At 34.2% G+C, this 144,179-nt stretch overlaps 3 protein-coding genes and 1 non-coding gene across 11 annotated transcripts; 3 read left to right on the plus strand and 1 right to left on the minus strand.

Annotated features, from left to right (window-relative positions):
- Positions 1–36,621: 36,621 nt before the first annotated feature.
- On the plus strand, positions 36,622–43,843 carry LOC128203789 (uncharacterized). Its single transcript, XM_052905333.1, has 10 exons — positions 36,622–36,674; positions 37,118–37,148; positions 38,269–38,343; positions 39,001–40,699; positions 40,952–41,269; positions 41,436–41,575; positions 41,881–41,929; positions 42,240–42,365; positions 42,574–42,801; positions 43,097–43,843. Exons 4-10 carry the CDS (start codon positions 39,004–39,006, stop codon positions 43,312–43,314), a joined length of 2,775 nt encoding a protein of 924 aa, XP_052761293.1. The 5' UTR covers positions 36,622–36,674; positions 37,118–37,148; positions 38,269–38,343; positions 39,001–39,003; the 3' UTR covers positions 43,315–43,843.
- A 305-nt stretch (positions 43,844–44,148) lies between these two features.
- Positions 44,149–44,225, minus strand: Trnah-gug (transfer RNA histidin (anticodon GUG)). The gene has a single exon. It is a non-coding gene; the product is annotated as a tRNA-His (tRNA).
- Positions 44,226–49,430: 5,205 nt separating this feature from the next.
- On the plus strand, positions 49,431–69,260 carry LOC128203637 (baculoviral IAP repeat-containing protein 3-like). 5 transcript variants are annotated; one of them, XM_052905137.1, is made up of 11 exons: positions 49,431–49,492; positions 58,606–58,800; positions 59,731–60,021; positions 60,209–60,348; positions 60,659–60,707; positions 60,974–61,099; positions 61,280–61,477; positions 61,821–66,392; positions 67,039–67,100; positions 67,994–68,100; positions 68,381–69,260. In XM_052905137.1, exons 2-8 carry the CDS (start codon positions 58,620–58,622, stop codon positions 61,976–61,978), a joined length of 1,143 nt encoding a protein of 380 aa, XP_052761097.1. In that variant the 5' UTR covers positions 49,431–49,492; positions 58,606–58,619; the 3' UTR covers positions 61,979–66,392; positions 67,039–67,100; positions 67,994–68,100; positions 68,381–69,260. The 5 variants fall into 5 exon arrangements, with proteins under 5 accessions (XP_052761097.1, XP_052761096.1, XP_052761099.1 ...); XM_052905136.1 differs by lacking the exon at positions 49,431–49,492 and adding an exon at positions 54,306–54,356; XM_052905140.1 differs by lacking the exon at positions 49,431–49,492 and adding an exon at positions 59,320–59,347 and having other exon boundaries at positions 58,681–58,800.
- Positions 69,261–77,111: 7,851 nt separating this feature from the next.
- Positions 77,112–89,657, plus strand: LOC128203663 (baculoviral IAP repeat-containing protein 3-like). Of its 4 annotated transcripts, XM_052905177.1 has the most exons (11): positions 77,112–77,257; positions 81,643–81,838; positions 83,469–83,753; positions 84,167–84,206; positions 85,344–86,262; positions 86,478–86,798; positions 87,032–87,171; positions 87,495–87,543; positions 87,782–87,907; positions 88,204–88,449; positions 88,782–89,657. In XM_052905177.1, the coding sequence occupies exons 3-11, from the start codon at positions 83,680–83,682 to the stop codon at positions 88,997–88,999; spliced, it is 2,133 nt and encodes a 710-aa protein (XP_052761137.1). In that variant the 5' UTR covers positions 77,112–77,257; positions 81,643–81,838; positions 83,469–83,679; the 3' UTR covers positions 89,000–89,657. The 4 variants fall into 4 exon arrangements, with proteins under 4 accessions (XP_052761137.1, XP_052761135.1, XP_052761139.1 ...); XM_052905175.1 differs by lacking the exons at positions 77,112–77,257; positions 81,643–81,838 and adding an exon at positions 82,298–82,346; XM_052905179.1 differs by lacking the exons at positions 77,112–77,257; positions 81,643–81,838 and adding an exon at positions 82,325–82,346 and having other exon boundaries at positions 83,666–83,753.
- The last annotated feature ends 54,522 nt before the right edge of the window (positions 89,658–144,179 follow it).

The following is a 144,179-nucleotide window of genomic DNA, read 5'->3' on the forward strand; positions in this document are numbered from 1 at the left end:
TGCCAGAACCTCCAATTGGATTAAGCCCATTGCCAATGTTACCAATTGGAAGATTCCAATGGGACAATGTTCCAATTGGAGTTTTCCAATTTCCTGACTTTTCCCATATTGAATTGTGGGAAATATCCAATTGGAAAAAATGGTCGACGGGATTTTTTTTTTACAAAAAATGATAAAAAGTACTATAAACGCACTTTTTCTAGATAACATTATAACCATTAATGATAATGATTGTTATTAATCACTAATTCCTTTTTTGAAAATGTGGGAGAATTTTCCAACAAAAAATGTTGGGCTGATTTTCCAATTGGAAAAACCATTTTTCCAATGGGAAGGCCATTTTCCAATGGGACTCCCATTGGAAAAGTTGACTTTAAATGCCAAAAAAACATATTTCTAAATTAAATTTCAGGAAACAAAAAATATCTCTTATTAGTATTACCTAACACATTTTAAAAATACAAAAATAAAAAACATTGGGTGAAAAATAAAAAAAATAAGTTTGCAAAAATTCCGGATTTGCAAACTTAATCCGGATGCTGTTTTGTTAGGATTTAAGGAAAACAAAACGTGACTTTTTGGCACATTAACGAAAATGCGAAATCAATCTTGTTTGTTGCTGAAAGATTGGCAGCTGTCGTTTTGTAAATATTTCAAGTATTTGTCTGTGCGCAAAAATGAATGAGAGTCAATAATCATTCTTCAACATATTGTTGTTTTACCAGCCTCTGCGTAATGCACGTTAGACCAATTAACATTTCGTTTATCTCTCAGATCTGTGATTTTAGCAATGAAATCTACAGGATAAGCCAAGTAGCCGGATAAAAGGCCCTACAGACAAAAGACACACGGCGTAACAAATGCCAAAAAAGACTATTCACGTAAACATTAAAATATATTCAGTAATGACGACAGGGATATCGGTAAGCATTGGAACTGTCAGCGAAAAAGGATTTCATTTTGGGTTGAGCTATCAGTAGTTAGCCACACACCTGTCCAAATACAAAAAACAGTGTTTGGAAATCGGACTATGTTCGTATCAAAAAATTGAGTCGGACCAAGCAATAACTAACGGACAATAATCAAAAGTTTATAATATCATTTTAGAAATCTTGCCGTATACATGTTATCATCACAATCACTTAAATAGTTTAACCTGGAATCAGTAGGTTTGAAACAATAGTCATGTTTTTCAGAACATTTTAATAACTGAATTTCAAAGAAAAGGTTTCACTCAGGACCTACTGTTGAAACCGGACCCACTACACCATGAAAAAAGCTGGAATGGAACATAATACAAATTAAATAATCACCAGACGCCGACATAATGTAGGAGACCGCCTTTGTAAAATGTATCCGCAATGTTGATTAACTGGAAATAAAAATATAGCATGTAAAATAGATACAATGGCAAATCCGTCACCAAATCACAAATGTGATGTTGATATTACATCAATGCAAACCATTAATTAATTTCAACGTATTTTATTCAACTGTAACCAGGGCTTTTGCGGTTCGGACACTAAGACGTGTGTGTGTTTCCTTCTTAAGAGGGAAAGGATAAGAAAGATAAACAACGCCTTTACTGTTCGTTAATCGCTACTACCCCCACCCACCCCCACCCCTTATTAATACCTTTAGTCAAAGAAACTACAATGAGATAATAAACGTCTGTGGTTGAGAGAGACCCTTCACTAGCTCTACTTACGGATATGAAATTACTAAGGTATGTATTATAAAGTAATCATTGTTGAAATGATACAGATGAGATACACATGGATATTATGTAATATACTAGTAGTTAATTTAGTCTTAATTTATAAATTTTAACAATTCGGTCACCCGGAAATCTTGCTTATTATTGAAAAATCGTATTGCTAGACAAATAATATGTCGTATTGTCTTTTATTCGTCGTAAATGATATGAATTATAGAACACATTACTAATGATGGAGTTTTCATTTTCAACAGTTTGATTTTAAAAAGGTGAACTGATAAAAGAGTGTCATTATATATCCGGTAAATGAAGGTTGGCACTTTTGAAGTCAACAAAGCACTGCAAACCAAGAGAAGTACAAGTACAGAGCTTTGAAACTGACTGACAGTTTTAACGATATTTTAAATGTTATAATGCCAACCCAATACCAATTCCGGGACAAATCGCGGTTGAATTTTAAATTGTTTGCACACGTCTGGGTCCCTGTTTTAGACCAAGTACCTTTTGACCTAAACATAACTCTTCCAGAAACAGTGACATGCTGAAGGTACCAAGGGAAAATACAATAACAAATGGTAAGAACAGTTTTAGGTTTGAAGCCGTCGACGTATGGAAACCGAGTCCGATAATCATTGATATCCAAGATTTTTGACATACTTACCCATTACATGCATGGTACTGCTACAAGTAATGATATTTCATTTGTGTATAGTTTCAATCGATCGTTGAGATGCCCCATGTGTATGTCCTGGCCTTGTTCATAGTTCCCATCATTTTCTTATATTTCGGGAATGTGTATTTGTTATGTAAAACGTATATTTAACATTGATTTGCATGCTGAGTCTATTGTTTAAAATGTATATTTCGTTGTGTCTGTGTCTTGTTTATCATTACAAGCTTTAAAAACTAGTGTACGCTCTGTATACCTTATCTTTCCTAATTTAATCCATGTGTATATTTCATAACATTGATAGAAACATTTACTTTCTTTTAACTTGTCTTTTATAAACTTATGTATCTTTTTTAGGTCATTTTTACTGGATAATATATATGTCTGAAAATAGCTCATGTTATTATGTTTACCATAATCTGTTGGATTTTTTTATCATAGCTGATCTTATGTTATCTTTTTATCTTATCTTATAGATATCAACTAGGGTATGCTGGTTTTTTTCGCAATGATAATACTTGCTGTTATAGTTAAAATTTGAATAGATAAGCCAAACCTTTCTTAATCTATAAACATTTTGAACATCGCATAATGGCGATTTTAAATGATATGTGATAAATATTACCTATTGTTCGTCACAGAAAAATATCAATAATTGAAAATTTGATTATGGTGGATATTTGTCATCTTGAACTGGCTGTTCAAAGTCGACCAATGAGAAAGAGTTGTCATATGTCAGGTAAATAAATGGCGGCCAAAGTATTTGAATTTGAATTTATGCCGCACGCGAAATGTCTGAACAATAATTTCATCATACCGTGAACACCATGATTTTCCTCGCTAAAACAACTCTATAACAGACCAGAAACGGAATTTTATATTAATTACCAGACAATTAAGGTACTTTGACATTTGTGTATGTATTAATTGCACCACCACGTAATTTAGAATTAAATATCCTACATGAATAATGCTTTACATATTATTTTAAATTCCTGATATCTAAGAAACTTTTACATTTCTGTCTGTATTTATTGCACCACCGAGTAAATAGAGGGTTTGTGTTCGAACGGTAAATTTAACTTGTAATGTGATAATGGTAAGAATATATTCCTGTCTTGCTGTAGATGTCCCCTGTCGCTCTGTTTATTTATAATACAGTCTCAATGGTTTTGTTCACGCAAACCACTTAACCAGCAGTGGTACGAATCAGTCGCTATTTCTATTGTACATAGCCCGCTCGCTTTTTTGCTCAACTGATACAATATTCGTGCAAAATTCTGTATATAATGGCGTCGCATATTAAAAGTTATATTTGTAAGGGGTGTTGTATAAAAGATTTTTTTTTTATTTAGATGGGAAAATAATGTGCCTTCCTCCTGGTAATTAAATAATATTGAATTCAAACACTTTCTCTCGATTCCATCAGAGCATAATAAAAGAGGAAAATATTACAGCGTATGGAGAAAGTATATGTGTCTTTTATGACCTTAGTCCCGATGAAGTTACTTGAGGATTTAATGTATTTAAGCCTGCTGTTCTACCATGAATCTTCCGATATCAGGAAACCGGAATGTGACTTTGTCACATTAGTTACACAGGACGTAGAGTTACGATGAAAAACAAGGCTGTTTAAGCGAAAGAAACACAGCTGCGTATACATAACGCCCCTTTTTATGTAACGAGAAATATCTCTATCTTTAAGTGACTTAAATAAAAGACTGGATTCGTTAAAACCTTGTTTTACGTCTTTTTCACTTACGTTTGAAACGTTATCAAATCCTTCAGGACCTATCTTATGACCAAGTGTAACACACAACTTACTCAAAAGGAAAATACCAATTTTATGCGGTAGTCAAGTCGTTTATTATTGGATTGTTGCATTTACGGTATATAGCTTGAACAGCGTTTACTTAATCATTAAATGACGCAATCGAAGCTACATGACTAAAATTGATCATATTCATCCGAATCGCAGACTACAAGAAGAGTGAAGAACCTCTTGCGTTCGACCATTTACTAACAGGAAAGCTAGCATATAATTGGTAGTTAATAAACAGCCATTCTACAGTTCTTATGTTTGTCATATACACGTATACATCGTAATGTTTAGTTGTATGAACAATTCGGAAGTAATGCGTTGTTGTCGGTGTCAATAATTTTTTTTCGAAAAGTTCACGTTTGTCTTTGCCTTTACCTTAATATACAGGGATAATAACGTTGACGTTCCATTACATTGGTATTTTCTCGTGAACCAGGACTATATTAAATAGTAGTGTAAGCGCTTTTATAACAGAAAGTCCACCAAATATCAAATGCTCATTCATAATTCAAACATGACCATGGCTTTTTATCTTCGCGAGAGATATGATTACTTTGTTCACTTCATCTAAGTTTATTCGGTTGACGGTATTGTTAGTGGTTTTATATGTAAGATGACACTTAAGTTGGGACAAATCATCTTCTGATGATGCTCGTTTGGGTGACTAAAATCTTTTGAATAGTGGTTTTTAAATCCGTCAGTAACTTCATCGTCATCTTGATAACTTATGGCGCCTATTTTCAACTGTATGCAAATTTCAAAGAGTCGTTTACTATTTCGTTTTAACAACTTCTCAAACATTCAATAGTTTACTTCTGCTGTTCGATTAAGTTCATCATATAATCGATTTTCATGGGACTCGCGACAATTCCGCTTGTTTTTCCTGAAAGTACGTTGGCGTGTTTATAGTTTGTGAATGAGTCTGACATTGTACTGGGGGAAGTATGCCTTGAACTTACCATATGTGCCGAGTGAGCTGGAGCTACGCTTGCGCCGCTTTGACTTATTCCGTCTAATACGGTTCGGCTTTTCTGTTAAACTTACTTATATGGAGTTGTAAGGCGGCCTGTTTCAAAGCATTGCAAAGCAATGAATTGATAAAATCAGAGGAGCATCCATCGGTATTTTCATTCGTGATGCTATTTAATTCACTTCAAAGTTCGATAGGTGCCCCAATGTGCATTTATTCAATGCTATGCATGTTCTATGAACTGTAGGTTGTGAGTTTTTCCGTATGTCGAGGTTTATAGAAAATAATATTGGCGCATGATCTGAGGTGATAATATCTCTTTCAGGTATAACCGAGAATGAGTGAAACATGTATAATGATAAATTATGAAATAAGACATGATCAATTGTCGACTTGTCAAGTGGTAAGTATATTCGTTGGTATTTCCTTAAAGCTCTTTCAGCGACGTAAGTTGGATTGTCAACTATAATCTCTGTAAAAATACGGGATTTTGGGGTCGATGGCTTTGTGCCCACTTGAGAGTTTATTTGCGCATTAAAATCTCCGGCCAATATATCATTTCCGATCCGGGGGTGGAAGTTAGCACAGAAGAGAGCACAGACGTCTTTAATGGTATCTTTAAATTGTTCGATGACGCTACAAGACGGCATGTATATGCAGAAAAGATACGTCCGCACCTTTTTGTGAGAAATAATCTCGACCGCTAATGTTATATCATTATCGATGGTTGTGATTTAACTTATTTTTCAACCAATATTGTTTCTAATCAGAATTGCTGTAGCCAGAACATCTAGATGTGTGACGTAACTATGATAGGGGAAATTTTGTGTCTTGCAATGAAAAATATGTATGCACTGTGTATAAACATAAAGGAACCCCATATAGTTACTATGTCTTTGACTACATTGACTGTTTCCTAGAAGCTAAATTGTGAATGTAATATTGTGTGTGTTGAATCGTTTGTATTGTTTTGTATTGTGTGTTCTGAACCGTAAGAGATGTATTTTGTGTGTTGTTTTATTAACGTTGTATGACGTGTATTTTAATGTGTGTTTTGTATTGTGCTTGTATCGTGTGTGTTGACGTGGTTGTTTTGTTTTTTGTTTGCGTTGTTGTTTCGGTTTTATTTTGTGTGTTTGTTTCGTATTGTGTGTGTTGTGAGTGTTTTTTATCGTGCATCTGTTGTCGGATTGTTTTTGGCTTTCGATCCTTGTGCCAACAAGTCTCAATAAAGATTTTTGCCTTGGCTTTGTGATTGCAATGCAATGACACACCATATGATATGACTCCGATGTCCCCGGTTTATTTTCATAAACAAAAATAAGTCATTCATCGATTCCATACTTATTGAGTAATTTGTTCGACGAGGTGGGATTTGGTTGTCAGTGACAAGATATATTATGTTAAACAGAATTAATTACCATTCTTTTTGAAACCAAGACCACAATGTTAGAAATCTCATTTGAACCCATCCTTCGGACTTCACACACTTTGACCAGCCCAATTGCGTTCATACCCCGATAATGACATCGACCCTGCAATTCATTCCTTAAATAACAATACACTTTATTATTATAAAAACAATTTATTTCTAAACGAGTAAAACATTAAAAGGATGTGTCTGTTGATGAATATTCTAGATTACAAAATGGAACGATCGGCTTAGCCACTTTGAGTGTCAAATCACGATAATCTCCAAACCTTTGTTTACTAGATAAAAATGAAGCAGAAGCTGTAAACAATATGGATTATACCTAAGTGGCTGCTCAAGAGTTTCGAAAACATGATATGCTCGACTTGTCACAAGAAAAAATATGTCGCTAAAATATTTCTTTCTCCAATTTAGATTATGTTTTGATAAAAACTTTTCAACGGAAAATCAGCAGACCGTAAACATCAATTGAGAAGATACACATAAAAATGTTTTAATATACAATATGTCAAATTGTAATGAATGCATGACTTCTTGTTATAAAAAGTGTCCATGTGAGCGATTAAGGAAGAAAATGGATACAGTTTTCTGACTCAATAGACTGATGACTTGTATAAACATTGTTTGATGATGATCTTAAGACTCAATTGAGCAATATATCGCAAGCCTTTCCTTCTCGTTAAGATATTAATATATAGCAAATAATGAACACACGCCAAGGATCAATATAAAATAGCCCACACTATGATTTTTTTCCGGAACCATTTGTAAAGTAAAAAAAAGAACAAGTAACATACATTAACAGTACAAAAACCGTGACGGATACAAAACCTTAAGCTCTGCTTCTGCGCATAGGAAATCATGTATCACGGTTTATATAAAGGGAACGGATGCAGGGTAAAACCATTGAATGTCAGACAGCAGACTTGTTTGCAATAAACAGAACAAGAAGATATTTCAACGTTCATTATGACAGTCACTTAATATCCAAAGTTTAAAATATATTCCAATCTATTGTAATTAGTAAATATCAGACTTTCACCTTATTACATGAGGAAATGTTAAACTCTAAAGTAATTAGACGATAAAATGTTGAATCAATAAGTTATTACACGAGGAATGACATACAGTTTATCGACAGAGCAAATGGTTATCAACGTTATATATATTGCACTGCGCTTTGACCTATTTAACCCGCGTTCATGTATGACATAACAAATGAATTTTATTTATCGTGTTTTAACTTTTGTTTCCATAAAATACAATTATAAAACATTTTTATTCATATCTTTATAAAACACTTTATTCTTATAGGAAACCAAAATACCTCAACCGTTGGACAATAAATAAGCTTAAAGGAATGCCAGTTCTTTTGTCTACACAATCAATTCAGTTTCGTATGCTGTCTTATAATTCTAGTGTTTCGAGATGATTTTATTTAAAGAATGATTGGACGTTTACAATGAATATATTTAAAAAATCGTTTTAGTTATTAGATGTTGATATATGCTAGTGTTATAAAGAGGATGTTGGGTTTTGTTTAAAGATACCACACAAAACGTAATACTGTAAATAGTCCGAAACAGACTGCTTTGGATAGCGCTTTGCAAAGCTCTTTATCAAACCAATTATCCGGGTCCAAGTTTTCAAGGTCAAATAAAATGCTCAAGTAAACAAAGGTTTCCATGATGTATATAATTCTTCTTTTTTAGGCCGCTAGTTTACATACGCGGTCTAGAAGTACCAGTATAAGTTTCTAACGACTTTTCATTGACGGCACTGGCGGATGCCTTGATAAATTCCCGACTTAAGCTTATTAGTTTTTTAAGAATCACAACCTATCTTAAAATCCGCTACATCCACCCATCACACAAATTAAATCGAATGATAAAGCAATGATTTTCACAGTTAATTAATTTATAAATACCGTCCCTTCGATCGGATCGTTCGTAAAACATGCGTGACCAAAGTGAAAACATTTTTTTTTCTAAACATTAATGAAGATCTGCACGTGCCATTGACTGCATATTTGCTCCGCGTTTTGCTATCACTGCTTATATGTATGTAAATGTCATAACTGATACGGGTTTAAAATGGCGGCCAGTTTCTGTCATATCTCACAGAGTTAAAACATAGCGTTATACAAAGAGATCCTTGGGATGTAACTTTCCTGGGATGTAACAAGTACATGGTACGGAGAATTTTTCCAGTGCAACCGCCCTATACCCAGTGCCAGCTAACAGAGATACAGGTAGCATCTTATAACCATTTCTGCTGTATGACGCGGTCGGGGATCGCACCCGGGATTATCGAAACTCGAAGCAGAAGCTCAACACCTAAGCTAACGAGACGGTTATAGACATCCCACGTATTTTTTGAAAATATACATATTAGTGGTATATTTGCCTTCGGCACTTCCCCAAATCATATTCATATTGAACAACATGATTATTCAGTAAGTTCTATTTTATACGTGCATATGCTTTTTTCCCTTATTCATTATTTGCAATTAATTTTGCTTATAATCAAACGAAAAAGGTTTGTATTGTGTGTTGTCAAAAGTCGTAGTCATAGAAAATCGTGAATTTTGTTTTGAAATTGCCTACACATCAAGCGAAATAATCCAGTTGTGCTTTATTAACATTACTCATACCAGTTATTTCGTCCGCATAAAAAACTTACAACTCACGATGTAACGGGCCTTTAACTATCCTATATGGAGAAATTCGTAAATTAACCATTACATGTTTAAAAGAAAGTTGCCAAATTTGTTTCATTATCTACAGGAATAAGTTCTATTCAAGGTTTTATGATACAAGTAACTTGGAGATGACATTAGAATACCTAGCAAAATACATATGACAGTAACAGAATCTTAAGAGCATGCCCGAAAACATTGGTGATATCACACATATCGCTGACAATATAAAACAAAAACAAAAAACAGAGTTAATGCATTCCTTTCAGCATTTTCGATGTGAACAAAGCTCCACACAATAAACAGAAAGTTGACGACTACGTATTTACATGCAACTCAACATGAAATGCATGGTAAAGCCCTTTGAATTGTTACATACGCATTAACTGCATACTAGAAAGAATGTTGTCCGGGTAAATGTTCTTCACCAAATCACATGTGCACACAAAAAAGTAATGAAAAATGTATGTTCACATAATAAACAGCTACTGAATAAATGTCAATTTTGGCGTCGTCAATGACATACATAATGACTTTGTCTGTAGTTTCAAATATTACGTTTTGTCTGAGGTAGTGATTTTTACAGGGACCATATTTAGAAAATTATTTCAATAGATGTGTACATATATTTAATTCTGTTCTGCTCGTCCATACACGTTTCGCCGGTATTTACCATATATGGTTATTGTCAATGAGTATAACTCATAAATAAGCTGCTAGTATAAAAGCCACATGTTAACGTGTGTTGTCATGGTGGTGGATCCATGGTCTAGTGCTAACACCACAACAACACTAATTGTCTTTCGGGAAAAAACAGTAAATGGAAGTCCCATGTGACAGCAAAGAACCAGGGTATCTCTAACCAGGGTAACAGTCTTTCTGTGCCCTAAAAACAAAATGACAATCAATCTTATCGGAGCACTCGATCATTTGTCGTTGCCCGAGTGCGAGTATAAATTAATTCAAAACCACCCGTACACAAGCCCACTCAACCGCTCTTAATGTAAATGTATCAGTATGATATTTCTAATGCTAATTTCAATGAATATATGAATGACTGAGTATAAATATGAATGTTGATTGGTGAATATGTTTATAAAGCATTTTTTTTAGCAAAAAGACTTTTCAGAGTTCTGAATGTTCGAAGACGATGCAGGTGCCTGTTCAATAATATTATAGTATACATTTTATAATATGTAATTGCACTTTTCCACATCTGTTATATTTTTCATAATATATTTTTCAATGTCTAATATACTTGACTGGTAATGATCAAGCATATACTGTTATTGTACTTATAATTATGTATTTTAGTTTTAATTCAGGTTTAACATTACATATTTATGTTAAGCTGAATGTACTGAAAAAAGATTTTCAAAAAAGAACGCCATATGTCATGAGTTTCTATGTACTTTCATAAAAAGAGTTTTCAGCTTAATGTGTTATTAAAACGTTTTGGCCCATCCGATTTTATGTAGAACATTTTGCCTCAAATACAAAATTATAACTAAGTGTGTTGTCAAACTTATAATGCACCCACACGTTTGGTTGTTCATAGTTTATCAAGTCTGCAACTGCACACCACTTTGATTGCACGAAATAACCGACATTTGAGTACTATGCATTTATGACATTTGATCTCGATTTTGTACACTTATTCTAACGGTACTCCACTCATTTGAGTCAGTAAACAATTCATGGTAATTTTAGAGACTTACCCAATATACGCCAGCGATCCTATGTTTGCCATATACATCTTTATCACTTGCCAATTGTTCTTTATAACATTTTTCTCACGTGTTGGTAAGACTGGACACAATGTTTTCTTTGAAGTTCCTCGCGAACTACTAAAAACCGAGAGTTTCCGGTTTTTGGGTTGTTTTCTTGAACATCCACAACCCATTCTATAATAAACCAAGCTAGCACTTATTGTACTCCTAATAAGCCTGTAGCACATCAGATGAATACTTCGATTGGCATTTTTTAAACGTTTACAAGGTATCAGATAAACGCTGATTGCGTTCCCTTCACATCTGAGACACTAAGAGATAAAATAATTCCAATTAAGAACCACGATGTTGGCGGCTTACTCATAAAATGACAATGGTGGAGTATTCTTCAAGCACTATGTACAATTTCTATACGGTTAAATGGCTTAACCTTTCTGTGTTAAGTGGCTTTACATCAGTTCACACGCGAACATGATATACTTTGAAAAGCAACACAAACGAAGGTATATTAAAATTATCTCAAATTAATTAGTTGCAGAATGTCTCTAAGCTGATTAGAAGTAATAAAATTCTTATCGAACTTCGCTGCTGATCAAAAAATGAATGGAAACGTACACGCTTCTTAAGTCGACCATTGTTACTGAATTAAAGATCACCATTCATTTCTATTTTACAAAGGAGAAGAAATTATGCTGCACTTATCATGAGAAAAAGTAGACCTGTCAAAAAAGACTATTACATTGAACCAAAGATTAAACTGTTCTAAAAAATGACCGATCAGTAAACATGGCTGTTATTAAAATTGTTGATTGGAATTCATTTCGTACTGTTAATTACAGATTTAAATGCGTTTTACACATATTTGATAACACTTTAATATACTTAAAAATACTCTTACACTGGTCAAATACATATTATTATATGCACTTGGCTACTGAACTGGAAAACTAGACATCCCTTAAATGTACAACGTCTTTGGTGCCATTCAATCTCAAAACACACGCATGGAGCCTTGTCACTAGATCGTGATGCTGTGATGCCTAGGCAGATACCTTATATTGTTTTGTTTTATTATCTTGCTGGAGGCTCTGTTTACAGAACTCGTAATGTTCTATGTTATTGATTACATGTAGATGTGCACTATAAAACCATATGGTATCAAATATTTGGTGCTTTCCTACCCCACACATCGCATTGCTTTATTGAACTATTGGTACCTGAAAATCAGTCAAATTATTTAAGCCTTTTAAGATTATTCAAGCTGCGACTAAGAAGCTATAATGAAACGATACAATGGGTAATTCATTTTCCAAATAGGCTTGCCCAAACAGTTTCGTTCAGTCAAATTAAATGTCAATTGTCTTTAAATGGTTGTAACTGTTACATTTGGTAATCGGATTAATGTGAATTTACAAACCTTTCATTCTCTTCAGTCACAGTTTATATATGCCAATGTGTTTCAAAAATGCTAATATATTACTGCATAGTACCACAACATCAATATCTGTGACGCAACTATGATAGGAGAATTTGTTTTTGTATCTAACTATGGAAACTATGTATGCACTGTGCATGTACATAAAGGAACCCTATATATGAACCATGTCTTTAACTACATTGACCGTTTCCTAGAAGCTAAATTGTAAACGTAATAATGTGTGTGTTGAATGGTTTGTATTGTATTGTACTGTGTGTTCTGAACCGGATGAGATGTATTGTGTGTGTTGTTTTATGTACGCTGTATGACGTGTACTTTAATGTGTGTTTTGTATTGTGCTTGTTTCGTGTGTGTTTAATTGTTTGTTTTGTTTTGTTTGTGTTGTTGTCTCGGTTGTATTGTGTTTGTTTTGTATAACAATGTAAGCAAAAATACGTCATACATCGATTCAATACTGATTGAGTAATCTGTTCGACGAGGTGGGATTTATTTGTCAGTGACAAAATATATTATGGAAAACTGAGTTGATTACCATTCTTTTTGAAACAAGACCACAATGTAGGAAATATCATTTGAACCCATTTTTCTAAAATGATATAAGTATGAAATCTCGTCTGACTCTATTGTTTTAGAAATGATTAAGCAATATATAAAACAAATCTGATTCTGAATCTGAATCTTATTCCGCAATGATTAATCATGTTCCGATATCAATTAAGGAATGAATTGCGGGGTTGATGTCATTATCGGGGTAAGGACGCAATTGGGCTGGTCAAAGTTTGTGGATAAATATTTGTTACAAAATAACGTCATTTGACGTATGCGTTTTATTACACTTTATCGGTTCAACCAGTTCTACAGATACAATTAATTTCCAAACGGGTAAAACGTTAAAAAGGATGTGTCTGTTATCCTAGATTACAAAAAGGAACGATCGGCGTTGCCACATTGAACGTCAAATCACAAGGCCACGACGCCACAATAATCTCCAATTCTAGATAAAAATGAAGCAGAACTTGTAAACACTATGGATTATTACCAAGGTGACTGCCCAAGCGTTTCGAAAGCATGGTATGCTTGACTTGTCACAAGAAGGTTGCTAAAGATGTAACATTTCTTTCTCCTATTTAGATATTTTTTTGATAAAAAAATCTCCAACGGAAAATCGACAGAACGTAAACATCAATTGAGAAGAAAAAAGATAAATATTTTAATAAACAATCCGTCAAATTCCAATAAATGCACGAATTCTTATTACAAAAAGTGTCCATTTGAGCAGTATAGGTTGAATATGGATACACTTTTCTGGCTCAATAGACTGATGTTTTGGATATACATTGCTTGATGATGTTCTGAAGAATCAATTATCAACATATTGCTACATTTCCTTCTCGTATAAATATTAGTATATAGCAGATGATGAACACATGCCAAGGATCAATATAAAATAGCTGACACTATGATGTTTCGGAATAATTTTTAAAATAAAAAAATGACAAGTAACATGCATTAACTCTTCATGAAATCGTGACGGATACAAAACCTTAAGCTGTGCTATTGCGCATAGGACATTAGTTATATAAAAGGAACAGATGCAGGGTAAAACCATTGAATGCCAGACAGAAGCCATGTTTGCAATGAACAGAACAAGAAGACATTTCAACGTCGATTTTGACAGTAACTTATCCACATTTTCAAAATATTCCAATCTATTGTAATTACACAGCAATTATCAAAGTTGAACTTTGATCTCATTACACGATGAAATGTTAAACTCAGAAGTAATTAGACGATAACATGTTGAATCAATTCGTTTTTACACGAGGAACGTCATAAAGCTTATCGACAGAGCAGCTATCACCGAAATATTTCGTTCACTGCGATGTGACCTATTTAACCCGCGTTCATGTATGACATAACACATGAATTCAATTCATCGTGTATTGACTTTTATTTCCATTAAGATATTAGTATACAGCCGTGTTTGTTTCATATCTTTATGTAACATTTAATTTATATAGGAAACCAAAATACCTCAACCGTTGGACAATAAATAAGCTAAAAGGAATGCCAGTTATTTTGCCTGCACTATCAATCCAGTTTCGTATGTTGTCTATAATATCTTGTGTTTCGGGATGGTTTTTCTTCAAGAATGATTGGACGTTAACAATAATTACATTTAGAAATCGTTTTAGTTATTATATGTTCTTATATGTTAGTGTGCATGCTATCGTACTCTAATAAAGAGAATATTCGGTTTCGTTTAAAGATATCACGCAAAACGTAATACTTTAAATAGTCCGAAACAGACTGCTTTGGATTGCGCTTTGCAAAGCCCTGTATTAAACCTGTTACCTTGTCCAAGTTTGCAAGGTCAAATAAAATGCACAAGTAAACAAAGGTTTCCATGATGTATATAATTCGTTTTTATACCGCTAGTTTAATAGACGCGGTCTAGAAGCAGCAGTCTAGAAGTTTCATTACGACTTTACATTGACGGCACTGGCGGGTGCCTTGATAAATTCCCGACTTAAGCTTATTAGTTTTCAAGAATCACTTACTATCTTAAAACCCGCTACATCCACCCATAACATAGATAAAACAAATGATAAGCAATGATTTCCACAGTTTATTAAATTATAAATACAGTCACTACGCTCGTATCATTCGTAAAGCATGCGTGACCCAAGTGAAAACACAAGTTATTGAAGATCTGCACGTGGAATTTACTACATATTTGCTCCGCGTTTTGCTATCACTGCTTATATGTATTTATATGTCATAAACGATACGGGTTAAACACAGCGGCCAGTTTCTGTCACATCTCGCAGGGTTGAAACATAGCGTTATACAAGCAGAGCCTTGGGATGAACATTTCCTTGGATGTAGCAAGTACATATCACGGAGGATTTCCCAGTGCAATCGCCCTATACCCAGTGCCAGCTAACAGAGCAACAGGTAGCATCTTATAACCATTCCTGCTGTATGACGCGGTCGGGGATCGGACCCAGGATTATCGAAACTCGAAGCAGAAATTTAACACGTAAGCTAACGAGACGGTTATAGACATCCCATGTTTATTGTTGCAAATATACATATTATTGGTGTATTTGCTTTAGGCACTTCCCCGACAACTGGTGAATAGTGTTCATGTTGAACGACATGATATGCAGTAAACTCTATTTTGTACGTGCATATGTTTATCCTTTCCTTCCATTTTTTATTATTTTGCAATTCATTTCGCGAATAATCAAACAAAAAAGTATTTGTATTGTGTGTTGTTTAAAGTCGTAGTTATAAAAATAGAAAGTCGTGGATTTTGTTTAGAAAATGCCTTAACATCAAGCGAAATAATCCAGTTGTGCTTTATTAACATTACTCACACCAGTTATTTCCTCCACGTGAAAAAATCAGACAACTCACGCACTCTTGTAACTGGCCTGTATATGGAGTCATTCGTACATTAACCGTTATATGTTTAAATGAAGGTTGTCAAATTTGAGTCATCATCTACAAGGATAAGTTATATTTAAGGTTTTATGGCACACGTAGCTTTGAGGTGGAAATAGAATAAGAAACACATACGAAAAAAAACAACAACACAAGAGCATGCCCGAAGACATTGGTGATATCACACATATCGCTGACAATATAAAAACAACATTGTTCATGGATTCTTTTCAGCATTTTATATGTGAACATAGCTCTAAACAGAAAGTTGACGTCTACACAACTACATGCAACTCAACATAAATGCTTTGTTCTTTCAATAAGTTACATACACATAAACTGCATACTTGAAAGAATGTTGTCCGGGTAAATGTGTTCCACCAAATCACACGACCACACACAAAAAGTAATGAAACATGTATGTTTACATAATCAGCAGCTACAAAACAATAACTATTTTAGCGTCGTCTTGAACATTCATTATTATTTTGTCTGTAGTTTCAAGTATTGCATTATGTCTGAGGTAGAGGATTTCCTGAGACCATTTTTAGTAAATGCTTTCAATAGATCTTTACATTTATTTTGTACATACATTATTTCTTGTCTGTAGTTTCAAGTATTGCGTTATGTTTATGGTATAGGATTTCCTGAGACCATTTTTAGTAAATGCAATAGATGTTAACATCTATTTAGTTCTGTTCTGTTCGAAAATTCACGTTTCGCAGATGTTAACCATATATGGTTATTGTCATTGAACATAAATAGATAAGCTTCTAGTATAAAAGCCGCTTGTTGACGTGCGTTGTCATGGTGGCGGATCCGTGGTTAAGTGATAACACTACAACCACACTAATCGTCTTTCGGAAGGAAACATTAAATGGAGGTCCCATGTGACATTAAAGAACCAGGGTATCTCAAACCAAGGTAACTTTTTGTGTCCAGAAACAAATATGACAATCAATCTATTCGGTGCACTCGTCGATTTGGCGTTGCCCGAGTGCGAGTTTAAATTATTTCAAAACCACCCGTACTCAAGCCGTCCCAACCAATATTAATGTAATTGTATCAGCATGATATTTATAATGCTAATTTCAATGAATATATGAATAACTGAGCATAGGTATGATTAATTCGTGAATATGTTCATAAAGTAGAATTTTCCGCGTTCTGAATGTTGGAAGACGATGTAAATGTCGTCTATAGGCTGATTAAAACGTTTCTTATGAACATAAATCGCAGGTGCCTGTTCAATATTAATATATTATGTAATTGCACTATTCCACATCTAAAAGTCATTTTTTCATATTATATTTTTGAATGTCTAATATACTTGACTGGTAATGACCACGCATGTACTGTTATTGTATTTATATGTATTTTAGTTTTATTTCAGGTTTAACACTACATATATATGTTAAGCTGAAAGTATTGAAAACGGATTTTCAAAAAAGAACGCTTTATGTCATGAGTTCGAATGTACTTTCAAAAAAAGAGTTATCAGCTTAATATGCTATTTAAACGTTTTGGGCCATCCGATTTTTATGAAAAACATAAATTAATACAAAATTATAATTATGGGTGTTGTCTGACTTATAATTCATCCGCAAGTTTGGTTTTTCATAGTTTGTCAAATCTGCAACAGCACACCACTTTGATACACGAAAGAACCGACATTTGAGTACTATGCATATATGACATTTTATCTTGATTTTTTCCATTATTTTAACGGTACTCCAGTCATTTAAGTCAGTAAACAATTCATGGTAATTTTAGAGACTTACCCAATATACGCCAGCGATCCTATGCTTGCCATATACATTTTTATCACTTGCCAATTATTCTTTATAACATTTTTCTCACGTGTTGGTAAGACTGGACACAATGTTTTCTTTGAAGTTCCTCGCGATATACTAAAAACCGAGAGTTTCCGAATTTTGGGTTGTTTTCTTGAGCATCCACAACCCATTCTGCAGTAAACCAAGCTAGCACTTATTGTACTCCTAATAAGCCTGTAGCCCATACGATTAATACTTCGATTGGCATTTTTTAAACGTTTACAAGGTATCAGATAAACGTTGATTGCGTTTCCTTCACACCTGAGACACTAAGAGATAAAATATTTCCAATTAAGAAAACGATGTTAGCGGCTCATTCGTAAAATGACAATGGCAAAGTATTTAAGCATTATGTAAAAACAGTTAAATAGCTTAATATTAGAAAACCCGACTCCGGATAGTAACCTTTCTGTGTTAAGTGGCTTTACATCAGTTCACACGCGAACATGATATACTTTGAATAGCAACACAAACGAAGGTATATTAAATCTGTAACTAATTAGTTGCAGAAAGTCTCTAAGCTGATTAAAAGTAATGAGATTCTTATCGAACTTCCCTTATGATTAAGACATGAATGGATACGTACACGCTTCGTAAGTCGACCATTGTTACCAAATTAAAGAGTACCATTCATTTTCATTTTACAAAAGAGATGAAACCTTGTTGCACTTATCATAAGAAAAGGTAGACCTGTCAGAAAGACTACAACTTTGAATAAAAGATTAAACAACCCTGAATAAAGACCGATCAGTATACATGGTTGTTATTAAAATTGTTGATTTTAATTCATTTCGTACTGTTAGTTATATATTTAAATGCGTTTTACACATATTTGATAACACTTTAATTCACTTAAAAATACTTTTGCGGTGGACAAATACTACACTCCTTTTTTAAGACTACCAACCAGATCCGTGCGCGTAATCACTCATCTAAAAGTGGGTATTCTATACATTTACATTATGTATCTATTTTGTTTGTAACAGAGTTGTTATACTTACTCATATATCAAAATATATCAAATGTAAGCCTACCAATTAATTCGCATGCCTTAATTTATTAAATATGTGTTAGAACTAGCTGTAACACATTAAATCATGACTTACAAGGACTATAAATCAGAATTTATAATTAAGTGACTTAGGAGTAGAGAAGATCTCTAACCCATAATGAACAGAAAGGAGGTAGACAAGATAGCGGTGTCAGCAATCGCTGACCAGCGGGTCATTTAGGAGAATTGGGTGCACACATTGACATATGAGTATCGTATATGTCAGTAGACAGCATGACCGCGGGTCATTTAAAAGGATGAGCTGCATAGGCTGGCAAATTGGCATTGTAAGCGTATGTAGACAGCATGACTGCTGGTCATTCAGGAGGATAGGGTGCACACGCTAACATACGAGCATTGTAAGCGTCTGTACACAGCATGACTGCGGGTCATTCAGGAGTATGGGAGTGCACACGCTAACATACGACCATTGTAAGCGTCTGTAGACAGCATAACTACGGGTCATTCAGATGGATGGGGCGCACACGCTGGCATATGGACATTGGAAGTGTCTAGACAGCATAACTGCGGGTCATTCAGGAAGATGGGGTGCACACGCTAGAAAATGAGCACTGTAAGCGTCTGTAGACAGCATGACTGCGGGTCATTCGAGGAGGACGGGGCGCAAACGTTAGCAAATGTTTGGTGTATGTGTCTGTTGGACAGCATGACTGCGGGTCATTCAGGAGTATGGGATGCACACGATAGAAAATGAACACTTAAAAGTGTCTGTAGACAGAATAACAGGGTGTCATTCATAGGGATGGGATGCTCACGCTGTCATTTGAGCTCTGTTTGTGTCTGTAAACGGCATGTCCGCGGGTCATGCAGGGGGATGTTGTGCACACGCTGGCTTATTGGCATTGTAAGCGTGTGTAGACATTGAAAACGTCTGAAAAAAGCATGACTACGGGTCATATAGGAAGATGGGGTTCACGCGCTGGCATATGAACATTGTAAGCGTCTATAGACAGCATGACTGCGGGTCTTCAGAAGGTTGAGGTGCACAAGCAAGCATATGAGCATTGTATGTGTCTGTAGACAACATAAATGTGGGTCTTACGGATGGAATGGGCGCATAGGCTGGCATATGAACATTGTAAGTGTCTATAAACAGCATGAATGCGGGTCTTCAGGAGGTTGAGGTGCACATGCAAGCATATTAGCATTGTTTGTGTATGTAGACAGCATGACTACGGGTTAAAACGTTTATTTGGAGGGTGTCGTACTGTCAGTTTCAATCATTTTATGATTCAAAAATCTATACCTGTCCCAGCAAATATTGAAAACCGAGAAACGAAAGATGGTACAAATTTGAAAATATTTTACAAACAGCAATTCACTTATACTAACAGGTTGTGTTTTTTTTGGTTATTTTTTACCGGAAAATGCTTGCGATGATAATGATCTAACACCAAATGTTTATCGATTAATGCATCAATATTAGGGGTGCAAACGAATATTCGAAAAAAAAGTCAATAAAAAGAATAAAAAACCTTTTCCCTACAACACTGTTGTTGTTTATAAAGTGTTTCTTGTTTTTACAACGATTGGGCCCTAATGCCAGAGGAGTGAATGTAATGACAATACACTAAACTTGCGTCATATGTTATTTAGGGACTAATCGTCGGGTAGTATAAAAGGTCCCCTACGTTAACACTATCTGGCTAGGAATCGGCTTTAATACCAATGTGTTGTCTTGGCTTCAAATTAAGCGGTGCAACATATCTCAAACCGCCGTGATGATATGAATGTCATGTGCTACAATAATGTTGTTTTATATATGTGCTTTAAACTGTTTTCTTTGTGTCGATACAATGTTCGTGCTTTGAATTGTCAATGCATAATATAGTGTTTAAGGATACATCTTCCTCTATTGTTGTACAATACATGAGTCAAATCCACATATATTTTCGTTTTATCATTTTACTATTTCCCGAGTTGGTTTGGGTTTTCCAAAATCATATTTAGTCAATTTAGCGGTAAATCTTGGAACGAGGCTGCACGTCCGTCGGAAAGGCCCTCCATTGGCGCAAAACTCTATTTAACAACGAATCCATCTTATTCCACATTGTTAACAAATATAAAGGCATCGGAATTGAAATTATTCGATATTGTTGTCTGTTTGTTTATAATGTTTTGCTTATTTCTTCCTTAAAACAGATAATTTCAAAAACTCATTTGGGGACATTCGGGGTCCGCCGCGCGTACTGGCTACAACAAATTCCGGGATAAAAAATAACCCGGCTATTACTTTAGCGAATAATAATAGTAGTTTACTACATCATCTAAAATATCTATTTCGGTAACCGAATATTCGATCGAAATAATTACCAAATATTCGAATATCAAGTTTGCCAGTCGTTTGCATCCCTAATCAATATTGTTTTTTCTAGTGGGCAAGAAATAATTTTAAGTTCTGTTTTTAGTTAAGTCAGAGCATAAAACATTATCCAAAATAGCCCCTTCAAATTTAGATTAAGATAAAAGACAGAAACGTCTAGCTATCAAGTTCAACAAACTATATAGCAATACTATATGTACTTGGCTGCTGAATTGGAAAACTAGACATCCCTTAAATGTTTAACCTTTATGGTGCCATTCAATCCCACAACGCACGCATGGGGCCTTGTCACTAGATCGAGATGTTCTGAGGCCTAGGCAGATACCATATATTGAGGGTTTAAGAGTATGACGGCTGTGTTTACGGCACTTGATCGCAATGTTCTATATTATGGGCTACATGTAGCTGTCCACTAGAAAACCACATGATATCAAATGTTTGGTGCTCTCCTATCCCACATATCCCACCTATCCTTTGCTTTGTTCAATTGTTGGTACCAGAAGATCCGTCAAATTATTTAAACCTTTTAAGATAATTCAAACTACTTCTAAGAAGCTATAATGAAACGATACAATGGGAAATTCGTTTTCTAAATGGGCTTGCCCAAACAGTTTCATTCAGTAAAAATAAATGGCAAATGTCTATAACTGTTACATTTGGTAATCGGATTAATGTGAATTCACAAACCTTTCATTGTAGAGGTAAATACTTAGCCAGCTGTTTGGTAAGTCCCTTGATCATTTCATTTTGAAATAAATATAGTTAACAATCATGCATGTTGGTTTGCGTTTGATATGGCAGTTTTCTCGTAACATATACTTGTGAATATCGTGATAAGGGGCTTATTATATTGCCACCTTATTTATCTTGCGTCTGACTGTGAACACAGATAAAACGCTACGCAAGATGTTGAGACCACTAGAGGTATCGTCAAACTCGATCGATTTACTTGAATTACATTGAGAAACATGTAAAAACCTGTTGCGTTCCAAATTAGAAGCGTTTTTATTGACTTAATTATGTGCTTTTGGACCTCCACAAAATAAAAGATGCATTGATTGAAATAAAATGCGATAGCTTATCAACGTAAGCGTATGAAATAGATGCAGTGGTATATTTGAACGGTTAACAAAATGTTTTAAGATACTAGAGTACCTGAACTTAAATGGTATATCTGATAGCATATATTAATGTATTTGTAGAGGATTACCACCTGTTAACATTCAAATATAACCTATATGAGAAACGAAAAATAAAGTTCCTTGATAAGTCTGAATGTTAAGGTATTTTCTCGTAAACATTGTATTCGTCTTATTTTTTCTTTTAAACACATCTAGCATTACATAATACTAAATCTCATTTAAGAAAACCTTACAGTATTTATTTACAGTACCAATCTTGTTAATAGAACAACGCAACCGTAACCGGAAACATTTTTTCATTATGTCACAATAACGCTGGAAAACTTTTATCACTACCAAACACTTATATTGAAACGCTTATGACAACAGTACATTCAGAACACCACAAGTTAATACCTTTCAACATGATGACTACAGGTTCTCGCGGCATGCCGACACAAACAATAACAAGAAGAAACTATATTCATTTTATTTTAAAACGCGTTGATTCGCGATTAGAGGATGTGGCTTTTATCGAAAAGTATTCACAATTGCCGAAATTTTAATTTATTTCAGAAATTGCAGTTTAGGTGTAGATAAACAATATCTAAATTCAGCGACTCTAGTATTGGAAAACAAAATGTCAACCGTTACAATATGCCACTTTCTCTACTATATACAATTACAATGAATAGGGATCATATTTTGTTGCAAATGATGCCTTTGTTGATTTTTGGACATATCCTTACATACATAAGTGTCGATAAAAAACGGTTCTTAAATAGAGCGGAACATAATTATAATGACAATAAACGTGAATAGAGTGAGTTCGATTCTGACGTTACACCTAGTGGTCAAATGGTTTTGACTGTCCGATACAACAAACACAATACAATTTAAATGCCTTGTCATTATATTTCGAAAGCACTATGTAACGATAAAATAATATTACCAAAAACGATTGCATGCTTATGACATGTATTAATATATTTGCTGTTGTAAACTATTCACAATAATTTGATCGGAGGACTTCTAAGAAAGCCTTAATTGGAACACCGTTTGCAAAAAAAGTCTTGAAGACTCAACTTCACTAAATAAAATTGTTTTCAAAAATCCTGTACCAAACCAATTACCCAGGTGCAAGTTTGTAAAAAAAACTCATAAGTGGCCAAGGTTTACTTGTTTTTATTTCATGATGTGTTTTATTTTAATTTTAAAGTTACGAAATAACTAACATAATAAGATTGCTTCCAGTAATGACTTTAATTTTGTCGAAACCAGCCCATGATCGATCTTTTCCGAGATTAAATGAAATGCAATTTTTTTTTTCTAGAAGTCGGGAGCAAAAAAAACATACGTGGACTTAAAGCTGCACTCTCACAGATTTACCATTTTTACAACTTTTTTATTTTTTGTCTTGTAAAGAGCAAATTTTTGCGTTAATATCTGCAAACCAATGATATAAGATTACTGACAAATGATCAGATTGCAGATTTTCATATTGCCGATTGCCCCTTATCACGATGTTCACAAGTATATGTTATTTTTAAGGCTTAAACCGTTAATAACGGTTTAAGAAATATGCATAAAACATCATTTTTGAACTTAATTATAAAACCTTCAATTTTATTTTTGTCAGCAGTCTTATATAACTGGTTTCCATGGATTTTCGCAAAAATTGGCTAGTTTCAAGACAAAAAAAAAATAAAAAAAATGTTGTCAAAACGTTCAATTTTATGAGAGTGCAGCTTTAAGGTAAAACCTCAGTAAGACAATTTTTTGACAACAATAATGAATGTAGCGGTCAGTTCAAAGAGCACCACAGACTATCACGTTACTATAACACTTACAAAATAATCGCTTAATTCTCAAACACCGAATTTCCCACCAAACCCGAGAAACAAACCAACATAATAAAGCAAAGATTTTTATAAATAATTAATTAATAATTAAAGGCATTATAATCGTGAGTTAATCATGTGAAATTTAAGAGATAACTCAACCGATTTGTGTTGGTTTTTTATGTTCATAAATATCTGCCAGTTCCTATCGGCTGCATTATGTCATTACCCATAATGACTTAGAGTTTATTTAAAAGAGACGTGATCTAGAAATGACAGTAATCTAGTCACATCTAGATATCTGCAGAGGTTAAGAAACATATGCCAGTTGTAGTTAAATACATTTCCTTGGCTGAAGCCAGGACTAAACTTTCTTAAGGAAAATAAAGAGTCGTGCTAAATAATATTTTTAAAGAACATTTAATCAATCACTGGTGTACACACACATTGATATAACATACTTTTATTTATCATGTATGTAGAGTGTGTAGCCTAAGCGCTCCTTCGAATGATTTAAAACAAGATTATGGTTTAAAACTACTTGTTTCTGAAGTTTTTCATATAGATATTGAAGATTAAAGAGGTTAATATTGTCATTAAATCTTTGGTTTATAAAATATCTTGTTGACACCTTAGACCAAATATTTGCATTGGTCCCAGAGTATTGCGATCTGCGTTCCGACAAGGGTCCGGACGCGTGCTTGCAAACAAACGCACCAAAAACGTGATACATTAAAAGGATTTCTAGTGTCCCAGTTAAAGCAGCCAAATACCAACAGGGCTGGAAACTCCAGTAAGCCTGCTTAGTACTCAGAATATTGCAATCTAAGCACTAATAAAGGTCCGGATTTTGGCATCGCCATTTAAGGCATCACAACTCCAACAGGAGAATGTCATTCGTATCGAAGGTATTGAGTTTTCAAACTTATGAGGCAAATTCAGTGAATATTTGGATGATTGTTTTGGAAAAAAAGAAAATTCTCAAGTTTACACATGACAGTTTATGTTTAGTTATCTGCATAAATAAGGTATATTAATGCACTGTTCTGCAAGTAAACTATATACGTACATGCATACAAAAAAGGTCCAGTCATTCAACACTAGTCCCTTAATGTATGTTCATGTTCATTTAAAGGACCTACCTAACAAACGTGCAAGATCCTATGTTTGCCATACACATCTTTAGAACTTGCCAGTTATTCTTTATAACGTTTCTCTCACTTGTTGATATGAAAGGACACAACATATCCTTCGGAGTTACTCGTGCACCAGTGATAACCGAGGGTTTCCGTGCTGTGAGTGGTTTTGTTGAGCATACACAACCCATATTGCACAACACTGAGCTGACACTAAATGTACTCTATACCAAACTGTATCACAGTCACACTTCCCAAATGAGCATATAATTTGATCACGATTTCTTCGAACGTTTATAAAGCATCAATTTAACTTGTTTTCCTTTACACCTGATATGCTTAAATCGCAAAAAGACGAAATATTTCCAATTGAGAACCACGACGTTGGTGACTTTGATGTAAAATGACAATAGCAATGTCTTTAAGCATTGTAGACGGCTATATAGAGGACACCCTGTTCCTGAATTATAATGTTTTTGTGTTAAGTGGCTCTACGTGAGTTCACATGCGAATATTATCACCTTAGAAAAGCAATATAATCAACGTAACATAAAATGAGCTCAACTCATTAGATGCAGAATGACTGTAAGCTGATAAGGAGTAATGAAATTCTTATCTAAGTACTTGGGTTCTGATTAAAACAGTATTTAGTAGTTCAGGCTAAACGAAAAAAGGCATTTGTAGCAACTTGTAATTGGTAAAAGATATGCGAATGCTTAAATATAACTCCAAATTGGCGACATGGGTCTCATTGTTTTAGCTATATGAGTTTTAATGCATTTTTTTATTACAAGGAAGTACTGAAAATAATTTCATGAAGAAAACAATTGGCAAGATACCTTCGGCAAAAATACACCGATAAGTGTACTACAACCTTCATGGAACTCGAGTTGGCACATTAAGACACAAATAATAAAAAATATTTTTAATGGGGGAAATGGTATCTTATGCTTATATATTGAACTGTTGAATGGTTACACTGATCCACAAATAAACTAGTTATCTGATAGTTCTATTTACAACAATGTTACACTTTGATCTCCAGTGGCCGCGAGTAATTTTGGTTCCATTTGAAAACGCGTATTTCTTGCTTATAACTAATGTATGAAGTAATTACCGACAACTTCATTTTACATTTGTGATCTTTCATGACTCGGCATCCAATGAACAATTTTATTGAGAGTTCAGAAAATTTGTTAGTTACTAACATATATCCTGGATGAGTTGAAAGTGTGTATTTTATGATGACGAGTGTCAGACTATTTTTGTCAAATACATTTTGTGCCCATTTTATAATATATAGCTATAAAGACATACCGGTTTCACCTGCGCTGACTATATAATATATTTAACTATGCGATGATATTCAGAAAGAATTACCACATAAACACTATACTTTTAAAGAAATCAGTTTATGTCACATCAAGTTATATGATGTCATCAATTGGTAATATTTTCAAGACGTCATATTCTGGTTGAATAGGATTTAAAGTGACGAATATTTTTTTTTAAATGTTTATCATGGAATCAAGAGAAATATCATGTCTTCCTCAAAAAAGTTAAAAAAATATTTCTTGATTCAATTAGATCTTTATCCCAAAACAAAATTAGAATGAACGTATGTCTTGCTTGATACTACAAATTAAGCGAATTTATTTGTTTCCAATTAAATTGCTTACAAACATCCGGAGTGATTCTGTTACATTACACATGTGTAATGCAAAAGACGCGTGATGGTCGTTTTAAACCGAATATATTATATGTTCTGTTTCCGCTACTTGTATACACTTCCAAATACACTTCACAATTGTTCAGGTAAAAAATGGGTCAACAATTGCATCAAAACCTTATCTATTTGTGAATTCAATACCTTAAATGATGCAAATCATTAGACGAGTGTTTAATTATTGAATCAAAAATCATAACTAGTATTAAAACTCCATACTACACATTTCCAACATTTTTTTTTACCGCATGTAGGTGTTCCCTCCGATGTTTGCTATATTCAAGCGAACCAGCTGCCATATGTTCTTTACCACCGCAATTTGTTGAACTGTAGGGAAAGGTGGATTATCGTCCTTCGATTTAACTTTGTTTAATTTAAAACATTTTAATTTCACACAGACGCATCCCATATTTATGTCATCACAAGACACTATTAAGTCAATCAACGAAATATGGTTAATATATATATATATATATATATATATATATATATATATATATATATGTATTGGTGTCTTCACATTTTAAATGCTATTGTATAAGCATCTTGACTTTAATCAGAATGCTTTTCAGGTGTTGAAAATTAATCACGAAACCAATCACTGAAACCTTCATCAAATCCACAAACAATACAGCTGCTGCCTTGGTCGTACATAATCAAAACAACGGTATGATACATGTACTATAGTCAGGAATTTAAATGATTCCCTGTATATGACTTCCACAAGTGTTAATCAAGAAAACATAAAAAGGTAAATCCTCCGCGAATAAGTTCAACACAAAGAGTACCTATCTTTATAACAATGTCGGCTTACATTCAAGCTATTGTATATTCTTAATATGGTATTGTGTCTTCTTTTTCGTACATGACAGTCAACTGTATACAGGAAGAAGTGAAGGACCAGATAATAAAGGATAATATCAGTTAATTGTATTAGACCTCGCGTAATGATCGCGTGTGATCACAGATAAGTCTTTGATGACAAAGTAGTATTGTTTTTTTACCATCGCTAAAACATTTCTTGATACATGTACGCCGTTTTTTTATATTGATTGGAGTTTTTCTGTGACAAGATCATTCTTCATCGGTTGTGGAAATTCATCGAATAGCACTCCAGGCTTGCACGGCACCTTTTAAAAGGACACTCTTACTCAAAATCAATACATACACATGTATATCAAAAATGAGCTTTGTTTGATCAACCTTTAACTACTAACTAAATAATGCATTTATGGAAAAAATATTACTGTAAACAATATTGTAATCGTGTATTCATTAGCTGAAAACGCCAAAACAAAAAAAATTGATGATTGCTAAAAGACTTACTGTGATCTACCATCGAGTTATAAGGTAGAAATACCGTGTTTTCTGCACCTTTCTTTCGAATTAAACTCGGTATCCTTCATATGAACCATTCTTCTCCACATTTATTTCATCGTTTTGGGTATATTAAAACAGTTGTAATAATTGTGTTTAATCTTATTTAGGAGTAAGAGTGCTTCTTTAAATCAATTTTATTATCGAAGTCGGTACAGTTACCTTTGGAATCATTCATGTTGATAACATTCTAGTCTGATTTAATTCTGATCTATCATTCTTATGTATACGGAATTATCACTTGTTATTGCATGTACTGTATTCTAGAATAACCCTTCTAAATGCATTTTAAACCACAATTGAAAATGCCAGATATGTAGCAATCACAATCATTAAACACATGTTTATATATTTCAATTTTATTTATACAATAAGAAATCCAAAACTAATTCTGACAATAGGTTTTTGTAATTATGTGACGTTTATGAATGGGCGTCACTTAGGAAACCAACTTGCTCGGCTGGTACGTCTTCTAAATGTGGTCGATACACTCCTGCTCTTTTCTATCATTTGGGAAAGTTAGGTACTGATAAGGTCATGATGAGTATTTATGTTAATAACTTAGTGCAATCAACATTTTGAACCCACATGCAAAAAAATAATTAATTAATTAATCTTTTCCTTTACCACTATATAGTCCGTGAGTTTCTAATACAGGCGTCATGCTATTTCCCGTCTTTTCCAGTAAAATGTGTTCCAATAATCTTGGTGCAACTTAAAGTATGTGCAGATATTTAGTATAGCCTTTTGCAATTGTATTACGCTGTCATTATGTTGTTATAAATCGTAAATAAAACGTAACAACAAACTTAATTTAAAATTACCAGTTTATTGATCATACTAGAAGTGTATTTGTGTCATCATCGAAGTGTTTCTTTTTCAAATGGGAACTGCTGAAGCAATGCTCAGGAATAAATACAAAGTATGACAATATAATGACCATTGCTCCAAAATTAATAATGCGATCTGGATGATATCAAATCTCAGTTGATAAAAGAATATCCAAACAATGTCAGAGTTTTGATGAAAACTGGTCATATTTTGACAGTTCTATGACCATATCTCCGGAATGACGAACTTACTTGTGGTCACCCGCGATCAATATAGTACTTTCATAAACATTGTAAGTATCTGGATACTGACTGGTTCCTGTGGTTCAAATATGCTCATAGTCAAAAGATTGATGTTGAATCAGGTTTAAAAGGAAAAGTACACGATATAAATATTGCATCATGTATTGTCATTAATGCTGATGGGGTTTTTTGTCGACATATTTTACCATAATGGATTAAATATTTAAAGTTAAATTCAAGGGAGCGAGCCGCATCCCTGTAGCATTTCAACTACCACACGTTTGCAGTTAATTTACTTCAGAAAACAATCGTGACGGTTATTCTCAATATTAGCAAATACGTGATTATATCAGGTATGCAGATATCAGGTATGCAGATATTGGAATCCTTATATCAAGTGAGAACAACGATCTGATTACTGTCTGGCTGATTAATTGGTATCAAAAGACAGTACTTTGATCGAAATCGTATGAGGAAATATCGGTCAGGATTGTTAAATAATTATGTACAGGAATTTAGCGCTTTAAATATGTCACACTCTGTTCATTGTTGTCAATCCCAAAGTGTCACAATCAGATTGATAAATTGATTTATTTATATGTTTATGATTGATATTTCGGATATGTTAAGCAAAGTTCTGACCAGGGAAATGATAAATTGAGTAAACATAAATGATGCATTCAGCAATCAGCAATAATTGTTAATGGTTTATATTGTTTCTAGCACAAATGTATACATTAAACGGATTAAAACGGTGAAGAGACTAGACGATACGTATACTTGTCTTTTTTTCGCCATGTTGAAGAAAGCACTAATGGTAAAGTTAGAAAGGGTTGCTACTTCGTTACGTCAATCAATTCGTCTTTGGAGTAAATAACTTTAGCACATGCTCATCGTAATGTTCTTAATCATTTAATGTATTTTGAATAGTTCTGTTTTAATTGATTTGCATGAAGACCAGAAACAAAAGGTTGTATATATCTTGCCTTAATAATGATTCGGACTACTGACAGTTACCGCTTTACAGTGAAAGGACGGACCATAACACTGTTTAAATGATATGAACCGGTTATGAATTTTGATTGAAATACCTGATTACATGTCGCTAGTTGAAAGCAAGTCTAATGAAGTTATCAAATTCAAATTCCATCAAATATGAGTTATTGATTTCCATCAAATATGACAAAATGGGACCCAATGTTTACACCCAGTTGAGAGAAATTTCAATATAAACCATTGGTAAAAGAACAAGATCAGAGCCAAAGACATGCCGAGAGACACAAAATGTACGTGCATCGGATTTGCTTTATCAATATATAAAGGGACTACCGCATTGGCAATTATATATGGATCAACTGATCGTAGATAACCGCATCACTTTCAAACAAAAGGTGCTCAGTCAGGGAACGTCAACATATAACATTTTATAGCAAATTATAGTTTTTCCGATATCAAGAATTTAAATCCTTGGAACAGAGGCTGGAAATGTAATGCTTCTTAGCCAAAGTTACTTCTAGTTTATGCTATTATTACCTTTCTGATAATACAAGGCGCCCTGATGACCAGTATGAATAAATTTCTATCAAATATATTGTTAAAAGTTTACATTTGTTGTCAGTAGGATAACGAAATCATATCACTCGAGGCTATTTTTTCTGGTACCTATAACGCTCATTTCATTCAGTCATTATGCTCTGCCCGCAAACTCTCGTTTAAGGAAGTTTTATAGAGTGTGTTTTGAACAATGCCTCTTTTGTATAGCTATGTTATGTGAAAAACATTCAGGATTATCATTAAACAAAGTGGAATTAGGTTTGCAAAGGTCGGGATACATTAATAGTTTCGTCATCCAAAAATAAGTATAGAGGGAGAAGATCAATGGAATAAAATATGATTAACATAAATCTTCAAGGTAAAAGTATATGTTTAGTGGTCCAATGATTGAATAAATGTTGTTTCAATTGACACATATGGCTGTATGCTGTCGAGCTGATGACATGAACGCAGTCAGTTTTGATCCATTCCATACTGTTCAAAATTGCTAATCAATTTCGCATTTAAAGCTGCACTCTCGAAGATTGAACGTTTTGACAACATTTTATTGTTTGTCTTGGAACAAGGTAATTTATGCGAAAATGCAAGAAACCAATCATAAAAGACTGCTGACAAGAAATGATTATTAGATTTATATATTTAATTTTAAAAATTGATTTTATATTTATTTTTCTTAACCCATAATTACCGCTTTTAGCCTAAATTTTTTATTTATTTATGCAATCTGATCTTCTGTTAGCTGTTTTCTATCACTGGTGTGCACATATTTACGCAAAGTTCGTCTCATTCAAAGACAAAAACAAATAGTTGTCAAAACGGTAAATCTGTGAAAGTGCATCTTTTAATGTTTTGAAACTTAATACGATCGTGGCTTTTAGTCAGACTAAAAGTGAACTTCAAAGCAAGTGCAACATCTCCAGCCTGTCAATCATATCATTATCGGCATTCATTTTGATAAATATAGAACAGAACAGAACAGAACAGATAATTTATTAAGACTTGTACAAAGTACATCATCTTCTTAACCATATACATATGATGATTGAAGACATGGTGAGAACACAGGTAATACAATAATGAGTAAATTAGAATACAGATGTATGAACATATTCAAATTAGGTGAGGATGAACAAAAATATAACAAAAAATGAATCATTGTTATAATTCAATATTAAGAGTTGTTCGTCTTATACATAACGCTTCTTTGACAAATAAAGATAGTTTTATAAGTTCTTGTCTATTTGTTGAATTTAACAGTTCAATAAATTTTAGTACAGACGGACGTATATAATAATTACGTTTGATGTATTTCTTTCTAATAAGATTAAAACATGGACAAATAAAAATAAATGGAACTCGTCTTCTATATCTCTTCTATTACAACATAAACAATATCTTTCATCACGTTGAATTCGATTACGGTTATATCTACCCGTTTGAATTCTTAAAGGGTGAACAGAAAGTCTAAGTCTACAAAAGAATAGGCGTAAGCTTTTAGGTAAAATGTCTAAATAATGTTACTAACCAAAAGTGGTTTTAAAGTCTTTATACAAAAACAAGACTGGACTATCAAGAGAGCGATACCACTCTTGCCTAAAGCAATCAATTATTCTAGTTTTTAACTCACACAAAAAATACTTTTCATTTGGTACACTGGCATTATCAAATACATATCCAAAGCCAAACTCGCTCAAAAGCTTTCTAACATTTGATACCCAATTATTCTTTCCTATTACACAGTCTGATAATGCATACCTATATACAGTGCGCATTATGATATTATCACTTCTTACAACCTTAAGCCAATATTGTATAATTCTAACAAATCTATGTACATAAAGAGGATATCTGCCAAGCTCACCGTAAACACTTGCTGTACATGTATTTTTTCTAACATTTAATAGACGTTTACAAAATTTTAAATGAATTCTTTCAATTTCTTTTGACTTGGTATAACCCCATATTTCCGAAGCATAATTTAGAACAGGAGCTACAAAAGCATCAAATAGTTGACATAGCATCTTTGGTTTAAGGTCATATTCCCTACATTTACATAATAATACATTTAGTGCTTTTAAAGCTTTACCAGTTAAATGTTCTTGGTTTAAAGCATAATTACCAGTATAGTTGAAAACAGTTCCTAAGTAATTAAAATCATTCACAACTTCAATAGACTGGCCATTGTAGGTCCAATGTTCTGATGGCAATAGCCCTCCCCTTTTACGAAAAACCATAATTTTTGTTTTAAGTATATTTACAGATAAACCCCAGTTATTACAGTATTCTAAAAGTCTATTCAAATGTTGTTGTATTTCTTCAGGTGATTTTCCTACGATAGCCATGTCATCTGCAAATAACAACAATATAAGGACAATGTCATCAATTAGAAGTCCAGAATCTACATCATTCTGTAAAAATAATTCTAAGTCTTCAACAAAGAGAGAAAATAGTAAAGGGGACATAACTTCTCCTTGACGGAGGCCTACAGCATAGTCGAAGTAATCAGAATATGTAAAACATGATTTAACACAAGATTTAACTTTTTGATACATATCTCGTACTATTCTAAGTAGTTTTCCTTGAATACCGCATTTGTACAGTTTCAACCATAAAGCATTTCTATAAATAGAATCAAAACATTTCATCATATCAACATAAACAACATAAAGTCTTTTATTGTCATTCAAATATTTTTGCACTAATGACATAAGAATAAAAATAGCATCTACAGTTGATCGCCCTTTCCGAAATCCGAACTGAGCGTTCGAAATTATGTTATGTTCATTACAAAATGTATCAATGCGTTTATTTAGTACAGTTGTAAAAGCTTAGACAGGCAACTAACGAGTGTAATTCCCCTATAATTATTAACGTCATCTAATTTTCCCTTTTTCTGCAATGGTATAATAACTCCTTCCATCCACTTATCGGGAAAAAATCCTGAGTTTAAAATACCGTTAAAAATATCACATACATGCGAAGGCAAAATATCGAACGTCTCTATAAAGTATTCATTCATTAGAATGTCACTCCCAGAAGATTTATTACGCTTCAATGATTTAATAGCAATATGTATTTCATTGACAGTTATAGGCTGATCTAATTCGGAAAATGAAACATCAACATTATCAAAATCATGCGTGTTGCAAAAAATTTCAGACTCTTCGTTAAAACATTCAAAGACACTACTACCTAATGCTGAAAAATATTCCCTAAATGTTTCGTTTGGTATACTGTCAGCCGTTGGTTTGGATTTTGGTTTAAAATATTTCCAAAAATCTCTAGGCTTACTTTTTTTTAATTGTTCTATTTCTTGCATTTTTAATCTGAATGCATTATTTTTCTTTTTACTAACACTATTTTTATACACACGTTTATGTTCTACTAATAACAATCTATTTTCATGCGATTTATCGCTATTAAACAAACGTAATGACTGTAAATACACGTTATGCGCTTCAATACATTCAGCGTCAAACCAATCGTTATTTCTAATACATGTGTCCGCATGGAAATATGCTTTATTATTGACATTATGACATTTTGAGAATAAAGGGTCAGCAACAGAACGTATAACATTCGTAAATTCATTAACAGCGTGATTTACAGATTGTCTAGTGTTATCAATATTATTAACAATGTTATTAAATCGTGGCAAATAGCCAATAATGCCCGTGCGAAACTGTTCTCTATAATCATTATCCATCTATATTTCATCTCTGATCTTTCTTGATCATCATGAGTGACATAATTACATAATAGCTTAAATTTTGCATTTTTATGTTGAATTTTTCGATAAAAGTTATGAGAGACAAAGCCATTTAAAGATACATTGCTAGAAGAATTGGTCCATGATTCATACAAAAAAACAAATATCAGAACTAGAAATAATATTCAAAAAACCAGAAGATTGTTGTTTTTCATGGGTATGTCCGTGAACATTCCAAGAGGTAATAGAAAGTTCACCCCCGGCGTGCCCCTAGTCCTTCAATATACTTATCACTGAAGAGGCGACCTCATATTCCCAAAAAGCAATCATCATGTACAGTTTGTATTGTTTCGACATCAACCGATCAATAAAATTGTCGACCTCTTTAAATGACGCCCACGAGAACGGCGCGGAAAATAAAAAAAAACACAAGATGGTTGAAGCGCCGACACTAAGCAGCTGTTGGGACGGTTCCAACAGTGCGCCTTTTCTGATGCTGTTTTCCAATACAATCGTCACTGGTAGAACTTACACGTTAAAATACATTCATATATACTAAAATCATTTTTAGCTTGTTTCTTTTCAAAATTAGTGTTAATAAGTGCACGCTGTTTGTTGGCGAACGGGTTGGTGGCGGAGCCGATAAGTCGGCAATCCAGAACGCAAGCATATGAGAAATATTTATATGCTGGTGAATTGCTAGGATGCTGTAATGCAAGGTGCTAGGATATTCCATCTCGTGCTAAATGAGTCACGCATAACATTGCGCCATTTCTTCTTCTCTATACAATTTTAATTAAGCGCAATTGTAAACGATTATATGAGACATTTTAAAAATGTAAGTAGTTTTTCTTGAGGAACGCGAATTTTAGAGATTCTATTTAACATCGACATACTGAACGATATAACGTCAGTAAATAACGTGGCACGCGCTTTTTACGATGTTAATAGCAATGCGCCAATATGTCCACAAATGAGTAGTTAAAGGTAAAGAGGAAAAACAGGAAATACATGATAAATATTATTACTGTTTAACGTTTCACATGGATTTTTTTAATACTGCAGCATAAAATTGGAATAGAACGTCCATCGTGCAACACGTGCACATTAAAGTTATGGCGACCTTTACAAACGGCTTATGTTAGGTTTTTGATATAAAACTTTGTGTTGTATGTAATAGCTAAGTAAGGTCAGGTAAATAAGTGTTATATATTCATTATGTCGTAAATATTCAAGTCAAATAAGCGCGAATAGTGTTGACCTTATAAAGGTATAAGTTGAGGAGGTTGTTCTGACTAGTACATGGACTAAACATAACTCATGCGAAATGGAATATCTGGCTGCTGACAGTGGTTTCTTTGTTGTTCAACTTAGAATGAAAAGTGTATTATACGTTGTATGATGAAGCAAGAGGAAACCAGCTGACTCACATTGGTTTTGGGTTCAACGTGCCGAATTCCCACGATTCGTAATCATATGCGATGTTTACTTCTATTCTACGCATGTGTCTGTATATTAATTGATTTGTTTGGGTTAGGTCCAAATCTTATTTGGACTTTTAAAGCTGCACTCTCACAGATTTACCGTTTTGACTCCTTTTTTATTGTTTGTCGTGAAACAAATAAGATCGAAGATTTTCATATTTAAGTTCCAAAATGATGTTTTTACATTTTTCTTAAGCCGTTAGTAGCTCTGTTAGCTATCAATCATTAATTAACGGACGGAAATATATAAATCTGCGATCTGATCTTTTGTCAGCAGTCTTAAATCACAGGTTTGCAATTATTTACGCAAAAATTGGCTCATTCCAAGAGAAAAATAGAAAAGTTGTCAAAACGGTTAATCCGTGAGAGTGCAGCATTAAATATCACGATCATTAGTCAAAGTTGCAATATTCATTCATTATTATTATAAGCAGCAATGAGTGTACGTGCAATACAAATGCATATTGAATAGGAGACAATGTTTAACAAAATACAAGTATATCTATGTGTCTTTGAATTATACAATATTTAACAAAGATATATGATTAAATATATCATTAGTTATATTATCATGATCCAGTAAAAACATTGTGATAATTATAATTAAGTTTGCTTCTGCCAATTTACGGAATATTTTTGTCGTATTGCATATTGATTTTTTGATTATAATTGATTTGGAACAGAATATTGAACTAAATGCATTTACATCAGGCAGTACCATCGTGTTTATGGTTTACTCGATCTTATATAATAAAGTGGTAAACAATAAACACCATAATAATTATATTTAAATTTGGGATATATGCAGTGTTGACTTTCTAATAAAACAACTGAGCAATACAAACTATAAATAATGAGTCATGTGTCATAATGCGCTTGCTAACCTGCATAAATATTTGTATATGTATAAGACTGATTTACTTTCGGTAATGTTCACAGTGTATTTGGACTTGTGGACGAGTGCACAGAGGTGAGTCATTTTCTTATTTCACTAAATAACCTTTTAAAGGTGTGGCAAATGTAAGAAAAAAATCAGATGTATACTTTTCTTATTGTTTGTCTTGCATACATATAGTGTCATAGTGCTAACATATAATACAGAATTTTGAATATAACTTCCATGTTTTAATATGTAACTATGGTGGGATTACGTTATCACATAACAGAGAAACCATTCAAAAGAATAACATTTAAATAAATTCATTTTGCCAGTAAACATTTGCAAAACGGTTATAATTACTACACCTTAATTATCACGTAATGTTTTAGATCGTTACGTGTCTGGTACATACTGTTAATAATTAATTGACAATTAAGGATTAAATCTTGAGTAAAACGAGTGAATATAAGTGTACAGAAATGTTAAAGTATAACGTTGTCGTGTTTACTGTTTAAGTGTAAATACACTTTAAATAATCTACCTTCATATTGATTTATGGTTGTTATAATCGATATATAATTTATCATCATAAATTTGAACGTGACCAATCTTTCGTTGATAACAATTTCAATGGTATCCAAAAGTTACGCTCATTTATATATAGCACTACAATAATCATCATCCTGTAATTTAACCTTTCGTTTGTTATCCTAGCTCTACGATTATCTATAAATAACGTTTTAGTGTTTATAACATTTCATTTGGAATCCCAATGTTACGCTCATTTATATATATAGCGTACCTATTTCGTTTTGCGAAATTGATGTAATTTCTATAAATAGAGATACTATTTCTTTACGCCTATATATTGGCGTAAACGTGTAATTTCAAAATATTATGTTACAAATCAAAACAAAAGATGCATCATTGGGAAGATATAATCAAGGTAAACATTAAGTATAAACACGTAAGCAAACATTCATCCGTTAGTGTTTATATTTGAACATAGTAATGGAGTAAGTGGAATGAGTATTTAGTCTCTGTATTTTCGTGTGTTCGTCCGTAGTCTTAACGATTCATACTTTACGATTACGAAGTTGATCTCTTGTCCCTGGGCCCATATAAACACAATATAAACTCATACGTCTGCTACCAGGCTTGTCAATATAGTTGCCTTTGATTTTTTATTATGTATCATTTTATAAAACAGTCTTGGTTCAGCCGAACAACAACTTCGTCAGCGGAGGAAATCAGGAGAAGAAAAGAAGCTGCCACCCAAACTAGGGTAATAACTACGTTTCTTATAGTTATGTTAACGGTTTTTTGAAGTTGGAGGCGTTTACGTAGTACTTACATATCTAAGCCTGTCCCGAGTGCGTTTCACTAATTTTTAATGTTAACAAAATATCACATTATTATAGTAATTATGTAGATTCTTACATAAAAGGGATTCGGTCATGGTTTGTAGAATGCACTTTTGTATGACGAAATAAAGTGTGGTAAATCATTAGGAGTGTTAAAACTAAGATACCCACGATTTAAACCCTTCAATAAATGTAGATATATGTTTATATTTTGTTTCTTAAGCCCACTACTGTGAATACTGAATAACATTAGTAACGCTTTTCAACATAATGTTAAAAGGTTCAATATTTCCTTAGTTAATGTAACCGCCGTTGAAGGGGAGCAGTTTTGTTGTATGTTTTCTATTATTTCTTGACAGTACCGGCGTGGGTTCGGTCCCCAATAAAACCAAGTTTAAGTATATTATTTCTGCAATTTCGGTACCAAAGAGAAATAAATTATAAACTAGTGTTAACAAATGCGTTTCCGTGAAAAAATGGTCCGAAACATGAGGGAATCCTTTTAATATATAGCATATTAATTAAATGGATGATTGAATATGACACTTATTCTAATCATTTGTACGTTATACTTTCAGCACATGGAATATTTAGACGTTCTAAAGTTCGACACTGTCATGAAAGCAATGAGGGGATTATGTCTGGTAAAAATGCTGAAGGCAAGCAACTTACTTCGTGAATGTAAAATCGAAAAACTTGTGTTCTTCTTTTTAAGTATCTTTATAGATGATGATGCGTTATGTCCGTTAACACCAATGCATGTCAATTGCAAACGGACACAGGCACAAGAAAAAGTATCCATTGATTTGAAAATGAACATTATATCTGTTATCGAAAACGCTTTGAAACAATATAAGCGTGCACTAGATTTATACGTTTATTGTTTCAGCATTGTAAACTGTTTTAAAGAGTCTTTAATTGAACATTTTAGAACTCTCAGCATTTCTCGACTTAAATTTGATCGTGTTTTTCTAAGAAGAAACTATTTGAATGTCACCCAAATCAGGCTGACAAATGGGGCTTCTGAATCGTGTCGGATTCATTTGATATCATTGAGAAATTATGAAAATTACATTTTAGTTTCATCTTTCAAACAACTACAGCGTTCGCCTGCCATTAAAAGAACTTCAACAACAACACAGCTGATAGATATAGTGTCACCATTCTACATAATTTTCCATCCAGCTTATAACTATGTGTATATGGTCATATCCGATATCTACCTACTGTGTATATGTGCTACTTACATTCACAATGATTTGAAAATGTGTGCATATTATGTGTTATTGTGTCATCATATTGTATTATGTAGTCTAATGCGAAGTTATTATGTAATAATGGAATCGAGGATAAAATACACTTTGAGAAACAATGATATATCGACATATTCAGTGTCAAGTCTGCGGAGGAAGATATGGCTTCCACTTGAACAATTGCAATACAACCGAACGTACACAATATTTCCAGCATTTGCACCCATGATGTCAATAGTTGACAGACTCGCAAAAAGGGAAAAGGTCCATCCAAAAGAGAGTATGCGATACGAAATGATGCGATTTCTTACTTTGCGTTCATACCCAAGCGATGGCAAACCGTCAGTACTCAAATTCGCGAAAGCAGGTTTCTACTATGCTGCAAACAAAGACGAAGTAATATGCTATTGTTGCGCTAAACGCATTTCGAACTGGAAACCTGACGATGACCCATATCAGGCTCACAAAAGAATTACACCGAATTGCAGCTTCATTGTGAACAATGGAGAGGTAAACGTCCCTGTCTCAAGCGATACGGGCTCGTATTCAAACGATGTTCTACAGAAAATCATCACCGACCTAGATAAGAATAACAATGTTTGGAGATTCGATCCTGAAAACTCTGGAAGTGAAAGGGAAAACGATATTGAAACTGATGACGACGAAGTAAACGAGGACCAAAACAATGGGACATCGTTAGTATCTCAGAACTACATAAAAACAACACCAGAACGGAACTACAATGTGATAGATACTGTAACCCGGTCTAAGGACAGTGGTTATGTCAGTCTACCTACAGATCCTACAAATACATCTGTAAGTCTTGATGAGGATTGTTTCAGGCCGGAACCACAGGGCGTATTTGCATCAATGGCTCCCATATCAGAGTATAGAAGATTAGACCCAACTTCTCAAACTGGAATTGTTCTACCACTAAAGGACTTGCATACTCAAATCAAAACCATCCATACTACTGCCTACCAACCAACACAAGACGACCCACCACGACAGAGAAAATCAAATAGTACGAGGAAATTCGTTTCTGTTATTTGTATAAAAACGAACATATCACTATTTCATTACCTTAATTGAGCTTTACAATAATTAATCTAAGTTGTTTAATTTAATTTTATATAAAGTGTAAAATGCGACAAATACTTGTTGCAATTGTTACGATACATATTTGATTGTAGAGATGCTTACATACATTTATCTTAATTTCAATTTTACTACGCTAACTTTGAATCGAAAGTAAAAAACATATCATAACTCCCAGGGATATCACGGAGACGAACACGACGTCAACGTCAATCTTCAACACCATCTGATCCCTCTGGAATGGCAATACGTACTGAAACATCTGGCAGAACTTCTTCCTCGCATCAGCAGAGTTCTGTACCTGCAAATACAGCCACAAACAAAACTGCGCAACATCTGAAAATCCCAAAGCATCCCAACTTTTCGACAATTTCTTCAAGAATAGCGAGTTTCAATCAGTGCCCAGAACTCCATGTCATGCCAAGAACCCTAGCAGAAGCTGGCTTTTATTACGCCGGGATCGGGGATTGTACAAGATGTTTTTGGTGCGGCATAGGTAAAATCATTTTCCTACTTGATTTGAAATCTCAATGAATTGATTACATTATTGATGGGTAATTACAAGTCCTGTAAAAAGTTAATACCGTTTTGAAAAGAAATCAGCTTAATTGTATTTCCTCTGCGTTTCTTCAATACATGTTTCTGAAACATAAATATTACAGGTCTCCGGCATTGGTCACGCGAAGACGACCCATGGACCGAACATGCGCGATTTTCGTTGGAATGTGATCACGTGATCATTAACAAAGGTCAAGAGTTCATTAACTTGGTTAAACTGGCGCTAGACCTGACAGAAGAAAAGGTAAAATGAAAGCTTAAAAATGTTTCTGAAATTGTAGGTCGCAACGTCTTAACTCGTGCATATTTAACAGAATATAAAATTGCATTTTATTGTAGTTTGGGAATCACTGGATGCATTTACTTAGAATATCACAAAGCCAGTAATGGATTATGTCAAATAGGATGCTGCCAATCAGGTTTACAGTAGCACATTCATCATGTAATGGGTATTTTTCTCTGAATAAATCATGCCTCATAACTTTAACGCATATTTCAATACAGCATATCTTATCTTACGTAGTGTTCATATTATGTTCCTTTGAACAGGATGGCGGTATGCAAGCCCAAGCGCAAGAGACTCCAGCGGAAACACAAGGTATGCCTTATTTAAAGAATGTACTTGAAAACTGTTTAATGTTTCTGCAGCGTTCAGTTTATGTTATTACTTATTTTCTCTTCGCACATCCATGACATGTTCAAAAGATAGCACACGGTTAAGTACGTTCAAACCCAATCTCTTTTCATTCGCAATTACATTTCCGCTGCAATTTTTCACTCTTATTATATAAATTAGTTTGTAGAAGCTTATCATATTTACTTGTAAACATTTCTTAAAATAATCACATTAGTATAATGCAAATTTAAATAACCAAGCGAACGAAACAAATTATGTTTTGTGTTATAAGAAACCGAAAGGCCACAGGACGACTTAGAAGACCTAATGACATCGGAAGCTGCCCAAAGTGTCAGAGAAATGGGATACACGGATGATATAATCAAAAATGCAATTCGTGAGGTGATGAATTCTATGGGTAAGCATTATGCAAGCTCCTACATTCAAATGGCATAGTTAAGCATACATACATACACATTTAATGTGACGTCTACGATTAAACTTGCATACATGTTCAAATAACGATTAATGTAGAGTTCTTGTTTGATTAAAGTTTAATATATGTATGCGAACAAATTTTTCATTTTGTTAAATCGATTACTTGCATGAAAGCAATTTCACTGTAGGAAAAGAAAAAGTCAACGGAATGTACATTCTGGAAGAAATACTTCGAATTGAAGATACGCAGGCCATCAACACAAAAGCCTCCCCAAAAATCAGCTCAACAGTACCGCATGAAACGAAACCAAGTACACCTACGCCGAAGAATGGAAGTGCGAAACATAGCAACCAGTTTCAACCACACACAAGCGCCCAGGCATTGCAGTCTAAAGTTGTTTCAGCTGGTTCGGACAGTAAGTTGGCAATTTGCATATTTCTTTTTAAAACACATCATACTAGCAAGAAAGTCTCTTAAGATTATCTAAGTAAAGAAGCGTGCATACAATTAATTGTTGTTGTGTTTTATAAACGTGTGGGTTAACAAAACACTGATGAATACGTGGCTTCACAGATGAATTGTGAGTGTTTGATTGTAAGTGTATTATCATTACTCAACCTGTAATAGTACATTGTTACAAAACCACTTCTAAAGACATACCCTTATTTCATCAAGTAAGTACTAAATTCCATAATGTTATTTTTCTCTAGAAAAATCAGCTGAACATCGACAGAAGCGGCGATTGAAGAATGAAAATAAGGCTCTCAAAGAAAGCACCATTTGCTCGTCATGCTCAAAAAAGGAAGTCTGTATTGTATTCCTACCTTGCGGACATTTAATTTCCTGCGAACAATGCGGAAGCTCTGTAAGGACATGCATGACATGTGGTCAAAGAGTTCGCGGTACGGTGCGTACTTATCGTGCTTAAAGGGCCTGGCTAGAGTGTCGGGGACATATGTCCCATCGTGGGGTATTGTGTAAAGGATTTCGGATTTTTTTTTAGTTTGATTATACAATGAAATCTACAAGAACAAGCCCAAAAGGCGAACATAAAAATAGACTCTTTTGAGTCACTCGAGAAATCCTAAACAAGAAATTTAACAGTTCGCCCCTGATTTGAAATAAGTTTGATAATATCGTTATTTTGCCTAACATAATCATTCATTTGCACTGATTACAAATGACGGTAGCCTGTACCAATATTTCGCCCTCATTAGAACATAATTTAAGAAAATAATTAATACATTTAAATATGATAACAACATGTTATACATAGTTAGTATTTATTAGTAAGCATATCATTCGAGTTTTGATTATTTATTCCTCAGTATGTGCTGATGTTAATGAAGGTATTTTATGAGAAAATTCACTGGATTTTTTATATGTATAAACAAAACAAACCATGAATCGGTGTATATATAAATATATAAATCAATGAATAAATAATTTCTCATGTTTACGTGTTTTAATTGATTTTAAACCAGCTTATTCACAACGTTGATTTTTATGATGTTGAAGTGATCTTATTGAGAGAAAATTCATGTGCAACAGTTAGGTAGTGTTAGTAGTTTATAGTCCGGGTCCCGGCGTGAGCACATTGAAGGGTCCCAGAGTGACAGTTCAACCAACGAACACCTATCCCGGGCGGTTAACCAGTACTTCAGCATTCACTTCTGCAAGGAACTGACAACTGCTGTACATGCCAGGGGTAATGGTACAGTGCGTTGAAAGGATTTCATAACCAATCACAACAGAAGAGACCTGGTCCGCCCGGGAATCGAACCCGGGTTGTCCGATTCACAGTCCAACGCTCTACCGACTGAGCTAACCGGGCAGACTGTGCAACAGTTATATACCCTGGTAATTAATAAGTGGCTATGGATGTACAATCTTTGTCATATTGATAGCACAGGCTTTAATTTGTAAATTAAATGCCAACTAATCATATGTGTTGTTATAGTGTGATATTTCACGAACTGTTTATGTATGTGGGATACTGTTAATTGTACCAGTAATGTAGTGGGGTTTTTTTACCTTCTGTTTCTTTAGTTCGTTTGTTTAGTCCCTAGACAAGTATAAAAGACAGCGCTCCTATGAAAAGCCAGTACATAAACTGAGCATTACCAACGCGAAATAATCAAGATATGTTCGAAAAGTAATGTTATCGGTTATTTACTCCTTATACTATTTATAAAGTAACATTGTTTTCTTTAGAGGACTGTTTAAATATTTATTTATTTATTATTATTTTTATTTATTTTTGTGTGTGCCTTCTCCAAAGCATGTATGTGTATATAACATTGTAAATATTTGTAAATATTGTGTTTGTCCTCATGGGCCGTATGGCTTTTTGGATATGAAATAAACTTCTTCTTCTTCTATAAGAAACAGAAAAGAACACAGAATCAATAAGCGATAAACTCACGCATAAACGTAACATTCATTGAATCATCTTTTCCGTAGAGTAACATTACTTTAATAATGTTAGTACGGAAAATTGTTATTAAACAAACATACATAATGCGTAATTGTACAATATTATGCAAGTAAAAAATTAATACATGTCAAAGCGTAAAAGTATCGTCTTCTAAAATACGAAATGGTTGCTCATCTTTTTCTGCACGTGTGAATGCTTTATGGTTCTGCTTCCAACGTACATGTATACTATATATCACGTCCATTTTTATGTAAACGATAATTAGTGTGAAAATAGCGTGAATAATAAGGAATACAGTAGGGTTTGGTTCAACACGGCTTGAATGCGATTCTAGTTTAAAATACTACTACAGTTATCTTGAATAAACTATAGATGGTCAACTACTGCTATTCTTGGCGATCGATATCATCTGCCCGCAAGACTGTATAAATGATACACGCTTCTAATTGTTGCTTCTGCGAGAACGTCCGAATCTTTACGCTATCACGGGATCCGATAAGCGTATCGTATCATGCAAAATCTGGACTTACGTTAGTATACTGCGCTATGACAAAGCCGTGGTTAACCGCGCAGTCAACGTCTATATGACCGAGTAGTTGTTATGTCGCCTGTGTTGTTGGACAAGTCCAGATTATCGTCGTATAGATCGTACCGTAGAGAAAGCGTTGACCGTCTTAAAACGGTGCTTAATGCGTAACAGAATGTGTATTACTCATAATCTTATACATTGCGACTATCCGTATTGACTTTAGCTAGTATCTTTTGATCGAGTAGATAACAGTATATATATGAATTTGTAAATATTGATGATATGATATGATATGCTATGATATTGAAGATATGTTGGAAATGTCAACACCGCAGTCAATTTAACAACACAAATCCGAAGTGTCATCATTAAAGAATCCATACATCACGAAAAAACGCCCATTTTTTTGTGATAATCTTTGAAGCAATGATGACCTTCGTATTATCAAAGACCCACTTCAGTTAATATATGAACTAATATTAGTAAAATCAGACAATATCTTTAGCCAATGCGTACATCTTGAAGAAAGCTATAATTTCTGGATATTTAGGAGTCAATCTTGTCCTGGATCCCGACTAAAACTACACAGTTATCGGCCAAAACGTTGAGCATCACGATAATAGTTTCTAGATATATGTTTTTAGAATAATCCTTTAACTTTAACAGTATAACAATAAATGAAAAACTTAGAGACACACCGAAGCCAGAATAACATGGACCGATGCTAATTCAAACGTCAATTCATACGGAGACTGCCCACTTACCACTTAGCTGTCAGTCTTAAATACTTTACAAGTGAAATGCTTACGAAAAAACTGTCTATGTTTTTAATGCTATAATACATGTATATCAAAGATGAAATAGGGTTATTTATTGATGGTTAAACTTATCGAATATATAAATATTTTTGGAATTACCCAGCATTTTCCTGCTAGTTTGCGGACCACTGATATCGTAATTAAGAACAATCGGTATGGTTTTCGATGCAAATCAGAATGATTGTGCACGTTTCATGTATTCTTTGGTTAGTTAAGTGTACTTCTATGGCCATCGTTGACGCCATAATGGTTTATTTATGGTCAGCGTTATGTTATATGCAACAGGAATTTTGCCAATGCACTATAAACGTTCAACATAACTACCTAGTGATTTGTAACAAAACCGAACTCATTTGTCAGTTGTGTTTGTTTGGGCGGCAATTTTGAACGCGAGTATGGCTGAAATGCAGTAAGAACAGTTATACATTTATATACATGATCATATTGTATGCAGTGCGCATGCCCAGAAATTACAGAGAATCACGCCACTACAGTAACATCCTGGCACATTGTTTTCATTAAACACTCGCATGGGTTTACACAATAGTTTGGTTTTAAGGGATTGCGTTACACGGATTATATATTACATAACATATTAAAGCAAGTCCTGATTTTTTTAAACAACAACAACACTGTTTTGACTGGCTGATTTTATTGTATAAAAACAAATCATAATTTAGTCTTCATTGTAACAATCGTTGTTTAAACTTTTAATGAACAGTATTTCAGATCAATTCAAAATGCGTAATAAACGTTTCAGTTGAAGACATGATTCAATGACTTAATACAAGCAACCCTGAAACCGACATTTTTTTTCTGCGTGCATGCGCACGGGTAGGCGATAGTACGATGATGAAAATGCGATATAATGATGATGAAAACACGACAGTACGATGATGAAAACGCGATAGAACGATGATGAAAACACGACAGCACGATGATGAAAACGCGATAGTACGATGGTGAAAACACGATAGTACGATGATGAAAACGCGATAGTACGATAATGAAAACACGACAGTACGATGATGAATTGACGACAGTACGATGGTGAAAACGCGATAGTATGACGATGAAAACACGACAGTACGATGATGAAAACGTGATAGTACGATGAAGAAAACACGACAGTTCGATGATGAAAACGCGATAGTACGATGATGAAAATGTGATAGTACAATGATGAAAACACGACAGTACGATGATGAAAACTCGACAGTTCGATGATGAAAACACGACAGTACGATGATGAAAACGTGATAGTACGATAAAGAAAACACAACCGTTCGATGATGAAACCGCGATGGCACAAAAATGAAAACGCGATAGTAAAATGATGAAAACACGACAGTACGATGATGAAAACGCGATAGTACGATGGTGAAAACGTGATAGTACGCTAATGAAAATACGACAGTACGATGGTGAAAACGTGATAGTACGATGATGAAAACGCGATAGTATGATAATGAAAACGCGACAGTACTATGATGAAAACGCGATAGTACGATGATGAAAACGCGATAGTACGATGGTGAAAACGTGATAGTACGCTAATGAAAACACGACAGTACGATAGTGAAAACGTGATAGTACGATGATGAAAATGCGATAGTACGATGATGAAAACGCAACAGTACTATGATGAAAATGCGATAGTACGATGATGAAAACGCGACAGTACAATGATGAAAACGCGATAGTACGATGATGAAAACGCGACAGTACTATGATGAAAACGCGATAGTACGATGGTGAAAACGCGACAGTACGATGGTGAAAACGTGATAGTACGCTGATGAAAACACGACAGTACGCTTATGAAAACGTGATAGTACGATGATGAAAATGTGATAGAACGCTGATGAAAACGTGATAGTATGATGATGAAAACACGACAGTACGATGGTGAAAACGTGATAGTACGATGTTAAAAACGTGATAGTACGCTGATTAAAACGCGATAGTACGGTGGTGAAAACGTGATAGCACGATGCTGAAAACGTAATAGTATGATGATGAAAACGCGACAGTACGATGGTGAAAACGTGATAGTACGATGTTGAAAACGTGATAGTACGATGATGAAAACGCGACAGTACGATGGTGAAAACGTGATAGCACGATGGTGAAAACACGATAGTACGATGATGAAAACGCGACAGTACGATGGTGAAAACGCGATAGTACGATGATGAAAACGCGATAGTACGATGGTGAAAACGCGATAGTACAATGATAAAAACACGAAAGTACGATGATGAAAACGCGATTGTCCGATGATGAAAACGCGACAGTACGCTGATGAAAACGCGATAGTACGATGATGAAAACGCGATAGTACGATGATGAAAACGCGATAGTACGATGATGAAAACATGACAGTACGATAATGAAAACGCAATAGTACTATGGTTAAAACGTGACAGTACGCTGATGAAAACGCGATAGTACGATGATGAAAACGTGATAGTACGCTGATGAAAACACGACAGTACGATGGTGAAAACGTGATAGTACGATGGTAAAAACGTGATAGTACGCTGATAAAAACGCGATAGTACGATGGTGATAACGCGATAGTACGATGGTGAAAACACGACAGTACGATGATGAAAACGCGATAGTACGATGATGAAAACGCGACAGTACGATGATTAAAACGCGATAGTACAATGATGAAAACGCGACAGTGCTATGACGAAAACGCGATAGTACGATGATGAAAACGCGACAGTACGATGATTAAAACGCGATAGTACAATGATGAAAACGCGACAGTGCTATGACGAAAACGCGATAGTACGATGATGAAAACGCGACAGTACGATGATGAAAACGCGATAGTACTATGATGAAAACGCGACAGTACGAAGATGAAAATACGACAGTACAATGATGAAAACGCGACAGTGCGATGATTAAAACGCGATAGTACAATGATGAAAACGCGACAGTGCTATGACGAAAACGCGATAGTACGATGATGAAAACGCGACAGTTCGATGATGAAAACGCGATAGTACTATGATGAAAACGCGACAGTACGAAGATGAAAATACGACAGTACAATGATGAAAACGCGACAGTACATGATTTCGCGTTTTCATCATCGTACTATCAAGTATCGCGTTTCAGATCAAAACATTCATAGGCGATGGTCCTAAGGGCATTCCGTAGTAATTAACCCGGAAGACAATATGATAAATGGTTGGGATCCCAATACAAATAAAGATAAGTTAAAGTTGATGATTAACTATTTCATAATGATATTTGATTTCGACAGTTTTTGTAAGGGAATTATTACGACAGTTTCATTTTGGTGAGTTATATTCTTACTTTCTACCTAAACGACATTGTATCGTTTCCTCTTAAGATTTAACGTACTAGTTTACAGTATTTAAAATAGTGAACTTGTTAAACCATAACAAAATTAATATATTGATACAAATGTAAATATGAAAAAAAACTCACACTTGCTTCTTAAATGTTGAAACATATCATTATATGCAAATCTTGTTCATTATCTAGTTATATAAAAGAACTGTAACGCTAAGTTAAATACAATATTATTCTGAACGTATATGGACAGATACTATTTATGTAAAACCAGGCCGGGGTATTATTTATATATCTTTATTATGAACGTATATGGACAGATACTATTTATGTAAAAATAGGCCGGTGTATAATATTTATATCTTCGATATATATTTATTTCTTCTTTTCTTTATTTTGATTTCTTTTATATATATTTATTTATTGATTTATTCATTGTGTTGATTTATTGATCTATTTATTCATATATCATATAAATTTATACATTAATTAATAAATATTTGGTTTATTAATTTATGGATGAGTGATTGATTAGTTCGGCGATTAACTGTTTGTTTTGTGTAAGAGTAATATTCTCTTTTTGCCATTACTTTAGAATTTAAAACCTTTATGATAGTTTATTATTAAGTTTATTACAAGCGAGTAGACCTGAAATTTAGACATAACATATACGTGATACATGATATAAGCGCTAAAAATAGAATGAATCAAATGGAAATCCATAATCTGACATAAATAGCGACACGTTATCTGATAAGGAGTGGTTTTCCAATGTTGTAAATATAACATTGAAAAAGTTCACTGCAATGGGACAAAAACGCACTATGTTTGGAAAACTCGTGTGCTTTCTGTGAAGAGGGTTTCGGCTAGAATGATTCTACATCTATATAGTATTTAAGGAGTAAATTGTGTGACTGATGTCACTATCAGGGTATGAACGCAGTTACGCTGGTTAAAGTATTTGGTGTCCGAAGGACTGAACGCGTACTTTTAACCAGCCCAACTGCGTTCAAATCCCCGCTAATGACATCAATAACGCAATTCATTCCTAATATTAACACAAATGATTCATTTCATTCAATACCTGCTAAGAATACCTGATATTAATTTTTAGAAAACCTTAAAGTAATTATGTTTTACCCATCCGGTAACTAGAACGACCTAACCGTAATAATTTATCAGATGAGGTCACAGCAAAGTGGAATATATATAATCACTAAAAAACGTTAAACGTTAAATCGGAACGCTAATGAAAATAATACTGTTCATAGATTTACACTTTTCAATATGTTGAGTATAGTCTTCCGCAGCCTGCTGACATAAACAATAACTTGATTCACAATTTTCATATTATATCAAAAAGCGATGATTCGCGATCCGAAGATATTGCGTTCATCGAAACATATTTGCAGTTGCGTAGAAGCCGTTAGAATGTAAAGTAAAGAATGAAAGTTGACGTAAAAATAGTATACGGTGAGGCGGAGGAGAATGTTAGCGCGGTAGTAATCGCAAGAACTTGGAAATCTCATAAATTGTTACACATGCCCTATACATGCCCTATACATGCCCTATACATGCCCTATACATGCCCTACATATGCCCTATACATGCCCTATACATGCCCTATACATGCCCTATACATGCCCCACACTTGCCCTATACATGCCCTACACATGCCCTACACATGCCCTATACATGCCCTATACATGCCCTAAACATGCCCTACACATGCCGTATACATGCCCTACACATGCCATATACATGCCCTACACATGCCCTATACATGCCCTAAACATGCCCTACACATGCCCTACACATGCCGTATACATGCCCTACACATGCCGTATACATGCCCTACACATGCCCTATACATGCCCTATACATGCCCTAAACATGCCCTACACATGCCCTACACATGCCCTATACATGCCCTACACATGCCCTACACATGCCCTACACATGCCGTATACATGCCCTATACATGCCCTACACATGCCCTACACATGCCCTATAATTGCCCTATACATGCCCTACACATGCCCTATACATGCCCTACACATGCGCTATACATGCCTTACACATTCCCTATACATGCCCTATACACGCCCTGTACATGCCCTGCACATGCCCTATACATGCCCAACACATGCCCTATACATGCCCTACACATGCCCTATACATGCCCTACACATGCCATATACATGCCCTACACATGCCCTATACATGCCCTATACATGCCCTATTGGTCGTACTGTGCAGACCAAACTGTTGTATTGAATTATATAAATGTTGAATCGACACTAAAACCGATTTTGGAATATTCTAAGAAACTCTTGTGGTTAACATTCAGCACTTATGAAACATCCACGACATTTGATCCGTACTGGGTACCTTGAGAAGAACCATTCCCTCGAGCATTCTTTTAAAACGTTCGTCCTTTTGTCACAAAAATAACTTTACTACAGAGTCTTAGCTACCGGAACGTCCACCAATCTCAAATTAATATATATGTGTGTTAATTACATTCAAAATAAGCTCAATTAGTACTATTCGAGGAATAAGAAGGCTTTACTTCTCGCAATAGTGTCGGCGTCTGTGTCTGCGTCGGCGTCCAGTTATAGTTTTAGAGCAAGTTGGCATTTTCATTTATTACTCCAATAACCTTCAATTGACTTAATACTTTAGTCTATACACAAGTATTGACGACTATCCTACAATTGGGTTACATAACTCCAGATTTACCCTAAACACAAATTACGGCCCTTGATTGATTGATTTTACTTTTGTATTGCTTTTGACAGGCAATTTGTAGGTTTGACATAAAATGACCGAAATTGATATATAAGAAGAGTTTATGGAGTCTTTCCATGTGATTTGGGTCTCCGTAGGATCATGGTCAAAGTAACTATTACTATAAATAGAACAATGGTTAGAAGTAAATAACTTTAATAAGGGTTGGCATATAGAGACCAATCTTGGTATATTGAAAACGGTTATAGAGACCTTGCATTAGATTATGTTTGGGTCCCCGAGAGTCATAGTCAACGTCTCGGTCACTGTTGCTAAAAATAAAATTATGGTTATTCTTGAATAATTTAAGGTCGACAAATTGTAACCATAATACGTACATAGCAAGAGTTTATTTAGACCTTTCATTGGATTGCATTTGAAGCCCCTGTGGTCAAGGTCGCTGTTACAAGAAATATACAAGTACAAAATTGCTGTCGGAGACAGCAAAAAAGGCTCGCTCTAAAACGATCCCTAGCAAAGTACAGATAGTGTTTTGTGAAATGGGCGGTTTTAGTACTGACACATGGAAATATTAATGAGCCTAGGCTCGTTTTATAACATATATACAATGCAAACATGGATGAGTTCACAAATCGTATTCAAATAATGCAGGACATCTTTCAAGCTTTATTTTACTTTAAGACAGATTTGAGTAATAGACATTGAAACGGCCATGACCGAAGTGCTCCGATTGTTGTAAAACTGTGAACTGCAGCCTTGCGTTATGTTTTGACAAAATGAAATCTAGAAAACCCCATCAAACTCATAATTATTCGTTGGATATTTATTTTTTGTGCACGGAACTAATATAAAATAACATTATCTAGTAATATTTCTTGTTTTTTTTTTTTATATTTTATGGACGCAATATGCTTTAACCCGGAATCCCGATCGGAACATCTACCCACTTCTGGTACAAAACAATTTGTACATGAAGGATTTGCCATATCAAAATTCGTAAAAAAAAATCCGTCAATGTACAATTAGTTGGACTAAGCTCAGTGGGTACGACGCTTGACTGCAATTTTGGCGACGCGGGTTCGAACCCGGTCTCCGTCACAATTTTTACATTTTGGTACCTTTTTTACAATAATGATGTTAACATATATACATACTTATATACAACAAAGCACACCACAGTGAAGCAGTCTTTAGAAGAGTCCAATACAAAAGGCAGGATTGGTTTTGAGAAATAAAAATTAAAGTACATTTGTTTTTAAGATGAAGAATTTTAACAACAACATACACATAGATGATTTCAAACTTTTAAAAAGAAATGCAAAACTTATGTTAGTAATTTTTTTTAATGTGAATAACATTAACATACAAATGAATGCTTTCAAAGGGTAAAAAAGCAGAACAATTTGTAGGAACAGTTTTATGAAATGAACATTTGTTGCAAATGTGCAAGGTATTTACATTTTATTCTAGCAGTTCGATGATAACGAATGGGAATGATCATGTCAGAATTTTTAAAGCAATAGAAAAGGATTATTGAAAAGTCTTTTAAATGGAATAAATTTAGTTGTTTCCACAAATGAATGTTATCTTTGTGTAACAAAAGTTCATCGAAATGGTTGGTATACAATATAGTGACATTATGAGCATTCATTAAGAGAACAAAAAAGCAACTTTATACACAGTTTTATACATTGGCAAATAGTTATTGAAAACTAAAGAAACTGTTTAAAAAGGACATTAAAGAAAATGAATGACTTGTGTGAAATTATCATATTCGATGAACACGAAGAAACATGCAACAGCTATTACAGTAAAACATATATCTCACAGGGGAAAAACAATTATTATAATAGTACATGAATGTGTGTGTTTGTTCGGTAATTTGACCTTAAATGAGTAAAATTGCTTTTGCAGTGTAAAGAAACAGGAATTAAAAGCACGTAAATCAAACTGCGGCCTTCAATCGTCAGACATTATACAACAGTTTGGCCAAAGTGCTGTTGAAGATCAATACAGAAAAGTAGTTAACAACAACATGTAAATCAAACTGCGGCCTTCAACCGTCAGACATTATACAACAGTTTGACCAAATAACTGTAAGATATCAATACTGAAAAGTAGTTAACAACAGCATGTTAATCAAATTGCGGCATTCAATCGTCAGAGATTGTACAACAGTTTGGCCAAAGTGCTGTTGGAGATCGATACTGAAGAGTAGTTAACAATAGCATGTAAATCAAACTGCGGCCTTCAAGGGTCAGACATTTTTCAACTGTTTGGCCAAATTACTGTAAGAGAACAATACTGAAAAGTTGTTAACAACAGCATGTAAATCAAACTGTGGCCTTCAACCGTCAGACATTATACACCAGTATGGTCAAATAACTGTGGGAGATCAATACTGAAGAGTAGTTAACAATAGCATGTAAATCAAACTGCGGCCTTCAACCGTCAGTGATAATACAACAGTCTTGCCAAATTACTGTAAAAAATCAAAACTGAAAAGTAGTTAACAACAACATGTAAATCAAACTGCGGCCTTCAACCTTCAGACATTATACAAGTGGCCTTCAACCTTCAGACATTATACAAGTATAAGTGTGGCCAAATTACTGTGGGTGATCAATACTGAAGAGTAATTAACAATAGCATGGATCAATACTGAAAAGCAGTTAACAACAGCATGTAAACCAAACTGCGGCGTTCAACCGTCAGACATTATACAAGTATAAGTGTGGCCAAATTATAAGTTAACAATAACATGTAAATTGAACTGCTGCCTTTAACTGTCAAGACTGGACAACAATTTGGAAAACTTTACTGGTGATCAATATTAAGAAATCAGCAACAATAGCATGTATATCAAATTAACATTTCAAATGATCTTTATAATGATGCTGCATTTTTACAAAAAGAAAAGAAACATACGTGTACATAGTTAGCTACATATTTACTGATTGTGTTTAAATTCACATATACAAAATTAAAATAATGTCCATTAAATAACATGTATTTAAAAGCAATCTTTGTATTAACGTGCACATCGTGTTAATATTGGTGTCAACATGCAGAAAGTTTAAATATGAGGAGTGCAAAAGTTGTTGTGTCAATGGCTGATAAAGTAGATTAAAATACACCTGTTCAAAGTTTGTTCAACATGTCCGAAAGTTAAAATACTAAAATGAGCAAAGGTTAGTGTGTCAATAGTCATTATTTAAAGAGTGACTAGCTCCTGTGCAAAGTATTTGTTAGCAAAAATCGAAACTTCAAATACAAAGGTGTACAAAAGTGGTTGAGTCAATAGCCATTATGAGGGATTTGCACTTATGCAGAGTATTTCTTAGCAAAAAACGAACGTTCAAATACTTAGATGTGCAAAATTTGGTGATTTGCACCTGTGGGAAGTATTTGTAAACAAAAAGCGAAAGTTCAAATACTACGGTTTGCAAAAGCTGCAATGTCAATAGTCGTAAGAAGTGATTTGCACCTGTGGGAAGTATTTAAAAACAAAAAGCGAAAGTTCAAATACTAGGATTTGCAATAGTTGCAATGTCAATATATAGCCGTAAGAAGTTATTTGCACCTGTGGAAACTTCTTCATAGTTTGACCAATTTCGATAAAATTTGAAATATAAACCCTTTATGAGGCACTTTCCAATATAAATACAAAAAAAATCAAAAATATTAATCAAAATAAATGAATGAAATTTATGAGTGGATTTCACTTCTCGAAATCTGGATTTCACCTCGATACCGATCTATTTATGAAAAATTGTCTAACTTCTTATTTTTTTTAACAATTTCAATGAAATTTGAAATATAAACCCTTTATTAGGCACTTTCCATAATATTTACAAAAAAAGTAAAATCATGAATTAAAATAAATGAATTATGAGTGGATTTCACTTCTCGAAATCTGGATTTCACCTCGATTTCCTATCTATTTTCGAAAAAAAAATCGAAAAATTGCTTTAACTTCTTCATATTTTGACAGATTTCAATAAAATTTGAAACATATACCCTTCATGGCGCACTGTCCATAGTAAATACAACAAAAATAATTTATTAATTAAATTCAATGAGTTATTAATGGATTTCACGTTTTGAGTGATTTCACGAAATTCACTGGTTTCTGTATCACCCCGCACCGCATGCGTAGAATTCTTTTGCGCATGCTCAAGAATTGAAAGAAGTTATTGACCTCAGGGCCCTTGTTTATACGCCTCGAAATAGACAAATTACATTATTTCATTACACATTTTGCCAATTAGGTAAAAGAAAAAAAAGATAAATAGAAATCACTCCAACAGTTGTCAAAATAATATCATTCTCTAATTCTTAATTTTCATTAACACTTTTCTGTGCATACACTTACAATCGAAAGACTAAAATCATTCATTTCCGTCTCCTGTGCAATCTCATAACCCAATCACTAAAAAAGGCTCCCTCTGTGGAGCGAGCCTAATAGCTGTTTGGTACTGAATAACCTTAGCTAGGGTTGACATATTGTGACCAATCTTTGAATATTGGAAGATTACATACATAAGATTGCGTTGTGGGCCCTTAGGGTAAAGGTCATGGTCATTGTTACTAAAATTAGAAAAAGATATTCTTATGAGAAAAACTACAGAAACAAGCTTTGTAGCTAAAAGTTTAAATATAAACCCTGTTTTATGGCACAGGGTGTACACAAAAGACATAGAACACAAAAACAAAAGATCACAAAACAAAAAAACATGGAACAACAGCACAAAACTCGACAAACAGCACAGTGCATATACACTTTATAAAAACTAGGTATGTTTATCAAGGATTGTTAGGTACCGCCTTTGAACGGTCATTTTAATGTAAATTTACTCGGGGGGGGGGGGTAACAAATTCATATTCGCGAATCTTACTCTTATCCAAAAAATCCTGAATAAAGAAAAAAAAACGCAAAAGGTAAATATCTTATTAAAGAGTCCATTGCCTTGATGTAAATAAATAATAAAACAAATAATAATAAACGAATAGGTAAACCCCAAGTACTTCAAAATAAGAGATCTCAACACTATCAGGAAGAATACAATTCAGAGTAAAAATGCAAAAAAAAAATTACCGTGCAGTCATTGTTTGAAACTATGAGCATCACACACAGTCTACCTTAGAAAATAAAAGGTTTAAATCTATGTGATCATAGAGTTCAATAATAAAAAAAAACATCATTGTACTAAAACTAAGAACAAATAAAGAAAACATTAGTAAAAATAAAAGCGACATATATTAGCTAATATAATCTTTTTTTTCAAAATAATTACCTACGTCACATGCTAAAACATTCCGAGCCACCCAAAGACGGTTTGCAGATAACATGAATCTTGATAACATGATAACAAGGTTATATGTCTTCCATGGCCGAGATTGTAAGATAGGTTTATCCTGATCCGAGCGTAGGGTGTTTTGCGGAAACGAGGTTTGGGATGAACCTATCTAACACAAGCGGCTATGGTAGATGCTTTTTCTCCCACCTCAATTAAACAAAATTAAGTAAAAATGTATATTTTGCTGGAACTCCTTTGAGCGTAGAGAAAATTAATGCGTATGAATATGTTATAATTCGTGGTTGTCATGGATATGCGTGAAGTGATTCAGATTATGTTAACAGTCAAATCAGTCTTTAAATAGTTCTGAGGAGAGCGAAACATTATTTTTTGAAAGGTGCGTGAAAACTTTTTATGGTGACGTTTGAAGCGAGAAATAATTAATCAGCATTCTAGATATTGCCATAAGACAATGTTTCTATGATGTTACAGACGACAGTCATCAACAAGGGAGGTAATTACAATGTGATGACCATTAAAAGAGTTCCATACGGGCACTTGTTTTATCTTTGCTCATGGGCAAAATAAGAATTTCTAGCATGGTTAGATTTTTGGATCTACTTATCTGAGGTGGGAGAAAAATAAGATAACAAGATGAAACTGAATCTCACAACAAAGACTGAAGTTCTTCTGTCAATTATTGATTACCTGGTTGTGTTGTATTACGGCGTTTCTCGTTTAATTTTTAAATTGACATTAAACTACTTTTGACAGGCACGTTTTACATGGTAATTGTATTCATTTTTAAGACATAGTGGCGTAAAGCCAACCACGCTGTCTTACGACAGCTCTTCCTTCTGTTGTGTCAGCATTTTTCACATTTTTTGTAATCCGATGTTTTTCTCTGTTAATGGCTGAAATATTTCTGACCTCGTACATAATAAAAACATCGAGAAACAATGATTTAATTTTATTCTACTGAAGATGATATGGATTTTACCTAACCAATTAATTACATAACAACCGAATGTACATCATGTTCCAGCGTTCGGTGCTACGATGTCTTCATTTGACAAACTCGCAAAGGGAGGGACATTCTCTGTTGCAATCGCTAAAGGCACTGGTTCTCAAACTGGTATTGTTTTGCCACTAAAGGATATGGAAAGTCATATTAAGAACATCCAAACAACTGCCTGCCAACCTATACAAGACGAATCGGCACGACAGAATTCGTCAAATGGTACGGTGTTATTAACAATTATGCAAATACATAATTTAATATCAAAATGCAACGTTATAACGTATGTTATAAGTGTAAATGCGACTAACCATTAGTGTTGGTAATCGAACAGAAAAATGACTATCGATAATCGGTTTATGAAACCAAATCAATGATCGATTATTAATCGATTTATTAATTATTTAATTATCGTTGGTCATCATATTTAAGGCATACAGATACAGTACATGCACCAGTTTTAAGCACCAATGTTCCCTTACAATATTGTTTATACATTTCTTTGTATAAATAACATTTTTTTATTCGGAACGCAACTATCTTTTAGTGTTTACCAGTACATGTACCTATAACAGAACATGAGAACATGAGACCACATACTCTAGGTTTTGTCTTCCATTTAGTCTTGTATACATGTGTAAAATAAACAAGATATCATTTTTTAATTAATCAGTCAGTTTGAAAAACAACAACTTCGAATATTCCCTATGTCAAATGTTTAACAAGAACATATTCTTTCAGCAAACTGAGAAAACTAAATTCTTACATGGTAAGAAGTAAACGGTAACTTGTTTTAAAAATCACTTTCAAACGATAATCATAAGAAGTTTAGAACCAATCCTTCAGCAGTTGAATTACAAAGTAAATGAGTAATCAGGTACTGTAGTGACTTACTGACTTGATAAGTATACGACTATAAAACTTAACATAGTAACACCTTTACATTTTAACATAAACTAACATTAACCAGAAAAATTGTTAATTGTCGATTATAATCGTTCTTTGGCACAACACTACTAGCCATTGTTTCAATGTTCATTCTAAATTAATAAAAATAAATATATAAAAATGCAGTTGCTTCAATCGTGGTTTATATATGTTAGTATTAAATCGCTAATATTTCATCCAATGTCATAACAATTCTACGATCAGGACTATTACCGTTGTCAACCCCATCTGATGTTCCCGGAAACGCCACACTTGCACCTATATGTAGCGAAACTTTTGCTTCAAACCAGGAAACCCCTGTATCAAACCAGACAGCTATACCTAAAAGTGTATATATGGGGATTCCTAAGCATCCCAAATACTCGACAATTGTTTCAAGAATCGCGACTTTCAACGAGAGCCCAGAAATAATCGTTTCGACAAGTACTCTGGCAGAGGCCGGGTTCTTTTACGCCGGAATTGGGGATTGTACTAGATGTTTCAGTTGTGGCATAGGTAACGACAATTTAAGTCTCATTGGGATCCTTGTAATAGGAGTGCTTTCTGAAAGTGCAAACGTTGTTAGCAAAATATCATCACTATGTTAAGTCTTGAAATAAATGTAAAATGTCTACCTTTTTCACTTGCTTATCAGTTAATTCATGTTCATGTTTCAAAATTCCTCATAATAAAAACATTGCAGCTCTCCGGCATTGGACACGCGAAGACGATCCATGGACCGAACATGCGCGATTCTCACTTGAATGCGACCACGTGCTCAACAACAAAGGTCAAGAGTTCATTGATTTGGTGAAACTCGCTCTGGACAACACAGAAGAAAAAGTAAGCATACAAATTATGCTTATGTATAAAGAGCGCTGTCGCTCCATCTTTACTCATGTTTATCAAACACAAGAACAACCGTAAAATGAGTTCTGGGAGTCATTTAATGCATGGATTGTTTTGAATTCTAAAAAAGAGTGGTATGTTATTATAAGAAGACAATGTCAATCAACTGGATAGCGTTACATTCTTATTTAAAGGTTTCGTTCTTTTTTCAAATTATCATTCTTTTCAAATGTATTCCCCTCATAATTAAAACCCGAATGTTCAGTACCTTAATACTTACCCTGCCTTGTGCACTTCTGTACAGGATAAATGTCCATCGGCCCAGTCTTCAGATATGTCAGCGAGAAGTCAAGGTATACTTATGTCACTCAAATGAAATAAATCATTTTCAGCATTTACTTGGTGTTATTTTTATTTTTCTCCTCACATCAATTGCATACTAAGATATAATTTTATAGCATATAGAATAGTATCATTAAGACCCCATTTCAAATATTTTTCATACGTATTGTCGCTGCAATAATTCAATTTTATATAAAAATCGTATTTAGAGGATACATGATTTTACAAATTAAAATTTAACATTTATGTCAGCTAAACAATGGTTTTCGATTTTTAGAAGCCGAAATACCAAAGGATGACTTAGAAAGTTTAATGGCATCAGACGCTGCGCAAAGTGTTAGAGACATGGGATACAATGATGATATAATCAGATGTGCAATTCGCGAGATTATCACTTCGAAAGGTAAGCCGAGCCATAGAAAAGCAAGCTTGCTTGTTTTCGAGCATGTATTCGAAACACCGTCTACGTTCAAACATACGAACAAGATTTAATCACTGATTTTTGTTAAGTTCGTTGTTTCCTTATTTATATCAATCAGTTCTATAAATGTTTACGTACATAATGAACATTACTTGATTACAGGGACAGAACAACTAAACGGGATGCATATCATGGAAGAAGTATTTCGAATTGAAGAAGGACTTGTTAATAACAACACAAGCACACCTTCGCCATATAATGAGAATAGCAACACTGGCACCCAGTTGGAACATCAAACGGGTACAAGCAACCAGGGAATGGATTCTATGGATTCTAAAGCTGCATCGGCTGATTTTGACCGTAAGCGAAACAAAACATCATCGTTTTTTTTTTAAAACAAGCGGTTCAGTACAAAATCACTTAAGATGTTCTAAGAAACAAATATTATACCTTTTTAAAAACATTGTTAACACATTGGCATTTCACAAGAAAAAATAAAAACATACTGATTATTACAGTTGTCATCATGAAATGACATTAATTTTGATTTTATACTACAAAATAACAGTCACTCACGACGACGAAAACGGAATGAAGGACACACATTTATTATTGTTCAACCTATAAATAAAATAACAAAATGTCAAACATACCCTACAATGATATTGTATTCATTAAATTCCATAATTTTATTTTTTTGTAGAAAACACGGTCGGAAATAGACTGAAACTGCGGTTAAAAATAAAGGTCTCCAAAAAAGCACCATACGTTCTACATGAGGAAAGAATGCTGTTTGCGTTGTATTTCTACTATGCGGACATTGCGATAAGCTGTTTTATCAGAAATTGCAATCATAACTGACACGAACAGATATTTTGTTAATTGAACTATGATACGCAAACACATTCATGCAAGAGGGAATGAGCTTCACTTGAAGCAGCATTTTTATCTGGAATACAATCATACTGATGACAGTGTGGCAAAACCACATAAGGACACTGTTAACCCTCGATGCAAAGAATGTATACATAGTGTTTGGGGCCGAACGATACCTTACAACAGATGGAATAACTTCTCGCAAATTATATTATTTTCGTTTTTACAAATGTGACGTTTAAGCTTACCGGTGTGTCGGCGGCGGCAGCACTTCATACGACATGGAAAACATATTGAAAATTGAAGGCTTGAAATGTTTTCCTTTGAATTGAATCTTGTTAGTATTCATATAATATACGTCAATATACACGGTTGTAACCCAAATCTCTGATCAAAACTGTTTGCAGCCAAATCAGGTACTTTACCACAAACGTACATGGCGTTTCATAAATAATATAGATATGCATATTTATCTTATGCAAGATCCCTATTGGTAGCTTTGGAATTCAAAATGTCGTCCACGATGGCCACCAAATTTTCATTATCGACAGTTTACTTTGCAGTGTGTGTTATTGGTTTGCTTTTTGTCAACTACAATACCTCTTTGTTCCATCTTGAAAAAGCAATAAATTCTAATGAAACTGTATGAAAATAATATCATATTTCAGCCATTATGGCACCTAATAAGGCCGGCATGTTTTTAGTTTTGGCAATACTGTAAATTTGAATCGAAAAGTATTCTTTTTACAATTTTTATAAGTCATTGCTCCAATACATCTTGCATAAACGATGTTCACTGCGGAAAATGGTTGAATATACGGGAATGTACTGAAACCCGTACACCCAACGTGTACGGCAAGTGTACGGGATGTTGAATATACGGGTGTGTTCCGACCCGTATATTCATAAAACTCGCATATCTTGAGTGTACGGGATTCGATGTACGGGCGTGTACTAACCCGTACATCAGTGTTATAATAAAAAGATGAATTCTGTAATCAACTTAGGTCTTTGGGTGTTTAATTTGATAGCATACATGATATGAACGACATTTATACCATTGACTTAAAAAATCACAGTTTCATTAAAAAAACAGGATGGTGTCAGTAAAAATCACCTTTGTAGAAAATTGAATGCTTTAATGGGTTTCGACAGCTTTTGATGAAATTAAAAAGGGTCTAAATGATAACAAATAAATAAATTGGACAATACTGAGTTGATTGACTAACGACTAGTACTTAAACTATTTTGATGGATGTACGGCACCGTACATCTCCGTTATATACCATTCCCGTACACGATGAATATACGGGCGTGTAAAATTCACGTATATTATGGATGTACGGAAAAGTAACCAACCCCGTACACTATAGATATACAGAAATGTACTCTTTCCCGTACATCCATGTTATAAAATAGTTTTGAATTTTGTAATCAAGTAAGGTTAATTGTTCTTTCATTTGCCAGAATATATGATACATGTATGAACAACAGTTAAACCATTAACTTGCAGAGAAACAGGAATGTGTAAGTAAGAGTCACGTTTTGTAGAAATTGTAAAGCTTTTTTGGTTTTAACAGCCCTTGATGCAATTAAAGCGACATCTTTATGATACAGAAGAATAAGATTTGAAAATGCTGAGTGCTGTTACATTTTACAGCTATATGATACGATCAACACTTATTACATATACCATTGACTTATTCATTTTTCCGTGTTTCAGAGTAACAGGAGTCGCGTTTTGTAGAAATATTAACGCTTTTATGTGTTTTAACAGCTGTTGAAGAAATTACAATGACATCTATATGATACAAAATAATTAAATTTGACAATGCTGGGTGGATAAATTCACGGCTAGGGCCCGGGAATGTTTAGTTTCCCGTACATGATGAATATACTGGCGTGTACAAATCCCGTATATTATGGATGTTCGGAAATATACAAGTAACATTACCCGTACAAAACGGAAACACGGACATGTTGTGTTTCCCGTACATGCTTAGTGTTAAGATTCCCTGTATATGCTGAATATACCAATGGGGCATATAGGTTATGAGTGGAGGGGTTCACTCCTAAATGTTAGGACTTATATATACGTTGCCGGCCTTATTAAATCTCTAATTATGTCTAACTTGGCCGCAAACGTACACATCAATAACATAACAGTAACTATTACAGGCACAATCATTATGTTTAAAATCGAAAACCATGACAATTTTGCTTGATTGAAAGACACAAAATATTATGTGATATGTTTATAGATATAATTATATATTAAGCACATGCTTTAGACAAGTTAGAGTTATAAGACCTGAAATGTTGCTGTATCGTGTATGTCTTTTTTTAATTAGAATATTGAAAAAAAAAGTTTTTGTCAGAAATAAGCCAAATAAAATAGGGTTAATTAAAAAGTAAATTACCAATACAATATTCAAAAAGAGATTTGGACAACACCACGTCCGAAATGTCGTCTAAGACGTCGTTTGATTTAGACGCCTGCTATGTTACCCCATGAGGATGGAATTCTTTAAATTTGGTATTAAACATCAATTTATTAAATTATCTCTATTTTACAAATACTTTTTGTATAAAATAATAAACAATATGTTAAGAAAAAAAATGACCGGGAACGTTCCAAATTGCGTCAAAGATAGTCAAGAATATGTACGTGTGCTTATACATATGCGTTTTCTTTCAATGATATAAGAACTGATCTAAGAATTCTATGCTGATGATACTTTGGGTTCATTTTGTGGTATTCATTGCGATGTCGACAGTTTCTATTATCTTATCAATATTTACTTACTTATATAATGTTGTTATATCTACTCGTAAACAACATTGATTCTAACTAAAGTCAGTAAGTTTGTTATATATTGTTTTCAAAATAAAAAAGACGTTCAACGCTTTCTCTTTTGCGCGATCTACTACGTGAATTATCATCGTTTACTCAACAAAAAATGGAGTTACCTGCGCGGTTTATCACGGCATTGTCATTGCAGTACTAAAGCGTACGAACAAAAGTTGGCGGCTCATATACAGAGTGGTCAATAACTATGCAAATGACATAAAGTATGTGCCCGCGATATGCTACGTTTTACCAAGATTGTTTGAATCTTACACCGAATCGTCACAGTGTAACGGCATGGCCTCTCGCCAATATTTATAGTTAAACTCTTATTAGGTCATCATTTTTATCTTAATACTAAATGGTCGGAATAACGTTTGTTTTCATAGAGAATCATTATGGTTACCGACATGTGTTGATTTGACATTCGGATGATAGGTTGAACAATCGATTGCTTTAGTATCAATTAAGATGTCTCCAGGACATGCATACTAATTAGCTAGGGTATAACGATACTGTTCTTGATAGTTTTCGAAAATCAATTTATTTCGACACTGGTCAACCGCTTCTGACTGAATAAAGTGCTGCCCAGAAAAGGCACTGAAATCTTGTTTGCCGATCCTTTTTGTGGCGAAAGTCAAAATTACAGTTTTCATCGGTAGTGCATTACCTTTTTGTTCTTTTCCTTATTAATATAATACGGGCTTGAAGACAAACGCAAAGCGTATGTCTGAACAAGCCCTCTTACGGTTTGTACGTGTATGCAAGGGACTACTTCTTTTTGCCGGAGTGATAGGCGTTAAAAAATTCGGGCACCACTGAACCATGAAAATGAGAACCAGAAAAGCTCGCCATACATTGTTCATATAAAGCGCGTGCATGCCGGCAAGCAAATTGTACATGTTTTGGGCGGGGTTTGACCTCCGTTAATCAATAAAAATTCAGTACGGAAACACCCGAGGTACATGTACTTTTTAGATCGGACCTTCCGTATTTGGATATGCGTTAAAAATAGTACTGCGTTTAATAGGAAAGCCTGTTTCACTTTTGTAAATTACAGTAAGTAGCAAAATAGTTTTTGTCATTTAAGCATTTATTACATCCAACAAATTCACTATGTATCTCTGAAACTAAATGCTTATGGAATCAAACTTGAATATATTAATCCGCATTTCACGCTACAATGAACTTTCAAGCGAGCATTGAACGCCATTTTGTTTATATGGAACAACAACAAATGGAGCCATAACAAATCCTACTGCCAGTTTGGAGAGCAAATAAGTCTGATTTAATTGTAAAGGTGAGTTTATCTGAGATGCATGTTGTTGTTTTTATTGAATTTCATATTTGAATTTCATATGTTCACGTTTTCCCCCAGATTTACGGAGATTTAGTACCAGTAACCACTAAATTATCGTTTCAGGAGCATTCACCGATTTCGTTCTTTCCGCGGAAAGTGCACTTTCCTCTAACTAGCCATACCGGTACGATATTGAATGGGTTCGAATTCTCCAACAATGCAACATCCGTTTCCAACGCTTCTGACACTATGTAAATATTGCCATTTCTGCTTTTATTTTTCGGAGTTTTCTTATTTTTTGTTTGTTAGCATCAAAATAAACGATTCAGTATCGGTTTTAAAAGGATTGTTTGGGATATTAAGATGCTAAAAATATCTAAAAGTTGGTGAAACAATTTGTTCATCGTGATTGTCATGCAGACGGCTGCGGCCATTTTGAATATTCTGAACGATCTGCATTATGACCCATAATACACAAAACAAACCAGAAACGTTACTTTCTGTACTTTCTAAATACGTGAGTCACAATGATGTTTTTAAGATTGAATGTATTACTGAATGCTATAAATTAACAGTGATTGGGCTAGTCTTATTTATTGCTGTATTGTTTTTAATTGACAGGTAATCATTGCAAAATGTGAAACTATTAAGCGTTCGTTTAGACCGAATTTTTTATTGTATTTATTGAATACTCATGTGCCCCCTTGACACACTTTTATAGGTCTTGCGACCCCCCCCCCCCCCCACACACATATTTTAATATCCATCATCCATCCCCCAAACACAATCTAGTGTAAACGCCAGCTTCACCAACCCAACTCGAAGACTTTAAATAGTGAATGTCCTTATGAGAATAATCTTTTTAGTAACTTAAAAATTTGTTATTGTTTGCGACAGGTTGGAGATGGGGATGATGACAGAGCAGCCAGCCGAAATTAAATTGGAGCAGACATCATGCGGTAATTTAATAGTATTTCACAATCACTTTATGAAAATGTTTCCAAACAGAAGCATTGTTTGAGCAGATTTGATTCTTTTAATATATATGCAAAAAGCTACAGAAACATGCTCAGTAGCAAAACGTTTAAACATAAACCCGGTTTAGTGGCAATGGGCAAACGCCAAAGACATAGAACACAAATTCACAAACAAGAAACATAGAACAGCACACAACTCTACAAACAGCACAGTGCATAAATACTATATATATATATATATATATATATAAATAATTGGTATGTTTATCAACAATTGTTAGGTACCGCCTTGGAACGGTCAGTAAAATTTAAGTTTATGTTTTCTGTTTGTTTCATTCCTAAATGACTTTTTTTCATGCCAGCTATAAATTATTTAAAGTCGCGGCCATGAGATCATGTCATTTTCTAATGAAACAACAACCTCTGCGTGTTTGTCAATTTTTCTATTTTGTTTGCTCTTCTTTTCGAGCATTACATTAAGAACTGATTCTAAAAGCAGTTAAACAAATTTTAAAATATCAACAAGGCAAATAGGACTAAAAGTGTGTCAGTAATGCACCAGTCAAATGTAACCACGGTTACATGTGGTGGTTTTGTCTTCGCTTTAAATACAGCGGGGAATGGGCCTTACCTAGGGTCCCTGGGGTGCGGGTGCATTTGACGGGAATTTTACGATCTGTTCATGCCCACAGAGCGGGGATTTTAGCCGGGGTTGGCTGGACCGAAAGTCAAAGTCCCCGCTAGTCCCCGGACCTGGGGGGCCGTGGTAACAATTGACTGGTGCATAACATCAAGGTTTTTTACCTTTCCCTCAATAATTCTTAATACATTTCAACATTCTGTAAAAACACAAATGTATTGTTTCTTTTTTATAGCCAACTGGTTGCAGAAGCTCTAGAGGACCATAATAGACAAAAATGCTGTTCAATATAGTTCTGTCTGGAATTCCATACCGCCTCCAGAGAATGGAAAATGTCTTCAAGTAAGAAAAGATTCTATTAGCAAGTGCATTTCTGACTCCTCCGAAATGCTTCTTTGTTGTCAATTACCTTGGAGAGTTAAATACTCATGAATTCCATATATTCAAACATAATATATTTCATCTTTGAATCCATGAAACTATACAATGTGACTATATCAAATTTATGTATACATATAGAATTGTGTATGCCTCAAATGATTGTTAACTGGCAAACATGTATCATCATAGAAGTAGTTAGTACTTTTATTTTGTTAAAACATTGCATTTATTTTATTTGCAGATCTTGATGTGCCAGCAGCCTGAAGTGGTCAAACCATCTGAAACTTGAAGTGAATACAGCACAGAATCCCATATTTCAAGAGAATGCAAATGTTTGTCACCCCTTGTTTTGTGTAAATAATACAAAATGTGACATTTACAGCAAATATGTAATAATTGAGCAACATATAGACAATTGCAAAACTCTGTTCTGTTCATTTTGTGCCAAATTTAGCATTTAAAACACGATACTATCAGTTTTTGCTTGTTTCTTCGGTTTCTTTTATTGCATGATTTTTTCGAAAATCAATCAGTTCAGTATATAGTAGTTACGGTGTTTTGACTGTCAATGAATCAAAGAACACTATTTATATATTGTTGAACTGATATGTTAAATATTTAAGATACAGCTGTCAGTACAGAAAGCAGGTCTAAAACAGATCTCTTTTCGTGTAAACCTGGCCCCAGTTTTTCGAAGTCCCTTATAACAGGATTAAGCTAAACTTACTAACTATTTTTGTTGTTCTATAAAATGTGTTATATTTACTTCTTCAAGAATTTTTAAAATTATTTAGGAATAATCTGTATGATTATCAAAATAAAGCATTTTTTATCTATCGAAATCCATTTTCAGTATGTATTTTGACTAATTGAAATAAGCAATTTAAGCATATTAAGCTTAAGAAGTTTCGAGAAATTGGTGTCTGATTGCTAAAAATTTAGCAAAGTTGCTTAAAATATTAATTAATTGAATTTTAGATAATTTTGATCATTAGACATAATGACACAAATTATTTTAAAATTAATTGAAAGCATCTTTTAGATAATTCTGTCATGAAAGCAGTATTTGTATTTTCCATTAAAATCTAAACAACACATTTGTTCATCAATATCATTTTGCAACTTGTTTTAGACGGGGGGGGGGGGGGGGGGTATGGTATTGTAACAAATTAACACATGAATATATTCTGTATTCTCACTGAGATGTTTTGCAGACAATTTGCCGGAGCTGCTTGTACAAGCAAAAATTCAACAATGTTTTTGGTAGGGAGTTTTGCTTGATTATTATTTGTAAATGAGTAAATGTCTTGCCATGTTTTACCATCATATTTAGATAGTTTTTTGGCCATTCAATTATAGTGGTAGCTATGCCCCTGATTGTAGTATACTTTAGTGCAACATTATTGGTATGTGATCATTTTTATTTATTTTCTGTTTGAAACATATTCTTCAAATGTGTATATGATACATACTTGATATCAAATGCATAGTAGCTTTATTTAACTTAAATAAGAAGAACTCCAAACTTAAACATTTATATTATATAGTAATGCATTATATATACTGTATACACTATTATTGTAGATAGTTATGTAGATAGTTATGTGTATACTAAATAAATTGCTAACATCAACAGAACTGCTTGTTATTTAAAAAGTTTCATATATACTGTATACACTATTATTGTAGATGGTTGTGTATATACTAAATAAATTGCTTAAAGCAACATAACTGCTAGTATGTTAAGTAAACTTGAAAGTGTCCGGCAATAACACTTCAAGCCCGCAGAGGCAGCGCCTTATTTCATATTAATTGTACTTAATCCATGCAGTGTAGTTTTTTTCTGGCCCCTTGCCATCGATAGCAACAGTCCAGTTAAAATATAGTTCAGTCAATAGAATCATTAAAATGTTGTTAACCCTTGTGCTTGCCGCACAACAACTAAATGGTCTCATCTCTCGAAACCCTAACGGACAGACATAACCACCTATCTTTATGGATAATGTTCAAAAAGTTGAAGTACTAGTCATAAAGATCTGGCTATCATACATCCAGAAATTGCTTATGGCATGAGCCCATTCAATCCGTAAAAAATCAAGTCATGGCATCGTGATTACCTCATATGATCATTGTTGAATAACACATTTACTCGGCCGCTGTTGGAATATCCAGACTTGGTTTTGTATATATTACGCAAGCTGACGAATAAGACCTAGAAGAGTTCAAAATAAAACGGCGCGAGTCATCTACGGGGTAGCACGACTTTTTTTCGTTTCAAATCTTAATATTCTAACCGGACTTGGATCCCTGAATGAGAGAAGGCGAACACATAAACTCACTCTTTTTACAAGAAGGCTCATACGCCAGCCTCTTACTACACTTATTTTGTCCCGAGTAGGTGTTACTACCTGTTAATTTTCTTGGAATTCTGTTAACCGGTGTAATATATCTTGTAATACACAGTTGTTATCGAATTCATTTCTGCAAACTACACTATCCTCATGGAATAAATTAACGGAAACTATTCTTTCCTCTACATCCTTTCCCTCCTTTAAATGTAATCATAATAATGATTAAAAAAGATCAGTTCCTCATTCCTACAATGAGGGTGAATGCAAATTGAGTGTAACACATGCAGGGCTGTGGATGCACTGCGGTGATCTAAATGAACACTTGTTCAATAGCCCAAAGTACTGACAACTAATTTTTCTTCTTTAACCGTTCCCTATATCATGCACAAAGGCATGAACAATTCGACCAACTGTCTACTATTAGGCCAATGTCACTTCAAGTATTACTCTTGACTCGAACAAAAAGCAGGGACCTGACAAACACAACAAAATTTCTTTACATTTGTATTTATTTGGCTTCTTCCATTCTTCCAAAGCATTTTGTTGCCTTCAACTACATACATTTGTGATTCACTTTTCACCAGTGTGTGTATACCACGTGATAAATTGTGTCATAAATGCTACGTCGGAAGGCAATAATTTGTTTCAAATGAAGACTTAAAACAAAGATGACTTTCCCATTTCTTCACCATTTTCAAGGAAACATGACGCAGTCTACGCCGCTTACACAGCCCCGCCTTCGGTCTTTTACCAGAGTTGGATTGCGAGTGTAGTTTCTTAAAACACTTCGACAAACCTTTTCACAATACGGCCGGATAAAGGAGCACTATGAAAACATTATTTTGGAAACAGGTTTGTCGTGTTTGATGAAACTAATCACCTTCTCAAACCCCGGTATTAAAACGAAGGCATGGCTCTTTAAGCGGCTTAGAGTGCACTTTGCTTCATTGAAATGGTGTAGTAAGAGAACAGTTCCCTTTGATTTAAGTCTTCATTTTAAGCAAAATATTGCCTTCCGACGTAGCATATATGATTCAATTTATCACGTGGTATACACACACTGTTTACATTATCCATCAAATAGTAATAGTAACAATAATCTACAAATCATTACAACATTTACACCATTACAAGCAGCTTGAAAGTGACAGAAGCAAGGCATTACATAAGTTTTCTTCTAAACTATGTCGCGACTATTTTGTTATGTGCACATATCACTTGTATGATTACCACAGAAAACACTCTATTGTTGACAAGGCTTCAACTTTATGTAAACTTAATATGTTCTTTAATGGAACAAAGTATTGTTTTTGTAAATGTTGTGGAGTTTTAAATAAACCCAACCCACTAGTTTTTTCGATTTTTTATATGTCCGCACATGGCAATGGTTTGAATTATTTTCCGCCGTGTGCCAACAAGAACTAAAGTATGTACAAATTTCTAAAGGAGCGTGATCTTCAGTTGAATTTCGAGTCACATATAGATATCTGCGGAGGTTGGGAAACATATTGAGACGCTAGTTGGTCCGGGTTCGATACCTTAGCTATTAACAAAAATACTTCTTGGTTCCTTAATGTACCCGGTTAAAGGATACCTTTCCTTGGATGAAGCCAGCTAAGAGTACTCAAACCTGATTTAAATAAACTGTTGTGACCCCCAACATGAAAGTATAGGAGGATTTGGAATACGTGTATCGCGAAAATTTAAAACCTATAGGTGGTTTTGGAATAATAGTAACACCCTATATATATATATATATATATATATATATAGTATTTATGCACTGTGCTATTTGTAGAGTTTTGTGCTGTTCTATGTTTCTTTTTTGTGATTTTGTGTACTATGTCGTTGGCGTTTACCCATTGCCACTAAACCGGGTTTATGTTTAAACGTTTTGCTACTGAGCATGTTTCTGTAGTTTTTTTGCATAAATATTGGAATAACGGTAACGCAGAACATTAAGTTTAACACGATTTTGGTATACCGGTAACGCCCCACATAAAAAAAGTGATTTTTGAAAACCGATACCGCCCAACATTAAATATATGTAGTTTTGGAATACTGGAAACGCTCAACATTAAAATATAAAATAATTTGGAATCCTAGTTACGCCAAACTTTAAAATATAGGTGGTTTTGGGAAACCGGTTACGCTCTTATTTATTAGATAGGAGGTTTTGGAATACCGCTAACGCCCAACATTAAAATATAGGTGTTTTTTGGAATACCGGTAACGCCCTTTTTTATAAGATAGGAGATTTTGAAATACCGCTAACGGCCAACATTAAAATATACGTGGTTTCGGAATACTGGTAACGCAAAACATTAAAATATAGGGGTATTTTTTGAAAACCGGTACCGCCAAACACTAAAAAGTAGGTGGTTCTGGTATTCCGGTAGCGCCCAACATTATAATATAGGTCCTAGTAAAGCCAAATATTTAATTATAGGAAGTTTTTGAAAACAAGTAAGACCTAAAATTTAAATATATGAGGTTTTGGGAATATTGGTAACATCCAACCTTACAATAAAGGAGGTTTTGGAATATTGGTACCGCCCAACATTAAAATACAGGAGGATTTGTTACCTTCTGGCATGAATCAAACGAGTTGTCCTTACTTTAGTCGTAAATGGTTACTTCAAAGAAAATAAATAATACCTATCATCATAAACATGAATTATTAAATCGTGAAGACGACCGTCGCACCTGGTGATATTTAGAGTTGATTAGTTACTCCGTGTATCAAACGATGGTAGTTTCTTGAAACTGACTTGTTCTAGTGGTTATAATACGTTAAGTCACCCATCCTTGATTTGTCGTTTGTTGGGGTGCTCTCATTTAATGATGAAAATATATTTCATTTAAATGTTGTATGATCGGTGGGGTTATGCAAATGTTTTGAATGTCTCTATATTCTTCCATACTAGTGTTATCAAAAGCTTTTGGCAAGTTTAAGGGTCTGCACCCTCGTAACGTTAAATTCACCACATTAAGACGTCCACGCTTGCAGTAAATTTACTTTAAATGTCCGATACGTTAGTAATGACAAGGAAAACCCAATCATTACAACAACCATTGTCACTTTTAGGACTTATATAACTAAGCCTTTAACTCACAAAATAAATGTTTTATTGCTGGCTTTCCAATTAGCGTTTTATAATATCCTTTATATATTTATGTCGAGATAAAAGTAAATCCGTGAACAGGTAAGACACAGTGAATGCGCTCGGAATTTCAAAATAAAAGAGCCATTACTCCAAAGTGATTTGTTCAAACCGGCTGTCGTTAAAAAAAAAAGTTAGATAAACACAAATATAGGATGTGAGCTCTCAGTTTTCTACTCGCAACCCTTTGCCATGAAGCATGCGAGTCAAAGGAACTTATTTAGCTACATTGTGATGTGGAAATGTAACTCGACCTTATATGTATAAGATTTACCCGTTTACGTGTACAAGCCATAGTGATTTAAAGAAAAGAGATTTATTATTTTTAAATAACACTCTTTGATGAAACTGGCTTAGGTGTGATAGCAAACATTACTTAAGGTTGGTATGAAATACAAAACACAAAGCCTTTCACAGTCACGTTGGCATTTATGTACCGAAACCCACAACCAATCCCGTCCCTTATGTTCACTAGTTGTACCTGAATGATAACATTATATCGGCAGTGATCAGCAGGCACGAAAAACAGTCTGCAGATACAGTAAAACTGTGGTCGTTCGAACAAGCGGTCGTTCGAGAACCGGCGTTCCCTCGAGGTCGGAGCTTGGTCCCGAACTTTTTACCTTCTATTTTCATATGAAATATACCTACGCTGCATCGGAACCTAATTATGTCGAGGAGTCGAGCAATATTCTCGGTCCCAAGTACACAAATTATGCACAAAACCTTATGGCTCGCTCGAGGTCATAATTTCACTCTTTCCCGAACGCGTCTTCCAATATGAACAAAATATTGCTAGGTATTAAAATTTTCGCAAGCTGTAAAAATTGCAATGACAGTTGAAAGGCAATTGATAAGGTGTGAAAAACCGTTTAACACTGTTAACGCATGATCGATATTAGTTGATATGGGCATTTTAGAAGATAATGACGAGAAGTTAATTGTGAGAAATGTAAATGAGAAATAAAAAATTGAAGAAACTACCATATCGATCTAACATCGGAAACTCTGAAAAGAATTCCCCCTTTGGTCACTTTGCTTTGCAACATGGCCATTTTGTAAAAAAAATCGAATTATTGATTTGTTAATATTTCTTTTACATTTTATTCAGTATACATACAGTAATTGACAGCCTTTGAATATATGAGCGATTTCCACAACGCAAGACATAATCGGTGTCTTAGTAAACAGACTACTTCATACTTGAAATACATTGAAATATATTTCATAACAGACTGGAGAATAGAAAATCGGGTCGTTCGAAACATCGGTTCCCTCGAGGTTTAGGCTCGGTCCCCGGCGATCTCGAGCAATCGCAGTTTTACTGTATAAGGTTTACATCTACTTTATAAATGAATGAGAACAGTCTACCAATATTACTTAATTAATCTTCTTCTGGTAGCACACCCCTTGGATATGTGATTATTATCTTTAAAAAAATTGGTTGGAGATTTGCCTGTGCCTTTATGCTTTTGGAAGTTGTGAATGCACGGTGATTGTGGCGTATACTGGTATGGATTATAACATCGATCGAGCGTAACATAAAGACGGAATCGGATATAATGCATATTCCTAACGTCGTATTAAAACAGATGTTGCACATTGCAAAAATGCGTTTATACATTATTTACCCGTCGACTTAGAGGTAATGTGGACATAACATTGGCGACAACTGTTATCGTTAAAATCGTATTTCCGAAACACGACGTTTGCAGTATTAATTTAAGACAAAGGACTTGAACAGATTGTTGCAACTGCGACAGCCTTAATGTGTTATTGCGTAAGAATGGGTGCCCTGCCTAGGTGACTAATGTTTACGCATTGTTTCTGCGAGCAACACCGATATCGTTTAGAGTCTGCAATGCTCTGAAATACATAGTTGGTTTTAAAGCTGCACTCTCACAGATATACCATTTTTACCACTTTTTTATTTTTTGTCTTGCAAAGAGCAAATTTTTTCGTACATATCTGCAAACCAATGATATAAGAATGCTGAAAAAAATCAGATCGTAGATTTACACGTTTCCGTTCGAAAATAAATTATTTTTGGCTCAAACCGAAAAATGCATAAAACATCAATTTTTTAACTTTAATATAAAAATCTGCGATCTATTTTTTGGCAGCAGTCTAAGATATAACTGTTTCCATTGATTTGCGCAAGAATTGGCTCGTTCCAAGACAAAAAATAAATAAAAAAAGTTGTCAAAACGTTCAATCTGTGAGAGTGCAGCTTTAAATATGTCTGTATTTGTGAGAACCATTTGAATTTTAGTTGATTAAATCAAATATCCAAACTGATTTAGTTGTTGAGTAATGTCAGCGCGTAGATAATAGCAACAGATTCTGACATAATTGAAACTCTGAAATATGTAACGTCATCTGGCAGTAACAAGACAAAAACATTTTGCTTACCAGGAATCTTCCTTTTCCTGCAATCTTTTCAGTAGATCGGACATTACTAATAATGCTTATGTCACATTCTTGCTCAACGGCCAGGTATTTCCGGAGAATTTAGCCGTGCTAAGATTTTCCTTCTTACTATCTCCATCCCAGATTAGTCACGCAAAACATTGCGCCACGTATTATTTCTTTTTACTGTATTGTTTATGACAATGACAAAATGACATTTCAATAAAGCGCAATTGAGTATTTCAATATACATGAGTTTTTACTTAACAATGAAAAATATATACATAACCCGATTTTTTAATTCGACATCAACGTTTGATCCAAAATTATTGTGTGTCATGACGTTTGTAATTTACGTATAAAGCGAAGCTATTAAATTCACAGAAATGAGTTATTTCTACGTTTATTCTTCCAAAAATGATGCATAAAAGGTATGCAAAATTTATCAGGAGGCACATGATATATGTTTCTGTGTTGTTGTTTTTTGTTTTCTTTGGATGTTTCATGGCGGCAGTATATAGGATAGCGCGTACATCACGCAACACGTGCACAACATTTAAAGCGGTCAGTAAGGTTTTCACTATAAAAAAAACCCTTAAGCGTACAGACGATAGCTCAGTTTTATCACGTAGGTATAACAGAAATAGAATAATTATGCCGTGAAAATTTCAGAAATCAAATTCGAAGTATTAACCTTACCAAGAGTTTAAAGTCAAGCTTTTTTATCATGAAGATTTTGCATATGTAATAATTATTTTTATATATTCTAACTACAACATAAGCTAATTTTAACTTATGGAAAATTGAATCTCTGGTTTCTGACAAATATTTTTTATGGTTCAACTTAGAAAGAAAAGTGTATTTTACGTTGTATGATGTAGGAACAGGAAACCCGGTATTACTCCATCTGATTCACAGGGATTGTGGGTTCAAGGTGTTGCAATCCCACAATTCGTAATCATTTGCGATGTTGGCAATTGTTCTATGCATGTGTCTGTATGTTGATTGATTTGTTTCAGATAAGTCCAGCTCTTATTTCCACGCTCAAAAATATCACCAGTATAAAACAAAATTATGTTTTACATAAAGCATCTGTGGAAATGATTCAAATCATTTTCATAAATTACCAAGTATGACAAGTGTAATATGCATGCAAACCGAACAGCGGATACGTGATTAAAACTAATTATACAGGTATACAATTATTGTTTTTGTTTTCTAAATTTCATATTTTATTTGGTATTAAAACTATTACATATTTTACTAGTAATCGTTACATTAATAAGTAGATACATAATTTAGAATAATGTCGACATTTGTTGATAAGATGAATATTGTTTTATTTTTGTGATATATTATCATGATCTAATATGAACAAGATATATGTTTACTGAATAAAACATCTCCAACAATATCACAATATAAAACAGGTACGGCGTTCCACAGAACAATGTTTAATCAATTTTACAACAACGATATCTAGAAAAATTGCAGCATTATTTTTATTGAGCCTCAAATGAATTAAAGAAAGTATTTGATGTTTACATTTTGCCATATTAAAGATATGGAATTAATATTAATTAAAATTATGATTCGCATCACTGATATTAAACTGTGTTGCACCATAGTCATACTACATTTTAATACAATGCGGAGGTTTCTTGTTGGGATCCCGTGATAAAAGTTTTCCATGTTTATTCAACCTTGAAATATGTCAATAGTGGGTGTCAATCTTATGGTTGATTGCCGGACATGAGTCATTTCATAGAACACTTAATAACCTTACAACGGTGTCTCAAATTTCAAAACAAATCTCAAGGGTGATTTATAACAGTAGAAATATCAAGGGTGTTTCAAATTTCAGTTAAAATCTCAAGGGTGATTTATTTCAGTACAAATTTCAAGGGTGTTTCAATATTCAGTACACAATTAAGCAATGTCATTTTTTATAGTTGCTCTTGCATTGAAACAGTGTTTAAACAGAGTTTATTTTTATTTTTTAGTTCAATACATTATTTGTACTACAACGGTTTATAACGTATTACTTTATCACATTCGAGAGACAACACGAAGAAGATATACATTAAAGTTATCAATCTCTATAGTCTTGCCGTACTTTTCATTTTATTCAAGCGCTAGTGTTGCGAAATATTGTAGAAAATTTTATCATGAATATATTATCGTTAAATAATCATGACTCAGAGGCTGCTTTATATTAGGTTTTTTCATTCACCGCGGAAATTTCTGTCATGTATCAAGGTTTATTTATAAATCGAATGGTTTTCCTAAGTGCATATTGTTACTATTTTGGGACGTTCGATATTGGCGGGTTAAATGAAACATGGAAAACAGATTGTTTAATTGGTTGGGTGCACAATTAAATATATATTTTGGATTGGATATTTCGCGTATGAACACACGTGCAACATGTTTCACACATAATATGTTCTTCACAGTGAAGTTGTTAACATCACCATCTTAATATTGGTTATCAATTTGTATCATGCCTTTATTCCTTTATTCGCGATGGGACAATTAATATATATATGTATGCTAGTATTGCTATGTTTATTGCATTCTTTTAACAATACGATATCTGGCCACAGACTTGTTTCAGAACATAAGAAAAGACGATGCATTTTTTTTGAAAATTTAACCAGGTAAAAATATAATACAAAAAGAAAATATGTTTATGGTTATGATATTTTTGGTTATGATACTTATCCTATATAGTATAAAGCGCTGCAGTGCAAAGAGTATTAGTTTTTTATTCCGGTATTGGCATGCTCGTCCGTGTGATTGCATGCATGGATTAAATTGTTTGTTTACGAGTGATTTTTTTCGAGGGCTCAAGCTATACGGTTTTTGCACAAAGAATTGGCATTTTTCCCAGCCAAACATATAGATCCAAAAGTTTGACATGCTGGAAATCCTCAGCTTGCCCACGGGCTAAGATAAAAATAAAAATTATAACTACTTTTGTATTGTCTTCACACAATAACCTCCCTTTTTGAAGACCATCGTCTGTAGCATCATGGGATCCTTGTCTTTCTTGTGGCAATATTTAAAATCCAGATAACTCATTTATCGCACCAAAGAGAGGTTTTCAAGATGCATTCAAGAAAATATGCTGCATTATCCGAAGAACTATTTTGAATCACTGCGTGCATATCTATGACATCCACGAATTATCATTATTTAAAGGCGATTTTTTTCACTACGCACAAGGATTTCCAGCGAACAGATACATCTTAACTTTATTTTGTTAAACTGAGGTGGGAGTAAAGGCTTCTTACATGGCCGCTCGTGTCAGATAGGGTTTTCTCCCACCTCAGATAAATAGATCCATTAATTTAACCATGCTAGAAATTCTTATCTTGCCCATGGGCGAAGATAAAATGCCCGTATGGAACTTCTTTAAATGGTCACCACATTGTAATTAACTCCCTTGTTGAAGACTGTCGTCTGTAGCGTCTGTTTGAAGCGCATCATGGAAACCTTGGCAATATTTAGAACGCTAGTTAATTATATCTCGCTTTTAAAGTCACCAGAAAACAGTTTTCACGCACCTTTCAAGAAATAATGCTTCACTCTTCTTTAAACTATTTAAAGACCGATCAGACAATTTACATACTCTAAATCACTGCACGAATATCCATGACAACCACGAATTATCGCATATCCATACGCAATTATTTTCACTGAGCACAAAAGAGTTCCAGCAAAAAAAATACATTTTTACTTAATTTTGTTTAACTGAGGTGGGAGAAAAAGCATCTACCATAGCCGCTCGTGTAAGATAGGTTCATCCCGACCCTCGCGCAGGGTGTTTTGCGGAAACTCGGTAAACCTCGTTTCCGCAAAACACCCTACGCTCGAGTCGGCATGAACCTATCTTACACTCTTGGCCATGGAAGATACTTATAATCTTCATGTCCTCAACACAACTTACGTTCGGGCTGGAATGAACCTAACTGACATGAGCGGCCATGGAAAATACTTAAAGCAGTTTTCACATTTCACATGTTCACATCATAAAACTGAAAATAATTCATCACCAAAACGCGATTTTCTGAGAAACAAGTTGACGTCAACAGTGATCTAAAATAAGTACTTTTCATGTAAACGAAGTCGCACGCGGTGTTTGGTAAAAACATAAAATAGGCATTTTCTACGTCAAATTTTTAACATTTTGATAATGTGGGTATGAAAGAAAAATATAAATCGTTAACTGATACCGCGCGTGCCCTTGGGTCGGATTTTTTGATCCGGACCAGAAACACATTACAAATATTATTAATACATCTGCTACCAGGTTTGCCGTATGTAGCAATCTTTTATTTTTAATGATGATTATTATTATTATGTTTAATCTGTTCGAGGTACGTATGTACAATTAAGCCACCAACTTCTGAGTGCGTTACACGGATTTGTTATGCCAATAAAATATCAAATTATTTTATCAGGTAATCATATATCGAAAAATCATGATTCCAATTATATTGTATGGACACGTGTGACTCTTTCTCTGCCTGCATTGCAGATGTTGACGACGATTGAGTTAAAATGCGGGGAACTATTCTAAGCATTTGCAATAGTGGGTCATACCTTGGGAACCGTGTCCTGCATACACCATTGATTAAATTCAATTATAATAATGAAATTCCAAAACGTTTATATCTCTATGAGTTATCGACAATGTCTACAACAGATTAATTAAATTAAAAAGTTCTCACAAACTTTGTGTCAAAATAAAACAAGGCCTCGCTAAAATTGCAATTACTGATTTTGCATTATGTGGACTCGGAAACTCTCCACGGAAACCCTGAATACTCTTTTGAGACTTTTGTGACGTCTCCCAAATAGATATTTTGCAAAACATACTTTAAAAAACAGACTTGCTTGCTTTTGTAAGTTAGATAACTAAACAATTGGAATCGTGACAGACATACATAGAATCTTAAAAAAAAAAACATGAGAAAATACTGCAGGGCTATGTTCACAATGAAAAGTTTCTCTTGAAATGTATGTGGTAAAAATACTAAGTCTTGACCTAACAGTTATAGACCAGCAAAGAAACGACAGTTTGAGCACTCGTCTTCATGTAAATTGGTAGCGGCGCTTTTCAGAAAGGGAAAACACTCATACTGACGTTTGGTTTTACGGCGATAACAAATTCGTGATTATTGCCCTTAGGTAGACAGTTACTGCGTTAAATTGGAGCGCTCTGCTCAACACTCCCGCAAACGTGTGAAATGTGCTTTTCACATAACAATTACATAATACATAAATTGTTGTTGTTTTTCTATCCCGAAATTAACACACGAAGGCCAAAACTGAGTGATCAGATTATAATCAAGCACAGGTACACCAGTTTCAGCGAACTGTCATCTACATTTTGAAAAAATCAATCCCAAAACATACTAGGTTATAAAGTTATTTTTGCCACATTATTTTTTTCATTTAATGTTATAAATGTAGTCAAATAATCATTTGCATCTTGCTTCGAAAATTATATTGGACTATCCTTTTATAATTTGAATTTAAGTTACAATGTATTACGCGATTTGTTTAACTAGGTTGTCCAGTTAGCGCAGTGGTTTGCTTTATCGCCTCTCACCAAGGCGTTCCGGGTTCGATTCCAGGCCATGTCGCATGTGAGTTTGGACTGTGGTCACCAAGCCGGACAAGTGGATTTCCTCCGGGAATTCCGGTTCCCCCACACAGCACAAGGCCACACTCTCGCGTAACATCGTGCCAACGAGAGTGATTAATGTAATGTTCACAATCTTTGTCTAAAAATCAGTTTAAATTAAAACAAAATTTATATCGAACACGATTAAAGATAAAAACGTGTGTCGACATAATGAGTAATACTCATATCTCTACGTAGAATAAGTCTACCCTCTATTTTTAATTAAAGGAAAATACTCGTACTGTACTGGATTTTTTTAGTAAATATATAGATCTGCATGTTCTCTAAATTAATATAAGTTTTTCATGAAAACGCATTTACCTACCTTATGGTTACTGTATATAACCTTTGAATATAACTATAGTGTAATATGTAACTACTGTATGGTAGTGTTTACTGTATGGCAGTGTGTATTTTCCATAGCGTCTATGTATTATTAATATAAACCATTGTTAGTATCGGTTTCGAGTTTCTAAAAATAACTCGACAATATTCGTAATCCCATATAAATGATATGGTGATACGGAAGATATGTTATTCACTGACTGAGCTTGTTTCGAGACAGTTCGTTTTGGTAAACCAAACAAGGTGCGTCCGATATTCGTTTCTCTAAATATTGTTTAAAATAAGGATATTCGTTTCTGATACATATTTTATTATGGATTTCGTGAATAACTGTTTGGGAATGCTGTCCTTGTTTATTGTGATTCTAAAATCTCAAAGAAGAAAAAAAAATGTATTTCTGATATTTATTACAAAAAAATGTGAATGACCGGATTTAAAAATAAGTTGTGATACGAGTATTTAGATGGATTTTTACGAAACTGATTTTAACAATTATTCACTCTAATTTAAGGTTTAGGCATTGACTGAATTTTAAAGAACATGAAATATGTGCTTGATTCGACCTACCGAATTGTGAAATATTGGAAATCCAAACATATTTATTTATAGATACACCTAATATTTGTTAAAAAAGCTATAAATAGATATTTATCAGATAGCACTTGATCGCTGTATACGCACCTACAATGTTTTTATATGCAAAGTGTCTTTATTAATTTAATAGTGCAATCAGTCAATCGATTTACCATATGTAATGTTTCATCACTTATCAACCAACCTGTAGTGATTGAAATATAACTGATTTGAACGATGATATTATTATATAATGACAGTTGATAGTCAGCGCAAACGAAACTTACTTTATTATTATAAAAAACAAATCAACGTCTAATTGATAATGAACCAATTCTTATATAATTAAAAAATCGGTAGTTATGAAAGAATCAGTCAATAACAATGCGCATTAAAAACGTAGACTTTCAGACTGTTAAACATGTGGAAAGGTCCTACATTGTGTGATACTTTCATTTATTTCAATATATCATCCAAAAGGTATATTTGAAAACAATGTTATTAATACGAGCATGATTACATTGATTGAGTAGAAATAATCATAGATCCAAGTCAAACAAAAGATTAATGACATTGTTACGAAGATTGTTGGTCAAATGCTTTAATAATAATTAATAACGTTCAAACATACGAGATAATCAGATGTTCGCCTTATTCGAAAAATATGCATTATATCAGAATAAAAATGATTACATATTTACCAAAAATAGAAAATGTTATTATTGATTATTTGATAATGGTTTATTAGGTTATCAACTTCTGTCAATGATTGCTTACGTTTTATATTTACAGCCCCTTTTGTACGACGTAATATCTAGAGCAGACTGACTTGCTATCACTATTGAATTCTGATTGCAGCAACAAAAGTGATTTGATAAACTTCAAGTTCAAAGTTCTTTGGAAAACCCACTTGAACGAATACTATTAATACTGGTGCCTCTAGAACGAAATTTATAACACATCGCAAACGAAAGAAGGATATATTACAGGAAACGTTTTCGAAATGGACGGGAAAACATATTCAGTTGAAAAGACACGAATTCCTGTAGTTGGAAGACTGTTTGGCAATAAAAAGATGTAAGTAAAATAATATGTCCACTCTGTTCTTTCTCGAAAAAAGGGCTTAAATCATTTATTTATGAATGTGTTATATTATCGACTAACGCAAACATTAAAAGACTTGAAAGATTTATGGCTTCTGTTTAGTATTAAATGTGATAAATTGAAATTTACAGCTGATTAAGATATCAGTGAATATCTTTAAAGTTTTGATATTCTTTTTGTTTTGTTTTGTTTTGCATTTTTAAACTACTTAAATGTTTTAAGAACACCTTTTGTAAGGTTCACGAGAGGATCAAGTCAAAAAGACTAACGCACGGCTCAAATCAAATATATATTGTTTTATTATTAATGTATTTTGAACCATTCCAAAAAAGGCACGGATCAAGGTTTTCCCATTCATACAATAAAAAATCCCACTATATTTCCAGGTTGCCAAATGAAACTTGTAAAAAAGCAGACAGACACACGGTAAGAAATTTATTGCTCTAGTGTTTTTATGATGAAACATTTGACTGTATGTAAGGGACCGTTAAGTCCTTACAAATGAATTGACATGTGTCTCTATTGAAGTGGTTTAATGGTGATTGTACCGGAAAAAATAATACTAAAACATGTTTGCCCTTAGACGGGGAAAGATCAGTGAACTATTCATTCATCGATAACTTTAAACACAAAGTAAAAAATCAAATGTAATGGGTTAATGATATTTTCACACTTTTTAATATAATACATATTATTACATGATATTTATATAAATCGTCCATGACTGGACTAAAAGTAATTTTCGAAGACAAAATAAAGCACAATATTGACCTGTCTTTTTATAGACTGGAAACAGTTTATCATATGACGTCATTATTACGCTGGAAAAATCGCTTCAAAACGCCATGTTGACCTGCATTTTAAAGCCCGTTATCAGTTAAGAATATGACGTGATAATAAATAATGCGGTTAAAAACATGCAGTAAATATTTACCGCAAAATAATTATTGACCTCGGCCTTCGCTTTGGTCAATGATCATTTGTTAGTCAATGTGATTTTCACAATTAATAAGTAAATAATGGTAAAATAACGTCCGGAAAATAGTTTTGTGATAGTAAAAAGTGACTTGCCTAGGGCCCGTTACAAAGCTCGCACTCGACATTAATGGCTAATTGAAATGACCTCCATGCAATATGTGTGCTACATATTTATGTAAATTGAGCCAGTTTAGAGAAAGAACGAAACATTGAGCAAATAACAAAAAAATCAAATTGTTGGCATTGTCTTTTATGCAGTTTTAGGACTGCTTAATTTAATACTAAATATTTTAATGAAAAGGGCACTGTGTCTCGACAAAGTAACACCTGTCCCATAACATAATGAACCAACCTCTTTCATTTAAAGCTCATTTTGTTTTAAATAAAGCAAGCATCAACTGTAATATTATCCGATCATATGTTTTCAGTGAACAAAGAAGTATATTCAATTGAATTTTCGACTATCAATCACAGTACTATACATACTAGCAAAACAATATGCAAAACACTCAACACACGCTTAGAGTATTGACCCCTAACATTATGTTATAAGTATATTCTAAGCTTTTGTTTTCGTACAAACAGGAACATGAAACTGCAGTGAGGAAAATGTCAACACCTACTACCCAGGGTCTTTCCCAGCACATTTCTCAAAATCGCTTTTCTCTGCCTGTAAATAACGTCCGGAGCATCCCTGTTACAAGCGTTTCAGACAAAAATTCAAACGATGCTATTCAAAACAACGTCACCGACATATATAAGAAGAACAATAATTGGACTCTGGATATTGAAAACTCTGGAAGTGGCAGTGAAAACGAGAACAAATTTGCAAAAGCAGGTTTTTACTATGCTTCGAACAAGGATGAAGTTATATGCTACTGTTGCGCTAAACGCATTTCGAACTGGAAACCTGATGATGACCCATATGAGGCTCACAAAAGAATTACACCGAATTGCAGCTTTATTGTAAACAATGGAGAGGTAAACGTTCCTGTTTCAACCGATATGAGCTCTAATTCAAACGATGTTCTTCAGAAAATCATCACCGACCTAGATAAGAATAACAATGTTTGGAGATTCGATCCTGAAAACTCTGGGGGTGAAAGTGAGAATGATATTGCAACTGATGGCGACGAAGAAACCGAAGACCAAAACAATGGGACAGCGTTTGTAAATGAGAACTTCTTTAATAAAACCGCATTTGATCCGAAACGGAACTGCAATGTGGTAGACAGTGTAAATCGAAGTAAGGACAGTGGTTATGCCAGTCTACCAATAGAACCTACAAATACATCTGGAAGTCTGGACGAGGATTGCTTCAGGCCAGAACCACAAGGCGGATTCGCATCAATGGCTCCAATTTCGGAGAATGGAAGAATTAATCAAACTTTTCAGACCGGAGTAGCTTTACCATTGAAGGATTTGGAATGCCGAATTGCAAACATTGACACTAAGGCCTATCAACCGATTCAAAACGACATACCAAGGCAAAGAACTTCAAATAGTACGGTTCTCTTCATCTCGGTATTTTAATGCAAAAAACATATCAATATTTCATAATCTAAAGGCAGCCTTACAATTCATGTGCATTAAGCGTAAATGCGAACAAACTTTTTTTCGTTTCAAAATAATAAGATAAACATATAAAAAGGTAAAAGCTTAAATTTATTGCAATGGGTTTGAAGTGTTTCAATACTAACATCGAATAACGTTTTTCAGGGAGTTCACGGACACGAACACGACGTCAACGTCAACAATCGTCAACCCCGACAGATAATCCCGGAACCGCGGAACGTACACAAAGGTCTAATGAAACACTTGCCCCTAATATGCAAACCACTGTTTCCACACGGACAGCAAGAAATAGAATAGGCCATCACATGCAAACTCCAAAGCATCCAAAATACTCCACAATTTCTTCAAGAATAGCGAGTTTCAACCAGTGCTCAGAAATTCACGTTATGCCAAGAACTCTAGCAGAAGCCGGCTTTTATTACGCTGGAATCGGGGATTGTACAAGATGTTTTTGGTGCGGCATAGGTAAGAAACTCTCAAAACTGTTTTGAAGTCACAATGTCTTTGAATACGAAGTGTTTTTTTAATGTCCATACTTTGTTTACAATATATCATGTCACTATGTTAAGAAATCGTTTTGAATGTATTTAGTAATATCCGTTCATTTACGGCCTTGTTTTAAATGATAACAAATTCTTCACATAAATTATTTTTAAAACTTTGCGTTCCTTTATGAAATGAGAATATTCAAATTACAGGCCTACGGCATTGGACACGCGAAGACGATCCATGGACTGAGCATGCCCGATTCTCATTGGACTGCAATCACGTGCTTATTAACAAGGGTCAGGAGTTTATTAATTTAGTTAAACTGGCATTGGACCTCACAGAAGAAAAGGTAAATATGAAGGCATATGTATGTACGTTATTGATACATAATTTATAGCTGTGACATTTTTACTCATGTCTATAAAATACAAGCAAATGACATTTAAAGGACTCATTGAATGTAATTGTCGGATTCTAGCCAATGCTTAAATATTGTAAAATAGATTGTCAATCAGGTCGACCATGTTACATTATTATTTAAATTCGTTTTTTTTTTCTGCTTTCAAATAAGTATTCTAAAAACAAATTCATTTTATACTTAAACAACGTACATGTAGTTCAAAACCTTGTTAGTTTCTCAACCTTGTTTAGATGTTGTGTTCTTCTTAACAGGATGAAACCCCGCAAGCCCAAACTTCAGAAACGCCAGCAGAAAATCAAGGTATGCTTCTGTTAAATAAATAGAATCAAACACTATTAAACGTTTTGTTAGGTCATCGATAGTTTGATGTTATTTTTTACAATAGTATGATTTAAACCACAGGTATTTTCAAGCATATATATTTCCGTTTTATATATACACGGTATTAAGAGGATATCCATATTTTCTTGGGAAAATTACCCCATACCATAACATAAATGTTATTTATGTAAGCTTATCAAATGATTTGTATCCTTAGAAACCGAAATACCAAAGAACGACGTAGAAGATTTAATGACATCAGACGCTGCGCAAAGTGTTAGAGACATGGGATACAATAATGATATAATCAGAATTGCAATTCGAGAGATTATGTCTTCTAAAGGTAAGCTTGCATGTATTCAAGCATGTATTCGAAACATCGTCTAGTTGCACATATACCAACCAGATTAAATTGCTGATTTATGTTGACATGTTGGCTACGTTGTTTCTTTATTACCAATCAGTCATATGTCTGTTAACAAACATAATCTGTACATACACAATAAAGTTTATTTTATTATATAAAATAGCATTACTTGATCTTACACGAAAATAACATAAAATGGATGAATACCATGGAAGAAATACTTCAAATACACAATGTTACGACATTACAAAATGAACATAACTTCATTACAGGTTCAGAAAAACTAAACGGGATGAATATCATGGAAGAAATCTTTCGAATTGAAGATGAACCTGTTAACAACAAAATTGATTCTACCAAGGCCAGCCCAACAGTTCAAACCAAAACAACAAGATCAACGGAAACATGTACACTTGCGCAGAAAAAAGAGATAACCACAGATGGAAACAAGTCAGGACAAGAAACAGCTACGAGCATCCAGACTTCGGAATCTAAAGGTGCATCGGCTGACGTTGAAAGTAAGTGGGGGAAATAGTTGCTTATTTGTTGTGTTTTTTCAGAACGATCGGTTTAGTGCATAATCATCACTTTACAATAAATAAGAATTGTAAAACTATTTTAAAATTTAATTTGTTTTCAACAAAAAGAGAACTATAACTTTCAGTGAACATTACTGTTGCCCAGTTGGCATAAAACATGGAAAAACAACAGAATGGTCTTAACATTTGTCGTCCTGAAATAACGTTTCTGTTACAGATCGTTTAGGTCAAAATTGTTCAGAAAAGCTCCACATATTATTTTGATTTTTATGAAATAGGTAATTAATGTCATAATCTTATTTTTTTTTTAGAAATGACGGTCGAACATAGGCAAAAGCGTCGGTTGTTGAATGAAAATAAAGCTCTCAAAGAAAGCACTATGTGCTCTACCTGTAGAAAAAGTGAAGTCTGTATTGTATTTCTACCTTGCGGGCATTTAATTTCCTGCGAAAAATGTGGGAATTCTGTAAGGACGTGCATGACATGTGGTCAAAGAGTTCGCGGTACGGTGCGTACCTATCGTGCTTAAAGGGGCTGGCTAGAAGATCGGGGACATTTGTCCTATAGTGGGATATAATTGGAAGCATGTGTGTATGTATCTGGGCATTAACTTTGAAAATGATACCAAACTTTCTATTTGCCCGATCTTTTGACCAGCCCCTGTTCCAATATTGTTTCGTGTGTTATCTATAAACGCTCTTAAGTATGGATCATTTTAAAGATGTTCTATTCTTTCTTATAGACTTTAAAGCATGCTGATATTGTGATTACGTAATTACTTATTTAGTATTATTCATTAGTACCATCCAACAAAATATAATCGTACCGTGGAACATTTCAATGTAGCCGAATGTGTAAAATGCCGTTGCAAATTAAGGTTATAGATAAGTTTCAATTCTAACCGCTTAAGGCGACTGTTTTAATCTTACCATTAATATATTGTTCATTTTACCATCTCTAATGGTTTGTAGACTATTGTTATAACAACAATACGACATCACTATGTCACGATATGTGTATATCAATTTTGTTTTGTCGTCTGCAATATTTTCTGGCGTTTGATATATTATATTATTATACATATATAAAACCATTGCGCATTATTATCATTTTTATTGATGATGTAGTATGTGTACATACAAGAATGATATATTTTGATTTTTCATAATAAAAGATACAATAAAGATGATCTTGTTGTTGTTTTCTAATAAATTCGATTTAAACCAACTCAAACGCATGGATGGAAGTCAACTAAAATATTGATGTGACACTAAAGAAAATAAAGTATTCAATACTTGTTATACTTGTCGTAGCTATACGTTCCGCATCATTATTCACAATTCCCCACACTGAGTTGATAAATGAAAAATGAGTAGTAGTCACTGCTAATTTTTGTTTCACTTTACATGAACCATTAATTTGGCATTGGCGTGCACAAACCGCTGAATAAGCCCCTTCTTAATAAAACCAATACATGACTTAACGGAAAGTTAGCGATAGTTTTCGTCCTAAGTTTTCGATATAATAAATCATAAATCGTCGGGGATCCACTTAAGGAAGATCTAAGCGTAAGCATTGGTTTTAATTAAAATTTCGCATGACGCAATCACGGAAGTCTCTATTCAACGCATGTGTTTACATCTTACAATGGTTTTTATACTGCAGTTTTCTTATTTTCCACCTTTACGTTACTTATAACAAGCCGCCCGTAGGAGAGGGGGTGCCCATAAAAGCATTTTTATGCATTCTTCCATGTCACTCTACTTTACTGATTAGCTTGGTCGACCATTTAACAACTAAGGAAAATTAATAACGTGTTTATAATGTTTGCATCAAATATGGATATCATTCTGAAAACCGCAGAAAAAAAATCCACACAAAGCATATGAACACATGTTTACATTCATTGTGAAACCACAACGTATTGAATTTTGGTGCATGATGAGAGTGCGCATTATATCCATATCAAACAGGGTGTATTTGTTGGCAAATGACGGTCGATTGTATCTTCCAGCTTCAGTCAAAATGATGAAATGAATATCAACATATGTCAAGTTAACTTCCTCATTACTATAGCCCTCACTTGAGGGTAATATGAGGGCAATGGCTACACTGCTTTTAGCTTCAAATGCGATTGATGAAGTCTCGTTATAACGATGTATTGGAAAGATCCAACCAAATTCGTCCGCTGAAATCTAGAAAAATAAAGAAAATAAACAATAAGCGGCAAAATTCGGCCTATATTAAAAATGGGAGCTTCCAATTGTGTTACCATTTCCACGATATGTTTGCAGAAGAATTTCCAAAAGTTTGAAAAAGATTTTTCTCTATGTCAAATTTCTCGTTTCATCGGTTACAATGAACAAATTTATTAAAATGCAAAAATATCGAACTAATTCGATGAAAGCCGAGTATATATGAAATTGTGACGCGGTGACCCATATTTTGCCATATTGGGTCACCAAATTTAAATCGTACCATTATGGCGTCTATCTTCTGAGTCCGATGAATAAATGACACATTTGAACATATACACAGGTTGTCGACTTGATATATACTTTACGGGGTTAGTAGGTGACCCGCTATGGGATGTTCGGGGCGCAGGAAACCGTATAATATGACGCTGTGACGTAGATACCACGATATATATCCTCATTCTTACATTCCTTCCGTTCATATAGTGTCCTCTGTTACGCTGTGACGTAGTTTCCATCACTAACAGTAGTTGCTCTATATCCTCATTATAATGTTCCTTCCGTTCATATAGTGTCCTCTGTGACGCTGTGACGTAGTTTCCACCACTAACAGTAGTTGCCCTATATCCTCATTATAATGTTTTTTTCCATTGATATAGTGCCTCTGTGAAGCTGTGACGTAGTTTCCACCACAAACGGTAGTTGCCCTATATCCTCATTCTAATTTTTCTTCCATTCATATAGTGTCCTCTGTGACGCTGTGACGTGGTTTCCACCATGAACAGTAGTTGCCCTATATCCTCATTCTTGCATTCCTTCCGTTCATATAGTGTCCTCTGTGAAGCTGTGACGTAGTTTCCACCACTAACAGTAGTTGCCCTATATCCTCATTATCATGTTCCTTCCGTTCATATAGTCTCCTCTGTGACGCTGTGACGTAGTTTCCACCGCTAACAGTAGTTGCCCTATATCCTCATTATCATGTTCCTTCCATTCACATAGTGTCCTCTGTGACGCTGTGACTTAAATCCCACCGCCAACAGTAAATGCTTTATATCCGCATTATCATGTTACTTCCATTCATATAGTTCCAACCATTACCAATAGCTGCTTAATTAACTCATTTTCATTCATTTTCGTTTAGCAACTTCTATGTTGATGTTGTTTGATGTTGCTTCATACACTCATTTTTAATTAATCGTGCGTTCATATACCCCTTTGTGGTTCACCACCAACAGTAGCTGCTCATTATATTAAATTGTTGTATGATTCTGCTTAAATAAGATAAACTATCGAAATGTGAATATGGGTTTAAAAGCTTAGAATACTAATATTTGATTTTGTTTTCATTGATTTTGATCATGAAGGCGGCAACATCCAGGTTTTTATCTGTATTCGGATTTAACAGGTTTTACTAAAATAACTTTTGCACGTGAGAATAAACAAACATTATGCATACGCAAGAAAAACAGTAAAGAAATATTTACACTAAAATTGCATACGAAAAATCTATATTATAATGTAAGTAGCATATACCATGTCTCGCTGCGTTATGTTTGTTTAAGTGCCTGTGTACTTTATTTTGTGAGCTTCTATTTACACTTATCTAGCTAGTTGACCGACTTGTTTTTGGGTTAATTGACTAAGATTTCCAGCACCGCTTTTTATATTTGACTCAATGATAACAAGAAGTAAATTATGATAAATAAATTGTTGTCAGTTATATTATCAAAAGGAAGGCTCGTACGTGTACTTTATATATTTCGCAATATCAAAACACTTTTTTGTAGGTACTTTTAGTATACTATTTATAAACATTACAAACCAGATAGATGTTCACCAGCCAAGTGCATAAGATAAGGTTATTAAACTGCGTTTTGATGTAGGAGATTGTTTTTAACTCAAGTAGGGCAGTTTTGCAGATTCGGATTTCACGAGGTGCAAGCCGAAAATAATCCACAAGAGGCAAATACGACATTCCGGATTAAAACGCAGTATCTATATCTCCTTTAAGTATACACAACATTAGTTTAATCACTCAAAAATACATATTTTCATAACAAACATCATTTTTATTACGTACTATATTGTTTAATTGAACCATCGCGAGATGATAGGTGTATGATGTGACGAAATTTCGGAATGAAAGGACAGAGGGATAAGATTGCAGATGAAAGACCACATACTATATTGCATGTATCTTCCTTAAATTCAATGGAAATCTAAAACTGAAATAACCCACGATTTGAGTTTTTCCTTGTTCAGATACGAAAGATAATCCTATCTTTGTATCACTTCAACCATGAGATTGTTTCGTTTGGGAGTGTTTAATAGGACTTTAAGTAATTTACTTCCTTTTGTTTAGTTTAAAATAGTTTTATTCAATCTATTTGCAGAGTATGCGATATTAGTTTCGGTTATTTATACGAGCTGTTTAATATATCTCCCCCAATTAAAGTCAAGGATTTTACGATCATATTGCACTTAAAATATTGCGGAAGTGAAAATATGATTGTAATTTGTTTTGTTAAGTAGTCTCAACTTAGACTTCCTGGTAAGTAAAGGGACTTCAATGATTAATAATTAAATATTTATGTGAAAAACTACAGAAACAAGCTCAGAAGCAGAAAGTTTAAACATAAACCGCGTTCAATTGCACAGGGTAAACACCATCGACAAAGCACACACAAACAAACAATCTCAAATCAGAATTATGGAACAACAGCAGAAAACTCCACAAACAACACAGAAAATAAAAGAAAGACTTTTCTTTCTGCATGAAACCGGACACAATCAAATATGTGTGCGTCACTTGGTTCCTTTCAAAATGCATGTAATCATTGAAGTGGATTTGCACATTATTCATTGATATTTATAACACTAAGGATGCATTGTATGTGTTACTAAAATAATTCAGAAGTATACAACCCTTAATACATAACTCAGTGTTTCCCAATTTGTACATGCTTATTCACTTCAATCCTACAAATGTATTTTGCAATACACCTTTATTATTTTTGTTAACTCTTTTCACATGCAGTAATTTTATGTGGCTAGGATATATTAAGGATAGTAAGAAATAAACTATTTACATGTGAAAATGTATGTATGTGTGAATAGTTAAACAAAAAAGTACTTCACTTGCAATTTTTTATTTACTGAAAAGCTTGTCAATTATTTTTTATGTATTGTAAGAAACCCAATCTATTAATGTAAACATTACACTCGTTCACACCACAACAGAATACAACCTTGCTTAGAAATATTTTATATCAAGGACGAATATACAAAACTAAATTCCAGTTGATCGGTATTTTGATTATTTGTTTCATACCTGAATCTTTGCCATAGGCTGTTTTGAGGCAGAATTAGATGCAGAAAGTAAGCAGCCCGAACCCGAGCAGGAAAATAAACATACACATGTATATCATCAACATCACCTAATTACGCAGTATCTCGGGGATTCCAACAGGAAGATTTTCCTGTTTATCAATGACAGGGCCCTAGATGATTATATCGAATGTCACAGATTTAACTCGCCGGATTCCGTGATACACTAGTGTGCTATACTTTGGTGTGTACCGTGGCTAGGAAGATCACGTAATCATGAATAATTAACGAGGCAGTTTCATTGGTTTCGCAAGGTTCCAATGCGGACATATGCACAGATAATCATACTAATGTATAAAAGGTCGAATTGCACACGGTACACCTAATTAATACAATTTGTAAACGGTCCACTTAGACTGCCAATAAAACAAATACTATCCTTACTTCAAGTCCTATTATACCAAATTCAACACTTAATACAAATCTCCAGGTACCAAATGCAATCCCAAATACAAGTTTCCATATATTTAAACATGCGTTTCCACTTTTATCATGCAAAGCCATTTTGCGATAACGAAACGACAGCATCTATGCACATGAAAGTATTTATTAATTCCATTATTAATGAACGTGTACATGCATCTGACAGCGTTTTGTAGCACCGTTTACTCACATCTTACTGGACCGTATCATAATTACTTTTGGTATTCATTGATAACTCTCCGCTGGCTTTCCGCAGTCTCATATTTTACACCAACCTTCACATTCAATATAGATATTACATTTATACTAATGTCTTATTAGTGGTATTTGTAAGTTTGATATGTATGTTTTTTTCTCCTTTAGTAAATTTAATATATGCTTCTTAAAGTTTACCTCCACTCCAGTTAATTTTTATATCAACTTCAATGTTCACGACGATCTTTATTTGCCTAAATGTACACAAACCATCGAGGCGAAATGTTTATATTTAAAAAAAGAACTGAACAAACATACAGTTGGTTGCGATATTCCCCTCAAGTTGACTATGAATTTTGTGCGTGCTGTGTTGTATTTGCGCCCAAAACCGCTCATCATGACGAATTCATAAATGCTTGTTCAGAGACTGGAAGAATGCTCTTGCGAACAAATGAGGTGTTCGTTCTGAAATCTCATAACACATCTAATGTCCACATGAATGCTTTAACCGCAAATGATTCTTTCATGGCCGTTTGTAAAGGAGATCGCAAGTCAATCAATATAAAGAGTAGAAGTACTGCGTACGCCGCAAGAACTGCTGAAAACAGGATTATACTAAGCATTATAGATGTGATAACGCAATTGTCATCGAAATGCCTTGCTTTAAGAGGAAATTCGGACAAGATCAAACGGTCGGAGGGTAGTATTTTTTTCATTTTTCATCAGCTGGATATCGAAGTATGAACCATCTCCTGCTAAACACCTCAAAGATTGCCCTAAAATGCAACGTACTTAATCACCTACTATTCAGAATGAAATTATTGATTGTATAGGTAATCACATCCGCGGTAGCATTTTTGCCGATATTGCTAATTCCCCGTTTTTAGCATTATGGCTGATGGAAACACTGATTCTAGTACACTCGAGCAGCTGAGCATCTGCATCCGCTATCTATCTGGACTTGAGGTAAGGGAAGATTTTCTGGGATCCGTACCACTACCACGCACATATGCCGAAACTATAACCACTGCCATGGTTGAACATTTAGAACAATGGAACCTTGATCTCTAAAATTGGCGCGGTAAAGGATGTGATGGGGCTGCAACCATAAGTGGGCACGTGTCTGGTGTTTAAGCGAGAGTAAAAAATCTATTTCCCAAAGTATATTACACACTGTGCAAGCCACCGTCTAAACTAAGTTATAGTTTCATCGTGCACCAAAGTACCCGAAATAAGACACTTTATGAATGTATTCAATGAACTCACACGTTTCTTTGGCTTTTCTGCAAAACAGAAAGATATATTAAAATTATTCTTGACTCAAGATGTGTCTGATCTGTTAGCTGATTGACTGAAGAAGAAGAAGATCATGAACACGAAACTCTACTATACGACGTGTCAAAGCGACAGTCTTTGCAAACACTGTCGAACACACGTTGGCTATCACGTGTTGACTCAATTAGCACGCTAAATGTAAATTATGACAAGATAATTATACGATGCGCAACAACAAGTGCTTGGTGAATCTTCAGGCCAATCTGCACATGATGCAATAAGATATATGCACGCTATGCAGCGATTTGAAACCATTGTAGTTGCTGTACTTACACAGTACACGCTGAGGTTTGTTCGCCCGCTGTCGGTCAGCTTTAGGGAAAGTCGTGAAACCTTTTAAAGGCGCATACTGGGCAAAAAAAACATTGAATTTCTCCATAATATTAGAAATGAGGATATGTTTGACAAATTGTACAATCGTATAGTAAGTATTGGTGCATCTATTGAAGTTGTGGCGTCAAAGCTAAGAACAGTTGGTCGACAGAGACACCGTGCAAATTCATCTTCGGATAAAGCCAGTGTCCAAGACCATTACAGATTGAATTATTACTTTCCATTCCTCGACCACATGAAGTTCACACATGAAGACACGATTCCCTTCTGAACTGGACGCATTCAAAATCTTGACTCCGCTCTAACATATCAAATAAAGGAGGCATTTCTAGAACCCTGGAGAATTTGAACAGGAATTTGAACAGGAATTATTGCGATGGACCTTGTTAAACAAAAACTGTACCAAAGTCATGACGCTGGAAAAAGGTGCAGCTGCATGTGACGAAGCCTTTATCCCCAACATTACAAGTATATTCAAATTAATTATGTGTCTGCCTGTTGGTTCTTGCACTTGTGAAAGGAGTTGCAGTTCACTGAGGCGGCTTAAGACGTGGAGTCGGACATCAATGGGTGCCTCACGACTGAATGGTTTGGCACTTGCCTACGTCCACAGGAACAACATTTCTGTTAACCCTAAACAAATTCTTAAGTGGTGGGCAGCAACAGGACAAAAATTAAAGTGACGATATGTGAGACGTTTAGAAGTAGGTTTATGGTATTGGTAACAAAGCCGCATATGATTGTGACAGTAAATTTCTTCTAAATGCACATTTGTTTTGTCTAAATTTATGTAAACCGTGTAGAATTAACGTTAACCGTATCAAAAGTTATAGCACTTAACATGTTGAAATGTTTTATTTTTATGTAGCATTTTAATTCCACCAAGATACTCCAGAATGCAGAAAATCGCCTCTTGCAAAAAAACAACCCTACACCGTTCTGCCTCGGTGTTTTTTTAAGTCTGGCTACGGCACTGTAGCATAACTTCGTCTATCGTTTGAACAAATAAGCAGAATCGATGTTAAAAAATAAACTTGAATAGTTCAAAAACGTACAAAATCGCATTCTAATTGATCGGTAAGTTGGTAAATTATTAGTTTTATACATGTTTGTTCACAAAAGGCGGTAAGCGTGCTGAAATTCAGAATATGATGCAGAAAACAAGCAACCCAGCGACCCGAAGGAGGAAAATAAAGAAACCTTACTGAATCATCAGCTTATTACGCAGTTATACCTTGCTGATGAGTGCTTAGGGATTCCAACAGGATGATTATCCTGTTAATCAATGACAGTGACCTAAATGATAATATCAATGTCTAAGAGAATGTATATATAAACAACATGAAATTATGGCTCAACGTAAAGCACAGTAAGAGCTTGGACTTTAGCATACCTTTATACATGATGAATATCAAGGATGTTTGGTTTTGGAGAATTGCGTGGCATTGCTCCTTAAATCTGTTATTGTTTTGATCCAGGGGGATAGTTTTGCAGATTTGGATTTCACGAGGCGCAAGCCGAAAAAAATCCACGACAGGCAAATACGACATTCCGGATCAAATCGCAGTATCTAAAACCCCTTTTAGTATATACAACATTAAATAGTCCGAACATTTAGTCATTAAAAGAGACATCTTTTCATAACAAACGTCATTTTTATGACGCACTATATTGTTTCACTGGACCATCGTGAGATGATTGGTTTATGATGTGACGCCAGCAGAGTGTCACACCGCCGTATTGTACTGGAGTGGAATACGGACTAACGTATTTTGCGAAATGTATTGCGTGTGAATTTTGATGATTGTATAACAAACTGGTTATTTCTTTGGTCTAGTTCTGGCTCAAACTAGCCAAAATAGATATTGATCGATCAATTTGTATCCAATAATTATTTCGATCAATCATTTTTTTATGCACAAACTAGCCGAAATAAAACAATTTGTTAACTTGTCCAATGTTTTACACTTGGCTGCACCTGGCCCAAGTATCACAACACTACTTATTTCAATGTTTTGAATTAAGTCTATTATGCGGAAAGGAAATGCAGTCTGTTTCGAATTTTGATTCATTTTATCAATGTTCTATCGCGAAAAGTTATGTGTGATGTTCAAAAACGACCATTTAGCATTAAGCAATTTTAGAATGGCACAATACTTTTGAAGAATAACGTGAATACACATAATCTAACATGAAATGCCTTTTAAAACAAATAAAAGATTACAAATTTGAATCAGATTATAATGTTGAAAGCTAATTCTAAGTAATTTACGCATTTGACGCTGTTTGTGTAATGTTTCAGTACGTAAATTTTAGAGATTATTGCTAATTTTCAATTAGGTGATTTTAATTTGTCATTTTAGTTTGTAGATTTGTAGATTTGTATACATAATCTAGCGAAAACGTTATCTATAATTGGCTGTTCCTTTATCAGTTGTATTATATACATTTTAATACATTTAAGAAGAAAATATAGTTGATGAGAAATATTGCTAATTTGTTATTTTACTGCAGTTTGTGAAAAAAAAAATTCACTAGATATATGATCTAGTTGGACGCAAATTACTTCCTCGCGAAATTGCTATAGGAACAGCTTTGTCCTTGCATAAGAATAAACCATCTGATTCGAGGCTTGATGCAATCCTATGTGCAGCCAAACGCTGTGATGACCAGCGAAAGCAAGGGTGATTGAGGGAGGGGTAACATTCAGTTGAGGACTACAAGTAATGTTTAAAGTAACATATATATTTAATCATATTTATTGGTTACATATACTTCTACATCCCTTCATTATTATGTAAGCATATAACTGACATAGCAATGGATGCAACATATAATGCAAGAGCGGTGCAGTCAACAATTAATTAACAATTATATAACCAGAATGTGCAATGCCGAGACGTATCGTTAACTTCTATACCCGGCGGAGCTAAGGCACATGCGGACGTCGTTTCTTTTATATGTGCTGTTTTTAATGATATTTACATGCATCTAAATAGCTAAATCAGCTACCAAAATGATCTTGTTTATAATCAGGACAAGACAGCATCAAAAAAGGGAATGACCGACATTAAACGAGGGACATACATCGGCACAATCACATTGTACAAATAATAAGTGTTGATATAATTGCTACAAAACACTATCATAATTATGTCGTATTAGCACGAGAGGAGTAATCAGAGATTGTCTAGTCAGGTCAAGTAAAACACAGGAACACATGTGTTGTGCAAATGTTCTTGATATGGCTTTGAAGTTTTAGTTCTTTTCAATTAAGCACTTAACCAAATCAATTGTTATTTCTTTTTCCATGTGTGTGGCTTTGATAGAATTATCTTCTTATTCCGTGTTATACTTACACTGTAGCTTAATTTAGGTTCATCCAAGTTTTAGTGTGTAACAATTATAACAATGAATTATGATCAATACGAATCAATATCATTTCTTTTTTAGTTACACGCTGCTTTTCCTGAAAAAAATTATCTACTTATTTGCGTTTATATTCTAGATAATGCACTAAATGTTTAATACGATTGATACATGATGCCTATTCCGATATGAAAATATCGTGTTAAAGCACAGTGCAGTTTGTTGGTAAATGCTACGAACAGTACGAATACTACGAACAGTGGTTAAATTTCGGAATTAAAGAACAGAGGCATAAAATAAAAGTTTGCAGTTGAAAGACCACATAATATACTGCATATATCTTCTTTAAATTCAATGGAATTCTAAAACTGAAATAATCTAATAGTTTAGTTCTTCCTTGTTAAGAATCGAAAGACGATCCTTTTTAAGTATTTATAGACCAGCAAATCTAAGGAGATTGTTTCGTTTGTGTCGTGTGTGGGTGTATAATAGGAGGTTTTGTAATTTACTTACTTATAGTTTTTATTCAATTGATATGCAGATTTTATTTTAGGTTATTTATACGAGCTGTTTAATATCTCTCCCCACCCATATAAAGTCATGGATTGAACGATCATACTGCACTTAACGCGGAAGTTTACATATGATTCAACTAAGACACATTGGTAAGGAATGGGGGACTCACTGTTTGGTAATCAAAGTCTAAATGGTTAGTTCGTATGAATAAAAGGAAGAAGAAGAACTACTCTTTATACATGCGTTTGAATAAAGTCAATATTACCCATTTATATATACAATTGCATATAAAGCAATATAAACGGACGTAAATTATAACAAATAATTTAATAAAACTCGTACATATTTATCAATATAGATATACCCATCATTTATTATATAATTACATAATATATTATAAAACAATAGGTATACGTGCTCGCCCCGATGCGCGTGACTTTAGCTACTAATTCCAAATTTCAGTTTTGATTATCAGTGCATATTTTTAAGGCCTTCAGTAGTATACATTTTAATGGTCTGTAATAGCAGTTTATCCAGATAGATTTACACTACCAATTTAAAATTTAAACTACCTTACCCGTTACGTACCTAGCCATTAGCCGTGTTGGTTAAACCCCAATAGATCTGTTTGTGGCTCAAGACCACAGTTATCTGCCCCCCGTTGACCATGTGAATACAGAAAAAAGAGTGCTTGTGTTCAAGTATCAATATTTTATTAAAATTGAATGAAAAAGAAGCAAAAAATGTTCTTTTTGCAGAGAACTTGACTGAATTTGACACTCTATTGCAGAAATTGATAGTTTTCAATGTAAATATTGGAAAAATCATAGCTTGTGGAAGTCTGAAAATTAGTTCTTTGTAGCCGATTGACTCCCTGGCGGAAGGGTTATGTATTTGAACTCAATTTTGACAGTCGGGTCAATGGTCAACATGGTGTTTTCTTGTGGTTATATTTAATTGTTCTAGAGATGCCATGTCCTTGTTTTTCAATTGGGGCGTGTTTAAAGTCAAACGCCAGGTTAGTGTCTATATGAAACATATAGTAAAAATAACTGTGGTCTCACGCCTTGTCATGTACTGATATTACAATTAACCAAACCGTTCGTCACGATTCCTAATATTGACAATGACGATTCGGTTTTCTTCTGAAAAACACCAAGTTATTGTTACTTAACTTAGTATATGAAATATTAACACAACAATACAATCCTAAGTTCAAGTCTTTCGTTTCGTATGAAGTGTTTGATAAGGCGAAACAAATATTATTTGTTTTCGGTTTCACGACCTTCCCTTTTTTGCTCCGACCCTTAACCTTTTTAGTGCCCTGAGAATTATTTTTTCATACGTTTGTTTGAATTATTTATTTTAAAAGTTCAAACGAAGTGTTTTTTACTTTTAACAACATCAGTGATGCTTATACTTATTGTACAGAAGTTCTTTGCAATTCAAGAAATATTGATCACAGAAAAAAAATCTCAAGAAACAATATGCCTTAAACATGAAATGAAAATAAACATGAAACCGGAAACTATCAAATATTTTTGTACGCCTAAGATCCAAAAATAGTTTTGATTAAATTTGTTTCATACCTGTATGTTTGCCATAAGCTGTTTTGATTCAGAATTAGATGCAGAAAGCAAGTAGCCCCGAACCCAAGCAGGAAAATAAACATACACATGTATATAATAAATATTACACAATGACGCATCATCTCAATGATTCCAACAGGAAGATTATCCTGTATATCAATGGCAGTGCACTTGATGATGATATGGAATGTCAGATAAGTCATCGCCGGATTCCCCGATACACTAGAATGCTATATTTTGGTGTGCACCGTGGCTAGGAAGATCTCGTAATCATAAATCATAAATAGTTAACAGGGCAGTTTCATTGGTTCCGCAAGGGTCCAATGCGGACATATGCACAGATAATCATACTAATGTATGAAAGCTGGAATTGCACACGGTACGCCAGATTAATACAATTTCTAAATGGTCTACTTAGACCTCTCGCCTGCGGAGACAACTGATAGGGTTATTGAAGAGTATTAGCCTGTAACATGCGATTTCATTGGAAGGAAAATTGCCTTCCCTACTTCCCTACTTCATGCGTATTCATATAAACGAAATTTTGTCAGCCAATAAAACAAATACGATCCTTACTACAAGTCCTCTTATACCAAATTCAACCAAATGCAATCCACAATACAAGTTTCCATATATTTGAACATGCGTTTCCACTTTTATCATGCAAAGGCACTTTGCGATAACGATACGACAACATCTATGCATATGTAAGTATTTATTAATTCCATTATTAATGAACGTAAACATGCATCCGACAGCCTTTTGTAACACCGTTCACTCACACCTTACTTGACCGTATCATAATAACTTTTGTTATTCATTGATAACTATCAACTGGCTTTCCGCAGTCTCATATTTTACACCAACCTTCACATTCAATACATATATTACATTTATAATCATACTAACGTCTTATTAGTGGTATTTGTAAGTTTGATATGTATGTTTTTTCTCCTTTAGTAAATTTAATATATACTTCTTAAAGTTTACCTCCACTCCAGTTGATTTCTCATCAACTCACGATGAGTAAACTTACACTCAAACTAAATATTGTTTTTGTTGTTTGCCAAGTTGGAAAAAAGCAAGCATTGTGCTGCCCAAGTTTATTCAAACAATTCCATGCTTTGTGAACACAAAACGTTTATCTGAAGTTATACTGTGCGAATCATCGACACTCTTTCTCTTCAATTTCATGTTTTGAATTACACTGAATTCAATTTAATAAGAAATGAGCTGGCATCGAGAAGTTAATGTTTCTGTTTTAAAATTAACAAATATGTAGTATACTTCATGTCGAAATATATGGACAGTGCCTGTTTGTTTTGTTCTTTTCGCAATGTTAACGCTAAAAAAACAACGCCGCTCTAATAGTCTACACTCGTTATGGATAACTAGCCTATTTTCTTCAACTGCAATCGCGATTAAGATCAATTTAGATTGAGAAGATCGATGGATTGTGATTCCGTACTTTATACTTCACTCCATGATGTAGCTGGTTATCACTTTGATTTAAAAGGGAAAATTGAATTCACGTGCGAACGTTTCTAAGGTGGGCTGCAAAAAGATAATCGATAATCGACCCTGGCCGCAAAACTGAAAATCGTTGAGTCATGCGAATAATCACGGAAACTATGTACAAAAGTGTTACTATATAATAGCATTTGTATTAAAGAGGTAAAAACATGGCGAAGCCGGACCGTTGTGTGATAAATGACCCTTGTGCTCATAGTGTCACTCGACACCCGTTATATGACACTCTAGCCAATTATCACGGAACGGCCCTACTTCGCCATGTATTAACCTCTAAATAATACAGTCCTACGCATATGTACCAGACAGCGATTGAGATTCAGCAAGGGCTTATCATCTAGTAAGTCACTTATAACTGTTAATCTCCCATTAACTTCAGCTGAAAGCCTAGCCATCACTAATTGGCCCTCTTTGATCTTGTCTGGGCTGGTGAAGTTGAATTCTGAAGGGTCAAGTTAATTTCTTTAGATGCAGTTCTTCAAAATATATTATTTATTTTTTAAAAGTAAATACATTTCTTAACTAGAAAAAAGAAAAGTTTTATGCTTTAATATTTTAACGTTTTTAAACATTAAATAAAATTGAAAGAAAAATGAATGAAATAATAAGGCAATATGGATAATTTCTGTATTCTTGTGTTTTTCATGATTGTAATACTAAGAATTTAATTGTCTAAATAAGATGCTTAAAGACTTGTCGTTCTCATAAACCGTATATATTGTTCAAAGGTCAATGTCACTCTTAAGTTTTACAATTTACAATTATGGAGGAATGTTAAAACAGTGTGTATATATACCACGTGATAAATTGCTTCATTAATGCTATATTTTGATTTGAAAAAAGACTTTGAACAAAGATAACTTCGCTATTTCTTCACCATTTTAAATGAAACATAGCACAGTCTGCGTCGCTCACAGAGCCCCGCCCTCGGTCTTTTACCAGAGTTTGTTTGAAAATTTAGTTTCTTAAAACACTTCGACAAACCTTTTCACAATACGGCCGTCTAACGGAGCACTGTCAAAACATTATTTTGGAAACAGGTTTGTCGAAATGTTTGATGAAACTAATGACCTTATCAAATTTCGGTAATGAAACAAATTCGAGGCTCTTTAAGCTTTTTAGACTGCCCTGTATCATTTCAAATGGAGTTGTAAAAAAAAGTTATCTTTGATTTAAGTCTTCATTTTAAGCAAAATGTTGCCTCCCGACGTAGCATATATGACGTAATTTATCACATGGTATACACACACTGTAAAAGGAAGGATGGATATTTTGACGATGTTACAAACTGTGAAACACGTTGCTCAGATAAATACTCCAGCTAAGCCTAAAATAGCAGCACCCTACTGTCATTTTACTACGCCCTGCTGTGCCCTTTTGCTTCACAGAGTCAATTTTTCAGAAAATATAAAATCATAATTTTGAAATTATTATATATAAATGAAAGATAACACCTTAGGTATTCATAACTATTAGTATTGAAAGTAGTTAAGACACCGACCCATTACAAATTAAACATTGACCGATGCAAGTGTCCATAAGGATCAGAAGTGCACTTTCTGACCTGGCACCCAGCTCTTTACAATGTGGCTGGAACAATAATAATAAGTTTGTGCAACCATTATCAATAAACTTGTTTGATGTTATTCAAGATTGGTACCTTGAAACCCCTCTCATGATTCAAGTTCTCTCCAAAGGTTTCATAAACAAGGCAGCATAAAGCATGACAAACAATCATTTTTGTGAAGAAATATACAATATTATATTGCCAATATGACACGTTTTTGAATTCATTGAATGAAAAATAATAGTGATACGTAAATGTTTTAATCATTTATTTATTAATTTCATGTGTAATGGATGATTTTTTTAGATATATTTAGGTTTGCATTGATCATTACGTCTTGAAAAGTCACAATACAAATTTTTGAAATTCATTTTACACTTAATGAACAGTTCTCAGATAGTAGTCCAGTTGCACAAAGTATTACTACATGACTGACTTGTTGTAGTCATTAATTAAAAGCGTGGGCTAAACAGTAATTTCTTATTTTTAAGGAATCACATGACAAGGGTTTTTATCTATCCATCTATCTATCTAATGTCAAACCCCTACAACGCACCTAGATATTTATTTTCAGACACTTCTTCAAGGTCTTTGAAAAGCCCCACTTATTTCAGCATTAGTGTAATATATAATTATGTTTATATTTTCAATATGAGTCTTAAGTGATATCAAACAATTACTTATTCAATCAAAATTACTGTTACCTTTGTAACAAATTTTTTATAAAGTGTTGAGATAAAAAAAATATCTCCTTAAACCAAATTGAAAATCGCAGTCTTCGTTATTTCTAGCAATGTTCATTTTCTAACCCTAGCTAAGACTGTAATCTTGAAACTTGATAGGATCATAAAACATTCCCGGATGATACTATCAGCAGCTCATGACAGACCATGTTATTATAATTAAATGCCCATCACTGGCCACCACATAGGAAATTTTGGGGGAAAGTGGAAATCTGGTACACATGGGTAGGACTGAATAGCGACCATGCGACAAAACCTCGATGGAGTTGAACTTAGGAAATGACTCCAGCTTGACTGCAAAACTAAGTATATATTAATACGAACTAGTGATTATTACGTATTTGTATTGTTTACCGTTGATTTTCACAGACTCCAAAGCAACGCGTCAGTTTTGTCATTTTTTTTCATGATGTTTTTTTAATGAATATTAGTTCAAACAGTTTGAAAGTATAAACCGTTAATTGTACGGTTGTCAAAAAAAATCGAATGCTGCATCTTTGTTGGTTTAAAGTCGACAAAAGTACCTACCACGTGTCTGTCAAACGCCAATTTATTATTTAATATTACCTAATTATACCCATGCGGTAAGGCCATGTTTAGAAATACGACATATTAACAACAAAATGACCTGAATTATCTCACGATTCAATTGACATGCTTATGATATGAGGATCTGATACAATGATATACAAATCAAGGTCACCCTGAATCAATATTGACATGTTCATCAATAGTAATACTATATGCTTATATCAGCAGTTATTTTAAGAACACTGGGCATTGTATCATGTTTCTTGTTTTATAGACTGAAGCCACCTACAAAAAACACTAGATGTCGTATGATATATTTATTTTCGAGTGAATACATTCTATTACCTTGATTAACATTAAACTATGCTGATTCAAGCTTGTTTAAAATCATTGTTATTACGCTGTATGTATTTTCCCGTAACTTGAAAGGATCATTTACCTATTAAGGACATTCCAAATAGCCACTTTATAACTATTTCCATTTCCGGCATTCAATCTTTATATGTATAGGATAGATCACGAGTAGCCGTTTGATGTTGAATTTATCAGCGAGCGTAGTGACTTAGACAACAGAAAGTGTATTGCTTGTTTCTCAGTCCGATACCATACAATTGTATGAGAAAAATGTCAGGAAAGCACAGGAAACAAATATTTCTGTAGTATTAAGAACGTCCTTGTAACGTAAGTAGGTGCACGATTTGCACGAGTACCAGTTGAAGAATCCGACAGAAAAACAGTTGTGTGTGAGATTTATCAAACACTTTTGCAGGCCTATGATTGGCCGGCAGGAGGTAGCTGTTGTCTAATAAATATTAATAGCCGCGGCCGCGTCTTGCACTGGTGTTTCCGATCTGTAATACCTCTATTAAGGCTTAATTTCTTCACTAATCATTGCTTTAATATAGAGAAAACTAACATGATTTAATCTTCAAAAATAATCTTTTAAAATGAGTTTTTTTAGTGTTGGATAAGGCAAACAGCGTTAAACGGCACTAATGTAACAACCATAAAGCAACACTATAAGACTAAAACGACTGTATGCACTTGGATTAAGCCAATTATTTTAACCCGGATTTGGAAGCCATTCCACTAATGGAAGTTAAGCATCAGAGTGTAGGAGACTTCCGATTCGCTGACCGTTGTCACACAATCTTGTTTGGTACGATATACTCCCTATGATAACTTGGTGTATGTAGATAATTTATGTTACTATTTGTCTCAAGGTGAAACAAAAGAGGTAAGTGTAACACATACAAGTAGATACGTCAACATTTGATAAAGTCAGATTACCCAGTGCCATATGAATGTAGACAGAATGGCATCGGTGATAAATTTGCCGACATTCTGGTAAACTGAAACGCACATCATTCAGTCTGTAAGAGAAAACTGTTAATAAACTGTGGTATGTGGGAGTCCAAACAGTTATAACAGTATGAACATGCTTTTAAAACGCTGAATTCTAATTGCAAATGAGCCTGCTAGTTTCAGTAGTGGTCATGATTCACATTAATATCTTATGGTAAATGTTCGTTGGTGTGGCATAATGCAGTATATAAAAAATGACATAAATTGATAGAATGCGTATAAAATAAATACTTTTGAGTTACGACCTCAAACATGTGCCAGTCAAATGTCTCAATGCCGTGCTTAAAGATTGAACTACATTTATATTTTGCTTTATTGTCTAGATGTCTTCTAGTGTGTGAGGCATTACGTATTTTGGTTTTTAATTGACGGAAAACAAACAATTTCGTTTCAACGAGGCTTTATGCATATAAGTTTATCATAATTTAGTTAAGGCAATTTCAATCTGATTTGATTCAAACGAAAACCAACAGGTAAATTTCAAATCAAATGCAATTACCTTAGCTTGTCAAGGTAACCGACTACAGTCATCATTGGTTTAGCAATTTAGGTGTAAATGTTTCGACACTTCATACATCAATGAAATTCAGAAAAATAGTGTTCAATTCTTAAAATAATACGAAATCGAAAATAATAATTTCACTTAAAAAGTGATCTATGGTTAAACCAGATATCATTTAATGCTTATACTGATTTATACATGCAATTAGCACACATTCTATTAACATTGATCCCTGGGTCAAAGTTGGAATTCCATCTGTTTCGGGCTCTTGGTTAAAAACAATGCATACTTTTATTTCATCCATAATACTATGGAGAACAAAACTATGTGGTGTCTTTAACGGGTGAAGAGTCATGACATTTGTGATCCTGAATAATTAAACACCTTCATTGTGTTTGTTTCATTGAAGATTCCTTAGTTGATTAGTTATGGCGTTTGTAAGAGAACGCATTATGTACGATTATAATATAAGGTAAACCAGCCCAGCTCAGCTGAGGCTCATAGTCACATTTGTTAGCTAAGATGACAAAACTGTCGGATCACAGAGATGGCACTGCAAGCGGGAAACGAAATTCCCAAGGTTAGCCGCTAGTTCCGGACTGGATAGTTTGTTAACCATTCCTCTATATAATATGTAGTGTTACGGATGTGGGTCAAGTTTTTTTTAATACTTTCTTCTTAATTTAAAAGACGCACGTGTTTAATGAATGCAGGAAATACTTGAACTCGATCGTTAACTAGGTACACACATATATATATATAACGTATAAAAAAACAAATACATACGCTTCCTTTTGGTGTAAAAAGTTGATTCGACACAGCTTACTTGCACAAGACACGCATTGTTATATCATTTGATGTCAGGTAGGGAAGTACTTTGGAAAATGGATACTCTCTTATGTACCGACGGTCAGGACATGATGTGTTGATTAACTACGTATGTTTAATACATTGCTGACACTTAAATAGTTCATTGTTACGCCAATATAATGGTTTCTGAGTTAGTTATTAGTGGCTTTGGACGCTTTCAAATGGTATAAGGAAAGAAATAAATATCCTTATTTAACGAGCATTATCTCCATCCGTTTTGTTTCAAGTTGGTTAAAGATAAGTTTTTCTTAGAACAAAGGCTTGTTTGGATACTTATTTTATTATTATGAGTGTTCATCACTCTTTCTGACCCATGGCTTTTACATCTCGACAGAACACGAGATGTCAGTGCAACATGTTTTAAGACGGTGTTCAAAATTGCAACGATAAAGAAATGAACACTTTTATAACGATCAATGCATACAGAAAAACTGCCATAATCTTCCCCTTTCCACTTACGTAAATCTCATATTGGATAAGTAAAACCATCAGTTGAACTCTGATCAAAATATTGTTCTACTTCGATTATAGGATGGCATTTCCATTGTTGCCATTTTGGGATGACGTCGCAGTAATGGTTCTTTGTGTTTATGAGCACATCCTCTCACATAATGGTCGCTATTAATTTTTTTTTTCGAAAATCATGAACCATTGCATAAATTTAAATCATCTAATGTCAAAAATGTGTTTTTTCATAACTAGGTCTGACCTAAAAAACAATGGTATACACTGTCGGAATTAAAAAAAACCCAGCTCACTGTTACAACATTTTCAAATATTTCGTGTTTCACTGATTTTTTTTATATATAACAATATGAGTTGAAATTCCTAATTATTATTAAATTAACGTTTAACTCTCGCCAAGGGTATTCATTAGCATGACATTGAAGAGTACTTAAAATCATTTACTAAAATCCGTCGGTCTTAATTATTTGTACTTTCAAATATGATATGCCTTTTTATGGGAATAGCGTGCAACGTTTAACAGAATGGTCACTAGGCCATTGACATTTTCTAAAACTAAGGCATCCTACAACGAAACCTAATGCCGTATGTTTTGTTTATTTTGGTGAATACATTTTGTCAGCTCATTAAAATCTAAATTATGCTTATTATTTTTTTTGTATAACGCAAAACAGGTAGATTGAAAGATCGCCAAGACCAGTGGTAGAAAAAAGAGCACCTTAATTCAATAATTGTTATGCAATAAAATGCGGGACTCTACAGTTATTCAAACGAAGAGAAGATACGGAGACGGAAATCGAATACCCGAGGATATTCGGAGCGTCATTCAAAAAGAATTCTTACTTCTTCAGTCCATTTTTTTTAAATTATGTAGTTATGCATTATGGGATGGTGTAAGATACATTATGAAAAGAAATTTCGAGCAATCATTTGTGTATTTTGTACACATTTTTGTATTTGATCATGTGTGTAAAAAAGTATATAACGCTATAGATCAGTCACTCTCCGAAAGGATTGTTTGAAAAAACAGTGTGCTCGACCTGTTTAATAGAAATATGCTATTGTTTTAATGAATGTAATTCACTCATCAAATTGTTTTTTGTTTCTATACTTCTACAAGAAGATCAAGTTGCTTAAGTCACAAATCATTCATTTGTTTAAATTAACTGTTGTTTAAATAAAACGATTTTGAACAAGGGCATTTTTTAAATCGTTGTAATACCTTAGTTTGTAACTGGTCTCCAGCAAGATATTTGCAGGTAAAATCGAATGGTGTTTGAAAGACACAACAAATGTAGCCATCAGTGATTTAGCATAGACTTTGACGTATCACAATGAACAAACTACTAAACAAACGATTCTTAAAGCATGCATGCATGTACTGTTTGCATTGGAAACAACATCAGTATAAATATGAAGTAGCTGGTAATATCAAAAAGCGGTGAGAAATAAGTTGTCGTCATGAGACTACTAAAACCCACTCAAAACAGAAAACACCCTTGCTTAGAAATCTTAGATATCAACAACGAAGCTTGTTAACTACAGAATGACCAACAATTCAGATATCTCAAGTGTTCGTTTTCCATTCAGCTGCAGAACCGAGCTCCTGCATAAAGAACTGCCGATATAAATATTTGTTTCAAATAACCCCAAACTATAGAAGGAAAAATCAGCCGACTCGAGAGTGATTTTTGCCTTCACAGCTCTAGTAACAAATTATAAGAAGACTCATGTCTTTTGTTGTGACCATTAATTCTTGTCACAAAAAAAAAACGATGACTTTCAATCAAATGTCCATTGTCGAATGTTATCGGCATCAATACCAACCGTACCTTATGTTTGGGGAATCCCAGGTTTCTTCACCGAACTTGATAATCTTATTCGTCATTATGTTATTTGTGTCGAATGCACTAAAGTAATGCTGCATAAGATAAACAGCATACACTTCAATGTTATCTTCAAACGGAAATGACTCCAAGGGTGAAGAGTTGTGGTGATGTCATACAAAACAAATGGCACAGCACACCTGTGCGTGTTTGTGTCACGAAAGAATGATTTTTTTATTAGTGGCGATGTACGTAAGAGTACGCAGTATGCATATACTTGTTTTAATATAAGCCTTGAGTTCGGTTAAGTCTTGCCGTCGCTCATGAAAGCTAACATGAGCAAGCTGAACCTTATATTAGGCCAATAATTGGCAATTAAATATATTAAAATGAAGTAATATTTGATTAGCTTTTGAAAAGTTGTGTACTTACGGCAATGACCAAGTTTTTTTTGTATTGTTCCTAAATTAGGAAGGGTTAGAAATGATAAGTCCGAACCCGGATGGGAAACGTAAATAATAAACCACAGTTGATTGAAAATGGCAATTATTTAATGTAGAACATTATACCAATACCAGTTTGACATCTTCGTAGCATATTATTTTGTTTAAAGATTAACAAGATGAAGAAAATCTCTTACTTCATCATGATTTTACTAGATATATTTTAGTTGATCGTGACTAAGATAAATGAAATATAATTACCTTTTAAAGTCCAACCATTATTATGAATGAAAACGTACAACGAAATATACAGTAACAGAACTAGTGAGCTGAGCTTCATTCGGCTTAAACTGCTTCGTGAAATCTGGGCCAGTGTGTTATATTAATTTGTTGCTTTATTGATTGTAAGCGATACACGTAGTCAAATGAAAGAAAGTACTTGGATTCTATCAAGCGCTATCAATTAATTTATATCTACCCCAGCATATAAATACAAAAGGAATGACGCTTCCTTCGGGTATTTATCTTTGATGAGTAATATCAAACCGACAAAAGACAGACATTGATTTGTACATTTCAATCTGCAATGTGCCAAGAGTTGACGTAATAAGTTGGGTATTACTTAATACGCGATATCCATCCTCTTAGAAAAACATTTTTTTAAACATGAGGTGTGGGCCAGGTATGTTCATGTATTGAAGACACTAAATTCATTCTCAGGCATACCTGTTTGATACGTCAACGAACTTTTATGAGTTTATGAGTTTATAGTGAGTCACGTAAATTGGACGCTTTCCAAGGGTATTAGGAATGAGAAAAATGTCCTTGAATGAACGAGCTTAATAACAAACACCGTTGTTCTCAATATTTTTAAAGAAAGGTAGCTTTAGAAAAAAATAGTATTGACAAGACTACGTGAGCATCTGCTTTAAGGCATCACAATAATCAATTGCAAGAGCAAATCTTTGTTTCATACATCAAGGTATTATGTTACATGCATCTCTTAGTATTTCTTAGCAAGTAAGCAAGATCATCATTGTATCTTGTATTGTATTTTGACTTAATATTAATTTCTGAGTGAGATATTCAAAATCAAAAACGGGTTATCTTCTAGTGACATTCTTATTGATTTATCCCTATCATCTATTCTACACAATTCCCATTGAAAACTGATAAAAAAAACTGAGAATATGAGAATATGGTATCATCAAATGTCACGGATGTGCGAACTATACCAAGTCTGTATTTTTCCTGTTCAATGTAATTCATTAACCGTTTAACTGTGTGCGACCATTTAAAAGATTTACACCGTCGCAAATTTTAAAAAGAACCCATCAAAATATAATGACATTTTTAAGTAGACAATTCTTAAGGTGTACATTATTTATCATAGTTATGTATCAAATATTTAAGTTGGAAATTTAGGCCTGTATTGTTAAAACGATTATCTCTTGCCTGTTTTGCAGTGTATACTGAAACTTCCTATTAAAGAGTACCTTCAAGTTTGATTCTCTCACGCTTTTGACATGAGTATATCATTCAACTTGGCAATGATCCATTTCGTCAATCAATCGTCTGTGCTTATGTCAGCATGTTATTTGTTTTATAGCATACAACCTTATACAGCGAAACTGAATGACAAAGGTTTTGTCTATTTCGGCACTTAAATAATACCATTGGCCAGCTCATTGAACTTCGAAGTATTAGATGACTTTAAATTAAATTGCAACGGCTGACAAATTGTCAACACAAAGTCTTGCACAGGGAGTGTGTATTTGATCAGTGACAGAGGGCGGACCGTTAAACTCCCGCAAAAGTTTAAATTCGTACTAATCAAGCTAGTACTCCTTATACGACGCAAAACAGGCCGATTGAAATATTGCCAACATCAAAACAAGAAGCAGGTGCAACATTTTATATTGATTGTTATGACATAAAATGTCGGACTTGTCTGTTAACCCAGACAAGAGCAGACACGGAGCCAGAAATGGAAATACCCGCTGATATTTGAAGTGTTCTTCATATAATTTCCATACCCAGCATAGCAGAAATGAGTCAGTGCTGCGTTTTAGTGCTTTTTTGCAAAGAATACAACACCAGAAGGCTTAATGTCAGCTGTATCATTTGTTACAACTATCTCAGAAATGTAGAGATACCTAGCACAATATAAACGTTTTCACATAAGTTGTCTTAATCAGATTAAAAGACACTAACATACTTAGGTCAATTCTCAATATAAACGTGTTTTACCACATAACAACATAAACTGAATTAAAATGTTTCCAAGCACTTCCCTTTAAATGCCGAGCGTGATGCAAAGGAACCTATTTGTACCAACTTTTAACGTCTTTCGGTATGACGCGACCAGGGATCAAATCCACGACCTCCCGCTCACGGAGACGGTTAGCGCAGAAAAACATCACATAAGTTTAAAATGTCATTGACTATTTACAACACATTTTTTTTATTAGTTTACTTTATCGGATAGACGCATTTTATAATAAAAATGCAATTAAAAATCATTCTTCAGTAAGAATCGTTCGTTCTTTTCGTTTATTTTAAAATTATATATTCAGTGTCTTAGACGTATCGCTCATTGAAAGTCAAAAGCTGCAGCGACTTTGAAAAAGAGTATCATCCTATGTCGAAAATGTTGGCCATTTTATAAGCAGTTCTGACCTTAAATCAACCGTATACACTGTCGGAATTTAAAAAAAAACAGCTCACTGTTACAACATTTTCAAATATAAGTTGGAATTCTATGTTATTATTAATTTAATGCTTTACTCTCGCCAAGGGTATTCTTAAGCATGAAAATGAAGATAATTAAAACTTATTTACTATAATCCGTTGGTCTGATTATCTGTAGATTTAAATGATATGACTACTGTATTAGAATCGCGTGCAACGAAAGAAGGGTCACAAGGCCAATGATCCTTATCTACAATCAATTGTTCATGCTATCAGCACGTTTCTCATTTTATAAATTGAAGCTTCCTACAACGAAACCTAATGCTTATGTTTTGGCACCGAATGAATACTAATACGAGTTTGACATCCTTGTTATATTTTACTTTGTTTGAAGATTAACAAGCCTAAAAAAACACATTTCTTACTTCATCATGGTATTACTAGATACATTTTACTTGATCGTAATTATGATAAAGATAACTTCCTTTTAAAGTCAAAACATTGTTTTGAATGTAAACGTACAACGAAATATACAAAAACAAAAATAGTGAGCTGAGGTTGATTTGACTTTAGTGAGCTTAAGCTGGTTTGAGAATTCGGGACTTGTTGGTTATATTAATTTCATTACTTTACTTAGTGTAAGCGACACACATAGTCAAATGATAGTAGGTACTTGGATTCTATCATTCACTAGGAATGATTTTATATCACTTCCAACATAAACATCGTACATGGAAAGGTACGCTTCCTACTGGTATTCATGTTTGATGTGTTTTATCAAATCGACATAAGGCAGACATTGCTTTATACATTTCAATCAGAAATATGGCAAGAGTTGACGTCATCAGTTAGGTATTACTTAATACATCTACTTATCTATCCTCTTAGAAATATAAAATGTTTAAACATGAGGCGTAGGCGTACCAGGTATGTTCACGTATTAAAGACACTAAATTCATTCTTTAGCATACCTGTTTATTAATCAATGGACTTCCAGTTTATGAGTTTATAGCGAGTCACGTTAAATTGGGCGCTTTCCAAGGGTATTAGGAATGAGATAAATATCCTTGAATGAACGAGCATAATGACAATCGCCGTTGTTCTCAATATTTTTCAAGAAAGGTAGCTTCATAAAAATAGCACTGACAAGACTTAGTGACCATATGCTCAAAGGCATCAAAATAATCAATTCCAAGTGCAAATCTTGGTTTCAGGCATCAAAGTATTATGTTGCATCTCTTAACATTTCTTAGCGAGTAAGAAAGATCATCATTGTATCTTGTATTGTATTTTTATTTAATATTATTTTTTAAGTGAGATATTTTGAAAACTCCAAAACGGGTTATCTTCTAATGACATTCTTATTGATTTATCCCTGTCATCTATTCTACACAATTTATATTGAAAACTGATAAAACATCTGCAGCGATTTTGAGAAAAGGGGTATCTTGAAATGTCACAAATGTGCGAACTATACCAAGTCCGTATTTTACCTGGTCAGGGTAATACATTCACCGTTTAAACAGTTTGCGACCATTTAAAACGTATACATCGTCGCAATTTTTAAAAAGAGGTCAACACCTCTTAAGACCTATTAAGGCCTAAAATAAATTATGTCTGTTTCCTGTAACATGCTGAAAAAAAGATGAGTCGAGTAGGGATTTTTTTATTTTTTTTTTATTCTTGTTCTAAAATGCCAGAATGATCCAATATTCATGTTTATTCAGGTGGATTATTTTTTGATAAAATATTTTAGTGTGATATATATAGATTCAACATTTCTGCCTTAAATAAGCTAAAACTGCTAGCTGGACAGCCATTGTACATGTATTTCAGTTGTAGAATGCATCCTTCTGAAGGGCAAGACCTTCCCAGCAGTGGCAATATTATGACTGTGCAATTTTGAGCATTGTCAGTATGTTCAGCAGGGAATCAGTTCATATTTACACTTTTTAGACAATTTATTTTTGGCAAATGTTTTCAACTTTCAAAATGCATACATTTTGTCGTAATAAAACATATTATTGCACAAACTATTTTAAAATAGACTGTGTAATAATATCAAGTTGTATTACAATTAAATGTACATGGCAACTTTTATATAATAAACAGTTGGCTAGAAATGGTAAGAATCATAACTAGACTAAAAAATCTGACTAGCATCAAACCGCTGTTTAATACAACATGAACTGGCAAGAATATCCACAAAACATATATAAATCAATACTTCGAATGATAAATGACTAGAATCAATGACTAAACCATTTAACTCTTAGAGCGCTGTCAGAATTGTACAGGTCTTTGGGACTGCTTGGACACTTAAACCTTACTTACTGACTCCACAACATAAAAAAACAAAAACAATTTCCAGTGTTTTAAAAAGATCTGCTGTATTAGATCCACTGTTCATTCTGTAAAAATCTCAAGCACGATGAAAAATAATCAATATAACTTTTAATAGAATACCTTGTCTTATTTCCTTTTTTGGACTTGACTGGTCTATGGTGGTTAAAACATTCCCAAAGTCAAAACTTGGAAAAATATGTTTCTGCAACGACATCTTTCTTACTTTAACTTTCAGTTTCACTTTTCATTTATCATTTTTCCGGAAGTAAACAAAAACATTCAACGTTCCTATTGCCAATATTGCAACATTGTAATTTTCATAAATAGCATAACCATAATTGTTTTACAATACTGTTTTGTTATAGAACTTAACTGTAACACTGACAACGATTTATGCAGTTCTCCATTAACTTTCATTAAAATTGACAGGAAGTTATCGTGCATCTGTTTCCCGCGCTTTTTAGGCCATGTACTACGAAAAATGTTTATTTTTCTGTTAGCTCATTAAAAACTTATAAGAATATTTTTTAATATCGTCATGGGACCTATTTGTACCAACTTCTAACGTCTATCGGTATGACGCGACCAGGGATCCAACCCACGACCTCTTGCTCCGTGGGCGGACGCTTTAACCTCTAGGCCACGGAGACGGTTGGCGCAGAAAATCATGAACCATCACATAATTTTAAAATGTCATTGACTATTTACAACATATTTAATTTATTTGTTTGTCATTTTTCAGTATGAAGCGTTCGTTCTTTCCCTTGGTTTTAAAATTATTTATTTAGTGTCTTAGACGTATCGCTCATTGAAAGTCAAAAGCTGCAGCGACTTTGAAAAAGAGTATCATCCAATGTCAAAACTGGGTGATTTTATAAGCAGTTCTGACCTTAAAACAACCGTATACACTCTCGGAATTTCAAAGAAAAAACAGCTCACTGTTACAACATTTTCAAATAGAAGTTGAAATTCCAGGTTATTATTGTTTAATGGTTTACTCCCGCCAAGGGTATTCTTAAGCATGACATTGAAGATAATTAAAAATCATTGACTATAATCCGCTGGTCTGAATTATCTTTAGATTCAAAAGATATGTATATTGTATGGGAATCGTGTGCCACTAGGTCGATGATCCTTTTCTACAATCAATTGTCTAGGCTATCAGCATGTTTCTCGCCTAATAAACTAAAGCCTCCTACAACGAAACCTAATGCTTTTGTTTTGGCACCGAATGAATACATTTTGTTGGCTCATTTAACTCTAAATTATGCTTATTAATTTCTTTGTATAATTTTTTATATCCATTGTAATGAAATAAAATGTGGTACTTTGCTGTAAACCAAACGGAAATTGGAAATACTCGCGAATGTAGTGTCCGTCATATTGACTTTTCAGTCCATTTTTTAAAATATCGAGTGATACATTATGGAAGGGTGTAAGATAAATCATGAAAATAAATCTCGAGCAGTCATTTTGCGTTTTCTGTTACGTGTATACATTTCTATATTTTATTATGTGCGTAAAAGTTTTTAACGCTTTAGATCAGTCACACTTTAAAACGATTGTTTAAAAATGTTCGAATGAATGCATATCTCGCATCGAATTGTCCTTTGTTTCAATACTTCTACAAGTAATATTCAGTTGGTTTAGTCAAAATCATCCATTTGTTTAAATAAACGTTTGTTTAAATAAATCTATTTTGTTAATATTTAGTTGCCACAGTCATACATTTGTTAAAAACAACGTTTGTTGAAATAGCTCGATTTTGAACAAGGACATGTTTTATATCGGTGTAATATCTAAGTATCTAATTTTCAATTTGGCCATTAGCCATGAGTTACCAGCAGCATACTTGCAGGTAAAATCAAACGGGGTTTGAACGACAAAACGAATGTAGCCATCAGCGATTTAACATACACTTTTTACACGTATCACAATCAACAAACTACTAAACAAGCGATTCTTAAAGCATGCAAGCATGTACAGATTGTGTTGGAAACAACATCAGTAGAACATGAAATTGCTGGTTATATCAAAAAGCAGTGTGAAAGAAATTGTCCAAATGAAGCAAACAAACCGCACTCAAAACAGGAGACACCCTTGCTAAGAAATCTTAGATATCAACGACGAAGCTTGTAAACAAGTAAATCACCAACACTACAGTTATCTCAATTGTTCGCATTCCATTCCAGCTGCAGAACCTGCATATAGTAATGCCGATATTAATATTTGTTTCATTTAAGGAATGAATTGCGGGGTTGATGTCATTATCGGGGTATGATCGCCATTGGGCTGCTCAACGTGTGTGGAGTTATGCGATAAATTGCGATCCGATTATATCCGAACATGATGCGTTCAGCGGATGATAACCGCAATTGCCGAAAGGTAGTTCATTTAAGGAATGGAAGTTGTGGTGTAAATATACCTGTATGACTGACATTGGCTGTTAGTGTTCTGGAATTCAGAATTAGATGTTGATGGCAAACCACCCGAACCATCGAAGGAAAATTCAAAGAACTCGAGAGTGATTTTTGTCTTCACAATATAACTAGAAACAAATAAGTAAAATCACTAATGTCTTTTGTTGTGACCATAAAGTCTTGTCACACAAAACCCGATGATTTCCAATCGAATGTCCGCCGGTCAAGCCAAAAATCGTTCTGTATAGTTTATTGGCAATAAATATTGGTTATCTTTTGGGAATCCAAGGTTCCTTCACCGAACTTGATAACCTTATTCGTCAATATGTTATTTGAGTTGTATGCACTAATGTTATAATGCATTAGATAAACAGCGTCACTTCAATAAATGTTACCTTTAAACGGAAATGACTCAAGGGTTGACACTGTCATACAAACCAAATGGCCCAACACACCTGTGCGTATTTGAATCACTAAAGAATTATTTTTTGATAAGTTGCGACGTGCGTAAGAGTATGTTTATACATGTTTTAATATCAGCCTTGAGTTCTGTTAAGTCTTACAGTCGCTCATGTTAGCTTACATGAGCAAGCTGAACTTAATATTTTGCCTACCAAATGGGAATGAAATATATTTAAATGAAGCAACCTTTGGTTGCTGTTTACAATGTTGTGTATGTACTGTACCAGGTATTTTATGTTTTGTTCCTAAATAAGGAAGGGTTAGTCATGATAAGTCGAAACTCGGATGAGATACGTAAATAATAAAGCACAGTTGGTAGAAAATGACATTTATTCAATGTAGAACTTTATACTAATACGTGTTTGACATCCTTGTAACTTATTATTTTGTTTGAAGGTTAACAAATTTAAGAAAAACCACATCTCTTACTTCATCATGCTTTTACTAGATCCATTTTAGTTTATCGTGATTATGATAAAGATAATTTCCTTTGATAAAGTCCGAACATTATCATGAATAAAAACGTACAACAAAATAAACTAAAACAAAAATAGTGAGCTGAGCTTAATTCGGCTTTAATGAGCTTAAGCTGGTTTGAGAAATCTTAATTCATATCTCTCCCAACATGTACATGGAAAGGTAAAGACGCTACCTACTGGTATTCATGTTTGATGTGTAATATCAAACCGACATAAGGCAGACATTGAATCAGCAATGTCTGACGTCATGATTTGGGTCTTACACAATACACTTTATCCATCCTCTTAGAAAAACGAGTTTTTTTTAAACATGATGTGTTTTGAAGGTATGTTTCTGTATTGAAGACACTAAATTCATTCTTTAGCATACTTGTTTCTTACGTCAGCGGACTTCCAGTTTATGAGTTTGGAGTGAGTCACGTTGAATTGGACGTTTTCCAAGTGTATAAGAATGCGATGAATATCCTTGAATGAAAGAGTTAAATGACAATCGCCGTTGCTCATAATATTTCATAGGAAAGGTATCTCTAGAAAAAATAGCATTGACACGTGGCCATCTGCTTTTAGGCATCACAAAGATCTATTCCAAGAGCTCACTTTGTTTCTGGCGTCATTATTAAGTATTATGTTACTTGCTTCTCTTAGTATTTTATAGTAAGTAAGCAAGATCATCATTGTATCATGTATTGTATTTCGATTTAATATTGATTTCTGTGTGAGACTTTTTGCATAACTGAGAAACAGATTGTCTTCTTGTGATATTCTTTTTGCGTTAACCCTATCATCCATTCTACAACGTTTCAATTAAAAATTGATAAAAGACTGCAGTGGTTTTGAGAAAAAGGGTAGCATCAAATGTCACAAATGTGCAAACTTTACCAAATCCGTATTTAACCTTTTCAGTGGTATACATTCACCGTTTGAACTATTTATGTTGGAATTTCAGGCTTCTATAGATCTATAAAACGCTTTACTCATGCCAAATGTATTCTGAAACTTCCATTTGAAGAGTACGTACAAGTCTGAATTCTCTCACGCTTTTGATATGAAGATCTCATTCAACTTTGGTCGGTAGAATATACTTGGCAATAATCATTTCCGACAATCAATCGTCTTTGCATATACATATTCATATATCTGTATGATGTATTGATCATAATAGAACCTTTTTTCATTGATCAAATTGTATGTATTTTAGCTAATTGAAATAAGCTACGTAAGTCTTTTACACTTAAGAAGTTTCGAAAAATGGGGTCTGATAGATTGGACTGTTTTTTTTTGTAACATAAACAATATCTGTTTTTGCCCTAGAATGTGTCCACAGCTACAGTTTACAACGTTTAAATGTGCATTGTTTTGTATTGCATGCATTTTTTGCATAATAAGAAGTCTTACAGTGGCTTTATTCAACCTGGTTGATATTCAAACATATAAACCAGAACACCGGCTTATCCGCTTATCCGGCCTTTATATAAAATAACTTCCATTCTTCTTTAATGCAGCAATGGCAAGCGTTGTTGTTAGATGAATATTTCTGTTCGAAAAATTGCATCATACCTCGGAAGAGAAAACACTGTTGATCAGGCTACTAAATTTGAAGCTTAGCTCTGTATCTGGTCGTTGAGTATGTCAATTTATAAATGAAAACACATATTTCCGGAGTTTTTCTGTGCCTCGTGCCGTGATCCGTGTGTTTTTTAAGAAGCAGAATAGCACTAACGACTTAATTTTCCTTGCTTAAACGATCGTGACATCAACATTAAATGACCAAACGTGTCCCTTATCAAGCTTTGAGTTAAATGTATACTACATGCAATTAGTGTAAATAATGGAAATACAATTTCGTGCTAATCTGCACGTTTATAGACAATGCCAAGTCACAGTCCTACATAATGTTAATAAGTCAGACGATGGAAAACCAGAAACAGATTAAGGTCAAATTACAGTCCTTCTGAACGTGAATAACGATGTCGTTCAAAAACCAGAACGGATCAAATCCACTATAGTTATTTTTCGAAAATATCGGCTTGAATATCATATCTTAAATAACATCAGAAGCAATTCCTAAAAATAACTATTGCCCCTATGAATAGATTTGCAATCATATTACAATATAACTCTCCAACTTTTAAACACTCCTGAATATAAATTGGCCTTTTTGTCAACTTTGTCAACCTTTCATTCTCTGTCACACCACGACATTCCGCTCGTTTTAGACATAATTATAGCTTACCTAAAGAATAAAAATGAGAATGTAACAATTGTTATCTGGATATTTATTTGTGTTCGTTTTTTATGCAAGATAAGTATTTACGCATTTGCCAGTCTGTCTATTAAATTGTCAACTAACTTTACTTTGTCTTTACATGTAAAATGTGTATATTCTTAGTTTGATTTGTGTTAATAATTTTGATCTAGTAACTTTCTAATATTTTTGTACAGAGAATATCGATAAGTTGAGTAAAAGAACCTATCTAAACCCTATTAAAAAAACTAACAAATTAGCATCGTATGATCGAGGTTGCAAGCATGAAAACAAGCGTATATTAAGCGGCTTTAAAATATTCTTTCTGCAGAACAGCCTGTGCTTTTGCTGGTTTATTGTTATTTGTTTTGGCATCGAAATACCAACAGATACCAGCCATTTGAAAAATGATGAGCAGTCTATTGTGTATACCCTTTTTAAGTGTAATACTTCCAAAAACATAGATAATTAAGGCTTCTGTTAAAATCTTACTTCTATGCCTTCCATGTGCGAGAAATTGAGACACACTTGAGAGAACGTAGGCTTTATATTGATAGCCACTTCTACATTGTACATAATTATACCGTTCATACTGTACATGCTACCATTAAGAATAGGTAGATGCAGTTGTTAATGCTGTAATACTTTGCTGTGTAACACATCGACTACGACCCAAAAATAGAGCTCTGAGTAATACCTCGTTATTTGAAGATCAAAACGACGAGCTAGTATTTGACTGTGCTGTTATAACATATTAGGTAAATGCTTAACAATTAGGTAGGATACAGTGAGTGAGCTCTTTTTTTATTTGTTTGTCACCTTATATGGTTTAAATGTCTTGTAATTACAAGTCTTAACAATTAAAGGTTGATCGGCGCTTTCATTGGCTGGAAATGTAGGTTATAATCTGAAATATATTGACATCGTTTTATAATGTTAAACAATTTTGTCATGTTGTATCATTTTCAATCGTAGTCTTCTGTATTCAAAATGATTTATGAAATAAAAGAGAATACTGACAGGTCACCAAACTACCCATTTAACTGAAAGCTAGTGGGAGAATACTGCATTTTATATGTGTAACTTCATTAAGCAGTTACTTCCCTCTAAATAAAGTACCTCATGCAACTATATGAGCCGCGTCGTGCTATGCTCGTCCTCGGGACATTTATTGTCTATTTTTAACATTTGCATAATAAAGAACGTAATACTTTATTATAACAAATATGTTTTCCGTTTTTAAAAATACGCAAAATTAAGCGAGATATGAGGATTTGAAGCTCGTTGTTTTTTCCGTTATACGCATCGACGAAAAGCGAGCGTCACGACGTTGGAATGACGTTGGAACTGTAAACTTGATCGTGTAGACTACGATGGTTTAATCGAAACAAGTCGTCTTGACAAAAATTAACGTCAATATTATTTCTAGCTGACGTTTATAAGTGTATGAATCAAACTGAAAGAATAAGAGAATACTTTGACGATAGAACTGCAATAACAAGTACAATTGCATATCAGGCAATGGAATTCTTAAAACCAGTCAATACCAGTTTATTCAACAAGTTATGTAACAGCCTTTACATATTCATTTTTTGAACAATGAAGTGTTTTATTTCTCAAAAAGGCGTAATCCGTCATCGTTACAAAATACCTTTCTTACTCTATCTCTTGGGACACGTTAAATCACAGAACCCTGGTCGCACGAATTGGCGCACGTGCAGGTAACGACGTCTTTCTGCAGTAAGACCGGCCGGCGATACTGTTTGTGGTATTCCCTAAAGAGAGGGGCCAGTTTTATGAGAAAGTTGCACCCTTGCTTCTGGTACACCGGATGACCGGTTTGCATAAAGAGCGGAAGGGTCGGGTTTGCAGAGACGGAACGAGTGGTATGTTTGAGTACCTCGTACTTGCAAGAAATGAGCTGCATATATGACTTGCAGTCTTAATGCATTTTTGTTAATGTTAATGGGGGATTTGTCGACTTCCACCCTAACCTGCGCAAGGCTTTGCACACTCCACCTTTGGAATAACTTTCTAATGTTGCTTAGCCGCTATGCACATAATACATGCATAGTGTTTTATTAGGATTAACAACGATTGGCCAATAATGCCAGAGGTGTGAATGTGCTGACAATACACTAAACACGCGTCATATGTCATTTAGGGACATATCGTCGGGTACAAGAAAAGGTCCCCGTAATATTGCAATAACTGGCTATTAGACAAGTGACATCAGCAATTTCAACTAGTTTTGGTAAACAGTATAGTATAGCGTGTCATGATATATTTTCTCTAGTGATGTACACTAGAGGAGTCAAAATCAACATTTGTTGTCGTTTTATTATTTCACTAGTTCCCGAATTGGTTTGGTTTTTCCATAGAGGTCAATCTCAGAACAAGGCTACTCGTCCTATGAAAAGCCCTCAATTGACACATAACGCCATTTGACCAGGAATCCATCTCATTCATATTGTTCATTTTATTAATTCTTTATTATTGATTTTCAAAAAACAAATGTATTTTAAACTAGTTTACCATCTTTGACCGGGTATTTGCATGAATAGCAGTATTTTCTCGTGCACACACATCTGAATCCTCCAACTCATGTTTGCCAGCACGTAGCGGTTTTTATTGAAACTGAAACAATATAATCAGGAAAGTATGCATTGTTGAGTATATCGTTAATAAATAAAAGTCACGTACACTTTATTGGACGTTTGACATTTCATTAATTGATAACTCAACAATTATCCGCGCGGATGACACAGCGACTCTCACCAAAACACTGTTGTTGAAAACAATCGTGATGTTTACTAATTACTGAATTTGGTCCTGCTCCGTTCAGCTCTGTGATGTATATTGAACATGAAATAGAAATGTACACTGCTGATGAGATGCTGCTGATGTTGCTGCTGCTGCTGCTGCTGCTGCTGCTGCTGCTGCTGCTGCTGCTGATGATGATGATGATGATGATGATAATGATGATGATGATGATGATCGTGTGGCCTGTAATCATTTCTCATAATTAGGCAAATTCGATTGACGAATTAATTAATTAACTTATTATTTGCTGGACTGACAGAATTTTAATTTCCTATAAAATCAATTGATTTTAGCAAACTGATACTTGATATACATACATTTCAATTAAACTTATGTTTCGAACGCTAAAATTGTGTATCTACATAACCGGTACATTATAGCACTTTCATGATTTTCATGAATTTCCTTATTACATGTGTTTTGCTTCAGAGTTAAATACGGAAGTTGAATGCATTCATTCAGACGCCTGAGGTGGATTTTTCACGGAGATATTTTAAGGGTTTTATTTATTTATTTATTTATTTACAACTACTTATATTTAAAAAACAACAACAATATAACATTTAAGATAGTACTTACCACGATTGGGTTCATTACTTTTATTCAATGAACAGTTTTCTTTCATTAAAAATAAAACAAATCTTATACGGACGACGGAAAATGCACACAAGTGTCACTTCTCCGTACTTGTTGACGGTATCAAGTTGTTCAAAGCCCAATATCGCATGACACGTCACATATATTGCAACCAAAACGGAAATGTTCCAATAAAGTTCAACTTCAAACATAAGTTTGTAAACAACAGACTTACAATGCAATATATACAGTCAAATGAACTTGTGAAAATCTTTTGAGACGCCGTAGAATAATGTTACACAGATTATTGCCAAATTGGAACTCCACTCATAGAACTTGGTATAGACAAATGACGGAAGTAAAAGCGTGGTTAGGTTCGATAATCCAAAACGTCACGTCTAGGCAATCTTGTTCAAATTATTCGGATTACAAAGTTTGATGCCAATTCAATAAACTCAACAGACAGGGGTTGCTTTCAAGTATGTGCTTCATAGTGTTCAGGTTTTATTAAAACATGTCTAAAAAAACTAGCCTAATAACGTCAAGATGATATATTGATCACGCAGTTTCTCAAAAAACACCAAATATATTGACATTTGTTTTAAGATTCAAAATAGAGAATAAAGGAATTAGTATAAATACAGTTATATTTACCCTAGTAAATAAATAATATTTATCTTATCAAGCTCTGTTGGACCGTGTGACATATTCGTATGGATTCCACACAGGTGTGACAAATTCGTACACATTTGTGAAAGATCATATGTGTTACCCTACCCCCTCAAAGCGTATACGTCACATATCTAAAAATGAAAAAAAAAAAAACATCTGTACAAATATTGTCCATGCGAATTCATTACACAATCCAAAACACTAGTCTATGCCACTAGAGATAGATCAGGGGTCATTTTGTGTTTTTACTTCGTCCGATATAGCTCGCATATTTTACAAATCTCTGGAACATATTGAGTACATTTAGTAAATTACACCGGTACAACTTTGGGTCAATCTCAAAAGGTGATAAATTGTCAAATTCAAAGGCACTCAATATTTTGATAACCTTCCGACACCGATTCAGTGTAGAAGAAGTTCCATGTTGCTTTAAGGGGTCACTGGGTCAAATGCCAAGGTTAATTGTGTCATAAACATGCAGTCCTTTAATAGTAAACATCTTTATTTTTTTCAAACCATGATTGCTTTCAATGCGTATACGATCATTTTTGCTTTTGTGACTATAGGATTGCTCGATTCGTCTGTCTGTCCGACGCAGTTCATCTCCGGTAAGTTACTTCATGATGCATGGACCGATTAAAAATAAATAATTTGTTGCCAAAAGAGTTAACCAAATCAAGGCAATGTGTAGTGTGGAAGACCTACGACCATTGGTCAACGCCAGGGTCACAATGTCCTTTGAATATTTTCTTTATGAAACGTCCGTTGATGGTGACTCGTAATTTTTAAGATGATAACTTAATTTTCATTCCCTACTCGATACAAGGCAACAGGATTATGCTATCTTCGCCCATCAAGTCCTTAACCCTTCGTAGGAGTTTCCACAAGCTTTTGTCAACGAATCAACACAAAATGCAAAACCAACGTGACAGGCGCATCAATTTAAGATTAAGATCACAATTAAAGTACACCAGTCATAAAACTGGTCATTTATTTGGTGCTTTGGTTTGGTCAAACTTTACCAAATTAAATACCCGATAATTACTATCAACCAATACAATTATATAAATGTGCAATTTGGCCCAAAGATAACGTAACAATTAAGCCTATGAGTATACACTTAGCTGCAGGTTCCAAGCGAACGACCTCGGACGATGTTGGATTTTGATCACATCGTCGCCTACATTATTAAATTTCAGGTTAACATCAGCGCCTCGAAGTTGAACGGACTAATAATACATGGCATGTGTTTCCAGTCCGAATAGAAACAATCCGACGTCAGCGCCTCGAGGTTGAACGGACTAATGATATATGGTATGTGTTTCCAGTCCGATTGAAGGGCTAAACAGCGTGCCCGAGGGTCGGAATTTGCCATCAGGACCGGACAAACATTAATGATATTCTTTCTAGCATGCCATAAACTACTTTTTGTGAAACGAAATGACATAGGAAAACGCATTTGTGTACATTTCATCAAAAAGCTCGAGCAATGAGGTTTACTGACATCATGACATGCAGTTTTTTTTATTCACTGCACACGCCAAGACGTTCCTTCAATATAACGCCTCATAAGTGTTATTTCGCTTTGTTTTGAAGTAATTGTCATTTATTAAGTTAATGCGCATGGAAATTATCTATTGTTATTGTGTATAATAATTATGCTTAAATTGTTTAATAAACGAAAATAAATTATTGTGTCACAGCGCGGAAATCATCTTGCATGGGAATGCCAGATAGTTTTCAAGCACGGCTCAAAATCACCGGAAGACCTATCATGTGGACTAGAAATGGAGGTCGGTCGTTATATCAACGTTGGATTTGGATCAGATACAACGTGTTCATATTATTTTATCACGTCCCGTGAAATACTTATGCAATATATGTCAAAATTATGTTAAGCCCTACGATAATTTTTGGTAATGTTTATATCCATAACGTATAAAGTGTAATAGCACTAATGTATGCCCAAGTATCAAGGACATGTACAACTTGAAATTGCTAATTTCAGACATTGAGAATTGATTATAAATAAACCCAAACGGTATTTGTCACGTCGAAATATCATTTAATGGTCATGTTGGGTTTAATTGTAAAAGACCTTTGATTTGATTAAGGTCGTACACCATCGTTGTGGTATGACGTGTAAAACACTCTAAATCAAACTATGATCTAACTTAATGTTTATGTTGGGGTCCTTAGATGGCACAACGTCCTCCAAACAGCAATGTTTTCAGGGTTTGAGCATGGAAGTGTCGTTCCCGTTTCAAATGACCTACCGCTAAAATAATTTCCATGAAATTAAGATCAAATTTCAACCTCAGTCGTTAATTTTCATGGCAAAACCTATGTTTTATGGTTAAAATATGAGATATGGTATCTGACATTATGCAAAAAGCTATAGAAACAAGCTCAGTAGCAACCAGTTTAAACATTAACCCGGTTAAGTGGCACTGGGCAAACGCCAAAGACATAGAACATAAAATCACAAACAAGAAACACAGAAGAACAGCACAAAACTCCACAATCAAGACAGTGCATACATACTATATATAAATAAAATAGGTATGTTTTTTCAAGAATTGTAAGGTACCGCCTTGGAACGGTCAGTAAAATGTAAATTTACTGGGGGGTTAAACAGTTTGTCTGCACAACCTCACTCTTATCCCAACAATCCCGAATAAACAATAATGAACACGTTTGAACGTTATCATATTTCCAGGTATTTCATCCAACGTTTGCCTCTCAGGACTTCTTCTTTTCAATATTTCACGTATTCAACGATCTCACCTTCACGATTTCGTCATCATAATTTCACGATATACACGATATAAGATACACGATACAATATACAAGAATCTTTATTTAAAGTCGGGTATATGTTAACAACAAAACATTAGCTCAATGAGCTATTTTTTTACATGAATAACAAATATACGTAAAATATAAAACATAAGAAAAAACTTGTGACCTGGAAATAAAAGCATTTCTTTTTAAAAAGGTACAGTATTGGAACAAAAGCTGTTTCCTAATATATTCCTGCATAAAATCACAAAAAAGTAAGATATTCTTGTTAAAAATTTATCACTCAGAAAACAGTAAGACATTTTAGAGCACTGTATACAGTAATAACAACAACTAATTTCCCGGCTGTACGGTCAATTCACACAGGTTTCCCTATATAATATACCACTTTAAAATGGTTACTCCTTTCAAGACTATTAATACAGGATATCCGTATATATTTAAATATAGCAAACTTGTTAGTAGCATTATGTACATGAGAATTACAGCATGGTACAGTGTAGTTTAGTTGGTAAAAAAACATAATTAACTCGGATAGTAGTCTTAAATCGCTGATTGCTAATAGTATTGCTCATCCCGATTTTTATGGTGATGTTTTAAAAAAAAATCGTAAAATTAAAAAAATAAAATGATTCCAGCAGGTAGTTGGGCAGAGAGACTCAATGAATTACTTGGATTTTATTTAAACCGTGGATATAAAGGCAATACTTTAAGAGTACTTGACTTCTAGTTTTTGAAGATGAATTCCTGAAACAAAATATAGAGTTGAATATAGCATCCTTACATAACTAAGTTTTCAGTCCTTAATTTTATGAAAACTGCAAATTCATGTTATCTTAAAAACCGTTTGTGGCTGACTCGGAGCCATAGATTAGCTAATATATGTCTTTTTTATTTTTAATAATGTTTTCTTTATTTGTTCCCAGTTTTAGTACAATAATGCTTTTTTATTATGAAACTCTATGATCACGCAGTTTTAAACCTTTTATTTTATAAGGCAGACTGTGTGTGATGCTCATAGTTTCAATCATTGACTGCATCTTATCTTTGAAAAGTTATTGCATTAGGTTCTCTGAATTGTATTCCCCCCTCTGCAGATAGAGTTCGAATCCCTAATCATAGAAGTACTTGGGGTTTACCTATAAATTAATTATTATTTATTTTATTATTATGTTTCCTCAAGTTAATGCATACTTTGATAAGATTTACCTTTTACGTGTTTTCTTTATTTAGGATTAATGGGTAAAGAGTGAGGTTTGTGCATGTAAACTGGTTTAAACCTCCAGTAAATTTACATTTAACTGACCGTTCCAAGGCGGTACCTTACAATCCTTGATAAACATACATAGTTTTTTATATAAAGTATGTATGCATTGTGCTGTTCGTCCATGTTTCTTGTGTGTGATATTTTTTTGTGTTGTATGTCTTTGGCGTTTACCCAGTGCCATTAAACCGGGTTTATGTTTAAACTGTTTGCTACTGAGCTTGTTTCTGTAGTTTTTCACAAAATATTACTAGAAAAATGAATTGCTAAGAGGAGGTAATTACTTTATCATGCAAATACCTCTATGATTTTGCTGATAATATCAGAAAAAGTAACATAAAAGGCACGGTTGTTCCTATGATTATGGGTCAATCCATTCCTTCAGGTAAACAGATGTAAATGATGTATAGATTTGGAACAGTCATGAATGGATATTAGCCATTGTTATTTAATTTGATATTTTGTATTCATATTCAAAATGTATTATTTTTGTAGTTATAAAATATTATTTGCACATTGAGCATTTTCAAGATGCTTGTCCAGCTGCGGATCAGGCTTTTAAATTTCAGGTTATTTTTAAACTATCTACCTTAAAGCCTAAAAGTATGATTTGCTCTTCACAAACAATAGTATAATTAAGTATATTGAACTGTTTTATTTCTTTAACAGACTTTGCGCCAACTGAAATTGCTTGAAATTTGTCAGGGCTAGCATGCATTTGATTGGATGTTAACAAGTTTATCAAAACACTACTTTTTTCTTCAAGAGTGGTCTCAACAAAATCAGGAATTTTTATCACACACAGAAAGTGTATTGTCATCTGCAAACTTATACAGAGTTACCTTACTGGCATTGAGAAAGATGTTGAATACTCAATGCCCTAATATTGATCATTGTGGCATACCTTTCAGAATTGAGTCCAGCTCACTGGTAATTTGACCAAATTTAATCCGTTGTTTTCTGTTTGTAAAATAACTGTGCATTAGTTGACATGCTGGGGCTGAGAGTCCATATGCATTAAGCTTGTCTCAGATAAAAAGGATGAAAGGATGAACAATGTTCTTAATGCATGTATCAGTTCCTAACTTAATTCCCGTTTATATAATTTGGACATCGATGGTTAAATACTGACTGGTCTATAGTTTTTGTCCATTGTGGTAGGTTAAGACTATTTGGAAATGATCCCTGGCTTATGATTTCATTGGCCATGTTTGAAGGGAATTTTTAAAGTATCTTCATTAGCAATTATGCTTTTTGAGGAATTAGACTTATTTCATTTGCTTTTTTTTGTTTTACCTTCCAATATTTTTTCCAATATCTTTATTGGTGATCAGATTGGAATGAATATCACGCGACGTTTGGCAATTTTCCAGTTTTGTTGTCAAGATTTGGGTCAAACTGATCATGAGTTCCAGATATTGCCATATTTTTGACCGATGAAATAGTCAAATTACATCAAAATGTTATACCCTAGCAAATATATTTACATAATAATGGATATATACCTAATTCGCCATAAACGGCCATATTGCATGAGCTCGTCTTATCCCCAAGTATATTTTTGCAAAACTTGAAGTGAAAACGCTCATTCTTTTCGATTACCTTTCACATCAATAATTCAACGTGGCACTTACAAACGCGTCAAACAATAGCCAAAGAACGCAAGGTTTGAAATTATAATATTTAGTATTATTTATCGGTACATTTAGTGCCTTAAGACACTTCCCTGCAATGGTGTTTTGGACCAAAACAAAATAACCAGTAAAGTTGAAAACAGTACCAAGGTAATTCAAATTAGCAACCATGACCTTCGTTTTATCAATATTTACTTCTGTGCCCAATTTATCACGGTATTCATGTAACGTATCTGAACTAGTATGTAATAAATTAACAGTTTGTCCAAAAAAAAGTGATATCGTCAGTCGTAAGTCCGCATAGCGAATCAATTTCTAGAAAGAGCTCAAGGTCATCACAAAAAAGGGCAAATAATATCGGGGACATTATCTCTCATTGATTAAGACAGACATCACAATCAAGATATCCGGACAACGAACTACATGTATAGGATAGACAACGAGAGGACGTATCTATGACATATATACCCGAGCGTAGCGAGATACGTCCACGTAGTGTTTATCCGACTTAGACCACGTGAACTAAAGCGAGGAGGTTGGTTCTGGTTCTTCAATCTAAAGACTCATGAAATCCAAATACCATTTTACTTTGCATACCGCAGACAATGCGTATTTTGGTTTGACTCAATCACGAATTATCTATTGTTAGAGAATCAATGTTGACCGTACACATGGCAAGGCAACGATTTTACCTATTTGCCATAACTGGAATTGTCATATCGGAATTCCATTAAGAGTCCAAGGACGGAAATGTTTTTAAACGGGTGGTCGAAAAACATAAATATCATTTTCTGAATTAATGTAATTGATATTGAGATCGACATAAAAGTATCTGTAATTTTTCTTTTGCATAAAAAGGGTTCATGTTTTGACATTTTTATCTCAATAACACTTTCAAAAAATTTCAGATGTTTAAATAAAGCTAACCCCAAAAAGTGATTTGGTATGGCTTTACAAAAGTCCATTTTATGTTTGATTTATAACTTGTGGGAAAAGATGTTATGTTTGTTTTAGTATTATTAACTGTTGTTTGATGATTTGTAATTATCGCCATTGGAATAGTTACCAACGCTACTGTCTGCTTATAGAGATAAGTCAAAAATATCTAAAATGAGAACAGCATCATGCACAGGTCAGTGTTTTTCGTAAATATGGCACGGTGGTTGGTGCAGTGGAAGGGGGTCTTTTGGAGATCATGTTTTCTTGATGTCTATACATCGAAAGATACACCGCACTACACATATTCCAATGCCCCGACCCCTACCTGGTGGGGGTAAAAGTTTTGTCGTAAACGGGTTGAGCAAGGGTTTGGATAACTATACTTGTGTCATTATGCTTCTCATATTACACTTTTAGACGGAATTCACCACAATCAATATAAACAATTTGCAACTGGCCCTGGATCGTTTTTCATTCTTCTGTATCTTTTATACCCACTGTGAACAGTATTAAGGTTTCATTGAGACGAAACAGATCCCTTCAACCAAAAAACGCTTTAAAAGTATATTCAATGGACATTATTAAACCTTGAAAGGCGTTTTAAAAAACAGGTGCCTGATAAATAACAGAATATTTTTATTGGCCTATGAATACAGTTTCATGCTTATCTATTCATCAAATGTGATCCATTTTGCCTCGAAGAAATCGTGCTTAGGAGTTGTATATATACCTCTGATTATACAACGTGTATATGAAAAATGGAGCAATGAAATAGCGAATGTTGATTGGTTGGGTAAGAGTGAGCGTGGTCTAATTTTTATTTTACACATTATTTGACATTTGCATACATATTCCTAACAATGTTAAGCTTTTTTCCATCAACTCCTGATCAATATAACTTTAATCAGAGGCTATTTAAACTAACACTATTAAAGGCGCATTTTATATCAATAAAAGCACAGTTCAATCTGTGTTTATCATTTAACACATTTGCACAATTGCATTAAAATTAAAAGTAGCATCTGTAGTAGACCGACCCATCCGAAATCCAAATTGAGAATGGCTCAGTAAGTCATTATTTTCTGCCCAGGTGTTTACTCGTTTATTTAATATACCGGTAAAATCTTTGCAGCTGACTAACGTTATACCCCGTTAATTACCTGGATTGCAAGAGTAGCTCCTTTTATCGATAGGTACGATACTGTCTTTAGACCCCTGGATTGGGAATGTCCCGAATCGACATAACATTCAATTAATCAAGTAGATGGGATGACAGAGTATATACTGACACGATAAAATACTCATTTAATATTGATCGCCTTCAAAAGCTTTTGATTGCTTTAGCTAACTTTTGTTTCATCTCCTTGCTGCTCAATGACTTTGATTCGTCGGTGTGGTTACTACCGTAGTAAACCAAAAATGACGTTATATTTCCAATAACCTTTTTAGCACTCGTATTTATCGAATTGTCGTTAAGTAAACGGCCCAGGTAAAATCTTTTTTTCTTTTGCAAGCAAAGACGATTTTCTACTTAATGACTGGTTGAAACGTTCACATTTTCCCTGTATCTGCGGGTGATATGATACCACCGTGAATTATTTTTGTGCGTGTTTTTCAAGAAATTACTTCATGGAATTACCTTTGAATTCCAGACCGTTGTCACATTGTATTGGTTCTGAAAATTCGTCATCTATCATAACTTTCTCTAGCGCGGTTGCCTTCAGCAGAGGACTTCGACTTCAATGATTGTGGCATAATTAATCTTGAGTGAACATCAATTACTTGTAGGATATACTTGTATGCTGACCTTTGATAATTTATTTCGAACCCTTTGATTCTCACAATGTCAATTAGCCATCGCTGATTTGGAGCCAAAGGTTTCGCATTCTTTATAACCGGTTTATTTGTAAATATTTGTATTTTTCGGATACTGCCTGGGATAGTTCCTGCTTAAGTCGAGCTTTAGTGGAGTATTTCTGCTATACCTTTTTCGCTGAACAAGGTAAAGCGTTGCTTAAGTTTGTTACACTAAACACGCAAGCTGCAGCTATTACTCTCTATTAATGTTATCATGACGTAGTAATTCTTCCTCAGCAATTTAGCGCGTTGATTTTATCGTCAACTCCGATTTACTTGAACTTTAAAAATACCTTTTATCTTGGCAACAGACACATTGTACGTTGCTTTTGAAATACAACTGAGGGACTTGCCATTTGACATTCTGCTAGATTGCATATCTGATAAATACAAAAAGGGTATATCATTTGCAAATGTTACTTTGTTCAGTTTCAAACATAATTACGTTAATCAGAACGATATGACTATTGAGTACCGACCATTGACTAAGCACTCTGTTTTTATACGAGTTTTTTTAGCAAATAATATTATTAGCGTTACCATAAGCACACAATGTATGCAGGTACTGAAGTGCATAGTCGAAAACATTTAAATGCAGCGATAGTTTAGAATATAAAATTCAATTATAAAATATTGAAGTTTAACACGAAACCTTATGAAACCTCAAACAATTTGCCACACCTGAAATGAGAGATCACAAAACACATTAAGGTTTTCTTCTAACTTAAATTTTCATTATGTATTATCCACAAAAGTATATGCCAGTATTGAATCCAATAGATAATAAAAAGCCATTTATATTTCAAATACCTTTTAAATCCAATATAAACTAATATTTACACCTCAACTTCCATTCCTTATATGAACAGCCTTTCGGCAATTGCGTTCATCAATCGATGAACGCAACATCTTCGGATATGTTCGGATCGCAAATCATCGCATAACATTATACATGAAAATTATTGATCTTGTTATTGTTTGTACTGTGTCAGCAGGCCCCCTAAAATATAAATCAACATTTTAGAAAGTGTAAATTTATTATATTTTTAATGTATTGTTGCTATGAGTGTTTAAATTTTACGTTTAAAAGTGATTTCAATTGGTTTATCTTTTCCCGCGTTATTGTGACGTCATTTGAAAAAATGTTTCCGGTTACTGTCGGGTCGTTCTATTTACATAATGGGTAAGAAAGGATTAATGAATGGTTTTCTTAAATGAAATGAAGTTTTTTTGACAATTTTTGAATGAAATAAAGAACTATTGGTGTAAATATAAGTAATGAATTGCGGGGTTGATGTCATTATCGGGTATATGAACGCAATTGGGCTGGTCAAAGTACGCGTTGACTCCACACACTTTGACCAGCCCAATTGCGTTCATACCCCGATAATGACATCAACCCCGCAATTCATTACTTAAATAATTGTAAGTTCAATAAGTCCAATTAATATTACTATTGTACAAGATTGCGCACCAGTTAATGAGCAATAGCTTCGTGGAAAGCACCGTTATGCAATACCTTAACAGAGCAAAAGTATAAAGTAAACCAACATATTCAGTTTTAGCTTTAGAATCGTAGAGCCGATTTTATAGCTACCAAAGAAGTGATAAATAACCACAGATGCCGCCTGGATACAAGAATGGTAATATTTAACCAAACATGGCCATACCCCTTGTATGATTAAGTGGATTCGCTCTAAACAGTCCAAGCTGACCAACAGTTTAACTAGAGTAGGAGCAATACTTTTTGTGTTACTTGCGAAGCCACAAGTGAAAATATATTTTTCTGTGATCACGAGTGAAATAAAATAAGATCTTACGCTGAAATAAACAAATTTTCTATTTTTTGTTTGCTTTTTTTTCGGAGTTTTATTAGTATTTTTTTCTTATTTACACAGAACTGCCTCATATACACGCTGAATATACTCGCAGCAACAATTTCCAAAGATGGAAAGTATAGAACGAATGGTTGTGTAACTTCGTTTTTTCCAGTCTTGGTGTACACATGTGCGTGCGTTCGTGTGGTAAAAACTGTAAATACAAAATAGACTGTTTCACTAGAATGTCAACACAAAACACATACTTTTGCCTTCAAATTTAACTTTCTAGAATTATCAAGGAAAATATACACTTTATATTTCAATGAAGATATAACGTCTTAATTTCAATCCATATCACTCAAAAGATTAAATCTAACAAATATACATTTTTCTTATGATACGAAAGTTTTGAGTACAAATGGGCTCGACAAAAAAATAAGGATTATAAAAAAATATCAACACAAATGAAGCAAGACATTTATAAAAAAAAAGTCAGGGAGATCAAAATACATACATTATTGTGAACGTTCAAACATCTAAGGCCGAATGGGACTAGAATTGTCGGTAGAAAGAAAACGAAAGCCTCGTGGTATGATTTTACAAAGAACTCCAACAAACTTAAGTAAGAATTAATGGATAGTGAAGAAACTCTTGTTTTGGTAGCTTATGAGAAAATATAGCTTTAGATTGCTTATCAGAGTGATGAGGTCAATGTCAATGTAAATGAAAATAGAAAAAAAAATGTTCCTGCCCAAAAACTTTAGTTAGACACAACTAAATTAAAAGAATCAGCATATTCCCCACATGTTATTATCAAATAACACTATTCACATAAAAAATCATCATATTTGACATAATTCTTGACAAGCACACAATTGTTTAAATGACTAATACATTTTTTTGCAATGTACGCCCTTCAGAAATGGGAGTACAATGTACAATATGTTCCAATACACGTTTAACAGGCAAGATTGACATCTTATAAAAATACAACAGTCAAAATGAAAAATGAATAATGATGACTAACCCATTCTTTAATGAATTCCTTATACAGTCGAATGCAAGAACTGGACTGTTAGGCTCTTACAGAAACATTAAAAATAATCTATATGTTAACTAACATTGAAACATTGAAATTTACTTAAGACTGCCAGTATTTTATCAAATTAATCTTAGACATCTTAAAGCATTTCTTAATGCTGTATTCACACATACAATGATAGTCTAAGAGATGTTGTAAATAATACCAACAAAAACGAAACTGACAGTTCACTGTAAATTAGATAAGACTATCTTAATCCTGAGGAAATACTGAAACATCAGTTTCCTACCAAGTGCACCATATCAACAACTGATCTGGTATAAAATACCTTGTTGACTTCCCTTATAACACAAAGCTCGACCTTGTGAATACTACCATCCACATTTGGGAAAACCCGCTTGACTCTACCCATAGGCCAACAGTGGCGAGCAACTTCAACATCTTTTAACAAAACAATATGACAAATTTTCAACTGAGTTTGCTCCTGATTCCATTTGCGCCTTTCCTGTAATGTTTGCAGATATTCTCGCCTCCATCGAAGCCAAAACTGACTAGCCAAATACTGAACTTGTTTCCATCCAGCTCGATACAAGTCCTTAATGTCAATAGTGGCAAGTGGGAGTTGATCACACTACAACTTTTGGGTTAACAAAGCAAAAGGACTCAGTACTTCTAATACTTCTGGATCACTGGACACAGGAACAATTTGGCGGGAATTGATAATGGCCGACACCTCTGTCATCAATGTAGTTGCTAGCTTCCAATTGTCTACGAGCAACACCAATCAATCTCTCCCATGTCTCTCCCATATGAGAACTATGCGGACTGTTAAACATCCCTATTTTCCCTGACTCTCGCAAGAAAATTTGATTAGGCTCATCTTTAACATTTATCGCATCTGCTTGAATGTTATCAATAGCACCAACAAAGTATGTGCCCCTATCAGAACGGAAAAGTTTACAATGTACAGATACAAATCTCTCCGCAGGGCATCGTAAATGCAGAAGAAGGCATGTCTTCAATGACTTCTATGTGAACATCTCTTATGGTTAAACATGTAAACAATACAGCCCAACGTTTTGATGCTGCCTGTCTGTCCCCCTCTGGTTCGCCTTGTAACACATTCCCAAGGGCCGAATACATCCACTCAAACATGACTGAAGGGGGAAGCCTGTTCTTATCTATCAATGGGTAAGTCTGACATTTTCTGAGTGGCAAAATGACCTCTAAGCCTTTTGCAAATCACACAATTATGGATAACACTGGCTACTAAACGACGTTTAGCTCCAACACTCGGATTAAACTTTGCCAGATCGAGAACCGTTGAAACATGCTACTGCTAGATTTTTGATTTACAACATTAGTCGTTCTTACTTAGACCTCTCTGTGCACTTTTTGGTCTTGCTCAGGGCTCACAAGAGGAAAGTGCTCTAAGTTTCAAACATTCTCATGCAACAAAAACTGAGGACCAGTTAACCAAGAACTTTCACTCAATTGTTTCACACTTGCTCCTCTACTTCCAATGTCAGTTTGGTTCTTCTCAGATGGAACAAAGTTCCATTGCTCAGGTTTGCTTACATTAATAATTATCTCGGCCCTGTTGCTAACATAAGTATAAAACCTCTTAGTTCGGTTACAAATGTAGCCAGGAACAATTTTGCTATCAGAATAGAACTTTACTTCATCAAATTGTACTCCTAAATTGTCGGATACACAATGAAACAATTCAACGACTAAAACAGCTCCGCATAGCTCTAACTTAGGAATAGTATGACCTTTTTCGGGTGCAAGTTTGCTCTTCCAAACAACAAACCTGACGTGTTTCTCTTTCTTTGTATTGTATCCTTGCACATCACAACAGCAGAAATGGCATTAACAGATGCATCTGAAAATAGATGCAATTCTACCCTATCCATCTGGCTACGTGAACCATCAAAGTAACTCCCAGAGATGTTGAGAATCTCCAAATCATGAAGTCTTTGTCTCCATCTCTCCCATTTCACTGCAATATCCACAGGCACACAGTCATCCGCATCTACCATACTTAACATCAACTCTCTAAGAATTAACCTTCCGTCAAGTACAACAGGTGCCAGGAACCGAAGAGGGTCAAAAATGCTATTAACTGTGGACAATATACCTCTCTTTGTGATAGGTTGAACCAACAGATCAGCTTTAAACACAAATTCATCTAAACTGATGTTCCAGACAATACCTAAACTACGCTGACTAGGCAAATCCTCCCGGTCAAGACATAACTCTATCGAGTCTTTTGACAAATCATCTGGTGGAAAACTGTTCACGACTTCAGGAACATTGAAAGCAATCTTGTGAAGGCATAACCTACTTTTGCTCAAATCTTACTGAGTTCTCAAGAGTAGGTCTACAGCGCCCTCCACCGCGGACTTTGACGTCAGACCATCATTGACATAGAAATCCTGAGACACAGCTTTGGACATCTTGATCAGATTTCTCCACTGACTTGCGGAGACCGTATGTCGCAATATCAGGGGAAGGAGTGTTTCCGAAAACATGCTTAGACATGCGATACTCAACTAACGGGTTTATAGGGTTGTTATCTTTGTACCATAGAAACCGGTGCAGATTTCTGTCTTTTTAATGAACAATGAAAGAGTAGGACATTTGTTCAATATCCCAAATCACAGCAACTTTGTCCTTTCTTGAACGCATGAACACCCCTTGCAAGTTGTTTACAAAGTCAGGACCTTGCAAAAGAACTGAGTTAAAAGACAAACCTTCAAACACTACCGAGGAGTCAAACACAACTCGAACCTGACCAGGTTTTCCGGGATGGTACACCCTGAAAATAGGCAAATACCATCATTCTTCAGTTGGACTCAAAAATGTTGCTCTTTCTGCATGAGCATTTCTTAACAATTTGCCCATAAAATCAAAGAAATGCCCTTTCATAAAAGGAGTGTTTTCTCAAGGCTCTTGGAAAGAGTGTTGGCTCGTTTGAGTGCTTGCGCCCTGTTATTAGGTAGTCGTGGACGCAAAGGGCGCAAAAGAAGGGATACAACCCAACTGCTATCAGGACTCTTCTGAAACTGACTATCCATAACACGAAGGACCTATCTATCCTCAACTGACATAGATACCCTGTCATCATTTAGGGTTTTGACAAAGATGGGATCTTGGACAGAAGCCGGGAAACAATCACATGGCTTAAACAGAGAAGTTTGGCCATCATTGAAAATGTAAGTCTTGTTAACATTGACAATATCTTTGGCGTGAATTTGGCCTAAGCATAACTCGCCAATAGCAAACCATCGAAGACCCTGGAGGACCAACAACCTGATCAATGACATGATTAGCCTCAGTCTCGTCTCTACCTATTAGCAAGAGAATGTTAGCATTCTGGTCAAATTCAGGTATACAATCAGCAATATTACACAAATGCTTACAAGAAGCGCCAGAAATCGGTCCATGAAATGAGAGTTCGAATGGTGTAACCCTTCTCACGTTATAGTTACATGGGTTACAGGCAAATAAAACGAACATATTATATACAATGAAAACAAAATCAAGTTCAACACCAAAATCAAGTTTTTAGGTTGACATCTGATCAGAGTTATGCGGTTACATTAGTTACAATGAGTTACAGCAAAGTTTTTGATCTCAAATGTCGGGTTACACGATTACATCGGTTACAACCGGTTATATCGGTTACATCAAACATTTTCATCAAAAAAGAGTTTTCAGGTCGACCTCGCGATTTTCGATGTTGAACTTTGAAAATTTAAGATGTAACCGATGCTGTAACTCATTGTAACTAATGTTATCGCACAACTCTGTTCTAATGTCGACCTGAAAACGCGATTTTTGATGTTGTACTTTCGATGTAACCAATGTAACCGGTTGTGACCAATGTAACCCGATATTTCAGATCGAAAAAAACAACAACACTTTTTGAAACTTTCCAAAAACTCTGCTGTAACTCATTGTAACTAATGTAACCGTATAACTCTGATCAGATGTCGAACTGAAAACTCGATTTTTGATGTTGAACTTTGAAAATTTTCGATGAAACCGATGTTACCAGTTCTAACCAATGTAACTGCGTAACCCGATATTTGAGATAAAAAACAACAACACTTTTTCAAACTTTTCAAAAACTTGCTGTAACTCATTGTTACCGCATAACTCTAATCAGATGTCGACTTGAAAACTCGATGTTTGAGGTTGAACCTTGGTAATTTTCGATGAAACCGGTTATAACACAATTTTCAGCATACATGCCTTACAATAAACCAGTGTAACCACTGTAACTATGGTCTTATAGGCGTTACAATATTCAAAGTTTTCATTTTATGGGCCAATTTTGTGCCCTATCTCAATGCTTATGATAACATGGATGCTTTGGTGTACAAATCTCAGTCTTATCACTTTGAATTTTTAAACATTCAATCAGTGAAGGCAAATTGTAACGTACAGTTCCATTTAGGGACTCAACCATACAGTGGTCAGCCCGATGTCCTAAGGCCAAGACAGAACCTCCACATGATTTAAGCATATTAATGACTTTTCTTCTGATACCTAACAAGGAAAAGAGTTCTGGTTTCACCAAAGCCCATTACTCTGTTCATCTTAAAACACAACTTATTCTCTCTTAGCACATTTCTTTTCTCTTGGAAAGACTTACATTTGAATACTCAACAATTCTCTAATGAGTGATTTGTTTTATAAATTGGGCATCTCACTTCAACGGTGTTTTTTCTTGTAGAAACAGATATTTTCTTCTCATTCACAATGGTGATCGTACTCTTCATACTTGAAACTTGGATCGTTACGTATTTGACTCTGGTCGTGTGCAAACTGGCCACAAATTTGGAATGGAGGAAATGGCACGCTGTGTTTCTTCTTGTAGTCAGTATCACGTCCAGTCCACTTTTCTTGAAGGTTGTGCGGTAACTTACATGTGATTGGGTTAACCCCTACAGCGGAAGCAAAGTGAGACAATGTTGAAAAGTATTTTGGTTCTTCTTTTAGTCACTCAATTTCAGAAAGAATGTTTGACAGTCCGTATAATTTCGAGGGATCTTTTGCTGTTATTTTCGGAAACTGTTCCAACTTTTTCATTGTTGCCTGATAGATACTCTCCGGCGATCCGAATCGTTCATCCATCCGGCGCCATATTTTTTGAAGACCATTATTAACTGGGTTGATTATAAGCTGAATTCAAAGAGACTGCTTGTTTCTTTGAAGAATAGCCAAGCCATTCGATCATCAGATATATTTATTCTTCTGGAGAAGCACCTATGTCTGTACACACAGCTTTGAATGTACATTTCAATGATGAATATGTCTCTGGTTGTTCATTGAAGTGGGAAAGTCTGGATATTAGTATATCTTTCTTCAGTAAGAACTTTAGACGGCGAATGAATTTTGGGTGGGGGTACCAATTCACGAGCTAACGTATCTAGTGGTTGTTTTATAGACTGCTGATTCGAACTAGGTAAACCATCAAACTCTGTAACGTCATCTTCAAGGACAGCTTCAGCTAATGCCACCATTTTCTTATCTTCCAGAAGTTTAATGTCAACGTCAAGATTTCCTTTTTGACGTTAAGCGCCTGCAGCTCGAATGTTTTCAAGTTCAGCTTTTTTCCTCTCTAGCTCTGCTGCTTGTTTGCATCAGCAACTTTGGTTTTGGCAACCTGTAATCTTAATTGACTAGACTTTGAAGTTGATGCACGACTTCTCGAACCTATTGATGAGGTCTCGTATTTCAGTGTGCGTTATTTATCAAGAAATTCAATTGTCACTTTTCTATCATTTGTTTACAGTTCTTCACTCTCTGGTGTTCTCAGTTGTTCCATGTATCTGTGAAGTTCTGTCGCTACGGAATCAAACTAACTTAATTGTTCAATTACTTTGGTTTTGATAGTTTTCAGTTTTATTTTGTCACATTCAGAACCCAGTGTATCATTTTCTTCAAAAAATATATTTAGAATGACCCACTCCTTTTTAAATCTTAACTCAAGTATCTGTAACCTTTCCTCGTAGTTAGCCATAGCTTTGGCAGTCAATTTTTTTAATCGTTTAAGCGTCATGAACAGATGACAATTCTTGCTTGTTAAGACGTGTAGAAAAACAACTATTTACTGTACTGCCTCATAAATATGCTGAATACACTCGCAGCAAGGTGGAAAATATAGAACGAGAGGTGGATTAACTTCGTTTATTCCAGTCTTGTTGTACAAATGTACGTGCGTTTGTGTGGTAAAAGCTGTCAATATACAAATAGACTGTATCACTATAATGTCAACACAAAACACATAGTTTTGACTTCAAGTTTAACTTTCTAGAATTATCAAGGAAAATATACACTTAACATCTCAATGAAAATATAACGTCTTAATATCAATCCACTTAAAAGATGAAATATAACAAATAGATATTTTTCTAATGATCAAAAGTTTTGAGTACG

Source organism: Mya arenaria, chromosome 9 (assembly GCF_026914265.1).
Source record: "Mya arenaria isolate MELC-2E11 chromosome 9, ASM2691426v1".
In the NCBI taxonomy this organism is placed as follows: Eukaryota; Metazoa; Mollusca; class Bivalvia; order Myida; family Myidae; genus Mya; species Mya arenaria.

Coding starts and splice junctions, on each gene's coding strand:
- LOC128203789 (XM_052905333.1), top strand. CDS start 39,004: ATGGAATATTTAGACGTTCTAAAGTTCGACACTGTCATGAAAGCAATG. Junction 41,270..41,435: donor ATGTTTTTGGTGCGGCATAG/GTAAAATCATTT, acceptor TAAATATTACAG/GTCTCCGGCATTGGTCACGC. Junction 42,366..42,573: donor TGAGGTGATGAATTCTATGG/GTAAGCATTATG, acceptor ATTTCACTGTAG/GAAAAGAAAAAGTCAACGGA.
- LOC128203637 (XM_052905137.1), top strand. CDS start 58,620: ATGTCTTCATTTGACAAACTCGCAAAGGGAGGGACATTCTCTGTTGCA. Junction 60,022..60,208: donor ATGTTTCAGTTGTGGCATAG/GTAACGACAATT, acceptor AAAACATTGCAG/CTCTCCGGCATTGGACACGC. Junction 61,478..61,820: donor TGCATCGGCTGATTTTGACC/GTAAGCGAAACA, acceptor ATTTTTTTGTAG/AAAACACGGTCGGAAATAGA.
- LOC128203663 (XM_052905177.1), top strand. CDS start 83,680: ATGGACGGGAAAACATATTCAGTTGAAAAGACACGAATTCCTGTAGTT. Junction 84,207..85,343: donor AAAAAGCAGACAGACACACG/GTAAGAAATTTA, acceptor TCGTACAAACAG/GAACATGAAACTGCAGTGAG. Junction 87,908..88,203: donor AGAGATTATGTCTTCTAAAG/GTAAGCTTGCAT, acceptor ACTTCATTACAG/GTTCAGAAAAACTAAACGGG.